The sequence below is a fragment of the Numenius arquata genome, chromosome 2 (genome assembly GCF_964106895.1).
Source record: "Numenius arquata chromosome 2, bNumArq3.hap1.1, whole genome shotgun sequence".
In the NCBI taxonomy this organism is placed as follows: domain Eukaryota; kingdom Metazoa; phylum Chordata; class Aves; order Charadriiformes; family Scolopacidae; genus Numenius; species Numenius arquata.
The window spans coordinates 45,821,541-45,965,719 of NC_133577.1; the positions used below are offsets into that span (position 1 = coordinate 45,821,541).

The 144,179-nt window shown below is 40.9% G+C and overlaps 3 protein-coding genes across 4 annotated transcripts; 1 reads left to right on the forward strand and 2 right to left on the reverse strand.

Moving 5' to 3' along the window:
* Window positions 1-1,265: 1,265 nt before the first annotated feature.
* On the reverse strand, window positions 1,266-15,108 carry BPNT1 (3'(2'), 5'-bisphosphate nucleotidase 1). Its single transcript, XM_074168235.1, has 9 exons — window positions 14,687-15,108; window positions 11,672-11,796; window positions 8,672-8,776; window positions 8,300-8,407; window positions 7,745-7,793; window positions 6,632-6,723; window positions 5,392-5,589; window positions 4,425-4,530; window positions 1,266-3,100 (listed from the first exon to the last, which is right to left on the reverse strand). Exons 2-9 carry the CDS (start codon window positions 11,786-11,788, stop codon window positions 2,952-2,954), a joined length of 924 nt encoding a protein of 307 aa, XP_074024336.1. The 5' UTR covers window positions 11,789-11,796; window positions 14,687-15,108; the 3' UTR covers window positions 1,266-2,951.
* A 66-nt stretch (window positions 15,109-15,174) lies between these two features.
* On the forward strand, window positions 15,175-44,028 carry IARS2 (isoleucyl-tRNA synthetase 2, mitochondrial). Its single transcript, XM_074166846.1, has 23 exons — window positions 15,175-15,413; window positions 15,880-16,002; window positions 17,092-17,248; window positions 18,336-18,484; window positions 18,576-18,625; window positions 18,724-18,833; window positions 18,919-19,009; window positions 19,396-19,511; window positions 20,988-21,157; window positions 22,077-22,167; window positions 22,376-22,527; window positions 23,559-23,719; window positions 31,315-31,417; window positions 32,040-32,133; window positions 37,507-37,615; window positions 38,412-38,514; window positions 39,541-39,666; window positions 40,081-40,212; window positions 40,885-40,991; window positions 41,901-42,046; window positions 42,206-42,396; window positions 43,341-43,485; window positions 43,638-44,028. Exons 1-23 carry the CDS (start codon window positions 15,183-15,185, stop codon window positions 43,787-43,789), a joined length of 3,009 nt encoding a protein of 1,002 aa, XP_074022947.1. The 5' UTR covers window positions 15,175-15,182; the 3' UTR covers window positions 43,790-44,028.
* A 5,024-nt stretch (window positions 44,029-49,052) lies between these two features.
* Window positions 49,053-94,925, reverse strand: RAB3GAP2 (RAB3 GTPase activating non-catalytic protein subunit 2). Of its 2 annotated transcripts, XM_074167111.1 has the most exons (36): window positions 94,799-94,907; window positions 87,841-87,843; window positions 85,275-85,339; window positions 83,115-83,238; window positions 81,474-81,555; window positions 79,281-79,328; window positions 79,090-79,165; window positions 78,842-78,943; window positions 77,636-77,735; window positions 75,369-75,467; window positions 74,373-74,521; window positions 73,329-73,408; window positions 73,127-73,216; window positions 72,729-72,868; window positions 70,862-71,078; window positions 70,412-70,555; window positions 70,064-70,146; window positions 69,450-69,514; window positions 68,936-69,026; window positions 66,696-66,823; window positions 65,723-65,936; window positions 64,153-64,250; window positions 63,189-63,294; window positions 62,035-62,195; window positions 60,251-60,467; window positions 59,698-59,871; window positions 59,458-59,564; window positions 58,345-58,411; window positions 57,556-57,626; window positions 55,450-55,485; window positions 54,819-54,893; window positions 54,364-54,582; window positions 52,098-52,187; window positions 51,795-52,013; window positions 50,966-51,124; window positions 49,053-50,681 (listed from the first exon to the last, which is right to left on the reverse strand). In XM_074167111.1, exons 1-36 carry the CDS (start codon window positions 94,905-94,907, stop codon window positions 50,535-50,537), a joined length of 4,155 nt encoding a protein of 1,384 aa, XP_074023212.1. In that variant the 3' UTR covers window positions 49,053-50,534. The 2 variants fall into 2 exon arrangements, with proteins under 2 accessions (XP_074023212.1, XP_074023214.1); XM_074167113.1 differs by lacking the exon at window positions 87,841-87,843 and having other exon boundaries at window positions 94,799-94,925.
* Between the last annotated feature and the right edge of the window lie 49,254 nt (window positions 94,926-144,179).

The window sequence follows — 144,179 nt, forward strand, 5'->3', positions numbered from 1 at the left end:
GGCTGCGTGGAAGCTGCCCTGCCCATCAGAGTGCCCGTGGCCTCAGTGGGCCCGGGGGCTGGAGGCTGGAGCTTCTCACAGCCGCTCGTTCTGTGATTCTGTGATCAGTCAGAGCCTTCCCCAGAGCTTTGTAGGAGTTAAGTGTAAAAGCTCCTGAGCTGTATGTCTGGCAGCAGCCATAGAGGTAGCTTCAGTCCCTTTTCTGTATATAATGATAGAAACAAATCAAAACAGCACAAGCTATACCAACACGTTTGAGGGTAGTGGTTTAACCCGTCTGTTTTTGTTGAACGTTACTTGTTATATTCCACACAAACGCACGGATTTTGCAGTGGGTCAAACTACTCTTGGAATGAATTATAAAAATACTGTGTCAGCAGTTCTTCACAGAAGACACTCGAGTTCACATTGTTGCAAGGACAATGCGGTGTTACTGTGCCTTTTTTTTTTTTCTTCCCTTCAGTCTATTTGATAGATAGGTGCTATAGCACCTAACGTGCTAGCAGAGAAATTATCAAATGCTTGATTGGTGGACCGGTGCTGGTTTGTGCAGAGGGTGTGGTGGTACAGTCAGAGCATGACTGCACCTTACGTGCTGGCTTTTATCGTTGGTTCCTGGTGCTGCAGTTTATTTCAAAATTCATAAATATTCCCCTGTGTTAGCAGCTTCACAGTTTCTGTAAGCATGGAAAGTGGTTCCATAGATAAGCATCTTTACACATCAGGTAGAAGCTGGTGTATGCCATGTGTGTTCTACTCGCAGATAGATAACTTACTGCAGAATTAAAAAGGGGCTTACGCTGAGGAAATGTCAAACATCTAACAACTTTCAGATTAAAACGGATATAGAAACATAGATGGAGATTACTAACAGTGGGTTCTGTACTTTGTATTTTAATGATTTCGTGGAAAGACTTATTAAGGCTGGCTTTGTGTTGTGTAACTTGTTCTATGTTTTATCTTACTGTGTTTTGCAAATGCACATGCAGATTTTGATGTGAATACTAAAGCATGCATATCCAAGAATACTGCAGAAGGCGAGAATTATGTACAATTGAAGCAGTGAAATTAGATTAATCTTGTACTTGCTACATGATTCAAGCTTCAGTCACAATCAATATGTGGAATGATTAAACTTACAATGGGTCAAAATATGAAGGCGGCTCTAATTAAAGCAGGCTTGCATGCTCTTACTAGTCATGCGCTTGAGGAAAGAGAAGAAAGGTAGGCTATAGATAAAAAGAGTAGAAGCGTGTGTTGTTCTTACATATGCAGCTTTAATCCAGTCTCTCAACAGCATTATGAACTGGCTGATGCTGATAGCATGAGGTGACAATCTTGCTAATTTATCTGTAAATGTTACAATAAGCTGACCTCACTAAGGAATGAGTTCCTTAGATCCTTTTCCATTTGTGCACATAGACAGACTAGGAACGCTTTAGCAAGAGTTGCCTTGTTGATAAATTTTGGTCTTAACATGTTCCTGCTTGCTGGAAACAGAGCCAGCTTTAAAATAATGAAGTCATATTGGTGTTACCCTGCTGTGAGGAAAGAATCTAATCTAAGGACTCTAAGTAAATCAGACTTGATAAATACCTTGTGTGATGAAAGGAGAAAGAAGTAACTTGAACATGCTGTTGAAAACTGCATTTTGAAATTTTCTTCTCTATGGAAAACAGCTTTTTGTATCTTAAAGTTCAGTGCCACTCTTCTGTCCGCAAAGAGAACAGGAAGAAAAGCACAACTATATTTTTTCTATTGAAACTGGCATCTCTTTGTGGCATGCCTCAGTATGTGTCACATTGTTAGGGAAGAGGAGGCCCTAAGACTCCTTAATTTGAGGGTGAAGGACTTGGGTGACAAAATCTGGAGAAAATATAGGGGCCCCACTGGCTCAAGATACTCCAGGATCCTAAATTCAGCTTGCAGGGACTTAATCTGTTTTGGCTAAGGTTGCCAATACTTCTTGTTCTCTTTTGTGTTCAAGTGGACTGAATCCTGCTTTCCTAACCCCCACAACTATGGGAAAACTGACTGAAACAGGCTCTCCAATTTTTAAGTTAATTTTAGGCGATCTTGTCTCTTGCTCTCTCCCCGAACAAGCCTATGTTCCACAGGAAGGGGAAGCGGTAGTGTCAGGTTCCTCAGTTCTCACGGCTCTTGGAAAGGCACCTGGAGGGGTTTTTTCTCTCAAAATTTGGACATGAAAAATTTCAGGTTCTGGCATTTCTATTGTCCGCATGTATGACAAAGTGACCTAGGATGCACAAAGCTCTACAAGATTGAGGTGGCATAGACCAGGATCCAGGATGATCCAGAAACCCCTATTTGAGACATCAGAGACACGGCTGGACTGTGTCCTGGCTCCTGCAAAACTCAGATAATCCAACTCGCCACAAGCAGAAATCTCAGCCATCCCAAAACTGAGTGCAGATCAACAAATTCAAAGAGTCATTTCTAAGAATCTAAACTGTCAACTTTATAGCAAATAGGCTAACCCATCCAGACAAATTCTTAGTCCATTTGTATTTAACTCAATAAACTGTTGTTGACTACATGCAACAAAAAACATTGAGCAAGATCCAGTAAATGACTTAATATGATTTTGTGCCCTGAATATTAAGATGATTTTTGGACTGTAGTGTAGAGTTTTGGACCGTTGGCAATATATTAAGCACAATCATGAAGAATGAATACTCCCAAAGAACATGGAAAACAACTATTGAAGAAATATGACTGTTTTGATGTTGTCTGCTAAACAAAGCTAAACAATCTGATCCAACATATACCTAGGGATTCTGTATGTAATTTTGAAATTATTAAACACCTTAATGTAAGAATTCGGTTCAGATTCTATAAAACAAAATTTCAAGCTCAGTTATCTTCTTCCTTTCTTCTTCTCCAAGCTCACTTTCTCAGCCTTCCAGGCCAAGTGAAGATGCTTTACTGCTTTAAGGCACAAGAGATTGTTTAACTGTGTTGGGAATACGACTGGCGTAATAGTCATAATTTCTCAAAGTGGCAAGGACCCCAGCTGAATTCATGTGTTTCACTTCCTTGTTATACTGAAATGAATTTCCATGGATATCAGTTATCTTGCCTAAAAAAAAAAAAAAATATAAAAAATAATATTCCAGTAAACAGGCTTTGGAGAGATCATCTATTTTGTAAGTGATGTAACTAAAAAACCAGATAGTCTTTGGGGTACACAAGCCTGTCTTCAGATATGAAATATCTTTGCTCCCAGTTTAAGTGCAACAGTTTCTTATTGACCTAAATGAAATAACTAATGATTTTATTTTCTTTCAGCAATACCTAAATTCCTTGTGTTTCAGGAAAATGAAAACAACATCTCTCACCTATAGATTAACTAAAATGCTTCCTGAGTAGTTAATACATTGGTTGATGAGAAGAAGGAAAGAAAAGTCCTCAGTGCAAGTAAAAGCCAGGGTAAGCCTATACAACAAACTCTTAACATAATATAGAATTACTCCAGCTGGTTTTAAATGAGTTTCTAGAAATCACTTAACGAGAGCAACACAGATCTTTATGCAAGCTAATTTAACCACGAGATATCTACATAACAAGGAGGCTAAATACAGCACTGTGCTGCCCCAGATTGGTTGGGTTTTGTGCCTGAACTAACCTGTTTAAAGCTATCCCAGCTGTCAACACTAGCGACTGCAGAGAAGTTAAATAATCTCATTACAAAGCGTGTTATCCTTGCTTGACAGAATTTAGGAGATCAAAACCCCACAATTTTAGCACATGGTGGTAAAAGATCTATCGACGTGAAGAGCAGAGAAAGCATAATAATAATACTTAAATTCTTGTCAGTGAGACTTTTCATAACTTCCCTACCCCTTACCTTACCCCATTGAAAGGTGAAAAGGCTTATGTTGGCTGGAAACCACTGATTTTACTGAATTACATTAATGAATCTATTTTAGGTTTTGTACATACGAGGAACAAGTGGATGATTTGACCTATTTTTGTTGTTTTAAAGAACTCAATGTCCACATATTATATAATATGTTACTAATAATAAACTACTCTATCCAGTTAGTAGGACAGTGTGATTTTACTGTGAAATAGTAGCCAACAGAAAAAAGCCATTTGTTAATATAACCAAAATTTTTGAATTTGTCTTTTAAATTATTTGACAGTTATTGACTATATTAGACCAGGGCAAAACAGATCATATCATGCTTTCCAGAGCATAATTTGCTACCCCTTTGAAGTTACTGTTGATTTAAAAGGGCTCAAAGCTCCTAGTGAAACATGACTATTTAAAAATACATATATACTGTCATTTTCCTTTCCAAAGACGGTTTGAAATTATTTTTTTCTATGAAAAGTATAAATAAGTAAAACTGCATAAATTAAAAGTTATCTTGTATTTTTGAATGCCTTTTTGAACTTACCTCCTACAGCATGTAGAATAGCTTCAGGTGCACATGTATCCCATTTCTTGCACCCAGGACTGGCAAATACATAAGCAGATGCCTTGCCTTCTATAAGTTGAATGATCTGTTATGCATAGACAGTAGCAGTCATTGCAAAGGATCTAGGATCTAAGCATTTAGGAACATGTAAAAACAATACCAGGAGACAGTTTATTTTATGTATTTATGATCAGAAAAGGAACACCAGCCATTTCCTTTCCAACATTACAAGAAATTATGTTAAGAGTTACAAAGCCATACTGTATTACCATTCTGCGTGATCTATTTTTGATTGTTATAAATACAGTCTATAGGATGAAAATCTGCTTTTAGTTTCAGAAACAAGAATTCCCATCTTGTGAAAGTACTAAGAAAATAAAGTAGAAACTATCCCCATGTTGTCTTGGTGCCATTCTGGGCTTTGCACATGTTGGAGAAAAGAGATTGGAGGGTCTGGGTTTGACAACCCTCACAAAACTAAGCTTTCAAAACTGCAGCAAATGAGTATTCCCTGTACGCAGAGAAGTTTTGCAAAGGGAATATCACTGTGTGCTGCTTTTTTTTATCCTTTCATATGCGCTGATAGATAGCTGGAACAGAAACTGCATTAACATGAACAGGAGGAAATGTCTAACAATTGTGATTAAACTGAAGTCCCGTTTAGTCATTTTGGTCTTACAACTTCTTATTTTATCCCCTAGAAAGAGAATACTGGGGAAGACGGACCTCAGCCATGACCAGTACGGCCACTGTTACAAATATACCTGTACCAAATTCTTTCTGCCTCATAGCAGACTGAATGCTAGGAAGAAAAGTTGTGCTGGGGAAGGAGGAGGATGTCTCCTGTACATTCATGTAAGTAAACAAATGATTTCTTTCAAAATTCTTTTCCTTTTTCCAAAGGTACCACCTCCCACTAAATATAAAAGATTTGGAGTTTTCATACCTTGTTTCCTGCCCCTCCAACTCTGATGACACTGTCTGGGTTCAAGGCACTGATGCAGTCATTTACCAGGGTGCTGCTGTGAGAACGAGTGGTAACAACGATGTGTTTCCCAGCAGGTGCTTCTGTGAGCTGAAATCCAAAGGCACCTATGCCCAGGACTCCCCAGATTGTCCTGCCCAACACAGCACCATCTCCTGCCTACAAAAAAGGTACACAGGTCCAGATGATAGTCAGTCATAGTGATCAGTGATCAGCATTTAAAGCACAAATGGAGAGCAGCACCTAGGGAAATCTTCACTTATTAGGGAGTATAATATTAATATTGGGTTATCTATTTAAACAGTAGCACTTAAAAAGAATTACTTTAGAGCTCTGAGTGAGAAATCAGCTCTCTTTCCCTCTAAGGCAATGACATCGTTTTCCATTTTATCTGTGACATTGTGGTGATGCATTACATCCTGCCTCTAATGACTGGCAAATTAAGATTTGTATATTTCTCTATTTCAGGCACAATCTATAACTGAAAATATCTTCATTGTCGTTTTCTATGTTTCATTACAGATATTGCATAGAACATATAGAATGAGCTGATGATATGCATTACATCAGCTCAAGAGATTTTTCTTTAAATTCTAGTAAGTTTTAATTAATCAGACTATACCCTGAGGTTTTTTACCCCTTATAGATGATACTGAAAGAATCTCCAAACATGTGTAAATGCCTGTAGGTTGGCCATCCTGGACTTGCACCTGAAAGCTGGCCTGATACACTCTAGCCCAGCTGTCAGCGACAGGTACGCTTGGTTTATTTAGGGCTGCAGATTTATGGCAGTTACTACACATCTCAAATGCACCTATTCCATGGATTTACTAAAGAATTTCTAGCAAAGACAGCAAAACCACCAATCTGTACTTGTTTTACAGTATGTACTTTATATGTACTGTAGTAATAGGTACAGTATATATGTAATATATGTAGTGTATATATATAATATATACTGTATCAGTGTATTACACACGCCTCAGGATTCAGTATGGCTGTTACTAGGTCCCTGAGATTCAGTTCCTGGAAACCAACATTCAAAATTGTATATATTTAATAACACCAACACAACCTTATATTACAACATTAACTCCACTACACGCTGCTTTTCAGTTCAAAGTGTGCCAACAGGAAATGGCTTAGAAGTGACAGGGGGAAATCACCTAATGCTTTTAAACAAATCTGATGCATTTAATACCTCATAGTTGTAATATGGCTGGTTAATAACTCCTGCTATTGCTTTGCCTCCATAAGCAATTCCAATAAGAACTGTTACGTGGTCAAGGAGACCTGTACAGAAATAATATGAAAGTAGTTATGCTTGAAAAAGAGAAAGTACATATATATAAAAAAACAAACCTTCAATAAAAGTCCACAAATTGATATGCAGGGTGGTATCTTAAAAATGCAAATACTAATCAGGATTTTCAGGTGTAATAGGTTGGTTGATATAGTCATTTAGCCTTGAGGCCTGCAAAAAAACAATGCCCCAGATAGAATTGTCTTAATAGAACTATGTTATAATTAACACATAATGAGAAAGAAGTTTAAAGATACCAATAAATAGCAGTATATGATGACATTCTATAATTGTGGTGTGAATTCTTCAATGGTATTCAAAACTAGCAATTTGTTGACAGTCGTACATCTCTTCCCCTGAAAAGGGGGGGGTGGGGAGGAAGAGGAACCTGCCTAAAATATTTTACAGTAATCAACTAAAACATGCAGCAGGAGAGGCTAAAGTCAGGTTTCAGCATATTGGGTTTGGAGGTTTGTCTCTTTTTTTTTTTCCTTTCTTCATTTTACGGTCTTTTTCTATGGATGCAAATTAGGCTTTGCTGAAAACAGTTTATCCCCATAACTGAAAAATTATGACTTGCAGGAAGATGTTGTTTTATTTTGAAAGGGATAGAAATACAGCTGTGGTATTTGGTTGGTTTGAAGAGGAGGATGTAAATATAACTGAGCATATTCCTGTGCAAATGGGAGATTTAGTCCCTCTGTTCAAAGTATATACGAAATTATAAGTTTGACTAAAAACTTAAGACAACCTGCCTGTAATCAAAGGCAGCCTTTTCCTCCCTGAAATGATAAAAACCAGTGGGCACTCCGTAGCCCATCAGAAATATTCGATGCTGATTAGAACTGAATGGAATGATTAAAAATTTCCACAGAACTCAAAAAGTACAGAAATAACATCAGCCTTATGAAACAGTATCATATATAACTTCTATCATAAAACTGTCTATATATATGTGTTACTTTATTACTAGGTTTTTTTTTTCAATCAGCAGAATTAAGAGAAGCTAACCTTCAGTATACTCCTTGGTTCCATCCAAAGGATCAACCCATATTACAAGCTTTAAAAAGGAAAAAATAAAGAAAATAGACAAATACAAATCATGTAATTTACCATGAAAAGTATATATTTTACTTTAGTGTGTTTATTTCGACAGTAAGGAAATAGATTCAAATTTTTAATATTATGATATGACTGAAGCCTACAATAGTATTTTACATAAAGAAGCTTAAAAACTGACTAGAACGTCTCAGCAAATATCTTAATAGAGGTACAAAGGCTTAAGCTGAACATGGAAATTACATTATTTTCTTATGTCCAAAGTAGATTACTTCCAAATTAACTTGAATCACAAGTTGTAAGAAGCCAATTTCCATTTCACATTATTGCACACAGGGACATGCAGCATTTCCAGCTCTGGAGGTGTGATTCTCATGACATTTCAGTTTTCAAACCAAGAAAAATTGGCAACATTCAAATAACCTTTTTTTTTTAAAATACATTCTTAGCTAAAAACAGTAAGAGAGTGTAAAATATGAAGACATACATATAACATTACCACATTACCTCTTCCTCTTTAATTCCTGTGTACTGAGCAGGACAAGCTTTCTTCAGTATTTCTTCACAGTGGCCATCTTCAATTAATTCCTCAGTTACTTCATCAGTGGACAGTTCCTAATAAAAGGATTCTCAGAATTATTAGAAAAAAGCGTTGGACTCACCTCGATTTTTCTTAAACTGTGGATTTGCTTGCAGCTTACTTGACAAAGCCTATGCAATTTAAAGATGAAATGGGATGGAAATAGGTAGGTTTTGGTTTTGGTTTTTTTTTTTAACAACAAAAAAAGGCACATGACTTCCTAAAATCTGCCAAAGCAAATTCCACTGCAAGTTATAAGGCAAGTTAAATTGTTAGTATGAAATAAACTAGGTACTTACTTCTTCTCCTATGATTGTCACCTTGGGAAACTTCCGTGCCAGGGAAGCACAAATGCTCATTTGTACCAGTCGGTCAGCTTTGGTCTGCAGGTCATTGGCTCCAGTCTGTCAGAAGATGGATAGGAATTTGTTTATTTCCAAACAATGACACAAAAAAAAAAAAAAAAACCACCACCAAAAAAAACCCAAAACCCCAAAACAATACAATGTCCCCCATGTTGCTCTGAATACCTAATGTTGTAATACAAAAGAAGTCTAACTTGATAAATCTTCAACCTAGTAAGTGATTTTGACAGAGGCAGGCTACAAACTGAAAGAAGAAGAGTTTCCCTGTACACCCCAGAGCTAAGATAGGCTGTTATGATATTAGAACAATATTTACATGCTGTGTTGTTCTCATGTTGTTCTCATGTTCTCATGTGCAATTGTACTGAATACGTATTTGTGTAAATATTACACTATGTACAGAATAAATTAATAACAGTATGGACCCAGATACAGTACAAGAAGAGGGAAAAGCAAAAATTAAGATGTTAACAGAAAAAAAAATATTTTAAGGCTCACTGGAGACACATGGCATCTTAGAAAAGAGGAGAAATATAAAGTAGGTGTTAGTAAAAGGTGATTTAAAGGTCCAATTAATTTAGCTTGTTTAAAAAATAATAATGGAAACAATTCTGATGTATAAACTTCTAACTAGTGAACGGTTCCTTAGTCTAGCAGAGATAGACCAAGGAGGGCCAGAAGCTAACCAGTGAAATTGAACTAGACAGTAACAACCATGCATTTTTCCAGCAAAAATACTAGAGGAAGAGGTGGGTTTGGTGTCTCAAATTGACATGAAACAAGGACTGAAAGCATTCCCAAAAGATACAATGTAGCCAAACATATGTTGCCAGATGGGTTACAATAATTTCTTCTTAAACATTAATAACCTCCTATATAGTGGAAGTGGGTAATTTGTTAATACTATCTTGTCTTAATCTTCATATATCTATGAATGGAGAAGCCCTTTAGGTCTGGAGCCAGAATCCCAGTAAGAAACACTCGTGTTAGCACAGGAATTAAGAAAGCCCTTTCATCCAAGAATTTTCATCTTAGTTGAATCAAACAAAAAATTGATCTGCTTTTATCTTACTGGTGACAACATGAATTTTTTTTTTTATCCAGCTACAGAAATTAGCCATAGGAATGGAATATTCCATTTAGAATCATGTTATGTGTTAATTTTTGCATGCTCAAAATCTACTCTGTCCCTTATCCAACTGCCTATTTTATAAAACTTGATATTTTTCTTTGAAAGTTTCCTCTCATCCCCTAATAAATTTGGTTGAATTTGGCATTGAGTTTAGATTTGGAAAGATCAAGTTATTGCAAAGAATGTCCTTTGTTCCAGGACATCAACCTAATAAAACAGCATAAAGTAGTTCCTCAAAACAGTCATCAATAACATAAGAATGGCTGGACAAAATATCTACCTACCAATTGGGGAAGAAAATTCCCCGGCCACCTTTGACAAGAAGCTTGCAGGAATCCCAAAATCCCTAGTCCCTCAAACAGGAATCTCTTCTGCTGGTCATTGTTTTCAATCTAATTTTGTGTTTGGAGTATTCATTAAAAAATAAAATATGTATAACCAGTCTTACTTATAACCAATATCCCCTGTTACTTTTGACCATTTTTGTTTTGGTTTATTTACAATTATTTACTTAATTGATTAAAGCGCTTAAAACGTGTTCCTTTCATTATATTAGAAAATGATTGAGCCATGCATTTCTGATTCAGTGGGACATAATATTAACACACCTGCATTTTTTTTAAAGTTAAATCAAATTAAATGGATAAAAGCCAGCACTTACTTTTACTTAAAATTACCTTAACCTTGCTGGACTCATAAAAAATAAGCTTAATGAAACATGTTTATGCATTTAAAATTAACTGGTTAATCAAAGTACAGACAGTGCTTTCTCCAGATGCAAGTATTGTAGGTCTTTCTTGTGGTGCAGCTGCATTAGTTGTTCCAAGAACCTAAAAGCAGGTTACGTGGGAGAGTACATTCTGTTTACATGTGTCTGAGAATCCTTCTATGCACCCAAGTACTTTGGAAAACACAGATCATTACTTTCCAGGGTTTCTTTTAATTCTCTCCCTTGTACACCTGAATAAGAAAAACTTGCAAATGTTTTGGTAGTGGTGAATGTAACTCACCAAATGGGGCAAAAAATCTTTTTGCATCTATTGCCTAAACTGACAATAAAAAATCATAAAGGATCAGGCTTTTCTTAGCAACTGGCTGAAAGTCCTTACTCTCAGAAAAATGTAAATACCATCAATTACTTCAATGTAAAGGCAAAAAACAATATAGAGACTTAATGCATTCCATAATATTGTGACATACCTGTAAAGCTAGAATTACTTTCAAAAGTTAATGACAACTATTCTAGTACTGTAGTCAAAACAAAGATCCTGGGTCATCAGTTCAGCTTACTAACTTAGAGCAAATTAAGAACTTCATACAGATGATTGTTTTTCCGTTTTCTACTTAGAATTAAATGTGAAGCTCTAAATTTATTTTGAAAACTGTGATTTACAATAAAATCTAGCATTATTTTTTGTTTTAAGAAACTAAACACTGATTTATCCTAATCCAAAATTCATCAGGGGCACAGTAGTTAAAGTTGTACTACATATGTTAGAACATAGCTATGGAAATGAATGGGAAATATATATTATTATGAATTCTAACACGCTTGTGCTTTGTAAGGAGAATCAGGACAAAATTATGGCACATTTCTTTTAAGTGTCTGAACATTCTTTAGAATTACTAGTCAAAAGATGCTTCTCCAGTGCTCTTTTAACGCTTTAATAAGGAATACTTCTTGTATCAGAGAGGTGAGGACCTTATTTCCTTCCCCAGTTGCTAATCTTCAAAAATACCACCTTGACCTCTATGTAATTCAGCATTAGTAAGAGAAATTAAATTGGAATGAAGTAAAGTACCTTCTCCACTATCCCCAGATCTCCTGCAGCCATTACATTTCTAACAATTGTTGCAGCTTTTTCCGCGACGGAATATGCAGAGGCGACCACGCGCATGAGTAGAGCTGGAGAAGCCATTGTGAGTGCTGAAAAGAAACAAAAAGCAAACTTGTACATTTGTCTCTTCAAGAGAAGACAAGAAGGAAAATATTTTACACAACATTCCAAACAGATACACTTTAAGCTGAGTAGAAAGGGGAAAGCGGGTTACTGCCAGTGAGTAGTAATGAAGTGAGCTTTGCCTTTTTTAAAAATGCAGTTAACAAACAGATACAAAGCTATTTTAGACAAGATTTTTCAAATATCCGTGCTCTGTCTGACAGTGAACTTAATTCTCCTCACTGGAGAATTTAATTTAATTTAATTTAACCTGGCATTAGAGGAGAACTGCAGAAGCAGAAACTCTGTATCATAAACGTTAAGAAAAACTGTAGTCTACACACAGTACTCATTTTTTGCACAATTTGAACACAAGTTCATTTTTTTCAGAACTGAACCTACAGAGTTGGTTTGTGTCCAGACTCAAGTACAAAGCTACCAGACAGGATGACAAGAGCAACTTTACTTACTATTTTTATTTGTTTAAATATAAAATAAGCTTTTGCAGACGGCCTAACTGTGGACACAAAATAGCCTAACGATAGGCAGATACTGCAAACACTGCACTTGTGTGCGAAAGTCTGTTATCTAAATTTTACCCTCCTTTCTGTATTTCTTTGGCTTCTCTTGATTTCTTTAAGGAAATCTATTACATCTCCTTTCCTCCCCTCAGCACTGCATGGCCTGACGTTCTTCCCATTGTATCGTCTTCTACGTCTGTTCCCCAGCACACATCAGTGCAATTCACTGTGCCTTCAGTTCCCGAGGAGAATAATAACGTATCACTCTTGCAAAAGGCTGGCAATCGTCCATTCCTCCCAGCTTTTCTCTACCTGAGTAAAAAAGAAGTATTGCTAACCACCCTGTATTCTTTAAAATGCAGCGCTAATTGTTTTTTATATTTTTCCTGACAGTTTTTTCTGTCTGTGTAGATTGCGTGCTTTTTGGGTTGGATTCACAGCTATGATACACTTCGAAGTAAACACAAGCACAGAGCTAGAAAAAAAACACAGAGGAGCTCATTAATCAGCACATAGAAGAGGATACATTAGGCTTCCCTGACAGTCAGTATTCAAGTATTGCCTAAGTGGGAACAGGTCATTACAAAATAACTTTCCTTTCTTGCTTGAGAAGTCTACTGGCTAAGTATACTCTAATGAGGTGATAAGGCTGGCTACCATAGATGGTATTGATGTGACCTCAGGTGACCTCATCTGTTTACAGCAAAAGCAAACAGCAACGTTAGAAATACCAAAGCCCCAAATTTATCTGGTTTAAGAACCTTTTCAGCATTTTAGAAACACTGTATGGGCATCTCTAAAGTAAGAAGATCTCTGAAGCTACAATAGCAGAGTGATTGTCTAAGTACATTCAAAAAGTGCAGTTGCTACTGTTAATTATTATTTACTGCTCCTGGAGGGGAGCAAAGTGCTCTGGAGTCCTGTAAATTAGCCAAGGTCCCTACCCAAAGGACACACGTGGTTTATCTTAGACTGGTAACAATGGTTACAGAGGAAATTTTGGAAATGCTACCTGTGGCAAAAAGCAGCTCTCAAACAAATGAAAGTCATAGAGCAAATGTGTCATAACACATGGGAAGACAGATACTATTTTAAGTATATACCATCATGTGAAACAAGTTAGCAGGAAGGAAAATTGCATGTAGTTCATTCCATACTGAAAATATCTGGAATGTGAGCATTTTTGAAAGAGGGATTAAGAAAAAAAAAGCATACTAGATGGGAAGTTCGGGTTAAAGAATTGAGCTCTGAAGAAGGTAATTAAGATTTAATGCTCAGTTTCTCATTCTTCATTTGACCTTTCACTATACATTTAATCCTGCGTTGTAAAATGGGGTTAAACCTTACTTAATTGTTTTAAAGGCTTGGCTTATTACATGTTAAGGGCAACAAAGCTGCTGAGGGGTCTGGAGAATAAGTCTTATGAGGAGAGGCTGAGGGAGCTGGGGTTGTTCAGCCTGGAGAGAAGGAGGCCGAGGGGAGACCTTATTGCTCTCTACAACTACCTGAAAGGAGGGTGTAGAGAGGCGGGGTTCGGTCTCTTCTCCCAAATCACAGGCAACAGGACAAGAAGAAATGGCCTCAAGTTGCACCAGGGGAGGTTCAGATTCGATATGAGGAAACATTTTTACACTGAAAGGGTTATTAAGCATTGGAATGAGCTGCCCAGGGAAGCGTTTGAGGCACCATCCCTGGAGGTATTTAAAAGATGGGTTGACATAGTGCTTAGTGACATGGTTTAGTGATGGATTTTTATCAGTTAGGTTGATGGTTGGACTAGATGATCTTAAGGGTCCCTTCCAACCTAGACAATTCTAAGATTCTATGTTTGCGTGAAGTTTCAAAAGCCTCAGAAAACAATACAGAAATACTATCTTACATTCTTGAAGCTCAACTCAAGGTGTTTCTTAGGCACGTTTTCCTTGGGCATTCTTAAGGCAAACAAGTCTACTTTCTTTCTGTAGCAAACCCACCTGAAACCTCCGAGCGAGGTTTGGTGACGTTGCTACCCCAGTGTTTACTGCAAATTTGTAATTTTACCCGATGAAAAGAGAAAATGGATACTGCACACAGCGTGCCTTTCCGCGCAAGCCCTAAACTGCATTTAGGGCTTCTTCCTCTGAACTCTTCAAAGCCCAAGAGGACGAAGAGCTCCCTGTTTCTTTACAGGAACCCATCATGGGCTCTCCTCTCGCGAAGGCCAGACCTGTCGCTGGCCAGGGGGAGGAAACCATCTGGGACAGGGCCGCGCCGCCTCATTCCACCAAAGTACTTTGATTTTGTATTTTTTATTAAAAAAAAAAAAAAAAAAACACCAAAAAAAACAAACAACAAACAAGCGCGATGGCGAACTCACCCTCCCCAGCCGCGCTCCTCCCTCGCTCTCGGCGGTGTCCCCTGCACCCCGGCGGCCGCCGTTCTCCCTCCCTCCGTCACCGCTCGCCAGCGGCTTGCCCCCAGCCCGTCAGGAGCCCTTCTCCTGCCGCTCCGCTCGCTGGGTGATGAAGTAACCGAAACCGAAGTCCAAGCCCCGCCGGCCACCTCCCGCCGCTGCCGCCAGCTCCCCGACCCCACCGCTGCCCGCCGGCGGGACCGCCCTTGCGCCGCCTTCTTCAGGAAGAGCTCGCTCCGGTCGCGCCACGGCGGTGCTACCACCTTTACAAAATAAACCCGAAGTGCCCCAAATCCTTCCGGCTCCGGGGCGAGCTGAAGCCCTGCCCTCGCCCGGCCCGCCTGGAGGAAAACGTGTTGCTGCGCCACCTGTCCCTCCCCGCGGCCCGTTGCCGCCGCGCCGCTTGCCGTAGCACAGGCGGAAGTGTTTCCTCACCGCGCGTCGCAGGGGGCCCGTAAGGATGTTTTGGGCCTGGCGGACGCCGCCGCTGGCCTGGCCCGGGCTGCGGGCCCGGGCGGGGCTCGCCCGGGGCTGGGCGCGCTCCGCCGCCTCGGAAGCCAACAGCCAGCAGCCCGTGGCGGAGAGCCGGCAGGACTCCCAGTACCGGGACAGGGTGCTGCTCCCTCGCAGCAACTTCCCCGCGCAGCTACCGGGGCGGCTGCAGCCCGAGACCGAGGTGGAGACGCAGCAGGTAGCGGGCCGAGGCCGGGGCTGGCTCGCCCGCGGCGTGCGGTGCCCTGGGCCCAGCGGCGGGGGTTTGTTTTCCGGCCCGCCGTTGCTGCGCGTCCGTGTGGGCCTTGGCGGGTGCCTGGGCGGGCAGCCTGCGGGAGCTGTGGGGGAAGGTGAAGGGCTCGGATCTTTAGGTGGTTAGTTATTTATAGCCTAGTGCCTCTCCAGTTTGTTACCGCTTCGTTTGGAGAAAGAGCAACGGCCCTCCTGATAGCGGAGAGCCAGAGTAGTGATGTGAGGCTTAGTATTGTGCCTGTCTTGGGCTTTTTTAGTAGTTTTGAACCGCTAACGTCTTCAGTTTAAGAGTTAGAAAAGTTGACTCTCCGTGTTTGTTTCTTTTCAGTATATGTTTACTATGAAGTCAAAATTCAAACTTTTTGGAAGTGCTGAGGCCTGTGCTGATTTAGGTGTTGTTGTTGTCTCTACAGAAGTGTGGGTTTTCAGAGCTGTATTCATGGCAACGACAAAGGAAAACAAAGCAGGAATTTTGTCTTCACGATGGACCGCCTTATGCCAATGGAGACCCTCATGTTGGCCATGCATTAAATAAAGTAAATATTTGCTCGTTCATACTCTGCTGTTTTGAAGTGGTAAATACTTCCCGTAATGTGCTGTGTGTTCTCCATTCTTATTTAAATCAATAACACTTTAAAGTGTTCGGTATTTTGGTAGACGGAGCTTTTAAAAAACAAATGACACAGTTACATAGATACTGTATGATACCACAGTGACACACAGATACTATACCATGGCATAAATATTGTGTACCAGTATGTGGTACCTATATGCTGAGCGCTCATTTATGAGGCTGAATATTTCAGTAAAGGGAGAACTCTTTTTTTTTTTTTTTTTTTCTTTTAGAGAAATTTCAGCCTTCACTCCTAAGCAATGTTAAACGTACAGTTTATTCATGTATTGAACTTACCACACATGCACACAAGTGAGTGTATATTTCTATATGTGTATACATAACAGTGTTGCTGTAATGCATGGGTGAGCTGTGCCTTGCTGTTCTTTTATCCTTTGAGCATTTTGTAAGTTTGTTATGTTGCATTTATTTTATCTGGGTATCCTCAGTGGAACCACAATGACCAAATGTTGATGGCTTTTAAAATATAAATTTCAACTTTGAAATAATACTTCTAAATACATTTGGATGTGTTTAGATTCAGTCCTGAGAATGACAGTGTAACAGATGCTACAAAGTGGAAAAGACTAAAACGTGAGCCACAGCTTCTTACGGTACTAGTGCTAAAGCCTGGCCATCTGAAAATGGTTTTTGATATGTGATCATCTAAAAAAAATGTGTCAATGGTATGCACTAGGCCAAGACTGTAGATCCAGCTCAATGTTTTAGAAATGAGAGCAAGTAGGATTTATTCACTTCAGATCTTGCAAGTTTATAAACTGTAGCTTTCCATTCTAGTGAATGTGAATTCCTTTGGTCAGAGGTCCTTTGAGGTTCTGCCAAAATACAAAATGATGGACAAGAAAAATCACAAATGCAGTATCTTAAAAGGCTGCATTATAAATTTTCATTTATAGTTGTGTGTGGTTTTTTTATACGACTACCTTAGTTAATAATATAGCTATTCCACATGAGGGAGCTAAAGTGATAACAGACCCTTGTGTCTTTTCAGATTTTGAAAGACATCACTAATCGTTTCTACGTGATGCGAGGTTGTAAGGTACATTATGTGCCAGGATGGGATTGTCATGGATTGCCAATCGAGTTGAAGGCATTGTCAGAAGTCAAAGGAGCTGAAAATCTTTCACCAATGGAAATACGACAGAGAGGTAGATTAGTGTTTGCAATATCTTTATAGAAAATGTTGGCTTAAGTATTTGCACATCATATCTTGTATTTCATGCTTTATATATAGCTTTTATACTTTATTGTGGGCTTTTCTATTTGCTGTTGGTGACGTTTTCTATGATCCCTCTATGTATTTGCCAAGCAGATTGAGTACAATGTAATCTTATGAAATGGGATAATTGAACACAGGCTTGACTTGTTGCTGTAATGAACACGCATAGCATTGACCATGGGTTTTAAAAAACAGGAGGAGGGCAGAGGATTTGGATTTCTACTTTGCTTAACTGTGTAGTGGCATGAAACTGTTATTTATCAGATCACCATCCTTTCGGTTTTCAAAGACGGAATTTAATAAGCTAAATAGACGTATATAAAAATCAGGCTTCATCAGAACAGCTTGGCTCAGTATCATAAGTAGGAATGTATTTGTTGACTGTGTTTTTAACAATACCACAAAACTATGGGGGTGATTCTTTCAGAGAAAGTTAGTCTGTATTATATGGTAACCGTTTTTAGGAAATACATACGGTATTTGAAATTATTGAAAGACATCAACATTCAGCTGCAAAGCTATTTGTAGTGAGCAATTTAAACTGCTTTATCTTGAAATTGTGGCAATGAAATGGGCTAACTTATTTTCAGATATATGTTGCTTTGGAAAGTTTGGATCAGCATCAGCAGAGGTGGTTAATTTTCACTCTTATTTATTTTATGTTATTTGAGAACACATTTTGAGAAATTGTTCTTCATAACTAAATCTGCCTTTTTTTTTCCCTCCTTCTTCCTTAAAAAGAACATTTATATTTTAGAGATGTGTGCTGTATGTCCCCGTATTAGTCCAAACAATGCCACACCTGAATCTTTTTACTCTTTGCAATTACTGTAGGTAGCTACATTTCCGAAATATGTATATTTTTGGATTCATAATAATCTATTTAATCCACATCAGTAATAGCTTCAATCTGTTCATTTCAGGCTTTTCTAAAAAACATCAATAGCATACTTTAAATGGTATTATGTTGATCTTAGTGGGTTAAGCCATATGCTTAATGGAAGTATTCCTTTCAGCCAGAGAATTTGCAGAAAGAGCAATTGAGAAACAGAAATCCGCCTTCATTCGTTGGGGTGTAATGGCAGATTGGGCTAACTGCTACCATACGTTTGATCCAAAGTATGAAGCAAACCAGCTGAGAGTCTTCTATAAAATGTATGATAAGGTATGTTGAACTTCTCTTGAAGTGTGTTTTGATATGTCATAAGCTTCGATTCTCCTAACTTTCTTTCCCCGCCCCCCTTCCTTTCCTTTAGGGTTACATTTATCAGGACTATAAACCTGTGTTCTGGTCCCCTTCATCAAAGTAAGAATCAACTTACTATTTAATCTTCAAAATTTTAGCAACAGTATCAATAGGTTTTCATGTTCAAGTGTGTTAACTTACGATTGATATCTACCCAGAACAGCCTTGGCTGAAGCAGAGCTTGAATACAATGAGCAACATGTCAGTCGATCTGTGTATATGAAATTTCCCCTATTAAAGTCACCACCTAAGCTGACTTCTGTGATAGGTATGACTTCTGTATCGATTTTAAGACCCTTAGCTTTTATTTTTGTTATAATTGTAAGTAAGGTACTTCTCATTTGCATCTGTAGATGGATCGGCCCCTGCAAGTGTGCTAGTCTGGACCACGCAGCCTTGGACTGTGCCATCCAATCAAGCAGTTTGTTACATGCCAGATTCAGAGTATGTGTGTCTTTGGCTTGGTTCAGTGATCTGCATTAGTACTTATCAATATTTATCAGCAAAGTTAAAAAGTCCTGGGTGGACTACCGTTACATTTTATTTAAGCCATCTTTTTTGTGGTTTTTTTTTTTTTTTTGACTCAATTGTAAGCTTTGTTCTATATCTCTGTTACTATATTTATTTCTGCTTTCATTTGTTTTTTTTTTTTTAAGATACTTCTTCCTAAAGTTACATTATCTTTAAATTCTTTTGAGATTTAAGAGTGAATTGGACGTGTAGATATTAAACATTTTTTTGCTGTCTTTTAGAGATGGAACTTTTAAACAATTTGTAGCTTTATGGTGTTTATAGTTATTTAGTATCACAAATATATGCTTGCATTGTAGGTATGCAATTGTGAAATGTACAACTACTGGTGAACACTTCATTCTAGCTGCAGATAGAGTTGAATCTACAGCTGCTGTTTTGGACACACAGTTTGAGGTTATGTCAACATGCAAAGGTAGGCTTTAATGTTGTTAAGTTGCTTAGAAATCTGCTTGTAGGTGTCTGAAAACTGCTTCCGTTTGGATATATTATTATGTTTGTTTATGTTTTGAGAAAGTGCTTCACTAAAATAATACAAAGGGGAGCAGTAATCTGTCAGACTTTGTATCGGTGTATTGTAGCTGAAATTTTCATCTGTAGATTTAAAAGTACTCTTTAAAATCTGGATTCACGGTTGGAAAACTTAAACACAGAGTGGAAGTCTGTTCAGGGTGAAAATCTTAATTATACTGAATGCAGTTTGTCTGTCTTTCTCATCCCTTGCTGATGAGAACAAGAGGCTAATTACAAGTATGCTTGCTGACTTTCTGATTGCTAAATTCTATGAAAACTATTGAAATTGCCTAGTGTGGTAGAATAGGTAGTGCTATAAGCTGCTGTTGTCATTTCGTGTTACTTTCCAAGTTTTTCATTGTTAGTATGTGTCTTAAGTACCGTAACCATGAAGACTATTGAGGTATTGTAGGTGACTGTTGTCCGTACCGGCAAACTAAACCAGTTAAGATTGCGTCCTAACAAACTGCATAGCGATAGACAGATTTCCGATTTAGTGTCATGAGTTGGGATTTAATGTGCCATCTCTGAACTTTATTCATTTGCCTTTATCAGTGATTCAGTGCTGGATATGTGTGTATCTAAAGGAGGTGAGAAACCTGTTCCTATGTGACTTTTTCTGTTTCTGCTTCATAATCTTGTTTTACCTAATGGTAAGATTACCTGGCGGTGTTCTCGCAGGTTCTACCTTCTTGAATCACATGATTTGCAGATAATGTGCAACAGTAGAGTTGGACTTTCTTGAAAATAAATTATTAGAACCTGTTCTTGTAATCTTCCTATGTATTAAGCAATGTTACATTTCTTACCTTTCTGTATTTGTTTACCTAACTGACAGCAGTTCCTAAAAATGTTCCTTCTAAGAAAGCATTCAACGAAGGCCATTTTGTCATATGAAGCTTTCCTCAAGCTCTGTGATTCTTGACGTACAGCAAGGCTTTTACTACTGATTTCTTCAGTGGCTTTTTTAACCTTAAGTTGCCACTAGCTTCATTCGTGCTGTACTCCCTTTATTTGTATGTATCTTGGAGAATTTAAATGAATGCTTCATGGTAATATTTGCACTTAGTGGCAAAACTAGGAATAGATCCCAAATTCAAGGTTTTTAGCCTACTAAATCATTATTGAGATCTGTTTCTGGAACACTGGGATAGTGGTCCCCAAGGAATGGGAATATGTGGACTACTAACAGAATATCATTGTCTAAGGTAGAAGAAAAACTTGTTTCTTCAAAGGAAAAGGTCTGTGCGCAAGATTAACAACATAAAGAATTTAAAAGTATTTGGAAGGGAACCCACAAACAAGATAGAGAAGCAGTACCTCTGAATAGTATCCTGTGCATACGATTGCTGATCAATTGTTCCATGTTTGCCCCCAGGTGCAGATTTGGCAGATGGCTCTTGTGCTCATCCCACAATTCCTGGTAGAGTCTCTCCTCTGTTACCAGCAAATCACGTGACAATGGCAAAAGGAACAGGATTAGTTCACACAGCCCCAGCTCATGGTATGGAAGATTACAACGTAGCTTCCCACCATCAGCTACCCACGGTACTTTATTTTTTCAGCTGTTGCTCTTGATTTCCTGCAACTGTTTGATTAGGTGCCACTAAGATGACTGTTGTAATTTGTGCATAAAACTTGAAAATGTTTTGAAGCATTCAGATAAGTGGGAGTATCAGTAATGGCCTGCAGGAATGCAGGACTAATCTTAAAAAAGTGTGTATCAAAATAAAAGGGTGACGTTTTTCATCCATCTGCTAATTAAAGCTTACAGGGAAGTAGTAGAATAGAACCTGATTTCTATTCTCTCTCTGTGTTTTTGTTCTTGTGGTTTTTGAAAGGATAATGCAGACAATTCTCAGATGTGGGCTCTCAATACTCAGAACTGGCTTTTAAAGCTTTATCTTGCAGACCAGTAAATCGCCAATTATATAGGTCATTATTACTAATCTTTTTCAGCAAATCTGGTTTTAAACGCATACATAAATACAGTTTAGTTATGCGTAATCAGTTTGGATTTGATGGAAAGGAAGTTGCACAGTATTCTTTTTCTCTTTTACCTTTTTTTAAAGAGGTGACTCTTGAGATGTTCCAAAACCTTATTATACTCATACTTCTCATTGGGGTTTTTTTGAGGTTAGGATTTGTCTTGAAGTTTTGTTTGTTTGGTTTTGGTTTTCATTGTTAATTTGGAAAGTCATTGAAATACTAGCCAGTGAGTTGATATAAGACAGTTGTATATCTGTAAACGTAATGGTGCTCATTTCTTCTGATACATAAAATACACTTGCCTGGTAGATTACTAAATTGCAGTTCACTAAATCTGAAATGTACCTAAACATAACATACCTTGCTATTCATCAGAAAAGTAGTTACTCAGCAGAGTACTTAACTCACTTTTGAATACCAAAAAAAGTAATTAATTGCCACATGGTTTTATTGACACGATTAACATATTTATTTTAAGGATTGCCTTGTGGATGAAGGCGGTTTTTTTACTGAAGCTGCAGGTCCTGAACTTCAAAACAAGAACGTCCTTGAAGAGGGGAATGAAGCTGGTGAGTATTTGATGTTTAGCCATTTGTTACTCTACGGGTACATTCATGCAGGTATATTTTGAGGGTTCGTATAAACTGAACACATTTTGAATATGGATGAGGTAGAAGCACTTCTTGTTATGTGTTGATCATGGAAATGAATTAATTGAGGTTACAAGTAGCATTATACTCAAATCAGATATTAATCTTGCCTCGTTTTTTCTCTCAGTCATTCAGATGCTTCAAGCAGCTGGGAGTTTGTTAAAAGAGGAGAAATTTGTGCACAGTTACCCCTATGACTGGAGGACTAAAAAACCAATGATTATTCGTGCTAGCAAACAGTGGTTTGTAAACACAGCAAGTGTGAAGGCTACAGCACAGGTATATAATTTTTCTTTCTTATGGGACATTTAAAGAGAGCTGATGCCATTTGGAATCGGCAAAACAATCTTGCTGTAGCTCACTCTAGAATATGTTCTTCTCTAGGGTTTGCAAACAGTAGTTGAAAAGGGTTAGTTATTTGTAGAAGTGATGAACATTGTCATTTTTTTGTCAGTATTGATATAATCCAGGATAAATGTATTGACTGACATATTTCTTCATTGTATTTACAGAAGTTGTATAAGTTTCTTACAGCTATTGACTTTTTTTTCCCAAAATTTCTAAAAGTACAATTTTTCAAGGAATTGTCTCTTCAAGAAGAGACAATTTTATCACTCTTAAAATTACCTTTGTTGTTATGGTAGCCTTGCATGGCCAGACATCTTTGTGTGTTCCCCTATTAATTTTGCCACAGTCCTATTTTAAATAACTTTAAAACATATTTTTCTTAATGTGCAGTGCTCTTTGAAATTATGTACATCCACACAGAAAAATTAGACCAGCACCTTAGTCTGTCTTGGGTAACAGTGGTTTCTTTCTAAGTAGGACATGAGGTGTTTATTCCGTATTCATCTTTATATAGAATGAAGGAAAATATGATGGTTATTCAGTGGAGTTGGGAGTGAGTGGTAGCCAACACTCTAATAATGTGTCATACTGGTATACTGGTATATCATACAAGGTAGTATTTCAAAGTAGACAGCAGCACAATACACAGTGAGCTATTAAACTTCAGATAGAGATACTGATGCCTTTTCTAACTCACTTTAGGGTGCATCTGCTAGAGAATCAGAGCTGGCAAAAAAGCATTGGTCGCTGTGTGGGAAAATGTACAGTATATACAGCGTTTGAAGTGTGTTGTAGAAGAGCAATGATGCGGTGAAGTAAACAAAGTAAATGTAGCAGTTACCCAAGAACAGGTTATTCAATACTGGGAGTGGGAGTGTAGACCTGTTCCTTTTTTTACTGGTAGCATAAAGAGTGTTTGTCTGAATGCTAGTGTGTTCAATAATTCCCTGTCTGCTTTATAGGAAGTGCTGAAAAAAGTGAAAGTTATCCCTACGTCTGCAGCGAACAGAATGCTTGAAATGCTGGACAGAAGGACGTTTTGGTGTATATCACGGCAAAGATGTTGGGGTGTTCCAATTCCTGTTTTTTATCAGAAGAACACAGGAGAATGCTTGATGAACAGGTATTTGTCTAGCTTTATATGCTGAAAAATGAAAGAACACCACTGCTGTGGTTGCACAATATTATAAAACTTCTAACTATTTAAGTATAAATACATGCTTTTGCTTGTGATTGTTTAAACACAGAGCTAATTCAGCTATAAATTCAGACAATCAAAAACTCATTGCTGAAGGTGACTCGTAGGTGAAAAATAGGAATCAATTTACTTAGATACTTAAGTTACCTGAAAAGTCCCCTTGATAGTATTTGCTGCTTTCGTCCTTCATCTTCAATTTAAGTGAGCTGCTAGTAATCACTGGCCTTTACATTTAAGCAAGGACTAAAATGCAAGTTGTAGTTAGAATATATTGCCACTGTAATTGTAGGACAGTAAATTGAACAATACAGGTATTTTGTCAAAATAACTTTTTGCAATTGAATAAGTGACAATGGGATAATCTGAAGTGGAATAACCAGATCAGTTGCAGAATAAATAACTGCACTTTGTTTCAAAATAACATTAGTGTATTTGAAGAGTCAGCTTCAATAAATGTAAGAAAGTGACCTTTAGGTTTATGATTTGATGTGTCTAAAGCTTCAGATGCTAGCCTTATTCTGCCATCTTGCAATGGCCAGATATTGCAAACACTGCATTTCAGGAATTTCAGACAAAGTAATGCGGAGGAAATCCAAGCTGTGCTTTAGAACAAGAAAACTCAACCAAATATGATCTTTTTCTGTCTTTTAAGGAGTAAGAGAGTTCTGCTTTTATCCCTTTGGGGAACAGAGGTTTTCAATTATGAATATCCTCTAAGAGATTACTTCATAAAAATAGTATCGTGGAGCTCCAGATTCATTGTGTATTTCCATAATTGTTTTCTGTCTTGAGATACGGTAGCGTCACTCCGTTTTATTTATTTATTTATTTTATTTAACGTTACAACTTTTTTTTTTTATTTTATTTAAACTTACAACTGTTAGTGCAATTTCATTATGAATAATAAGATTGCATAGTTGGAGATGAACTTACATAGTGTTGCAGAACTTTTTTTTATTCTGGTGTTGAATAAATATACTGCAGAGAGTCCAGTGTGTTTTCCAGAGGCTGGACTAAGCACATAAGTATAGTAGTAAGTGAGGCTTAGGGTGTGGAGAGGAGGGAATGGGCTTTAGGCAGTTAGTCCTTAGCTTCACCTGACTGGGTGTGTAGGTGCACAGATCTGTACTTTGACTCTCTCACAGTAGGAAATAACTGTGAGAAAAGACCACGGTAACTGTAGTCGTTTATATTATTTGAATAATGCTGATGTACATCAGGAAATACAGGGATGAGACTCTGTGGGGTGTAAAAACTGTTAGCGTGTTAAAAAGTAAGTATATGTTCACATTAAAAAAACTACAATTTCTGAGGAATGCTTATTGTAGTCTGTCTGCGGAGTAGGCTTCAGTGTGTTACTTGCGCTTGCTTAAAACTGTTAAATATGTGGTTTAACAACAAAGTAAGAGTGTAATGAAAAGCAGTTTAGCTGTTGGCAGTCAAACATGAAGGGCACCATGAAGCAAAAGCTCCTTCAGAACATAGAGGAGTTGACTCAGCTGGTACAGAAAGCACTTAGAAAGGATGGATGCATGGGAATTCCTTTAGGTTGTAGTAAAATTACCTTGAAAACCAGTGACTTGTGTTAAAAAGCTTGTCTTTTGTAAGTGCTTGAGCTGTGTGAGATTATTGCTGCAGTTGTATGATATGTGGCAATTGGATGCGATAAACTCTGCAATAGTTTAACAACTTAGCCTTTGTGTGTAGGTATTGGCCAAGCAGTCGCCTGTAGGTGAGTGAACAAAGGGACAGTATGGCATGTTTGGTTAGATCTGATCAGGGGAAAAAAACAGAGACATCCAATATGCTTGAAAAATAGGTTTATTTCATTTGACTGACAGCTTCTGGTGCTTGTTTATAGTCAGTATGCTTCACTTCTATTTTACAGTAGAGGTGAAAGAAAACTGTAGAACACTCATGAAATACTTGAAGTTAGCTGTAGCAGACTTCTGTAACCAGAGTAGGAAAAGTGCACAGAATATTGGCCTATAGAAATGACAGGCAAATTTAAAAAGCAGTCTGTCAATTCATAGGTCATTTTCCTGGACACCAGTTCTTATTGAAATAAACAGCTACGCCTAAATATTTTGTTGCATTTGCATTATCATTTTGAAAATCATAGCACAGTAGGTTGACATATTTCTATTCATATTTCTAAAACTTAAGTTTCATATTCAGATTGTGTCAATAATTAATATCATTAAAACAACAGTAAATAACTCCCATTTCAAAAGAAAAGCTGTTTTCTTACCTGGAATGCTGACTGAGCGTGCTTTCAGTAGCAGCTGCTCTGAAGTTTTTCAGTGGCTATCAAAAGTAACAGCATCTCCACTGGAAGTCAGTGTAGTCCACATGGAGTTGCTGTTACATATGAGAGCACCAATGGTCGATCTTGTGTGATCCTGTTTATGTCACCTGTAAAAAGACTTTTTTTTTTAAATCCCTAAAATAAACCACTGTTTCCTTCTGTGAGAGTTTCCCCTGAGAATCTGCAGGAAGCTTCTCTTTTAAGATGCAACGTCTCGTCTCTAAAAAAAAAAAAAAAAAAAAATATATATATATATATATAATATTTTTTCCACACCAACAACCCTGTCTTTCTGACTTGAAAGCCAAGAGCTAGGTTGTAATCTTGTGCGCAACAAGTTTGATGCAAGATCTCCATGAGTCTTCCTGTTGTCCGCTGTGGCCCCCCATAGCGCTACAAGACATTTAATCGTATGATGCTGTTGTCTGTGGTTATAAATTTAATGCACTACTGATGATTAAATTATTTATGTAGAGTATACCATTACGTCATATTGTAATCAGGAATTTAAAAATTATTATAGAAAAACGAAACCCTATATGAGAGAAAGAAGAGAGAACATGTTTTCACTATAGCCGTTTTCAGTAAGAATATGGAGGTAAGATTCTGTGGGGTTTTTCTGAAGGAGTGGAGGAAGAAGGCTTTAAATAGAATACATGCACAAATAAACACACTGTTTATCAACTTTCAAAACTTAATAGATTTAAAGACAAAACATTCTGATTCTAGGAAATTCTGTAACTCATGGAAGAGAAGAGAGAAAGAGCTTCAAAAGTAAAACGAGAGATTTGTATTTCCATTAGAGGCTCAGATCAGGAAATAAATGCGAGATATTGCATGAGGTCAAATTGAAGTATATAACTTCTTTACAAATTCACTCTTCAGATATTGGTAATAATAAGTACTATTGCAAAAATTATTCTAATGCCTGAGAACTTTTGTTCCTTTATCTATGACTGATTAACAAGTAATTTAAATTTCTGACAAAGAAAACCCTAGCCTGTTTTTGAAGCAGAGCTACCCTGCAATTTAATTTGCTTCTTAAAATATTAAGACATTTCAGTGACTTGTAAGCAATTGCAACTTACCATAACCTAAATACTGCTGCAGTATCAACGTTCGCAGAAAAAAGAAGATAACTTGCCTTCTTTAATGTTGTTTGAAAAGAGGTCGAGAGAACATCAGGCGCTGTATTCTTCTCCTCCTGACTATATCTTAATGCTGCCTAATTTCTGTTAACACATTAAATAAGTGTTCAGCATAATCAATATCAGACTTCAGAGTGATTGGCTGGTGTCGTGGTAGCGTGAAATGCCGTAGGGATTTCAGTGTTAAAACGTAGCAAGTGACACGTAATGCAAGTTCTTCTAGATAGCGTATGAATACAGGGCAAAGTTTTACAATGGTGTTTATTGCTTACTCGGTGGATTATCATGCTCACGTTGAAGCCCACAGATTATAAAGTGATGAGTAGTTATTTGAGAAAGGTGGTTTTCACTTGCACCTTACATAAAAGTACTTTGCAAAAATCTTCCTTCTTACAATACAGATACCTTAAATATAGTAATTTCTCTTGAGCTAATAGTTAATCATAAGGATCCTGGGAAAAGATTAGAGGAACAGGAGTTTTTTTTTTAGTTTGTTTCCTTGTCTTGGATTTTTCAAACTGTAGGAGGAAGAAGTATTTGTTGAAACAGTATCCTGGAAATCTTTGGTCTTAACTGTCTCCTCTTGGCTTTTAATACTTGCCTATTAATGTTCATTTTTATTCCCTAGGGAAACTGAATATAATGAAAAAGATTTGCGCTGCTAAAATGTTTTCATTACTTGATTTGAAACTATGCTAGAATTTTGAGAATATTAATAACAGGTTGACCTCACAGTCACTGACTCTGTTTCTTGTAAGTGATTGATAGCACCAGTCTGACCTTCTAGTTGTCTGAAAACTTTTATCTGTAGCATAATCGTTTCTGTTAGTTCACGTGTCACGAAAATGTGTCTTTACAATAATTCTACCCTTCAAAAATTAATATTTTAAGCCTTTGCATTGCATAGCAATGCACTTGGTAAAATGTTAGTCCATAGTATGTTTCGTAGTAATGGTGTATTTACAATGGTAGGCAACTGTTGTGCAGCATTGGTGATACTTACTGTAAATGAAGGCAGTCGTTTTATGATGGTTTCCCAAGGGAGATTGATAAGGAGGTTTTATTTCCTCCTTGTCCCTCCCACCACCTCCCATGGAAAGTAGAACAGTTCATCCTCACTACAGGTAATACAGTTGGCAGTAACACAGTGTTTCAGGTCCACCCCCCTTGTTAGTTTCTCCAAATATTTGTGTGATAGGCCTGACCTTAATCACTGTCTCTTCCACTGAGGAGAGATGTCATTGCAATTAACAGTTACAATGTCAGAAAAGTGGTGGCACTTCAAGCTGTGTCTCCTTTACTTAAAACTCAGAACGCCTGACAAACTGAGATTTTTGCTGTGATCAAGCTGAATCCATGCAGTTGCTGGAAAACATTGTTAAGAGTATTTTTCTACATGTTGTCAAACGTAGCTGTTAGTTTTGGTCTGTAGCTGGATTTATCAGCTTTTAAAAATCCCTACAAACATTGATACCATCAAATACCTGTTGAATGCTTTAGAAATGTATAGGTTGAAAATGAATTAATCCCTAGAGTTTATGTCTCTTCACTGGAGTGTATTTGCAATATGGAAGAGTTAGGAAGATGACAACCTTAGTTCCTGTTTAAATTTGCTACTTGCTTCATAGGGCACACTGGTAACTTTTCTATACTAGTTATGGGTACGATTCTGGATTAGAAGAATTTTCTGGCTCTGATTTGATGCCAGAGCCATTAGCTAAACACTGAATTAATTCTTCCATGAATCACTCAACATGCACTGACACTTTATGTGTTAATAAGCACGTATTTAGGGTAAATCATTCTCTTTCTAATTTTGCTACTCTGTCTTCTGCTGGTGACTTTCATGGGTAAGACTTGGCCAGTAACAGGACAGCATTGAGACTGTGGAGAGAGCTTTTGAACTAGTCACTTGAAGACAGCTACTTACCGTTAAAAATACACTGATAGTGTGTTTGAGAAGAATCAGAGATGGAGCCTTCTGTTGGCAAGGAGTGAAAAATAATGTTGTGTGTTGCTTTTTCTGAAGTGTTTCCAGGTACTACAGTCATTGTCATCACGTGTCATCATGGAAGGTGTGGGTGTAAAGCCAGTGGAAGGTACTGACACCACAAGAGAAAGAAATGTCAGTGAAATAGTTAAGTCTGGGCTTAGATAAACAAACTTCTCCTTGGTTTATTTGTTTTTTTCCTGAGAGCTTTCCGAATTCGAAGATTCCGCCTGAAGGAGGCAATACATAAGGGATACTTTCCAGCTATCTGCCAGGACTGGAGCTGTTGTTTGCTGTTGTCTTGGAGAAGTAACACTTCACAACTGGAAGTACAGGCAAATAGGCCTCTGTGTAAATATTTCTGAAAGGAAAAGCTACCATTCAGAATCGGAGCTCCCAAATGTTGTTTTACCGAGATAAATGTTAGCAGATATATTGCAAAGCCATAAATTGTGTCCTATCCTCATTAAGCTGGAAGGTGAATGATACTCATGGTCTGAAAGGGTAAGAACAGTGGTGGTGTGCTAGCTGGCTGTTGCTTTGCGAGTGTTACTGGTCAGTGGATTTTCTCTCCAGAAAACCTGCTGGGACATTCTACAGGAATTTACTTTGCAAAGTAAATTGATTAATTGATGATTGATAGACTAACAGTTTTGCATTAATTGGTCATTGCCATTTTATTCGCACAATCAAGAGCAAAACTGCATTTTCTTACTGTTGCACCTCATGTCGTGTAATTAAGTAAAAATTTGTTCTGTATCTTCTTGGAGAACATGGGTTTTCATGCTTAAACTCCATGTGGAGGAGTCCACTAAATGTTGTAGTGATGTAGCTCAATTTATTAGCAGTGCAGAAAAAAATACTGTGCTGAAGTCCAAATGCAAAACTGAGTGATGATGCTGAAGAAGTTTTATCATCTGCCTTTTGTGTTTTCAAGATAATTCTGCCATTATTTTACTTTTTCCCCTTTCACACTACTGTGCCAAGAAGTTAGTTAATTGATTAAATCTTCATTTCTTGAGTTAAAAACAAATCTCTGGTGGCTTGGTTAACGCAGTGGGTTTTGTTTGAAATTGGCAGGTCATGATGACCTGCAGTACTCCTTAAATACAGCAGATGTCTTAAAAATCACCTCTTTTAGTAAGTGCTTTGTGAGTCCACAAGACAAAGTGTGGGGGTTTAGTTTTGGTTTTTAAGCTATCTTAATTTATCTCTAGACTTGGCATTTAATTACATTAACAAGCAATTCCCCATAGCCTTATGTACTGGGAACATCAATTGAATGTGTCATAAATAGTGCACAGAACCGCACTCCTTGTGGTTGTGTTATCTGCTCACATCAGAAAAAAAATGCTTAGGTGTTCTTTTTTTTTCTTATTTCTGTAGTATCTATTTATTTCAGGACCTTTGTCCTGGCTGATGTTATGCCATATGAACTGATATATTGTCTTCAGGGTGTATGTTGAATGGTTGTTTACATCACTCCTCTACTGGGTACAGAAGTTTCAGCTTCCCTCATTATTGGGATGAATATACTTATATATATATATGTGGATTTTTAGAGATAGATATATATATCTTTCTTACCATTTAAAAAATATATTGCTAAAAAGGGGGAATCCAGGCAACCAGTACGTTATTCAAAATGCTGCCATTTCCTAACTCTCCATTTCCACGTGAGTTCGCAAGGTCTCTATCCAGTGGAGAAAAGAAGTCTGTTTTCAAAAAGAGCAAATATTTCGGGGGGAAATAGTTGTTTGGTTCCTGTAAATTCGAGGTCAAGAAATAGCAAGTGAAATGGATTTCAAAAGTTTTCAAGCTGCTGGCATCTTTTCCAAGTGCCCAGTTATTGAGTATTTGTAGAAGCAGCGGGTTTCTGTATATCCAGGTTTTACACGATCCTACCCATCTTGGAAGACAAAAGTAGGAAGTCTTTTTAATATGGGCAGAAAATCACAGCTTTAAATAGCTTGATCTCTTTATCAGTACATCTCACCACTTTGGATCTGGGATACTTGTAGAAAGGTATGATTAACTCATTGATTCATAAACCCTTTTTTTCCTTCTAACCCAGTGAAACTATCACAGATGTCATCAAAATAGTGGAGCAGCAAGGAACAGATGCGTGGTGGACCCTTCCTATTGAACAGCTGCTATCAAAAGAGGCTGTAGTGAAGGTAATTTTTTTACTTCAAGTACAGAAGATGCTTGAGACAGTTCAGTGATGGGAAATAATATAAAACCTACATATGTTCCCATGATGCTTTTCAAACTTGTACCTTCATGAGAACGTATCCTATGAAAATCAGAAAGTGAGATCTGAGTATGGCAAAATGCACACAATCAGATTTGTGCCGTGAATTCAGGGCAAAGATCTCCATCCTCCTCCTTTTAGTTCAGGAGGAAAGCAACATCTTAATTAATCAAATTATGAGCCCAAATATATATTAAGTCTTTGCCATTAAAATAGATAAGAATTTTTATTTAGTTCTTCCTAAGTTTTTATTGTTCCTTTAACAATTGTGTTCTTAAGCTAGCATGCAAACTGTAGTATTACTGTGCTATCTCAGGGTTTTTTTGGTAATTTTTCCTTGGTCTGTTCTGGGTTTTCGTTATTATGAATTATCTGAAAACTATTGTGAAAAATTATCTAAATTATTTTGCATTCACTCACAAAGTTGGTAGCAGATCCTGTCCAAAACTTGTCCAGAAACCAAATCTACTTTATTTCTAGCTTTGAAAAGCATTGCTGATACTAAGTATTCTATTTGCATTATTTAATGATTGTTTTTCTAATAGGCTGGTGGTCACGATGTTTTGGATTATGTCAAGGGACAGGATGTCCTAGATATTTGGTTTGACAGTGGAACTTCCTGGGCTCACGTTTTGGAAGGTACAGAATTACTATGTTGATCTTTCTTTTAAAATACTTGGAGAACAAAATATAACTGTTTTGCATGATGGTGTTGGTATCAGCAGAACTGAGTTAGATTATGCCAGCAGCAAACTGGCTGTGACTTCTTGTAAAATAGCTTTTGCTTGTAAAGATAAGGGTTTAATGTTGTCAAACTCATTTTCAGCGTAGTTGAAGTTGAGATTTTTCTAGCGTTCTATTCTGACTGATTCTGCCACGTGGCATGCCATGTATCTTCTAATCAGAACATATTTGTTTTGAGTATAGAATTTTCATGACACAAACGGCCACGGTACTTTGCTGCTAGTTGGTAACTCTTGAATTATTTTCAGTTAACAAATTTCAGTTTGTGCTCATGCATGCTATTTGAAGCGGAACAAAATTGAGATCAGCTGCTGAATCTAAGTTTTATAATTTTAACAGTGTAGGTGCCGTTTTTCACTTCTGATTGCTTTCAGTAACTAAAGCAGTATATTTTGCCTTAAAATATTTATACTTGCTGTATGCTATTTATAGCTCCTACTGCCAGTAGTTGCTACTCAGCAGGTAGCAGATACGTATTTTTATACAAATACATAAAATACACGCTGTTTGCCTGGAGGATAGTCCAAAGTCAGGAGTCCTTTCTGAAGGAGGAGTCTGGACCATACATCAAGTCTGTTGGACTTTAAACCCTCAGTACACAATTGCGTGATAACAATCTTGTTGAATTATAAAACACGTTAGTACCAGAGGTTTTATTTCTTAGCAACGTGGTCAGGCAACAGTACCATCAGCAAACATTCATTTTCTAGAAGACCTTTACATATGTTAAAGTTCATACTCTTCAAAAATGTTTCCGATTTGGTTCTGAAAGGTATAACATAGTAGTGGTATTTTATGTGCACAGTTACATACTCTAAGGGCTCAATACCTCAGTATGCAAAAACTACCTCTATCCCCGCGTAGTGGGAAGACATCATGTCTAATAAGAAATAGCAGAATCAAGACTCATGATTCACTGTTAATTTGTGTAAGGCTCCCATATGGATTCTGTAACGTCTAATAAATGTTGGGTCTTTCACAGTACAGACTTCTTTCACGGAACTATTAAAAGTTCCTCCTCTCTATCTAGTCATCTGTTTTCATGAAACTTGCTGGAACTTTGTGTGTGTAGGGCATCTTCTTTTGCTGTCTGACATGACTGGAGTGGCCCTACTGGTTCAAAAGTTGGGGGAGCGACTAACAAGCAGTGTAATCTTGTACGTCTCTTTATCTTCAGAAATGACACCAAAGTTGCCATTACCTTTTTTCCTGTGTAATTGAGGCTCCCAGCCACTGCCAGTAGTGGAAGTACAGTTTCAGTGCTTCATATGAAATTGCTGTTTTAATTTACCCTTTATACAAAATGCACTTTGCAAGAGAAGTTGTTGACTGAATAGTTTTGTCTTGTATTTCCCAATATGTTCCAGCTTTTAAAACTTTTTGCAGAACTTCTTCCTATGCCGATAAAAATAATTGGCAAGGCTTACAAACAGGCGAACTGATGGGATTCTTTACCAAAGTACTTTTGGGGAAAAATTGATGAAATCTGTGGAGAAATCCAAAATCGCTGAGAGAATGTCACAACAGGAAGAACTCCTGTGGATCAAACTCGTGAAAGCACAGAGTCACATGGAAGCTGACATGCTACCTGTTAATTTTGTAGTAGGAGATCAGTGATAACAGCAGTTATTGCTGACCTTCTGATGACAGTGTCCCACACGGCAGTGTTTCTTTCACAGCACATGAGTTAATGGAGTATATAATAAATGGCTGAAACTGTGAGACTGATGTTTATAACTGTTTCACTCTGCCATGAACTCAAATTATTGAAAATTATAAATCCATGATGTCTGTTAGTAACAAGCAGAAATAAACAGCGCTATAGATTTCCCTGCCAGTTCCAGTCTCACAAAAATAAGTTGTTCTCTTCAACATCTCTGCAGCTTGGGGAACTCAGGCCTGAGTTTTCACTGGACTTTAACTAGCTGTGTCTGAGCTTATTAGAGGAGATGGAGTAGTTATAGAATTCATCCTTGTAGCTGATTGCCAGATTGCAATTTCAAAAGACATGGTAGGTTAGGAAAAGGGTGGGGAGGAGGAAGAGGAGAGGGGGATTCTGCAATATGAGGTTAAAGGAATTGCTTGGTGACAGCAAGCTCAGTGGGCCTAAATCACAGATGAATGCATACAGTTGGATTTCTGATGCTTGCCCTGCTTCTTTTCCTACCAGATGTGGGGCGTAGTTCTGATGGAAGTGACTTTAAATTGCTCTTTTTTCATTAAATTACAGTTGGCTTCCTTTTTTCAGCCTAGGATTATCAAAGGTACCACTTTGAGCTAAATGACATAGCAGCTAGGAAGGTGTGACTTACACGCTAAGATAAAATATTTAGCTACTGTAGTCACAAAACCAAAACCGAACAGTTATAACTGGATTGTCGGTAAAATAAATTTACTACCCTGCTTGAATCTCTGAGAGCAGATCCACCTGTGCAATGTGCGCTGAAAAACCCCACTGCTACTAAAGTTTTTTGGGCTACAATTTGCTTTGTTGATGCTCTGTTTGCCTAATACTTGTTTTCACTGAACAGTTTATTGTTGTGCTGTCTAATCCTGTTTATGTCTTGCTACACATGCCTCAAATATTTTTTGAAAGAACAGTTTCCGTATTATTTTGCGCAACGTTAAAATTTTATGTCAGTGTTTCATACGTGAATAAATTCATTTCACAGTAGTGCTGTGAGGTAGAAGAGTGTTAACACCATGCCTCCAAAATGAAGGTCTGATAAAAATAAAATCTGGTTCAGAAGCATTTGCTGATTTTTGAATACTCAGTGCTGTAGTGCCTACGACTTTTTTTTCTTTTCTTTGTTTGAAATTCAGTTTGTGTTCAGTGCTTATTTCAGTAGCTGTCTTTGGAGTATCCATGTTGGAGAATTCTTTTCTGTCTTAAAATTCTCTTACAAGTCTTGACGTTTTCCTCATGGGCAGATTGCCTTCTGCACTACAAACTTAAGATTATTATTTTTCAAAATATTTCATATCAAAATGCACACTGGACTGTACTGCAATGTGATACGCTGTTGGTAGAAGTCACACAGCTTTTACCCATAGTCTTGTATTGCAATGATAGTAGTTTTCAGCATCATAACTTTTTTCCCTATCTTATTGGCTAATATTTAACTGAATGAGTGTGATTATTTTACAACTTACCTATCTAAGCCTTTAAACTTTTGTGCTGACTGAGAGACTTGAATTTATCTTAGCTGATTCATTCCTGGCATTAAAATACAATACGTTTAATCTAAAAGTCAAAGTCTGTAAGATCAAAGATATGGAATCTTGAAATCCAAACCAGAAGGATCATAAATTGTAATTCTCTTTAATGACCTATGTACTATACCTCCGTGTAAAAAAAAAACAACTGAGAAGTCTCTTCTGGGTTCTTGGACGTACTCTTCCATTTACAAAGAAACGTGGACACTGTTCTAATTAATTTGTATCTAACCATTGCAACTTTAATGAAACTGAGTTAGGGAAGCTACCTGTGCACTTAAAAGGCAGGCTTTGTATATGCAAAACCCGTGTTTGTATTTTACAGAGATAAAATGTTGATTCCTCCATTAGCTGTGTAAGCCACATTAGCCAGCCTGCCAGATGCACTAGTTCCTGTCAGAAAAGACCAATAGTTTGCTATTTGTAATCAGTTGTTTGTTTAAATTCTTCTCTCCTCTAAGTTGTAACTACTGGCATTTCCATGAAAAGTTCACTTCTCTAAAACCAGTGGCTAGTAAACTAGTTGTAAATAAGAAGTGTGTCGCTGCTGCTGCTACAGATTTTCCACTGTTATTTTCCACCTTACCACAACTATTCTTTTTTTATCCTGTCCTCACAATTATTTGGGTTCTGTTAAAGGCTGATCTCTACTTACTCTACTTTTAAAACCCAAACTCTTTGTAGATTTTCTTGAAGGAATGAACAAATGTGTTAAAAACCACCCACACATTTTTCCTGTGCTAGTTGGAACTGCATGGCCTTGACCTTTGTAATGTTGAACTTCCTTTTATTGCAGGATGGATCTAATTATCGAAACTTCCATTAAGTTAAACAAATAAATCAAGTGTGCCAGCAGCAGAAAGAAGCATTGTCTTAGGGGTCCCAGGAGGAGGGTAAAAGGAGCTAGGAGATAAAAACTTGAGGACAGAAACTGTTGTCTGAGTATCTGGAAAATTACACCACCAGCTTTTAGAATCAAAACTAAATTCCTGCCAGATATGTGTATAATGTTGCGCATTTGTAGGCTTTGACTTGCATGTTCTGCTGCGCTCAACATTATCCTATTCTTACTCTGATGGTGACCCGTCTGGGATTGTTTAGGACAAAGAGGGATTTCATGAGTCAACAAATCTTGTACCCTTTTTGTACAGTGACTGAATTCCACCAGTAAAGCCATTGAAGGTTTGCTGCCCTCTTTCAGCCCCTTGGGAAAACTGGGTGTGCTCTTCTGCTTTCCACGTGCAGTCAGCTAACGCCCAGTCTGTGTCTTGTAGCCCATTGTTTCTCTCATGCCAAGAGTGCTCATTCGCTCCAGTTGTTCTTCTCCACCATTCCTTTTTTTTTTTTTTTTTTTTTGTATTTATAGAGAGTATTTCCACTTCGCCTTCACATGTGTAAACTAAAGAAGCCACGCTCCTCCAGACCCCTCTCTCCCACAACAGGCCTTCTGTTTCCCTTGTTGTCTTAACCCTTTCCTGAAATTTTTAACCTTCCTGAAACACCGGTGACCAGAAATGTAAATTCTGTCGCAGGTGAGCTGCGGTTACTGCCAAAGCTTCCTGGTCTCTTCAAAAAATACCTGGTGCCTTTCACAGGCTAGTCAGGCATGTTACCTCTGTGACGTGTATCCTGAGTAATTCCCAACTGATGAAGTTTCAGGTTATAGCATAGATTTTTATTACTTCCAAAGTATGTGATCTTTTCTTGGGTCCTTCAGTTGGTTTAGGAGTACTTGGAAAGTATTTTGAGAACTTCATAAGAAGTGCTCTGAGCATGATGGCTTCTGTTTTCAAAATTTATTATTTTGTTTGGGGGAAAGCAAGCTTAGTTGTTAAATTTTGGAGTTCAGCGAGTCTTGTATTTTTAAAAAACTGTGATATTAATGAATCGCATGTACCATGTTCACTATTTGTAAAAGCAACTTATCTACTGGCTTTAAAGAGCAGAGTAAGTTTTAGTAATCACTTTCAGAGACTTTCTGTTAAGTGTATTAATTGTTTGAAGATACAGGCTGATACTTAAAACAAAAAAAAAAATCTTCTGTTTTTAAAGGTGCAGAGCAAAGAGCAGATACATACCTTGAAGGAAAAGACCAACTGGGAGGTTGGTTTCAATCCTCTCTATTAACCAGCGTGGCAGCAAGGAAAAAAGCACCATATAAGTAAGTGCATGGATTACAAACACATTGCTAGTTCATTTATTAAATATTGGGCTTTTGGTACTGTGGCAGTAGTGCATAAACAAGAGGAACCACGCCATTATTAAGTATTTGATTTATGTTCTGAAATTTTCAGTATAAAGTTTTTCTCAAGTTAGAATTGTAATGGACTGTTTAAATTTTTTTCCATCATGATTTTAATAGATGTTTTCTTTCTCAGTCATTCTGATATATCCTGTTATAACAGAATAGGTATATATGGGTATATCCTATATAGAAGAGAAAAGGTCCGTTCTTTTGCCATCTCTCTCACTCCGATAATCAAAGGGATTATTATGGGAGTATGAAAATCTCTTCAGATCACCGACTTGTGAATTGAATGTTAGACTGTAAGGAATTCAATGACTGTGTGCAGGTCTTATGCTGGAGCTGTGACATACTGTTTGTCCCTTTAAGATGAAAAGCATAGGAAAGGGTAATGCAAGTCAGTTGCAAGGAGGCTGTGCAATTTGGGGAAATGTAGTGGCTTCAAGAGTAAATAATACTGTAGTCTTGAATTCATTTGAAATACGTGTGCCCTAGATAAATGGGGAAAATAAAACAGTATGCGCTACTCGGATGGTAGTGCAGCGTATTCATGGTTGGTTGAACTCAACAGATGAAGTCTCAGGCTTACCGAAACAGAGGATTTCTGTATGTTTTGACTTACAAATATCCTCATTACAAATGCATTCTTAATGTAGGTTTGGTTGTTTGGTTTTTTTCTGGGATTTTGTTTTCACTAAATTTTTTTCTTCAGGACTCTGGTAGTTCATGGATTTACTCTTGGTGAGAAAGGGGAGAAGATGTCTAAATCTATTGGCAACGTGGTTGACCCTGATGTAGTAATCAATGGAGGTGAAGTAAGTCAGAGCTCTTGAGTTTCTTAGAATCACTAGTTACAATTTTTCACTATCAGGTTCTGCAACTGTCTTGTGTCTTGTGTTTTTCTAAACAGCTGTCATGTAGCAGAACTCTGTGAAGCTTTTCTAAAGACTTTGGCTACGCTGCACTTCCATTTGCCTGGAGTAAAAACCTTGAGTTGTTTTGCTTCAGCTGCATTGCCTAAAAAAACCCAACTTTTTTTTGTTTTGTGTTAAAAGAAAAGAAAATGCACTGTATAGAAGGTGTAGAATGGTTTCTTTTCACTTGAGAGCACTGTTGATGGAATGGCAGGGAAGGATTAAAAAAAAAATTAAAATAATTAACCTTTGCTTTCAAACTGAAACCTACGAGCTGAGCCGAGCAGTACAGCAGTCAGAGCAGTAGTTGCACCCCAGCAGTCTGACTGCTCTCAGCCTGGGCTGTTTATTGACCCTGGAAACTTGCTTCATTCCATGGTCAGGCTGCACTGCAGGTGGTGCTCTGAATTTTTTTCCCCTCCCCAGTCCTGCTGTTGCTCTTTCTGAGGCTGCTGAGCAGATTTCGCAGCTCTGTAGACAAAAGAATCCATCCTTACAAAGGCTTGCTTATCTGATTCAATAAAACACACATTAGTTTCTATCCATTCAAAAAGGAGAGAAGCCATTTTCAGAGTTGGAAACAGGGTGAAAAACAATCTGAAGGGAAAAAAGAAGTATGTAGTTTTAGATATTAACGTTGCTGTTTTAATGTTAAGTGTTCAGAGGATTCAAGGCTGTAAAATGTTTATCTCGGTTTATCCGAGTTCTACCGTTGCCCATACACAGACTGCTGCGAGTATATATTGTATATTTTAGCCCTGGCTTAACAGTAAATCTTGCTAGAAGAGGGTGAAGGCCTCCAAATACAGTGGCCTTCTGGGCACGCTTAAAGGTGTATTTGCAGCACTGACAATACGGAATTGCCCTCCTGACCGTGCGGCAGGACCACCAGCAGTTTTACTTATATGTTTTTCTGTCTCCACTTAGGATCACACCAAGGATCCTCCATACGGTGCCGATGTTCTCCGCTGGTGGGTGGCAGAATCTAATGTTTTTACTGAGGTGCTGATTGGGCCTGTTGTACTTAATGCTGCAAGAGATGATATCAACAAGGTAAGAGCCAAATGCCTTAATGCTCTTCATTCTAATGACAGGTCCTCTTTATATTTAGTTTGATGTTGGCTGAGTAGAATTCATGTCAAAGCTTTTCAATCGTTAGACTAAAGAAAGCTTTTCCAAACTCATTTAGGTAGGTACTACTGCTTTTCACATCTGTGGATCAAATAGTGAAGTGCACTAAGGAAAAGACTGGGTTTTGTAGCATGCTTTGGTAATAGCCAGTCTTCTTTTTACTTTTATATAGGTCCTTTTGGCAGATGTTCTTCATAGTACTTCCATAACTATTCAAACTGCCATTTTGAAAAAGAGTCGACTTTAGTTAATCCATTATAGAATATTACAATTTTTTGTTTCATCTAAAGTGCTTTCATCTAAAGTGCAGGACATTAATGTCTGGTTTATTTCTAGCTTCGGAATACACTACGCTTCATGCTGGGAAACATGGCTGGCTTCAATCCAGAAACCGATTCCATCCCTCCAACAGAGATGTACATAGTAGATCAGTACATGCTGCATTTATTGCAAGATTATGGGAGCAAGGTAGGGGTAAATTGTATTTAGATTAATATATGTGTAAAATTTTTCATTGGTTATATCCTCTAGGGAAAATTCTTTTAAGTGCAAGTAAAGAGTATATGTCAACTAGGCAAATTAGGACCACAAAGGCTTCTTTGATGTGCTGTGCACGCCATTAAGCCCGTTTCAACTTTTGAGAGGAAGGCTTTGTTTTTAACATTCTTAAATCGGTTTTGGTATCTGCCAGTTTTTCCCACTTCCCCCCTGCCCAAGGCCTCAAATTAGAAGTCTTCAGAAATGGTTAGAAAAGGATAATAAAAAAAGCAACCACCAAACACGAACCTCCCCCCCCCAACTTCTAGAGCTTTGGAAATGTGCTGTAGTCCAAAATTTAGTCATCTCTGTCATATACTCAGAACTGTTCTGCTGAATGAGGAAGTATGGGCATGATTTCTGGGGTTCCCCCTGTCCTCTCCCCTCAAATTTGAATTGAAATTATCTCTTTGTCCTGATTGTTCACCAAATTAACTTTTTTTTTGTCCCCCCTCTCCAACAACTTTATAAAGAAAAGATGCTCCCAGACCTTGTGTCACTCACCACAGTTTCTGTAACTTCAGGTTCATCAGGGGTTGTCATTGTATGCCATGTGATGAAAATTGCTACACTGTTCTTATCTCTCTCTGCTCCCTTTCCCAGGTTACAGAAGCATACAAAGAATATGATTATAGCAAAGTTGTTCGATTATTGCAAGCATTCTGTTCCAGAAACTTGTCTAACTTTTATTTCAGTACAATCAAAGACAGGTAAGTTCATTACTGCTGCCTTTAAAAGGGAAAAAAACCCAAGTTAATCAGTTTGAGATGGAGGCACTAACATTCCAGGCGAAAGCTGAGTGAATACAGCTATCTCGGAGAACATTTCTCAGTTATATATTGTGCTGTAGTGCAGTAAAAGCACACGGGTGGAGACTTAGCAGCTTTCAGCCGAGTATTTCTGTCCTCAGTGTGCCTCTATATTCTGTCCACTAGGGGCACTGAATCGTTCTGGAAGGCAATCAATCAAGCGTACGCATTTAAAACGAAATAAAAGTTTTAAAGATAGATTCTTGGATCTGTACTTCTACCTAGAAGTGCGTGCATTTGAATTTGGGAAGGTAGGGAGAAGGGCTTTTAGCACTTACCTGGGTGACGTAATGTCTTTCACTGATCTAAAAAACAGGTAAAGAATCCTGAGGACATGACTGATAGCTTTGTAAATTTTGAAAGGGCTGTTTTAATGGAGGGAGGAGGTAGGGGGTTATACTGATGGGGCATTATACTGCTATTTAGTTTCCACAATGAAAGTAAAGGGAGGAAAAACAGAAAAAAAGCCCTAATGCTAAATTTGATAGATGAACTAGAACAAAGGACTAACAGAGCTGGAGGCTCACCTCCCTGAGAAAAGACTCTCTTCTGTACAAATAAAGAAACTAATGCGCCATGTACAAAAAAATCTCCTTTCCTGTGACAAAATGTGGCTGCATGTGCAAGTGGTCCTGTGGTACCTACACCACTGTGCTTGCCTGGGAAGGGCAATTAGGAAAAGCTTTCCTTAGGAAAGCAAGTTAGGTCAGACTTCTGTACTTTCAGTGGCAGTCTTGAAAGTACGGCTCTTGAGCAAGAGGAGTAACATGAACATACAAATACTTCCCACCTTTCATCTCTGTCTTGCAGGCTCTATTGTGAAGAAGAAAAAGACCCAAAGCGTCGTTCGTGTCAAACTGTGCTAGCAGAGGCTTTAGATGTCGTAGTCCGATCCTTTGCACCAATTCTTCCTCACTTGGCAGAGGAGGTTTTCCAGCACCTCCCTTATAAGAAAGGTAAAGCACATATAATTTCTAAGGACTTCTTTTAGTGCACTGTTTAATTGCACAGTTAAAGGAATGCAAATACAGAGATATGCCTGTCTTTTTTTATTTCTTTAACAAACGCTTGAATAGAAAGACACTGAATTAAAATTTCCTTGCTTTGCTTTCAAGACTCGGAGGGTGTGTTTCGTACTGGCTGGATTAACGTAAGCTCTGCGTGGAAGAAGCCTGGCATTGAGGAAGCAATAGAAGGTGCATGTGCGATGAGGGACTCTTTCCTTGGGTCCATTTCTGGCAAGAATGCCTTGGAATATGAAGTCGTCATTGTAATTGAGCCGGGATTGCTGTTTGAATTAATGGAGGTAAAAAATGCAACCAAGAATAGTGTTGTCTGCAAAAATTTCTGTAAACTTCCTTCTGGTTTGTACTTGCCAGAAAATCACAGAATGGTTGAGGTTGGAAGGGGCTGCTGGAGTGTACATTGTATAGCCTGGCTCAGCTAGAGCAGGTTGCCCAGTACTGTGTCTGGTTGGTTTTTGAATACTCTGAGGTGGACACTTCACAGCCTCTCTGGGCTGCCTGTGCCACTGTTTGACCACCCTCACAGTAAAAAAAAAAAAAAAAAGTGGGTTTGGGTTTTCTTAGAATTTCCTCGTACAATTTCTGTTGCCTCTTTTCCTGACACTGGGCAGCACCAGAAGTGCCGTGCTCTATCTTCATTACACCCTGCCATCAGGTACCTGTATACTAATAAGATTCCCCTGAGCCTTCTCTTTTCTTGGCTGAGCAGTCCCAGCTCCCAGCCTCTCCTCATACAAGATGTGCTCCAGTCCTTCATCATCTTTTTGGCCCTTTGCTGGACTCACGCTGTAAGTTCACATCTCTCTTTCACCAGGGAGCTCAGAACTGGACCCAGCACTGCAGATGTGTCTCACCAGGGCTGAGGTTCAAAATGACTTGAAAATGTCTGCAGAGGAAACCCAGGAAACTGCTGTTCAAGCCTGTACTCCTGCCCTGGCAGGAGTAAGTAAATTAGGCTCTCGGTTCACTCTGATTAAGAATCGTTGTCTGAGCATTTGTTGTAAAGAGGTTGCAGTGGTAGACCTCAGTTTAGAAAATGGATTTAAACAATTTTATATATGCATACATTTAGGCACACACATATGTTTAAACAAACTTGTGCTGCTGTTAGGACAGCTGTTGCACTCACACATTAATTCTGCTTTTGCTTTAACATTTTCAAGGAGGAGGATGCTGAGGAATAAAAAACAGGTTGCAAGTCTGAAAATTACCTCTCTTCCCCTAGGCACTGCAGGCTGAAGAAACTTCTAGTGTTTCACAACTGAATGAAATAATGATGGCTTCCCAGACAACGCTGCTGAGTGAGCTACCTAAAGACACACCTGCAGATGCAAACATCATTAAAGGGACCTTTCTGATTAACTTGGAAGGTAAGAAAGAGAGCTGTTCCAGGCAGGCTGCTCCACCAAGCAGCAGGTTCTTCTCTGTGCTACAACATACTTTGTTGTTTGCTTCATACGTAGAGTTGAGTTTGCCAACTACATCTCCACCATCTCAGTGGTAAAAACGCTTGCTTTAACAGGTGGTGATATCCGTGAAGACTCTTCATATAAAGTTATCGCCCTACCCACTGCCAAAGCAAAATGCCCTCGCTGCAGGAGATACACTTCTGATTCCTCAAGCACTCTCTGCCCACGGTGCCTGAAAGTCATGGCCGGAAAAGGAAGCACGTGAAGATGAAGTTCCTGTGCACAAGCTGCTCCAAAGGCATGACTATTGAAGTATACAAAGGCGGTGGCTTGCCAGAAAGTCTGTGTACTGAAGCCTGTAGAAGCAAATGCTTAATCTCCAGCCTGAGCAGAATTATCATGTATTTTGGGAAGAAACTTTATGTGTATATATATACCTAACTGTGTATATTACTTTTCAGCTTAATAAAAAGGTTGGTTCAAAATAACCAACTGATTTACTTGATTTTAGCAGCCTCTGTTCTTTTGAAGTTGACTTCCCTACAAGTGAAACAGGTATTGTTTAATTTTTATCCTGTCAGCAGGATATAGAACCTGAGAGAACCAGTCCTCTCTCCACTGGACTGTCTACTCCTCCTGTAAAACTGAAGAGAAGAAGAAAAGGTGTTAACTACCCTTCCCTAAAAAGAAGGAAAAAACACAATGAAAACTCACATTCTATTTAATCAATTTTCACAAATCCACAGCAAAATAGCACTATATACAGAGCATTACTTACAATACATTACAGATTACCACATTTCATCCCATGTCTAGTGCAGTCGTTGTTGTTACGTATAACGCAGTTAACAAGGCATGAGCCCAACACCAGCTCCAGCCTCTGAAAAAGCAGCACTGGCTTCACACAGTAACTTCAGAGACTGAAGCTCTTCCTCGGGTGTAGTTCTACAGCTTGTTTTGAAAAACAAATCATACATGGAACATGGAAAGTGCAGCAGTTACTGCCAGCATGAGATACAGAACTTCACAAGATGTGATTTTGTAAATAGACCAAAACTGCTGTCAAATATACCCAATTTAGACTACCGCAAAAAGCGCTCAAGTCAGAAATAAATAACAAAGCATTTCAGCTACTGACAAGTGTACTAGAAACTAAACATCTTTGAGCTAGTGCAAAATTTAAAATACACTCCAATTTAAAATTACCTTCTGGGATGGGGAACATTGTTCTCTTTGTTATTTGAGCCACATGGAAGTTTTTTTTCTGTGAAGTTCAGCCTCGTGTAAAATCCCGCATTACACCGCTACATCGCAGAACTGCGCTAACCAAGAACGATGCCACGATGGGATGGCTTCAACAGCCTCTCTCAGGTTCAAGGCAAGGCCATACTGCCCACAAGTCTCCAGTAAGCGCTCTAGGGACTTTGTTAATTAGTTCAGCTGTTGTTGCAATTGGCACTTCAACATTTTGAAGTTCCTGGGGGGCCCTGGGGAGAGAGAGAATTGAAAAAAGATGGTGAATGAAGCAAGAAAGAATTGGCACTTGTCCTCACTGCTTTATATTTGGATTTTAGATTTCAGATTTCTCAGAAAGAAAGACACTCAGAAGTGCAACGAACCATTTGTTAAAGTTATTATATTATGCAGACTAGGTTAAATGCTGTAGACCACCTCAGACATTGAGTTCAGCTGAGTTAATTAGGGCTCGTCTCCTGAACTTCAGGGTCTGACGGGACCAGACCTTCCACCTCTGGGGAGGCTCCACGCACCCTGCCCACCCCCACTGCTTTCCCCCATAGCCCCCAACGCCCTCCCTCCCCTCTCCAAAAACCGGCCAAACTGGGTCCTGCTCTCGGCCCCCAAACCAGCGCACTTAGTGCCCCTTTCTGAGCCCCAAAGCCCAGCCGCTGAGCATCTTCTCAAGTCACAAAAACGCTGGGCTTGACTGACCCCAAAGCCACACAACTGCCTCTGTTTCCGAGCCCCAAAACCAGCCCCACGAGCCTGTTTGCCGGCCCCGGGAGCACAAGACCTGGTCTCCGTGTCGGGCCCCAAACCAGCTCACTCTCTCTGCTTCCCCACTCCCCCTGCGTCCTCCCCGGGCGATGCCGAGGGGCGGGGAGAGCGCAGCCACCCCACAGCCCGGCACTCCCAGGGCCCCACAGGCAGTTTCGGGGAGCGCTGGGCAACTGCGGAAGGAGCGGCAGCGGCACGGCCCGGGCACCGCTTTCTTATCGCCGTTTCGGGCTTTGTTTCTCCGGCAACGCCAGCACCGCACCGCAAGCCCCCGGGCCGAAGGGAGCCCGCGAGAACCCGAGTCCAACCACCCCGCTCCGACCCTACGACGTCCCCCTTCAGGTCCCCCGTTCCCCCAGCCCCACGCAGGGACCCCTCGGTGCCCCCCCCGCCTTCCGCCGTCTCCCCTCGGAGCCTCCTCAGGCCCCCCGACGCTGCCCGCCGCGTTTCCCGCTCACCTTGACACCGTCCAGCTGCCTCACGACGTGCTCGCGGCGGCACCGCGGGACCGGCTCGGCTGAGCAGCCGCCCGCCGGGCCGCGCTTTCCGCCCAGGCCGCGCCGCGCCGCCGCGATTTCCTGCTGGTCGCCATTTTCCCGGCCCCTTCCGCTTCCGGAACGCCTCGGCCCGCCCACGCCGCGCGCCCATTGGCGGCGGTTCCGGCGCCCGCTCCCGTCCTTGGGAACACCCGCTCCATTGGGCGGCTGCGCCGTCAATCCCCACCGCGTCCCACCTCGGCGGGGCGATCCGACCAATCGCAGAGAGCATTGCCATGGTGAAGAAGGAGCGGTTGCCATGGTGAAGACGCCCAGGCGGGGGCGGGGCCGAAGGGACTCAGGAGGCGGGGCTACGGAGGGCGGGAGGGGCGGGGCCAGGGCGGCCGGGAGGCGGGGCCGGGGTGGGGGGAGAGGAGAGGGCGGAGCGGTGCGGCCGAGGGGTCGGCAGACGTCGCCCCAGCTGCAGTGCCGGCTTTTGGTCCAAAAGTCTCGAGCTGGGAGGGCCAGTACGCCCAATACACAGCGCTACCGCCGCCGCTGCCCTGTCCTTGCGAGCAGAAGCCACTACCGTGGGGTGGGCTGGGGGGGAGGGGGGCCGCATGCGCGGTGCGGCGCAAAGCCCGGCTCTGCGCGTGGAGACCCGCGCATGCGCAGTGCGGCGCAAACACGACGCAGCAGGTGGGGGCGCGCATGCGCAGTACAACGCGCGGCTCTGCCCTCGCCGCTGCCGCCTTGTGGACGAACCCCGGTACTGCCGGTGGGGCGCGGCGCCCTCGCAGTACAGGGCGCGGCGCTGCCCTCGCTGCTGCCGCCCGTGCCAGCAGAAGCCGGTACTGCAGCTCGGGGAGGGAGGCCGGGCGTAGGAAGGCCCCGTTTTCCCCAAATTGGGTTGGGTATTTTTTCCGCTTTTCCACGTTATTCAATTTTGGGGTGTGGTGTGTTTTGTTTTTTTTTTCCAGTGCTTTTCCACAACACAAAAGTTGTCGGGGTTTTATTTTTGGCCCTTCCCCGCCGCTGGGGATGGCGCCCGGTGACTGCCCATGGTGGGGCCGACGCTGCAGAACCGCGCTTCGGCCACGAGGGGGCGGCAGCAGCATCGAAAGCTCGGCGTGTGGTGGCCGGGAGGCGTGGCCAGAGGAGGCCCGGGGGCGTGGCCAAGCTGTCGGGAGGTGTGGCCAGGGAGGGCCGGGGGCGTGGCCAAAGAAGCAGGCAGGAGGCGTGGACAAAGAAGGCCTGGGAGGCGGGGTTGAGAATGGCAGGGGGCGGCGCCTAGAAATCTGGAGGCGTGGCCAGGGAGGGCCGGGGGGCATGACCAGCGGTGTTCCAGAGGCGGGGCCACGCTGTCAGGAGGCGTGGCCAGAGGGGGTCCGGAGGGGTGACTGAGGCCGGGAGGTGTGGCTGAGACAAGCAGGGGGCGGGGCAAAGCTGTCGAGAGGCGTGGTCAGTGATGGTCGGGGGCGTGGCCTAGATTGGCAGGGGCGTGGCCAAGATGTCAGGGGACGTGGCCAGCGGGGGCCCGGAGGCTGGGTCACTCACTGCCCATGCACAGCTCCCCACCTGCAGCTCCAGCCTTTGGCCACCGGGCAGCTGCACCCCCTTAATTGTGCCCCTCTGAGACCTCATTGGGGTGATGAGCGGTGACTGCTCTCAGCCTGCTTCACTCCGGCCAGGGACTGTAACCCCTTACCGGCGGACAGGGCTTCCAGCTCTCTGCTCTGTCCCCGCTCGCAGCCCGGGCAGCCACAGCCACCACCTCTGCACCAACAGCCTGCGGAAGGTGCATGTGCGACGAGGGACTCTTTCCTCGGGTCCATCTCTGGCAAGAATGCTTTGGAACATGAAGTCGTCATTGAAATTGCCCCTTGATTGCTGTTTGAATTAAAGGAGGTAAAAAATGCAGCTAACAACAGTGTTGTCTGTGCAAAAAAACCCACTAATTTTTCTAAATTTCCTTTGCAGTTGCCAGAAAGTCACAGAATGGTTGGGGTTGGAAAGGGCTGCTGGAGCGTGTACAGCCCCAGCCCCGGGCTCAGGCTGGCTCTGCTGGAGCATCAGGTTGCCCAGGATTGTGGCCAGTTGGATTCTGCATGCTCTGAGGATGGAGATTCCACAGCCTCTCCGGGCTGCCTTGTGCCACTGTTTGACCACCCTCAGGAAAAAAAAGTGGGTTTGGGTTTTCTTAGAATTTCCTCTTACAATTTCTGTCGCCTCTTTTCCTGACACTGGGCACCACTGAAAGCTCCTGGCTCCATCCGGTTTACACCCTGCCATCAGGTACTTATATACATTAATAAGATCCCCCTGAGCCTTCTCTTTTCTTGGCTGAGCAGTCCCAGCTCCCAGCCTCTCCTCGTACAAGAGGTGCTCCAGTCCTTCATCATCTTTTTGGCCCTTTGCTGGACTCGCGCTGTAAGTTCACATCTCTCTTTTACTGGGGAGTTTGAACTGGACCCAGCACTGCAGATGTATCTCACCAGGGCTGCATAGCAAGGAAGGGTCAACCTGCTGCCACCGCTCAGCCTCACGCGGGATGCTGCTGGCCTGCGGTCAGCTGCTTGTCCATCAGGAGCCCTTCTCTCCTAAGCTGCTTCCCAGCCAGTTGGGCCCTCAGTCTATACTGGTGCCTGGGGCTATTCCTCCCCATGGGCAGGACTGGGCATTTCCATTTATTGAACTTCATGAGATGCTGCTCATCCATCCCTCCATTCTCTTGAAGTTGGGGGAAAAACTTATGCTTACATACCTAACCGTGTATATCACTTCGCAGCTTAATAAAAAGGTTGGTTCAAAATAACTGACGGATTTACTTGGTGTTAGGAACCTGTGTTCTTTTGAAGTTGACTTCCCTACAAGTGAAACAGGTATTGTCTAATTGTTATCCTGTCAGCAGGTAGTTCTGCTGAACCCTGGAGAACAGGTCCTATCTCCACTGGAACGCCTACTCCTCTTGTGAAACTGAAGAGAAGAAGAAAATGTGGTAACCACCATTCCCTAAAAAGAAGGAAAAAACCCAGTGAAACCTCAAATTTTATTTAATCAATTTACACAAATCCACAGCATATTAGACACAAAATAGCACTATATACAGAGTATTACTTACAATACATTACAGATTTGATTGGTGTAGTGTGTCAGCTCCGACATGATACTCAGTTACAGTAAAATCCTTTACACAGCTGTATCAGGATACAGGAATGTAATACAACTAAGAAACATTTTTGGGTTTCCTCAGGTTCCACGATGTTCTCTGGCATCCTCATTTCTGCAGAAGTCTGAAGTGCTGCCAGGCCAGGCAGTAAAGTCACCTGAGATGACAGCACCACATACTTCAGAAAGGTAAGACCAAATTCTGTCTCCAGCAAGGCAGAATACAATGAATGTTTCTTACATATAATGCAAGAGGAGGAGGTTAGAGGATGGAGCTAGTAATTTCAGCTGACTTCAAGACAAAAAATAGTTTACACAATTTCATTTTTCTCTCCTGGCTTCTTTTAGGTAGAAAGTAAACAGTACTAACTGATGCAAGATAATCATGTTTAATACCATTCTGATAGTGAAAGATACTCACTGTATGCTTCCCTGTAGGTACCATAAATAAAAGTGTGTTTTTTAAGGCTAAAGTACTCAGTACTACGGATCCTCAGTGAAGTTGGGTCAACTATTTAAGCAGTTTTTGACTACAAGTTAACATGTGCAGAAATTTATAGCATACTACATCTTCTACTGTGGTAAGACGGGGGAACAATCTTACAATAAGACATTCCTTGACCTACTTAAACTCAGAGGCGCTTAATAATAATAGAGGGGGATGCAAATCCAGTTTTAGCTGAAGCCCACTAGAGACAATACTGGGAGATCTGGACTAAAAAGATGAGGCCCTAGCTGTGTCTGGAGAATCGGGTTCTCCTTCCCCAGCTGTTCCTAACATGGGCTGTTCTCTCCTTTGCATACGGCCCCAGCACGTTTCATCCCACCCCTCCTGCAGTCGTCACTGTCACACGTGATGCAGTTACACCAGCTCCAGCCTCTGAAAAAGCAGCACTGGCTTCACACAGTAACTTCAGAGACTGAAGCTCTTCCTCGGGTGTAGTTCTACAGCTTGTTTTGAAAAACAAATCATACGTGGAACATTGAAAGTGCAGCAGTTACTGCCAGCATGAGATACAGAACTTCACAAGATGTGATTTTGTAAATAGACCAAAACTGCTGTCAAATATACTCAATTTAGACTACCGCAAAAAGCGCTCAAGTCAGAAATAAATAACAAAGCATTTCAGCTACTGACAAGTGTACTAGAAACTAAACATCTTTGTGCTAGTGCAGAATTTAAAATATACTCCAATTTAAAATTACTGCCTGAAATTCTGGGATGGGGAACATTGTTCTTTTCATTGTTTAACATGAGCCACACGGAAGTTTCTCTCTGTAAAGTTGAGCCTCACTGTGTAAAATCATGCGTTCTACCTCTACGTAGCAGCACTGGGCTCACCACCACTGTCACGATGGGATGGCTTCCACGGCCTCTATCAGGTTCAAGGCAAGGCCATACTGCCCGTGGTTCTCTGGTAAGTGCTCTAGGACTTTGTTAATTAGTTTAGCTGTTGTTGCAATTGGCACTTCTACATTTTGAAGTTCCTGGGGGTCCTGTATAAAAGAATAAACACAGCATTAGAGTAATTTCACAGATGACCATCTGCGTATAAACCCTCCTGAACTTGCAAAGAACACATTACTAAGGTTAATTAACTCAATTAAGCTGATGCTTTGAGCCATGAAACTCCTTCACGCTTCAGGAAACAAAACCAGCACCAGGAAAATGAGAACAAATTCTTGTTTCAATTAGTAAGAGCCATTCAGATGTAATCTCTGTCCTGGTGAACAGAAGCTTCCGAAAATCAACCTGTTTTCCTAAATCAGGCTTAACTTACCATCGCTTTGAGCCAAGTACAGAGTGTGGGAGGCAGCCGAGCCAGGAGCTCCATCCCCTCCTTCGTCTGCACGTGAAGTAAAGCGAAGGCCAGTCTCTGTCCGGCCAGGACGAGCAGCTGCGATGCCAGCACTTCTTTGTCACTCACCTGGAGAAAGGCCTAGAAACAGAAATAGAGAGGGAACTAGAAATCATTCTCACATGGCACAGCTCATCTACCTGGAGGCTTGAAAAGCTATATCAAAAGAAGCTTCTCGATACTAAAAGAACAAATAGTTTTGAGACTGTTTCTTGTGTGACCTGTTACTGTAATAAAGCACATTATTAAAAGCTTCAGAACAGAAGAGTGAACAAAAGCAGAGAATTACTCTGTACTTTACACAGTGATTAGCATCAGCCCAGACCTGTTTTACAGTTCAGCAACATATTTCTAACTTCCATATAACCTCCTTTGCTTTTTCCCCTCAAGAAAGGGAAAGAACTTCTTGTCCAAGGACTAGTAAAATTTTCCTAAAATAAGAGATTCCTGAAATTATCAAATAGAGTAAAATAAAGAAGGCTTTACTGGTTTAGACCAGTAGAATAACGCCCTACCGTGTTTTCACTAGTTGCTATATGCTGATTCTTCTTGGGAAGAAGGGAAAATGAGGGTAATTACTGGTCTTGATAAAGTATTTTTCCAGCCTCTGACTCTTTCAGCCTGGGCATTTTTTGAGCCTGATAATACTCCCCTAACTCTTCCATGCATCTAAAGTAAGTGAAAAAGTAATTTTAGCAAAATAATCTACATAACGCTGTACTGAATTAAAATCTTTAAAAGCTGTTATTACCTCTTCACCAAGATGATCCATCCCATAACTATACAGTTCACAGACATAATGCCTTTTGACCACATCCTCAGAGATTTGAAGATACTGAGCCAGGTCTGCAGCCAAAGTTGGCCAATTCTTCCCCTTTTCAAAAGGAAACAATTCCTCTTCTGAGACTTCTTTGGCCTTTTGTGATGAACATAGTGCTTGAACCGCTGAACTCACGACTTTGACCAAGAACTTGGAAGCAAAAATTGCAGGTTACTTCAGTATTATTTGAAATTTTGGAAGTTTAAGAACCTTCAGTATAAAACTGACACCCACCTGTTGTCGTATGGATAACACATTTGGATCCATGTCCCCACTAGGTAGCAGCTGAATTGAAGTAAGGTCTTTGAAAAATGCATTTTTGCCCTAAAATTGAGAAGACACATAGGCCTCAAAGATACAGGGGAATAAAAATAATCCATTTTCATCCAATACTAAGAAGCCTACTAAATCTGCACAGGACTAAATCATTTTCTCCCCTGCAGGAATTAAGTGACAGTCTACCTCAGTGCTTCGCATTCAAATCTTTTTAGAATTGTAGCATGGTAGAGCTAGGCGGAGGAAAGCTGTTTGTGGTACCTGCTTTGTACCAGGGTCAAGCTCTGATTGGGGATGAAATGCAGTGAGCTTTATTTTCTGTTTTGTTTTGGTTTTTTGTTTTTGTTTTTTTTTAAGTGGTTTACATGCATTAAATGACATGCCGTTTATTCTCTTCAAGATGCTCAGAATTCTGGAATAATGATCAGCAATAAAAAATACAACAGTGACACTAACATAACATTTCTGACCTTAAATATTTATGTTTTCTCTGAGCACTTGTTTTCTCATTTATGTTTTCTCTGGCACTTCTCAAAGCAACTAGAAAAAACTGTCCTCCAGAGTTCTCACCCTGTAGTGTTTTCAGGCCCGCTAATTATTAAGGAGCTGATTTTCATGCATCTGAGGTCACTACGAATCTGTCATTCATAAGGAAAAGCACCGAGTTTGGGTGCTGGTGACAACTTCATTAATGCACCACAGCGGACTAAATGTCTTTCGTAATATTATGCACAACACCAAAACCAAACCAAACACCCACAACCCCACACCACACCCACCCACAGACAGACACAAACCAACAGTCTTGGGCATTAGAACATGCCCTGAAGTGCCATGTCTACACGTTCCTTAAATACCTCCAGGGATGGCGACTCACCACCTCCCTGGGCAGGCTGTTCCAGTGCCTGACCACTCTCTCAGTAAAGTAATTCTTCCTAATATCTGATCTAATCCTCCCCTGCCGCAACTTCAGCCCATTTCCTCTGGTCCTGTCGTTATTCACTTGGGAGAAGAGGCCTACACCCACCTCTCTCCAACCTCCTTTTGGGTAGTTGTAGAGGGCAATGAGGTCCCCCCTCAGCCTCCTCTTCTCCAAACTAAACATGCCCAGTTCCCTCAGCCTCTCCTCATATGACTTGTTCTCTAGACCCCTCACCAGCTTGGTGGCTCTCCTCTGGACACGCTCCAGCAGCTCAATGTCCTTCCTGTAGTGAGGGGCCCAGAACTGAACACAGCACTCGAGGTGAGGCCTCACCAGGGCCCAGTACAGAGGCACCATCGCTTCCCTGGTCCTGCTGGCCACGCTATTCCTGATACAGGCCAGGATGCCGTTGGCCTTCTTGGCCACCTGGGCACACTGCTGGCTCATGTTAAGCCAGCTGTCCACCAACACCTCCAGGTCCTTTTCGGCTGGGCAGCTTTCCAGCCACTCTTCCCCAAGCCTGTAGCGTTGCCTGGGGTTGTCGTGACCGAAATGCAGGACTCAGCACTTGGCCTTATTAAACCTCATCCCATTGGCCTTGGCCCATTGATCCAACCTGTCCAGGTCCCTCTGTAGAGCCTTCCGACCCTCAAGCAGATCAACGCTCCCACCTAGCTTGGTGTCATCTGCAAACTTACTGAGGGTGCACTCAATCCCTTTATCCAGATCATCAATAAAGATATTAAACAAGACTGGCCCCAAAACTGAGACCTGAGGGACACCACTGGTGACTGGCCGCCAACTGGATTTCACCCCATTAATCACAACTCTCTGGGCACGGCCATCCAGCCAGTTTTTTACCCGGTGAAGAGTACACTTGTCTATGCCATGATTCACCAGCTTCTCCAGGAGAATGCTGTGGGGGACGGTGTCAAAAGCCTTACCAAAGTCCAGGCAGACAACGTCCACAGCCTTCCCCACATCCAGAAGGCGGGTCACATGCTCATAGAAAGAGATCAAGTTGGTTAAGCAGGACCTCCCTTTCATAAACCCATGCTGGCTGGCCCTGATCCCTTGGCTGCCCTGCACTTGGCCGTGAGAGCTCACTCAAGATGATCCTCTCCATAATCTTCCCCGGTACCAAGGTCAGACTGACAGGCCTATAGTTTCCCGGATCCTCCTTCCGGCCCTTCTTGTAGATGGGCATCACATTGGCCACCCTCCAGTCATCTGGTAGCTTTCCCATTGACCAGGATTGTCGATAGATAATGGAGAGAGGCTTTATGCTTTCAGAAGACATACCTTGCTGTCAAAGAGCGAAAGTGGCTTTACGCTCTTCATAGAAAACCTCATGATGGCGTAGAGGATGGTGCACAGCACAAACTGGTGTTCGACGAGCGGGTAGTGGATGCGCTTCTGCTCCAGGGCAAGCTCCACTATCGACACCGGTCCCTCCACCGACACCCAGGCGTCCTCCGTATCCAGGACGGGGGCCTGCATTTCGTCACTGCTGACATCAGCCTGCCCAGGGAACACAGAACAGCAGTCACGCACAAAGGGCGCCAACAGTAGCCTTCTGTGGACAAGACACCGCTTTATCAGACGCTCTCTGCAGTGAAACGAAAATTTCACATTGTCTAGAAGTTCATTAATACTTATCTGAACTGAATGCTACAGAGATCAGTACAATCATGTTCTTTAAAATTATTTTTGAATCAATTAGTTCCTTGCTTTCTATGGGAAAAATAAAAATTTACCTCTAGCAATGTTTGCACAAGATCTGAACAGCAGCCAAGAAACGCTGTCATTGCTGTGTCACCCATACCTACATCCTGTTGACAAACAGTAGGATGTAAATTGTTCCAGTTAGAATTGAAACAGGTATTTATTAGCTCTGTATATTTGAGAAGACAGGCATTGACATAAAACACATTTAAGCTCAGTTTATAAACCTATTATATTTAAAGGCAAACAAATACTCACTGAAGTACAACAAAGAATTAGGAATAATAGGGGGAAAATAGGAATTTACAGTACTGTATCTCTAAAGAAGACTAAATTCCTCAAGTAATCACATCCAGTAAATTTAATTTTCTGAGCATATCAGTTGTTTTCCAAAAAAAAAATTTAACTAATGCAATTATGCATGAAAAATAATAGTAATTTGTCATGTTATAGTCTCATGTCTATCTTCTATAATATTCAGTTATACTACTGTTCTAATTTGCTTTGTCAGATACACATAAGTTTACTTTTCTTAAAATTCATAACGTTTTCTCTAGAGATGTATTTTGAATTTTTCTCAAACTTTCAAAATAACAAACTAGTACTGAAATTAAGACTTTTTCATGTATTTTTTCCCATTTAGACAAAGGTAGCATTACTTGCCCTTCTGCATAATCTGTCCTTTGGAGCTTTTCCAACCTGTTTAAAAAAAAATATTTCAGCACAATTAAATAATTTTTGTTCTAAGGTATCTGTTACCCCATGTTTTAACCTTTTACTACTATTTTCCTAATATAAAATGAGAAAGTAGTTCACTACAGCTACATAACGCAACACATTTCATAACCTGCTTTCAATGAAAGATTTGATACAGATCACACAATTCACACATCACTGATGTCAATAATTAGTTTATCCTTCTTAAAGTCTAGGGTTAGAAATAAGGGGCCAAGGTCCTCACTCAAATCCCAAAGGCAGCTAAAAAATTCCCAGTGATTTCTATAATACAGAACTAGAGCTATAATACCAAGTGTGATATTAGAAAGAAACATCAAGGAACAAGGGAAGAGGAAAGGAAGAGTAAATGCTCCAGCACATTCACTGAGGTGGAGAAGATTAATAAGAACATTATTACACGGTTTCCACGCTTTGCCCATCTGAATTATTCGGAAGAGACACGAGACACCTCAATCATCTCCTGTTTAGGAATATTACTATGAGGTCCAATTTCTACAAGTGGAATCACATGCTGCACATGATGAAGCATGTACACATAAGCGGAAGTTCTCCCATAGCACAAAAAAATATAAAAGCAATGATTACAACATCATGGCAGAGTCTGAACAGCATCTGAAGTAGATTCCAGGGTCCTGAACTACAGGATTATTTAAACTCAAATTCAAGTGATCCATGATGCTATTTCAAAGTCTGAAATCAAGACAACTTTCAGCTGTCACTTTGGGGACTAATTAAGTGCCCACAGATTTGGAAACTGTATTTTTCTGGAAGCTGGTGAGAGGATCAGTTCTGCTACTGATTCTATAACACAAATCCTGATGACTAATTCCCAGCTTTCAAACATATAAAATAACTATTACAAGTTAGCAACGTTTGTTATGACGTGGTATTTGTTTGAGGTAGCAGAAGTGTGCAAAAACAGTTAACAAAACCCTTTAGCTCTTCTTCTGTCTGTGTTAGTCTAGGAAGCAGCAGTGATGGTGGATCTACATAAAGGCATGCAGAAAAACTGGAAAAGAGTTTTTGCAGAAGAAACTCTGACTACAAGTGTTTACACCTGAGCCTATTTGCTGAAAGGAATGAGGAAGATGATATTCTCCAATTCTTACACAGAGCTAAACAAAAAGAAAAAGCAGAAAATGAGAGGAGCAAAGGAAAAGGACAAAAGACGACAAGACACCAAATTTTTGAGGGTTTGTTTTTTTGTTTTAATCACTGTCAGCACTTCTTTCTTTTGCATCTGGACTTTTATGCTGAGGAACACCTGGCTGCTGTTCCACATCCAGGAAAGCAACAGGCAGCTTCCCCTCACGCAATTTAAACGGATCTATCCCTTACTGGCAGTAACTCCTCCTAAACCGCCCTCCAGCCCTACACAGAGCAGTCTTGAGTAAACAGATCCACTGCGTGTTTATAAGCATGAAAACCTGAGGTTTAGCAGGGACAAAAGACTGCTAAAGCCCACAGCAAACAAGCTGCGTCCTGGAGCAGCAGCTGATTTACAGCAGTAGCAACAGTTAAAAATGCTCAACAACACCCACGAAGTGTTCTGCGTTTTGCAAAATAAGAGCTCATAAATGCAGAACTGGGACCAGAACATTTGGAAAAGCTCTTGCTTGTGGGAACTTGAAAGTTTCAGGGCAATAACTTAAGAGGAAACTGACACAGAGAAAACACTTTTTTACTGTTTTCTAATGAAACATTTTATATACTCACAAATACATAGTTTCAAACTGTTTCTATATTTAGCAATTACAAGCTAACACCACGCACAAGTCTCCAGCACTGATCAGCGATTAAGGCTGCCTATAACCGAAAATTCCACGGATTTGGTATTTTAAACTATGCATTCCTTCATCAATTCCAAGTTAGCTACATAATAAACCAAATTAAGCAGGGGGGGTTTTGATGGTTAAATCAGATATTCCAAACTTAGTTTAAAAAAACAAAAATATGGTTTAAAAACACTAGTTTCACTTTTCAGATAATAGTAATTCATCATCAAAAACACCGTCACAAGACTGCACTCACCTTGTCCATTAGATAGGTAGCAGAAGAAAGCCTTTTTACTATGAACGTATTCCACATCATCAGGGCGATACCTACAACAATCACAAATTTGTAAACTCCCAGTGAGTAGAAAAGAGATTTTACATGTATGGAGTGAAAAGCCACAGGTCAGAGTTCCCTTAATGGTGGGGGCATTGAAAAAAGAGGGTGAATGAAGCAAGAAGGAACTGGCAGTCACCTCGCTGCTTTGTACCTGGTCTTTAGATTTCAGATTTCTCAGGAATAATACAGTCAGAAGTACAATAAGTCATTTGCTAAAATTATTACATTATGCAGACTGGGTTAAGCGCTGTAGGTGCACAGAAAGGCTGGTGTAAGCAGGAAGGTCTAAGACTCTACTCTAGGCAGAGTGCGCTTATTTGCAGACATTGTCTACAAAAAGGACAACTGCCATCACGTTCACTAAAACAGAGTATCAAGAAACACGTTAAAAGTACCTGACTGCAATAAGCATGTGCCACTACTTAAATGCAAATAAAAAAAAATTAGAGCAATTTTATTTTAAAATAGTTTTAGTTAAATACATTAACTTTATCTAATGCACTTATTTTCCCGTTTCTAATGGAAATCGAGTTTCAACATGAAAAACAAAAGCTTGAACATCAGCAGAATGTTTTGGGGTTATTTTTTTAGACAAAACGTCCATAACTACTACAAACTGCATACATTTATACCAGCTCACACACAGTCATTTATTCTGTTGTTTTACAATATGAACAAAGATCATTTTTAATAATATTTCATACTTACCGTGCTGAACATGAGCATTAATGATGCATCTTAGATGATCTATAGACCTAATGAGAAAACATGCTTCCTTATGTAAAACAAAAAAAAGTAAAAGAACAAGTTATTACATTATTCAAAACTTGGTTTAAACGTAAACTATAGATTCTTAAAGAGCCCAGGTAGACTATTTTAAAGCTACTATTTCTTGACAGTTACAAAACTCTTAAGTTATTTTGACATGGCAATCTTCTCTGCTACTGTCTGACAAGCATATGAGAATGTGGCGAAATGTGTCTCAGCAACGACGAAACACACTGTGATTTCAGGGCTATTTCCAGGGCTTCGTTTCAGCGTATGCACCACTGTAACATACTCTGCTGAGAGATGTCTCCAGGGGCTACAGTCGTTCTTCAAACACAAAATCCTTTTGTGCTAGAAAGATTGACTTTTACTCCATTTCATTATAATGGAGTGAGTCATTCACGATCTCAAAGGAACCACCTCTTCTATAGCAAGGTAGCACAGATCTAAGGAGTGCTAATTTCAATTTTAATGTCATCTGAATGTAGGATAACATTTTCCAGTATTAGAGAAGCTCTAGGAGAGCAGTGGAGAAAAGAATTTCTTTTTTTTTTTTTTTTCTTTCTCCTATGACAATTCCCAACAGTGGCCAGGAAATCTAAGAATATTCAAGAAATCTCTCCTTCCTCTTTCAATTGAATGGGTTCTAGTCTAACAAATCTAGCATTCTGTGATCTGTTTTACTATATCTACAACAGACGGGAGGTTTATCACTATCTTCCAGCACTTGACTGTATTTTGTGCAAGTAAAAAGCAGTTTAAAAGCCTTCTTCATGCTGCTTATTTGAATGCAGTTTGCACACTTCAACTGCTGAGGACCCGAGGGCTCAGGAACACACAGCCCTGCCTCCGCGAGGTGCCATCCCCTCAGGACCCACCTTCCCTTTTCTCAGTTCCATTTCTGCTTGGCCCTTCGCACAGAAAAACTGCAACTACTTGTGCTTCCAAAGTCAGCCTTCGGAATGAAAGTTTGTATGAGCTACTATTAATTTGTGAAACCGCTTCTATTGAGCTGGTCTTAACCGTTACTCCCCGCAAATGAAATTCTTTTACCTCTGGGTCCTTGTTCCACTGCACCACGTATTCCCAGCAGCAATGTGCATGGAGCACGTCCACCTCAAGACTACACGGGAACTGCTGATATGCTAATTGCAGCAGCTCTAGAAAAAGAAAATCCAAAGTTACAAGACGGACCTCTTCCTACTGTAATTTCTATTACCTCACAACAACTAAAACATCTAAAACATCTCTGCAGGCAATTTACGATTCGAAAAATTCATGTTATTTCCTTACCTAGGATTGTTTCCAAGCCTGCATCCAATTCTGATTCCTCAAGAAAGATATTAGTGTGCATTTCTACAGATTCTTCAGTACTATCTGTATTGTTTTTGTATTGAGCTAAATTCAGTACAAGAGGACTGAAGCCTTGCTTAAAAACCCACTTTGCTACAGTGTCAGCAACACCTCCTAGGACATTAAAAAAAAAAATTAAAAAATTATAAGGTAGAGTCAACATATTCCAGAAGATTTATAGTTCAGAATCAAAGGACAGGAGAAGAGAGAAGAGATAGGAGTTTTAACTAATACCATTAATTACATAAGGATAACTTTGCCAATTAGAAAACTTCCTAATAAACTGATTAGAGGTTTACAATGCAGTCTTTACAGTAATGCCCTCTTACAATTTTAAAATGCTGTTCTACATGGTTTGTGTTGTTTTTTACATTACAGAAAGTAACCAGCAGAACAAATTCCAGTGCAGCATATATCATAAATTAAGGCAAGGATGGCTCAGAAGTCTATTATGAAAACAATCAACCATCTTTCCAAGAGAAAACGAGTGTACCTTTTCCAGCTTCAAGTAATTTCTTTACAGAAAGCCTGCCCAAAGGCTCAGTCTGGAGCGATGAAACTCGTTTTGTCCTTTTGCTCACTTTGCTGTGCAGCAGTGTTTGAAGTATCAGACAATCCTCCAGCTGTTTCAGCAAAAGTTTCCAATATTCAGTATCAAGGGAAAGTGCTTCCCAGGATTCTGTGTCCGAACCTACAATTATTTGGGAAAACTAACAGAACATAGGAACTCTTTTAGGTCTGTTAACTTGAAGTAGCACAGTTTTGTTTAAAAAAACTGCATAGTATTAAAATGGAAAGCTATGTCCTAAGAGCTATTGCATTTTAAAGAATAATTTAGTTCAAGATATGTACATTAACTATTATGCAAACATCAATTAATATCCCACACTGCTCACAAAATGCACAGTTCTTAAAGAGAAACATAAGGGAATAAAAGGACCTGAAAGGTCATCATATAGTCCCATTTTAAAGTTCATACTTACTTGAAAAGTGAGTTAGAATCTCTTAAAAAATACTTAATTCTAAGTCCTCCATATATACTCATTCCCTACATATAGGATGAATCCACCTACATTTCAATTTCCTACCATATTAAAAAAACATATATATCACGCACCCAGAACCACATCACAGCTCTGTGTACTATTTTGATAATTCTCATGTTTACCAGCAAATGTTCTGCCAGGAAGCCCAAGAATCTTTCCTGTGGGGTGCAGATCTGATTTGCAGCTTTGAGCACCAAGACAGCAAACCCCAGAGTTCTCAGAAGCCTGACCATTAACAGTTTTAGGCTTTAAACCAAAGGATGGTAGGGAAAAAAAGGGAAGAGAGAAATGGCTTTATGGCGGGGAAGTTTTGAGGGAAATAAAGCTGTTGCTTTATTCTTTTAAGAGTATGAAAGAATGTGACAAAGGAGAGAGCTGTAGGTAAAGCATAATATGCTGCAACGTACCAACATTCCTATTGGGGCAACACTAACAATTTTAACATACAGAATTTCAATAGTTCAGGTGAATGTGCAAAAAATACCAAAACACTTCAAAGTAACCTAGTTATAATTTATTTAGCAGACTATTTAAAAGACTGACTATCACCTAAACACCATCTAATCTGTTAAGGCAAGTACCAAAACTGCTGAGTGCTATTTAGAATCATACAATCATAGAATGGTTAGAGTTGGAAGGGACCTTAAAGATCATCGAGTCCCAACCCTCTGCCATGGGCAGGGACACCTTCCACTAGACCAGGTTGCTCAAAGCAACAATTTAGGAACGTAGTAACTTTTTTCATTTTGAATGGCAATGCTGTGTGGAGTTTCAGAGTGTTAATCACAACTTTGTGAAAAGACACTTATTGCCAAAAAAACCCCACCCATCACATTAAGAAGTGAAGGACAGTAACATAAGGGCTAACAAAATTCACCAGTATATGAAGAAAAATAAATCCAAACTGCATTAAAAAAGGTTTACCACCCAAAGTTCAATCAACTTCTCAAATATATGTGGAAACTGCATAGGCATTAAGTTTGTCAACATCATTTGCTACCAAGAGAAAAACTCACTGTACAGTTCCCATCACATATTTAAATATGTTCAGCAAACAATTCTGATATATCATTCATTCACCTCAGTATAATATTCTTCAAATTCAAATACAAATTGCCATGTTAGAATGCCAACAAATGTAATAGAATGACACTCTCAGCATTCAACAACAGCAATCTGCATGGAACTGATACAGTAAATAAAATAAAGGGGGAGGTGCAAGATGCCTTACCTTTTTCTCCGTCACACTGTCAATTATCTGTGCAGTGACAGCATGTCCAACATGCGCTGACAGCAAGGCAGCGGCGTTGTTTTCAGACTGAACACAGGCTGTGCGCATTTGCTGCCACCACGGGGAAACCGACTGTGTGTCCCATGACTCGTCGATGGCAACTGCGGGGAAAGGGAGTCACCGGGTGTTAGAACTGGGAAAGCTGCAACCAGCCCTGAAAGCATCACTTACTAATGCAGCTGATATTAGGAGCAATTCCCAGTTACTCTACATTACCTTTTTCAGATACATAGCAGGCAATTTCTAGATTATAGCTCAAATTTAAAATGCAGAGTGGAACGTGAATTACTCATTCTCCAAGTTTAATTTGCAGGAAACAGGCAATAGATCTAAATCACCAGGCAGTAAAACCCGCTGCACACTTACTAGATCTAAGCAATACTACAAAATGACACTTCACAATGCAGACAGCTGCTTTTGTGATTTCAAGATGCCACACGTATTCAACACACTCGAGCTGGCTCTCTTTGGGCCACCTTGTGCTCAGCAGAACTAATTACTCAGACACCAGCAGCAACTGGATCACGCTTCCAGTTTCAACCTGATAAAGGTGCCCTACGGTGACCAAGGCATAGGGGAACCTGGCACAGACAAATCCGTACAGCGCTGGGGGAGGCAGGAGAATCAGTATTCATCGCACAACTTACCCCACAGAACGGCAAGTTGGCTATAGAGTGCCCCTTGAGTTACAGAGATGTTCAATATCAAAACCCTCCCAGAATAACGGCACCCCAATGAGTTAAAACAACTGAAGGACTTCTGAGAGCTGTTCAGCGTGGGGAGAGGGACAGGAAGGGGCAGCCAAAGGAAGGAGGGAGGAAGGGAGCTGGGCAGCCACCTCCTGGTGCCCAACAGGAGTTGTGTCACCTTAATAGAGAGCAGAACTGCAGGCTGTGAATGAAGTCTTTAATTGTGACACTCTGTAGATTTTGACTGTATTTTTTTAATTATTTCATCGACATGCAGCATTTAGCTCTGTTACAGAATTTGTGAGGGGGGGAAACCCCAAGTGATAATATAAGCCAGTCAGAGTAGCAGATTTCTAATAATAATTAATATCAGTTGTATTCAAGTGTTCCAAATGCATATTTCACCTTTCATTTTGCTCAGAAGTGACAGCATAGTGTGAAGGCAACTGACAGAATCTGGTTTGTTCAGAATATCTTTTTCCTTGGAAAGCCATAAATTGAGAAGGAGTGACTGTAAAAAAAAAAAAAAAAAAGAGAATACATAATTAAAGAAACAGAACGAAACTCTAATATTGCAATATACCTGATGCAAACACTTTCTCAAACAAATTGTGAGTCATGGAACAGAAATGTTATATCCATGAATGCTTATTGTATTAACATAGAAAGTTAAAAACGTATTGCATAACGCATCCTGTGACAGACTGAAATGAAACAATACAATCTGTACCTTTCATTTAGAAAGAACTCTTGGAAATCACTCTCCTTTGAAGGCACAGCCACCTCATAGCAGTATGTTAGCAATCTCAACTGGGTAAACATTAGCAGTTATTAATATTACAGATGAAAATCTTAACACGGGCAAGTAATACTGAAATAGGTATTTCCATCATTATGTAGTGGATGGAAGTAGCAAAAGACTAAAATTACACACAGATGAAAGATAAAGCTGATTGCCTTAACACTACTGGGCATTCTGAAAAAATTTACTTTTAACTCTTTTTCTACTTCCTTGTTTGCAAAAAGGAATTCCAACAAACGTATCAGTATATGAAATTAACTACTCTCATAAATTTTGCTTCTTTGCAGAAGAACCTTTCAGCAAATCTTCTTGTAGTCCTAAATGCCTACACTGGACATTCCCACTAGAATACCCATATATTCTAGAATACTAGCTGTTTCTTTTTTTTCTTTCACATCCCTGCAGTGGGAAATACAAATACAAGCACCTAAGAACTGAATATGGGGGTATTTGAACACAGCCTGAACTCAGCATTAATCCAAAGGTCAACAATCAGAATTTTTCCTTCCAATGTTTTGTTTTCAAAATACTAAATCAAAGTTTTAAATTATGTAATAAATATCTTACCAACAAGGTCTGAGGGCTAAAACCTGCTGATTCCAATGCATGACACACTTCCTCTGTAGAACTCTCCCCACATAAACACTTCCAGAAGAAAAAACTGCCTGAAGCAAAAATTAGTTGACATTATGAATGACCTTTAAAGCCACAGCCTCTCCCCTTACACTTACATGAAAGATCATCTATTGATGGTCTCACTGAGTGCAATGCAAATGACTAACTTACACCCGGAACATCCTGGTGGTTTGCCCTTAGTGGGGAAGAAGGTTCGTTGCAAAGGACATGTTTCTACCACTAGAGGAGTCATAAGGAAAATGGATTTATAACAAAACAAAGGTTATTGTCCTGCTTGAATTACAGATTTTGTTCAACTCAAAGAATGGTTTGAAGCATTGGATAAGTTTATCCATGGAGTAACCCATAACTGTGTGGCAGCATGTTGTATCTTACATACCAAAATAGTGGTATTTAACCAACTAAAAAAACGCAAACAATTACACAATTTATACCTTACCAGCACTACAAGAACTGTGAGTGTCTCTGCCAGGCAGAGGAGGACTGGAAAAATAAGATCTTCAAGAAAACATCTAAACTGCTCAGCATGACTCTTACATTTCAATTACACTTGTTTACAGCTGAACACACCAGTAAGTTACTGGTGATCCCTGTCCAAGGGGTTGGGAGAAGGGTACTTTGACCCCAGTTCTTAAATCCAAGCATAATGTTATGGTAGAGAAAATGCAAATTCTAAGATTACTTAAAAACAGCCTTTGACCTTCACACAGATGAAAGCCAAGCTTTTCTGCCTTAACTTTTCAATCCCAATTCTTCTCAAAGTCTGATGATTAAAGCCAAGAGAACCAGGAGGCTACAAAGTGAACACCACACACCACCTGTGCAGAGAATTCTGTGTGGGCATCAAAATTTTCCCAGTAAAGAAATAACCTAGAAAAACAATGCCTTTGAGACAGACTTAACTCAATCTGCTTTCACTAGTTATTTCCCAGGAGCCCCGCAAGGAGAGTCCTGAACAGATTTGCAAACTGAAGCAGAGTACACACAGTGACCTCATCCCACACCCCAACAGACAATCCCCAACCATAATATTTCAGATCAACATTGTCCAAAACTTCCTCAACTCCACAAGCGAGGGGTCCTTATTCCCTCACCTAACATAAGGGTCCCGTGCTGCCTCTGGTCACCTCTGAGGCTGAGGTCAGTCCTGTCACCAATGGAAATCGAGGTGCTGCAAGCACCAAAGGCACAGAGGGACACGGCTGCTTTGTGAAGTACCTTGTTACCACTGCCCAGCTTGGTGGCTTTAATAAATGAATGAGCAGTGATAACATGGCTTTAGGTTAATTACAGCCACAGATATAGCTGACTTGTATTAATACCCATCCAGATAGAAAGACTTGTCCTATGGCTAAGTGGAAGAGAATGGAACTAGCACTGCCATATGCTACTTAAAGGTAAGCCAGCTTGTTACGGCCCCAAATTAAGGCTAAAGTATTTATACCATTGTAGACTATAATCAGTCTTTAAGTAATTCGACAAACAGTTCAGTAGCTCTTACCTAAAGCCACATATTCTCTGTCTTCCATATTTTTCACATTAATCAAGTCCTTTTCATATTCCAAATACTCTAAGAACATTTTCACAGACAATACATCGTCCTTCTCATCAGCAAACTGAACACTTGCTTGGGTGTTCTCTTTCTTGTAGTTCTCCAGTAGAGTTTGGAGCCTGTGAAAATCTTTCTCTTCCAGCCGAAGCAGTTTAGCCAAGTCCTTAAAAGCCCCCCAAAAAAAATCGCACATCACAAGACTAATGCAAAAGGATGTTTTTCAAAACACAGTAAAATCTAAAAGTCAGAAGAGTCAAAATATTTTGTTTTGAACATTAAATATGTTTTTTAAAAGGGCCAAAATGATTGAGTGATCTCAAAATCAGTTATTCGTATAGCTGAAATGAACACCTTGTCTAACTTCATTTTTAAGGATGTCAACAGATACATTTCCCATATTTAGATTCTGCTCACAGTATAACAATCACCCATCAAGCAAACATGCCCATATACTACCACTCCATGTGGCTTTTGTAAATGTATACGCATTTTTATAAATGATATCAAAACCAAGCCAAATTACAATGCTACACAAGCAAGTACCAGAATTTGCAATTTCTACTGGTCACAAAATACCCCTCCAAAACTAAACAAAGTGAAGAATATGCTGTGTACTTTGGATAAAGGACTGAAATCAGAACATCCTGGTTCTATTTTCACTTATATCTCAGCTTTATGTGACTGCTAAAGAATATTAGGTAGATTAGGCATTTGTACAGGAGAGGGGGGAAACCCCACCATATAAAGGGGGAGGAACACACACACACACACACACCCCCATTATAAAACAATTACTTCATTAAAAGTTCCAGTCCACAATAACTTGCTTACTTTCTTATTTTATCCAAGGCCTTGAAAATATATATTTATGCTTAAATCATCACTCCATTCTCTAAGACAACTGAATTTTGAATTTACTCACATTATCTGAGGGTGGAGTATCTTTCTGTACACTTTGGGAATTTAGTTTGCTGACAAGTTCATAAAGGTGTAGCAGCTTTAACTTGTTTGCGCAGAACTGCAGTAGTCCTTCGTCCACACACTCGAGCTCTGAAGAGAAAGAGAACTACGTTTGAAGGTGAATATATAGCCTGGGGTAGCGAGACACACTTGGCAGCTGCATTGAACAACTCCTCTATCAGAACGGGAGGACTGATGTCTCTCAGTGCAACTATTTGACGTGCTGCTGCTTGCAATGATTATATTTAATTCATAGCAGCATAAAACAAGAATTATTTTTACAAGACATACTAGGGAAAAATATCAGGCTCATTTTAAAACTGAAGGAGGTTGACAATGTGGAATTCAACAAAGACAAATCTATTGTCTTTTTGTAGTTTAAGGCCAAACTAGAGACTGCCAAAAGTTGAAATACACCATCTCAAACATATTTTATCAAGACTTAAATATAATCTTTTATTCATTATGCCAATATTTTAAGCATATTCCTTGCATCAGAGGAGAGCTTGACATCTACCGATATGAATCCAATTTCACTTCTGCAAGACACTGCCTTTTCTATTTCTACAATCTTATCTATTGACATTCAATTTCAGTAGCAATTAAAGCAATCAGGATATAGGAAGCTAACAGCAACACAATGCTGAAAAAAATTCAATTCCAGCTTATTTTTTTTAAAAGAAAGCACTTTACAGAGATCTTAAAAGGACCTTTCTATAGAATATATCATCTTCACCTGAAACAGCTTCTAAACACGATTTTCTCCCTACGGACCCTTAAACAGTTCTGATGCTTTGCTATTAAAAATCCTACAAAAGAGAAACGCAAAGAGCTTGTCACAGTCACTTGACCTTTTCTTCACAACCACAGCATTCACAGAGCCCAGCATCTGCTTCACATTATTCGTTACCTACTAAGTACAAGCGAAAGGATGTGCCACTGCTCTTCTGAGATTAGAAGGTTGGAACGTCAGCCCAGTTTGTTCCTTATTGTGACTGTGAGGAAATAACGTTATGTATGACAATAAGAGACTAATGATGAAAAATACGCACTCAAACAGACCTCAGTAATTACACAGTGCTGTCAACCTCTCTTCAGTGTAAAAGAGCATGTTTCTGTTTTCTTTGGGTTTTTTAGGAGTTCCAAAAGAAATGGATAATGTTAGTGATTTAGAATGTGAGACCAAACTTAGGTAGAGAACTGCAAGCGTGAAGTTCTCGTTCTCCTCTATCTATTTCCAGAAAATGGTAAAAAACCAAACACTGACACAAGTGAAAGAAAGGTTTCCCCTCAAGGCTTTGCAACTGCAAAAACATGTTGTCACATTCTCAGAGGCAGGACAAGGGACACGGCCTTTCTAACTGACAAATGGTTTATTCAGGACTTCCACACAACAGTGGTAGGAATAACAACAACAAAAAAACCCAAACAAACCTAACTTCTCTGTTGCTGAGAAGTCCCAACACAGACACAGGCAGTGGCAGGCACATGCGTCTCACCCTGCTCCTCAACACCCTGCTGGGGTCACCCTGCTGGGGTCCAGAACCAGGTCACCTCACACACAAAGGGGCTCTCCCAGTTTATAAAGATCCAAGTACATCATCTCAAAGAAACAATTTTGCAGACTTCCAGCAACAGGATTTTGAATGGGCAATGACCTGTCCTGACACTGGCTTGGGAATCTCTAGCAAAACATACGAAATACAACTTCAGCGAAGTTTACCAAGAAACAATGCTACACATCTGGCCAGAGCTCAGATCCTCGGTTAAAGGGATTTTGCGCATCCAGTCCATTAAAATTCACAGATCCAAAGTACCATATCCTTAGTGCCTTCCCCAGAGAGAGAGAACCAACTAAAACTCTACGGGCAAGAGACTGTGAAAGCTTCTTTCTGAAGGAAGCTTTTACTGGATCCAAGTACCTAAGCAGTTGTTGAGGTTTGGTTTGGTTTTTTTTTTAATATAATCACAAGTTACTAGGCACGTAGCAAGCACAGCAAAGCATACTTACTAGCAAGCTATTTGCAGTTGGCATTTAAAAAAAATAAATATGTAGAAGCAATATCCTGTGATATCTAGCAGCAGAACTGAGCAGACCAAGTCTGGTCTCCCCATGGAACAGAATATTCCTACGATAGCCCTACAGCACTGCAGACAAAGTGCAAATGCTTCTCCATATTTGCAAAATAAATATCCACCTACCCTGTTTTTTTAAATTATCCATTAATGTCTGAGTGATGTTTGTGAGAGATGAAAGTGGCACACGTTCACTTGTCAAAATACTTTCCAGAGCCTGTTAAGCAGACGTTCAACAGAATTAAACATTCACTTAATTTTACTGTAAAAGCACATAAGGTAAGCCAACAAAGCACAACTTTGACAATGATTTTTTTATTTTGTCTTCACATATACTCGTAGCATAATTTGATCTTACAGAAAGGTCTGCTCTCTTTTTATTATTTTGACTTTTATGATGGAAGATGCTTTGGGGAAGTCACAAGACAAAACTAATTCCAGTCAATATATTGTTAAAAAAAAACAAAACTACAACAAACCATCAAAAAAATCCCCACCACAAACACACACCCACCAAAATAGCTCAATTATTTGCTTCAAGTAACTCTAGGAAAAATAACATATTTAAAAAGATTTAGCACTCTGACAATGCAATATTTTTTTTCCTAGTATTAAAGCATACTGGCTTCTAGATACTCACCTGTTTCTTTGTGGCAGGGTATTTGATCTCCAGTATTAATTCCTTTGCTTCAGCTTCAATTAAATCTGCAAACGAAGACAATCACAACTTCAATACATATTTCTTCAATGCATTCTGAAAAGCAAGTCACCTCACACCACAGCTGGGACGCGCACAGATTCATGCTTTGGGGATGAAGACACCATTACAAAAGTTGCCAAAATAAGCTTGGGGAAAATGAAACAAAATAACAGCTCAGCAGCACCTCTTACTCCAAATCTATCTTTTGAAAAATCTGCATTACTTACGGAAGAAGGCTATTCTAAAGCCCAGCGCTGAACTCCATCACATAGATAACGGGCTGCAAACAGACCACGGTTTATGCGAGCGCTCAAAGTGGAGTTTAGTTAAGATTTACACGGCAGACAAGGTTTATGCAGGATCCTTGCATGAGATTTTTTTTTTTTTAAATAAAATACAAGATTAAGTTTAAGCTACTTAAAGCTCATAATTCATAGCACACACAGCTGTGAGAATGCACTGCAATCACACCTGTGTGTGTACACTCACAGTACAGGTAATACACCAGTCATTTGATAACACACAGTCATCAGAAATTATGCAAGAGAACCTACCTGGATCTGAGGTTTTAGCTTTGAGTAACGCATTTAACTTCTTCACAAGATGCATGTCCTTTGCTCGCTCACTCTTTTTATCACTGAAGGGAAATAGTTTTAATTGTATGAGTGAAGAGAACTGAAGTGAATGATTCAGAAAAAAAATATTTTTAAAAAATTGTTTATGTTACTTCAAGGTAACATCACATTAATAAAAATCGAATTAATGCACAGAAACCAGTAAGACTGTTACCAGAGCACTACTCAGCTTGAGAAGGAACACCAGAATTGCTCTCTCTAAATAAAACATTGTTTCCAAAACCAGTAATGAAATTCCTTTGGTTATACAGAGCACAAAGCCCTTACCTCAGTGCTAAGTGGAAAGGTACGTGGACAGTTTTTACAGTTCCAGAGACTGGATCAACAAGGCATATCTGGTAAGTCTGGGGCTGCCATCCCTGACTGGTCACATTGTTTAGACCCATTATTTTATAACCAGGATACAACAGTCTGAAACCAACAAAAAAACACGGCCTTTACAGCGAAGAACAAGATCAGCCACCTTCCATTTCCACACACAGAATAAAAAGAAGACAAATTTTATAAAGCTAAGGTTTAACAACTGCTACATGCGTTTATCGGGAAAGACTGTGGAGTGATGGAACTGGACAAAACCCCCTTCTATAAAACAACAACCAGCTAAGTTCAGTAGAAACTGTGGGCAGCACAGAACAAGCCTGCGGCACCTTCCACCTCTCCACTGGCACATCCGCAGACCACTCACAGCAGCAGCAGAGCTCTGGACCTGCTCCTCACCTGCAGTATTTCCCCACGTTGAAGGCCCCCACCCGGGGCCCCTGCTGCGTGCTCCACACTTCCAGAATGCCCCTCCTCGGGGCATAGATCACCAGGAACTGGGCCACTCTGCTAGGACCTTGGGCATTTGCAAAAGGAGAAAAATCCATCTTCTCAGCTTCCCTCTCGTGAAGGTCCTCCACAGTCTGTATCCAACCAACTTCTGCGTCACGGTACCCTTCAAGAAGGAAGACGGAAGTTCATTAGTGTACAGAAATTAATACATGATTAGTACACATCACCACCGCTGAAGTGTGCTACCAGCAGCAAGGCGCCCTAAACTTTGTTTCAAACTGTGCAGCTGCGACCAGCAGCCAGGCTCCTCTCCAGAACCATCTGTGGACTCAGAAGGGCCCACCAGAGGGCTCCTTGAAGACAAGTGCAGCCTCCTGGAAAACTCTGGAGAGGAACAAGTTCTTCTAGGAGAAGCCACAAAAGAACCAAAGCTCATCAGGTCTGTACTGTGGACATTACACCAACGCAAAAGTTTCTCGGAGAAGAAAGACCTGTAGGAAGTGTCCAGATTTCTCATGTTTCACAACAACAAAAAAAGAAGATTTAAGGAAGGAAATTTGCATAACCTATTAAATAGGATATGTAAGTTTTCATTCATATGTTTTCATGATTAAAATGCAATTTTTAGGAACAAAATAAAACTACTCATCTTCCCCCTTTCCCTCTCTCTCTCCCTGGGTAACGCAAATACTTTCCAACATAAAATACTCCTAGACAAACAAGGCCGAGATGCTCTAATGACATCACTAAACTATGCAGTGGTTTAGTAAGTACAAGTGAAGACTCCAAACCACAAGTGAAATACTAATCTATAAATGAGTTTATCAAAAGATATATTGTACCAAGAAGGTTGAAAAGTGTTCACAACTCGATTAATGCGAAAAGGTATGATCCAAAAGACTAAATTCAGTAGACAGCTTTGGGTTTTGCTTATTGTAAATATGTGTCTGACTATCAAATAAAGCTTAGGACTATAACAGTACTTCCTAGATAATATGAAGCTCTCAGTAATGAGGAAAAAAAAAGTCCAAGAATATCAGAAAGCACATATTATAGCTAATAAGCTTCAAAATAAGAGAGAGGAGAATGCACAGGGGAAACACGATTACTGCAGCTATTTCACTGTGAGCTGCTGAAGCTGCCACTATATTCATGACCACTGATCTTCTGAATTGGTAGTATGGGAGAGAGGGAAGAGCTAGAGATTTTCTATCTGTTCTTAAAACTTATCTTCCATCTCCTAAAAAGCTGTAAAATTTTAATTCTATGGAAAAAAAAAAAAAGAGGAGTTATTGTAACACTAGATATAATTACAATTTGAGATCTTAACATCTGCATTTTTTTTTCAAAAAGCCATCAGTTTAGAAGAGACCAAATACTCTCTTCTGGTGCAGTCACCATGATGAAATGAGAATCTAACAAGTTGTGTATCTTCTTGCTGATTTTTCAAACTTCTGTTTATTTCCTCAGCAGAATTTTAAAAAAGATACTGGAGCTTAGCAAGAGAAAGAATCTAAAGCTCTACTGAAAACATTGTTAGGTCTAAAGCTTTCTGTTGGGATACAGGCTTTGAAACAAACCAGAAAAAATTAGAGAATCTGTACAATACAAACAGACCGAATTTTTGAGGGATTGGTACAACAAAACCCTTATGGACTTTATATTACATCTGCCTTTAATATTTGGTTTATAATAACACAAGTACTAAAGTCTTTCTTAATAATGGAAAAGCACTTGGAATTCTAAGTCTGAACATAAGAAGCCACAGTATTTTGAAGAACATTCTTTGCTATATTCATATCCACTACCATACCTTTCCACATGCGAACTGCAAGTCCTCTTGTAACATCCAGTAAAATAACCCTTCCAAAATCATCTGTTACTGCTGCCAGAGTGTTACATGGAGAAAGACATATCCTTTCACCATGGCGACGGGAATCTGGTAGTCCAAACCTAAAAAGAAAAAAAAAAAAATATTCAAGCGAAACCAGTAGATACTCTGTTTACTATTTCTAAAGAAAGAGATGAGTAATTTGTCCAGAAAGACAAACTGAAATGAAACAAAGCTGAAAACAAATGACCTATAAACTATCATCGCTGCTTCAGGTCAAGAAAAATAAACATGTTCATCAATTACGCACCTTTCAAAATAGTTCAAACAATTAAAACCACAAGAGATTTAAAGCAATTGAGACAGTAGGTAAAACTTACCTCACTGCCAATGGGGTTGCAGGTTCAACTTTTGGTTTCTGTTTTTGGGCAGGTTCTTCCTCATGTTTACTCTTCCAACCAAGCCAGCCACTTGCAATAGAAAACCACATTAGAAGAATCACACCAATGGTCCTAAAAATCCTCAAACTACTATGTAGCTACTAAGCCAAAAATAATTTAATGCATTTTTTTATGTTATTACCTGGCAGCATTAAATAATGCTGAAGTCAGTTTACTCGCAACTGCTAAGGCAACATGAGACAACAGTGGCTGGGAGCTACCCTGGAAGAAAGAAATGAAGCATTTAGAAAGTCAAGAAATAGTCAGCTGTGAGCCACCCTGAAATGAAGGAACAAAGTGTTTAGAAAGCCAAGAAATAGTTCTTACACTGAACTCAACTGCAGAATAGTTTTTCAGGCCTCCTATGGACTTTCAGCTCAGAAAGCATAGCTTTAAGACTCTGCAAAATTTTAATTCATTGCCCCCAGAAAAGCCATTCTGACATCTCTTTACCATTTCAAATTCCTCCTGCAAGTCACTGGTAGCTCAGTGTGTTTGTCTGCAACAGAAGTTAGAAAAACCCTGTGTATGATTTATCATGGAGAGTTAGCTGGTGTATGGCTTTGGCATCCTTGCAAATATCAATGTAAGCACTTTTTTCATAAACATATTGGAAAAGCAAATACAAAATCAAAATTCCAATTGTAGCATTTTCAATCTGTTTTCGATCCTGGTAAGGACAGCATACACATGGGGACTGAACGTACACGACACACAGCTACATCGCCACCCTTGTCAGTGTGCTACAGGTATCACTAAGCACAATTTGCAGTTTTCTTCTACAAGTAGTACTTCTACTGTATGGAATCGCCACAGTATACTCAGGCCATGTGTGTAGATGACCAAGGCCTTAAAAAATCCGTAAGATGCATGTTTACACAATCTCAGCCTAATTATTTAAAAACCTTATGTTACTTAATTGGCAATAAATTAACAAATGAAAAAAATAAACAAATTATTTGACTATCACATTCATTTTAAGATAAAAAAAGAAAATTTCTCATTAGCAGGAACCTGTGGTAGGCATTACCATCACATCTAATCCAAATCACCCCAGTTTCAGAAGATCAAGAACAGGGGGAAATATCAGCATAAAATGAACACAGGAATACTTCAGAAATATCCATACAGAAAAGAGAAGGATTAATTATTCAAAGTTTCAGCAAGTCAGCTTTGTAGTACATACCTCCAGGGCAAAAAAGAAACCAGTGAAAGGATTGGATCCAACAGTAACGTACTGAGACATGGCAGGTGGGCTGTTCTTTATAGCTGCGTTATATCCACCTATATTGGAGGCAGTCTTCATTTGATCAAAGGGAGACAGTGTCATGATGCCTAACAAAAACATTAAAGTGAATGTCTTATACTTTTCAGAACAAAGGTACGCAACCGCTTTAAAGGTCTAAATGTATTCCTGCCTCCTTGACTGACCAGCCAGCATTCAGAGAGAAGGGAGGAGGAGCAGCTTTAACCACAGAAATTCCAAAGACCAGAGCAGAAATGACCTAATGTACTCAGGTTAATTATAAAGCATAGTTGGTTTGTTTAGAAGGAAAATAAAACAAAACGAAACAAAACAAAACAAAAACTTAGCAGAGTTCAGGAAGAAAAACACATCTATGAAATTCACTTCACCTGCCTCATTAGCCCCTGCTTTTGTCGAAAGGGTGGAAGAGAAAGGAAGCTTTCTGTCCCTCAGACCTGCCTGTCTGACAAGAACCTGGGCTTCTGCAAACTCCTGAGGAGTGAAAGCCTTTGAGAGCCTAGAAATCAGTCTGTCTTTTTTTGGAAAGGAGCAATCTCGAATCTAGTTTCTTTCTCTGCTAGGCTCAAAGACGACCCATACCAGTTTTAACCTGCCTGCCAGACAGTTCTTTAGCCTGGCAGAAATGGGAATAACTGCATCTGATCGAATCTCTCCTGGCTGTTTCTTACCAAACAAGAGGACAAGACAGCCACAGCCGTACATCCTTTCTCCCCTCAGGTGGAGAGGGGAGGCTCAATCAGACAGTAAGAGAAGGTAAAATATATTTCTGATGATGGGTTAATCACTACTACAGCCTTCTCCCACTATTTATTTCTACCCAGCCAGCACCACCAAGTGTTCTCACCGCAATTCAACAGCATGAAAACATTTAGTTTCATTTAAGCCAAATATTTGAAATCAAACAGAAATGCTTACCAATACTTGCATGGTCAACAATCGTATCCACATCTTGCAAACCCCACTTCTTATAAGCTAATGGTGGAGGCTGAACATTCTCATTGCCAGATGCTGCAGCTGACAAAAGTTGACAAAACACAAAAAAATTCCTACTGAGTAAAAGGCAAAGTAATAGCATAACAGAAGGAAAAAAATTTGATGCAATGTGAAGCCACAAAATAACCCAGTTTTAAAATAACATACATCTAAAAACCAGCTGAGCTAAAATGGCCTTTTGAAATACCTTAATGAAATTAAAACATTTTTAAAAATTAACTGAATAAAATGGCACATGATATTATATCACAACCATATCTTGTACTGGCAGAGAGCTTTGTTTTAATAGGCATTTACGGTTTAATATTCTGCACACTTTTAAAATGCTACTATGATTTTATTTCTGTGGTCTGGGCATATTTAAATATGGAAACTCCCCCCACAAAGTACTTGCCAAGTCAGCACATTCACTAGGTATGTAACAACGTGAGGTAAGAACAGTAGTGAAGCGATGACTGAAACTTCAAAATATCTATTACGACACACAAATGATGAAGAATGACAGAAGAGACAGCACTGGCTGCAGGTACTACAACTGGCTGTAACTGCTTCTCTGCAGTGATCTCACTGAAAGAGCAGAGCATGTCCTGGGTGTGAAAGTAGATGGGTATTTCTCATTATAGTGTCTGCCTCTTTCTTATTTGTTGCATGATTCAAAGAGTATCAAGTTTTTAAAGTTCTGATTTACAAGAGTTTTGACTTCTGCTATATTCCATGAAAATGCTACCTTTTCATTAAGAGGAAAAGAACAGATATTATGAGATGGACCCAGGGAACCATTTAGCGCAGCGTTATCAGCATCTGAGGTAAAACCAGACGTCTAGGGAAGAGTATTAGAACAAGGGCTCCTCTAAACCAGCTTCTAAAGAGACTTTCTCAGCCAGAGGCAAGCTCTAAGCACCCAGTAAACCTCCACAGGTTTCTTCTGCACTAACCTGCCAGTCTCCCTCTGAGCCCAAGCCTTGAGCATCCACATCAACCTCAGGCAAAGAATTCCACAATTCAACCTCACACTGCACAAACACCCATTTACTTTTCATTTTGAATTTACTATCACCTCGCTTCATTTCACACCACTTCATCCTGAACTGGAAGAAAGAGTGAGCAATCCATTTCTACTAGCTGTCCCCACACGATTCAGAGAGGAGCTGTCTCACCCCAGCAGCATTTCCCAGTTCTTTACCACTCATCCCTTCTCTGTAAGACTCAAGCCTTAGTTAAGGGTGCTGCTGTCCCAACAGCTCCTAACGCTGTCCTGCTGGCAGATCCATTGTGCTTCCCACCTACACCCAGATGTGGACTGCTGTAGAGGAAATGAGATTCTGGCAAATCTGAAGTTCACTGAGAACCACTATCAGGAAATTCGGGAGAACAATTCAGCAACAGCATGCGTTTAACGTTTTATCTTACAGAACCGTAACAGCCCCATACTTGTGCTGTTACCCACACCTCCTCTCACCCCAGGAAACTGACCCTCTTTCCAAATTTGAGTATAAACAGGCACTAAGCTAAAGGAACCGGATCAAAGGCTGCACAATCAAACCAGGAATCCAAATCTCTTGGGCATTAACACAAAAAGCAGTGATCGTTACCGATATCACCATGACAGCATTATCCCTTCCCACAAAGTCCTCACTGAGAAGAAAAGCACTTCACTGAAGTGCAGTCAGCAGCCCCTCCAGGACACGCTGTGGGTTATGCCCACAGGGCACCGCAGCACCACACAGTGGCTCCCTCCCTCCCTCCCACCTACCGAGATGGGAAGAGAATCGGAGAGTGAAAGTGAGAAAACTTGTGGGCTAAGAACAGTTCAATAGGTAAAGCAAAAGCTCCGTGCTTTTGGTATTATATATTGGTAAAAATATATTGGTGTGTTATCAACACTGTTTCCATCACAAATCCAAAACACATACCAGCTACTATGAAGAAAATTAACCCTATCCCAGCCAAAACCAGTACACAGTACTGTGGTGAGAGTGTACAAGACACTCAATGCTACTCTTGACAACTCAGGCTTCGAGAATGTTTACTGTAGAGGAAGAAATTTGTTTGCATGCAGTAGTTGCCTACATGGACAAGCAGGGCAGATACAAATTCCTTGTACCTTGATTTGATATTTAACAAACATAAGTAAATTTCATGTAAAGTACTATTAACAGTCAGAAATACACATTTCCTCTCAAACATACCTCTAGCTACTTGATTGCGACACGCACGAAGGGACTGAAAAAGGCTGAAACCATCAATTGTCACAATTGCTGCTGGGTACAAGATACTCAGTTCTTCATTCTGTGGAAGAAAATGAGACAAGGGAGACACACACAAAAATAAAAAATAAAAAAATCACCGTTAGTGTTGTAACATCTTCTTCTGTAGCTTTTCGTACTAATGACTACATGGAGATGAGGATTACATCCAGAGAGTTAAATCTAACAAGCCCCAGGCAACAGAATAAGGCAAAACTACAGAAATTCAGTATTAAACTGTCCAATATATGAATAAGTATGTTATTTAGGCACATAATTTTATATTTTTATCTTCTTTCAATGACTTTTATATTTGCTTAATGTATTTTATGGCTTAAGGAGAAAACACAAAAGTTACAGCAGCTTGTGAAGGCCACAGAAACCCAAGTTTATCTTGAATGCAAGAATCAAGGTTTTATGAGCCAAATTCCGAAACTGGATTAGTGCCTGAATTACCACTTGGGCACATAAATGCTAATTTGTTGATATAAATTCAAGACTCAAATTCCTTAATGCTTCTGCTTTTCAAAACTGATCCCAAAATGTCATGCTAAATCACATGAGCATTTGTATAAAGCAAACTTGGAAATTTCTGTAACTTCATTAGTTTTCTGCATAAAGCGTGTCAGCTCAGCCAAGGGCAAAGAAAGCTGACTTGTCTACTAAATAGCCTGAGCTCTACAAGGGCCTTCTCTGCAGGAAACATAATGACATGCAGGCTCCTAGCACCATCTCCTATATAGATTGTTTTAATTTTCAGCTATCTTCTCCATGAAATAATTAAAGTAAGTTCTTATGAATGAGTACACATAGCTCTTGGCATCTGTCCAGTTGCATTTTCTCCTTCCATCCATACATTATTTTGTGTGCAGTAATGAATAAACAGGAAAAAAATGAAGCCTTTCTTTGCAAGGCTATCACAGAGAACACATCTACAGAGCTAGCCAAATACTCCAAAAAATAAAAAGAAATTCTGAATCCTCAAACTATACAGGCAGGAATACTTCAAGAACAAGAAATCCAGAGTCTCTTGTTCCAAGGAATTGTCCACCCATGAAAAACTGGTACAGGACATAAAGGATTCAGAGAGAGACTCCCCTCCATACCCCATAACACTGCCACTTCGCTTTTGAAATAATCTGACAAAACCTGTTCTGTGACACCAGGATGCCTGGGAATTTCATAGGTTCTGCACTTAAGCTGTAGGACAGGATCTTCATTTAAAAGCTGTGCGAGAAGCAGGACTCCACTCTAGAAGAGAAAGAATAGCAAGCATGAACACTTCTGACCCTTTTCTTAGGGAAGGCAAAAAGCACTATTCACAGAAACAGAATTTTTATAGAAATAGGTATCTATTACAACTGCTTGCTCAGGGCCTGCCGTGCTGAGAAACGAACCTCAGTGTAAAAACGAACGTAGCCAGAGGTGAAGCCAACGACAATGCAGGTCCAGTCCGGACGGCCTGTGGAGCTCCTGTGTCACAAAGATAGACCAAAGTCAAAACCAAATCCTGCTCTAAGCTACAGACATGCAAAAGTGCAATGTAAGGAGACTGATGATGCAGATACATAAGAATGTCAATCCTTACCTCTTCTGACTTGCCAAGGGGATACACAACACACTACTCACACATTCACTAGAAACAGAAAGATAAAACTAATAAGCATATTTTTTCTTCAATTGTGAAATTTTGCCCTACACAAGAGACCCTGCTGAGTCAGCATTTAAAATATTTAAACAATATTAACGCATCACACAATTTATCAAATTCATACTAAAAAGGCAAAAAACACCCTTTCATTTTAAAGACATTTTCAATTACAAGTTCAAGAGCGCCCAAACAGATTGCATGAGTGCTTATTACACTTGTTAACATTGTCTTTTATCGTTCACATTCTGCCAGTACTCCTCAGTAACGACTCAAGTTAAATCTCACTTACCTTAAGGTAAATAATTTTTTCTGATCTATAATGATATACCGAGAACAACCATTATTTTTAAAAAACAACTGAACTATACTTATCAAAATAAATTTTTGAAATACATTACACAATTAGGTAGATTTTATATCCACTGCCTTTCACTGCTTTATAATTTGAGAGCGTTTGAAGAGCTAACGTGGTCTTCCCAGTTAACACAGTAACTGAGCACACTCAATGCCTGGCCGGCAGAGCACATAGAAGGCAAGCAGAGGAGCAGGCCTCGATTTCTCAAATCAAAAGTCATTTAACTGTTACCACAACCGAAAGTTTTACATTGTCTGGAGACAGAATCAGTATAAAGGTTTTATGAAAGAGCATATAAATTCAAGACAACATCCCAAACAGCACTCAAAGCATAAATTTGATTATTTGCATCTCAGGTCACCTCCATTCCCCAAGGAGCAATTAAACAATCAGGCTACACAATTACAGAAAAAACAGCTTTGACACGAATTGCAATTCAATTACAACTTCAAAGCAATGTTCAATCTCAGTAAAATCTCATCTTCCAACAGCAAAGCTCAGCCACCACAGAATATTATCTGTTGAAGGCAACTTTGGGTAGGAAAAAAAAAAAAAAGTCAGTCAAGTCTTTCAACAATCTGGCAGTAACTACCATATTCACACTCCCACAGAAACAGAACCCACACCTCCAGGAAACACTCACAGAACTTAAGTCAGGATGTAGCGAATATAACTGTATCTATTTAAGGAAAGCTACCTGTTCCATATGAGAGTGTCTCCTGGAGATGTAACAGTAGTAAGAAACCAACCCCCAGAGTTTCTTTTCCTTTTTTCTTTTTTTTTTTTTTTTCAATGAAAGATGACAGGGTAATTTCAGCGGTAGTAGGCAGGGGAGGGAAAAAAAAGCTTAAAGAGATGCACATAAACCAGTTCAAATGTGTCAGCAGCAGGTTTATTAAAAAGAACTACGATTTTTACAGCCTGGAGAGAGGCTGATTAAGCCATCGCCTCCCGCAGCACAACAGAGGGCTGGAGCCAACAGGGAGCAGACCCAACGGCAGACGGGAACCCAGGGCTGCAAACCTAATAACACAACGCAAAATCCTCAAGAAAGTATCTGCCTGGTCGTTTGAAGACAGATTGAGCAGAAATATTGTATAAATAGCAAATGTATGACCAAAGCAATGACCTGGAGCCCAAAACCATTTCTAAAACTGACTGAAACACATAAGAGGATGTTTACAATGGAGGTAAGACACGAAAAGCACAGATAAGGTTCACTGCATCTCAAAAGACAAACACTTCTTCTATCACACAAATGTCGCTCACTGCTTATAATTTGGAGTGACTTTTGATCAGAGGTGACTTTATATTTGCTTGAGGTTTTAAAAATTAAAAGAAGTATTTCTAAAACAAATTCATACATTTCCAGTTGCGACATCAAAAATTTCATCTCTGCTATAAAAGGAGATTTTCAAAAAGGGTACGTATACTTTTTTTTTTCCCTTCCAGAACAGGAACTTATAAAAAGCATGATAACCCAAATCCATTAAAATGTCTATATTATACGCAAATACACTGATTTGCACGCTCAGTATCTCTATTAGTTTGTATGAACTTGTCCTGCGATACCCCACTATGCAAGAAGAGAGACCTTTGCAGAAAACATTTCTGATCACCCAGGTTACTCCATTTCTGATTTGAACATTAAAATGTGTAAGACCATGAATGCACTTGGATGAAGGGGGGAAAAAAAAGTACAAGTAAAAAGCATATGCTACTAATTATTAAATGTGAAACCAACATTTTAATCACAGCTGCATTTCAACACCTACCCTTCTTCAACATTCAGAGAGCCACTCCAGCCAACAGCATACTGCATTTCCTCTTTTCCTTTGTCACTCTGCTTCCATTTGGCTGCCAGTAAGAACAAAGACAGCATCTATAACACTGTAATGTCTCTCATCTCACAGATGTGGTTCTGTTCCTAATCCTTCTCTGTTGTACGATACATCCTACCACACTTAGATTAAGTATCAATTACAAACCTTGAAAACCATAAAAATAGCATTACATTTTTTAGTAACTTCTTTAAAGAACTCCCACGTTTTCTTAAAAATCTACATGGAACAACAGACTACTGAAATTCTGAAATACCTACTTTCATTTAAAAAAATTTATACAGTAATATCTACTTCATCAAATTTTAAAAGGCTCAATGAATGAAACAGGGATCCTTAGGAGAAAATTACTAAGCAAGGACAACCTTATTGTGGGATGATTACTGAAGAAGAGCTTAAACAAATAGAAAATTTTAATTTTAACTCCCAAGAAAGATGTGGGAATCCTATATTGACTCTGACCATTTTTAATCATCCCATCATAATCAAGGTTAGAAAACATTACACAGTGTTATTCCTTGAGTGCTATTACAGATAATGTTTGATTGTTGAATCATCTCCTGGGTGCCAATGCACAACTAAAAAAAATTAAATTAGTGTTGTGTGGCATTTGTCTGACACGTAAAACTTGAGACAGAGGGACACTCCTGCCACCATGCGGTGAGTCGCCGCTGTGCAGTTCAGCAGCAGGTGAACTAAACCGTCTCCTTATTCTTGATTGAGTAGGAATTTTCTGGGGAATATTGCTATCTTTTAATTTTCTGTGGAAAATTAGTGACTAACCTACATGGGTTTTGGAACACACAGCTTTGCAGGGAATGGCACATGCAGCATGACAACTAAGTGTAACTGCGTAATGATGCAGCTCTGAGTTCCAACAGCGTGTCTTTGTTTTAAAATGGTACGATATCCCCTGTGTCAGGAGGTTTCCTTGCACCATGCTCACGTGCCACCAACTGCAACTGTCGACAGCATCAGCGCATCTGGAAATAGCAGCTGGCTGATCACTGTTCACATGTTACTAAAGGTACCTTTAAAAGAGTTCTGAGATCTCTGCTTTAGAGTAAAATATAGTCACCCATTCTTCAAGATGGAGAAGAATTTTAATCAAAGGTGGAAACCTTAAAAAAAAAAATCCACCTCAGTAGTACCTCCTCCAAGTGACACTGCCTCAGAGAGCTCATTTTTTTTCAAGGGAAAAGAAAAATAAGGTCAAGTATTTCTTAATGCCTAAAATTAACATAGAAGTTTTGTTTTGTTTATTGAGCACAATTAATGTCAATATCTCTGAGGATCACGAAGAACTGGGTAGTTATAGTAAATATTAAATTTATTTATTCATGATAAATTAGTTTTCTCAGATGAAAATATAGCTGAGACACAAAGACAAAACAACTAACTTGCTGAGCAATACCCACAAAATGTGTGATGTGTACTATGCACCACTCCAAAATTCTTGAAAGTACGACTAGGGGGGCCATCAGGTGGGGCAGGGTGGGGGACCATAAGGACACAATCTTGTCCTGATTATTATTAAATGCACTAGTATATATACTCAGTAGAATGTATACTTACGCACTAAAAAGACTGCTTTCTGTTCGTTAGCTATTACCATCAGGTCATTTGTTGGTGACAAGGACAACACACAGTCCTGAAGCCAGTAATTTCTCTGGTTCCTGGAAGTGGCCTCCTCTTCTTCCTACAGGTAAAGCTTTAGTCAATGTCTGCAACAATTTTTAAATACAGCAGCACCTGCAAGATTTGTGACAGCATTTTGGCTCACCCTCAATACCAGCACCAAACGGACTATTCCCTATCAATTCACTCCAACTGGCAGGAAAGGCCAGGAGAAATGTATCAACCCTGCACTAATTCTATCTGCGTGTTTACACAACAGAAAACAAAGAACTCATTACTGCTCCTCAAAATTTTCTCCTTTCACCAAAGACACTAGAAGAATGATAAAGTTTTATTATTATTGATTAGAGACTGGAAAGAATTGCTCTAGTTATGCTTATTATAATCCATACTCAAAATAAGCAATTTATGCAAGCTTATACACTGACCAGCACTGAGAAAATACATGCACGTATGAAGAAAGTAACTAAGCTGGCATTCACACTAACACCTCATAGCCATGTGCCACAGGCTATCATCAGAAGCCTTCTACAACAAGGAACTTTACAAAGAAACAAATTAAAACAAAGAAGTGCCAAATGTTAAGGGTTCAATGATTAGAAACCATTATTACATATAAAAGCAAAATGATTGCATCTGTTTCCCTCTGAGCAGAAAGCCAAATATTAGCTCCTGCCAATCACAGTTCAAAGGCAGAAAGTCTGTTACAGGTTTTGAGAAGAGAGCTGCAAGGTCTCTCAGAGATACTCCTGCTTCCTTAGCTCCAGCCTCTTGCCTCGATCACAGCGATAAAAATCACCTTCCTGTGTCCACAGTCTCCATTCCCCTCGCCACCTACCCAATCCTGCCTCCTCCCATCCCTGCAAAACACTACTCCATCCTCTGGTACCACAGAGCAGCCATACACAAACAAAAAGCCCAACAATAAGGAGGTCTTTAGCAAGAGCGTGAACTACCTAGCAGAAGAGTTTGACATTTTAAAGAGTGAAAAAGACAAGAGTTTCAATTTGGCAACACCTGCTGGTTCTATCAAAGTACAACATAAGTAGTAAACAAAGTATTTGTCCTCCTCATTAACGAAGTTATAAACTTTACAGCACATCTTACAAAGATGTGGCCTGAGAAACACACTCATTTCACGGCAATTACAGGGGAGCTGAATGCACATCCTGTTTAAAAGTTTTTATACTCTTGTTATTCCCTGACATCAGCATCAGTGATTCATCCCTGGGAGACAGCGTGCTCAATTCAATCTGTTTCTCGCCTCAGCTGAAAAATCTGTTTCCCTGCTGAAGTAAGTAGTTTCAAGGACATGGCCCAACTCCTTGGGCATAATTCCTGCACACTGAGACAGAGACAGCAGATAAGAGTTTTGTTAGTTCCTCAGCCTACCCCCTTAGTGCTCTGTAACACAGAATTAATCTAGCAATTCTGTTCAGATGATTCATTCAGGTGCAGAGGATTCCTACACACACAGCTCCCCTGACATTTTCTGCAAGTCAGCTGGAAGTCTCAGCCTTATCAACAGTTACAGACCAGATGTGTTACTGTTAGTTGGACAGAGGGATGTTTTTCCCCCTTTAAAGAGCAACTGAGCTGTCCTATCCTTCATCTGTAGCTTGATTCCTCCTGTAACACCACCCGCACATCACAATGTAAAAGGAGCAGTACGTGATCATCAGAAAGATGTTTGTGTCCGTGGGTCATGATTTAGGAGTCTTTGGTTTATATTAATTCATGGTAGATTATTACAACTCCACTGCCATGACCTATGTCTCTGGCTAGCTATAGGACAAAAAAGATACCCCCAGCTGCAGCCGCACAGAAAGATGTGGGCATATTCTAGTGAGAAAAAAACTACAGAATACAAGAATATAAGTAATTATCACAATAAATAACAATCAAGCTATATTTAGAAACAATTAAAGGAGCAACGGACAAACTGAACAGTCACATTTAAAATAATGGTCCAGATTCTTCTTGTCTGGGTGATAACTATATAGGAGAAAAAAAAACCAACGCGTACACATACAAACAAGTGGAAAAGCCTTTTAGAATAGGCAAGTTCGCAATGAAATCTCACATATATGAACTTACAGGTTCTTGTAATTCTGCTTCATCCCAGGCTCCCCAGCCACCATCTTCCCAGCCTGTTGATTTGCCTGCGTTAAAGAAAAACACATTTGTCACACAAATCCAGCACAGGCAACGAAAACACAATCAAAAAGGATTGCTGGTGGTTGTTCTCATTTCCTGCCAGTGCATTATAACTTCATTTATGGCAGATACTAAACAAGTTCTACAGAAAGAACCATAAAGTGGTAGAAATGGCTGTCTTATTTCCCTGTATTTACCTCCATTTTTGACACTATGGAAAAGTAGTAAGAGAAGATGTAACCTAAGTACAACTTGGAAACAGGCGTAACTGTAAAATTAATTCAGACAGCTGGAACTCTGAGTAAGTACCATCTGACAGTGCCTGGTACAACACACCATTGATCCTTCAACAGGGCCTCTCTGCACTAGAACAAGTTATTCAATGAAATTTGTCTTTTCTCAGTTTCTCACAGACATTTCAAGAGAGCCGAGACATTTATCTAGTTTTATACAGGAAGCTGAAGCAAAGAGCGAGGGCATAAGGGGAAGAGACCCTATATGGCCACTTGACAAAAACTCTTTCCAGCAGCTACAGAGACCTAAGACCTCACTGCAAAATTTAAGCTTTAGCTTGATTTATCTAATTATTACTACTCCAAAGACCACAAAAGACCCATATTGTACATATTAGGCAGCTACAGAGGGAAAGCAAGGGGAGAGCAGGCTTTCTCCAGCCCTTCAGGACTCAGTGTATATGCCTACAGATATTTTACTCACTAGCGTAACATGACCTGTAACACACAACAAGAACCACACAAACACAATTTTGTAAGAAACAATACTTCTATACACAAGTAAAATATCTTCCTTTCCATAAGGGTGGGTTTTGTGTTGGTTTAAGTCAATTGCGGGTTCAGTCAATAGCAACATAAGTTCATTTTAACAGGGAATGACAGTAGATGAAATGCATCTCTGACCACAAAACACCTGAGCCCAGGATAATGCAGATCCCACCATCGCTCCCAAAGCAAAACCTGAAGCTGTGGCCTCTGAGGGGAAAATGAGCATGAGGCCCTTGGGTATTCACCTCTTTGCAAGACAACACAGAGGAAAATTAACGAGACACTGATCAGTTTCAGTTATGTCATTCAGAAACCTCAGAGAAACCACAGGCTTCCAAAATACCTGAGAAAATGGAGATTCACAGAGCCAGGCTGACTTCTCAGTTGTCTTAGAAGAGCGAATATATCAGTCTTATATAAAAAACATCTGAAATTCTTTCATCTAAAAGTACGGAAATTGCTGTGAATTTAAAAGCCTGTGCAAAGGGTAATTACGCACAAGCGTTCAGCAGCACAAGATGTACAACGCTCAACCACCACCATCACTGGGACCCTCAGCAGGTCAATGAGCGTCACTGCAGCTCTACAGAAAAGCCAAGCACCTGCCTCCATCCAGAAGCACCAGCATGAAACCATCATCATCAATAAGACTTCAAGACTTTTCCAAGGATTTCTTTCAAGTTTTTCATTAACTGGTATCATGGCTACTTTGACCTTAAGAAGCAGCTTAAATGCCATGTCTCAAAGTAGTCATAATTTAGTTTTAAGCAAGCAAGACTCTGTCATTTTGGGTGGTCAAACAGTATGGACGAGAAGGTTTGTATCAAGAACGTTCCAATTTTATTTGGTCTAAAAACTCCAGTTCCTTTACTGCCAAACAAAGGCAGAATCCAGCACAACAGAAAAGGAATCTGTATTCTCTCTGCTTAGGCAGATTTTTAAGCTTTTGTATGGTTAATGAAGACAAAAAGAAATTTAAAAAATATTTTAGCTTAAGAAATTTTCCACCAATGTTATTGAGAAGGTATTTCACGAGACTGTATAAGACAAAATGCCCACTCCATGAATAACCTTTACTACAACTAAAAGGTCTGTACCGTCTACAAACGGGTGAGTCAGTTTTACTGCATCATCGTCAATACAGATCTGACTGCACAGTTATTTCAGGCATAACTACACAAGCAACAAGCTTCCAAGTGTCACGGTCTCATCTTGTATTTGAGGTTGAGAATTTTCCAGTGTATATAAAAGAGAATTATGGCAAATATTGTTGAATATAAAACACAAGAAGAAAACAGTAACTAACTTTCATGTTTGCTTTGAGAAAGCTAACAAAATTTTACTTCTGTTTGCATTTTATTATCTCAATAGGTGACAAAATCTCCTTCCTATAAAATTCATGGAGGAAAGGAATCTATCGTGTGCCACAGTCCAGAGAGAAACGTAACCATGTCCAAGAAACACAGTCGGGGCCAAGGCCATCCCCGCAGCACAGAGCAGAGCAGCCTTCCCAAGAAGCCTCAGTCACCTCAATTCTGAGACTGAACACCCAACCTAAAACTCCAACTGTGAGAATTCTTGCTGCCTCTTTGTGAATAGCTACACTTCTGTGGTTCACTTGTACTTGGATGAAGCTAGATCAGTGAAAAAAGGATGGAAAAATGAGGTAATGGTGAGGCATCATCCCACTGACGAAGCTGCAGAGATTTTTTCAGAACTGTAACCTGCTCTGCAAAGCCACCATCTCCTCCACCTTACAAGGGTTTACAGGCTTGCTCCTTCGTGTCCCCCCTCCACACTGCACAGCTGTCTACCAGGGCTAACCCACAACACTTAATCGCATGTCTGTCATTTGCTGGGTTTATGATCTTCTAGCTTCTTTCCCATGCATGCTTGAAGAATCTATAAAATTCATAAGCAATCATTTATCACACTATTATTTAAGTGCAAGAGTTTCAGATTGTTTCTCTATGAACATTTACTGCAACTCTGATACCATCAGATTGCATAATTAGTGAAGACACAGAAGCAGTTCCTTTTCTCTTCAGGTCAAGGAATTTTAAAAATAGTTTAGAATCATCCTGCTATTCAGTAACCATAGGCCATTTATTCCCAAAGCTCCTCTGACATGGGGACTGACAAACATTTTAGGCTGTTTTGCCAGTATTACCAGGAAGCCCCTTTTGAGACTAGTATTACATTTGTCTTCTCTTATCGCTTCAGACGTCCATAAGTCGGGGGGGAAAAAAAAAGATGATACTCAAGTTAACTCAACTAATCTGAAAAAGAACAACTTGAGCAATTTCTCCTCCTTTAGATGGTCACAACAGCTTTCAACAGAAGACGACTAAGTTAAAAATAAACCAAGCACTACATAGATTCTTTAAAATAATGATGTGAATTTCCATGGCTTGCAGTTGTAACTTAACTCCAAAACCAAAGTTTGAGGTGCCACAGTGAGGGGGAAAGGACGGGGGCGGGGGAAGTTTTGTGATGCCACATAGCACAGAAACAAATGAAACCGATTGCATACAAAACATAACACTTCAGCTCTCTTTCAGGTGTGACAGCTTCAGTCGGAGCAAGAAAGAAGGAAGTCTATCCAGCAAAGGAGGTGCTACACCAGCAGAACACGCAGGTGAGAAGATAATTTGGACAAAGTACGCTGACATCACTCTATCACGTGTTGAGAATATGTCATTTAGTCTTCCTCAGATCTCAGAATGTATTAACAATGACAGATGTAACAGAATTCAGGTAAAATGCGTATTTTTATGATATTTTGTGTGAAAACTGAAAGAAAGGAATCTTAAATGTATATAGTGCAAGGTGGAGGGGGAGGATCTGATTAAAGAGCAATACAAAAGAGCTTGTCAGGACACTCTTCGATAGGAATATACCAAATTCAATCAGAGGGATACAGGAACAGTTAAGAACAACCCTACTGCTAAATGTAATCTAGAATTTGATTTTGTAATGTATTTTTTTCCTTTGTAACCTTGTTTGCAACTCTGAAATAAAAAGCCTGGCCTTCTGTATTTCTGAATTAAATTAGTTGATCCAGATAAAGCAAAGTGTGCAAGCACAGCTCCAGGGATGCTGTTTAGAGGAACTGGGCTGGAGAGCACTTTCCAGGATGCTGTCAATGTAACAGGGCTGGATTTTGGATAAGAGTTTCTCTGTCAGGCTGAATCCATCATTCCTACTGTAAAAAGCAGCAGTAAACTGGCACCTCATAGCTCTGGGCAACCCCCCCAAAACCAAGGGGTTGACTTTTTTCTTCCCCGAATGAGCAGCAGCATCTCAAAGCCATGTGCGGTGCCTTACACTGCTCCGACAGTGCTGTCACAGACGCAGGTATCACTGCTTGGGAGCGTCCACAGCCGAGTTGGGTTTTGGTTCTTTTAATTAATTTCATCTAGGGAGATAAACACACTTGGGAACTGAAAATATCTGCACACTAGGAAAGTACTGATTTTTTTTTTTTTTTTATTTCATCTTAATGCCCCCAAAGTTTAGCTGGCAGCAGTCCCACCTGGCTCTGCAGGTCATCAAGCCTATCAAATGTTTTAAATCACACAGTTGAAGCTCAGAGTCCACTGGAAGAACAGAGACACACATCACTTGGAATAAATCGTAGTTAAATTCCTCAGTTCATAAAGATTATAGAAAATGTTATGTGTCTTTATTGCTCAATTTTCTGCTCTTTTCAGTTAAACATGCATTAATTTCTTAATGCTAAAATTCTGTTATGCCTGTGAAGCCTTATCATATTTTGCCAATAAGATGTTTGGTTTTTTTCATTCCTGTGTACGCCTTATTATAGACAGTTGTATAATGGAATTAACTGTTACCGCTGTTTTCTGATGTAGCCAACACGCAGCCCAAAACATCTTCAACACAGCAAGCTGTCAAATTAATGTAATGCAAATACTTTGTTTGTAGTATTTGCACATTTGAAACAGCAGTTTTCAAAGCCACTTAGACACCACTTGGCTCAGGCTCCACAGAGGATTTGTGCCTTGTTATTACCATTAACTTTTCCCAAGAATCTTAAATTCTCATGCTTTATTAGTCTTGTTCATTAAAATAAGAAAAAATATTTTTCTAGAGAATAAAAGTATGGGAACTCCATATGAAGCATCTTTAACTAGCTTACTCTATAATACGGGGGGGTTTTTAAGCCACATGAGGCAAGATCCACCCCAACACCTTTTATGCTAATACAAACAATTAAAAAGTAGCTGTATTTTGCTTCACAGCAGACCTATGGTGACCTCAAGCAGCCTATGAACTTTCCTTAAGTTATTTCAGTGTTGCATTATTGGCAATCTTAACATACAATTGCACAATGCCAGAAGAACTACATGAGCCCCCGCCTCCAGCGTTTCCTGACCCGGCAGGACACGGGCGCCCACAGAACTGACTTCACACAGGGTTCCAGGGAGGAGGACACCTTTCCTGTTCCTCCCCAGTTTACCAGGCAAGTGTATCTTTTACAAAAACCAGACAAACTGCTGGGCTACAGAAAAAGAAGAAGTGAAGCTGTAGTTGACAGGATGCTCCCCATTATCTTTTTCTACTGTTGAATGTGTTTAAATGTTCACCTGTACAAAGGAAGGAGAAAACATAATAATCAAATTTCCTAAGAATAAAAAAATGTTGATTTTTTTTTAAACTTAGTTACCTACATCTGCATTTTTAATATACGTAGCGCTTCAATAAGCCTTTTTAAATTAAATTAGAAATTGACAGCCTAGATGAACTTATTATAAATAAATGAAATATGCTACTATGTCAAATACAACTAGGTGAGAAGGTACAGCTTTTTTATTCATACCTAAGACATCCAACTTCAAACTTTTACTAAAAGTCACAGTATCACATAGTGATTTAGAAATGTATACTGTTTGCATTTTCAGAAGCAAGCAAATTATTTTCATTTAAAATGTATCTACAAAAATGCTTTTACATTAATCACCCCAGACTTCAGTGTAGCAAATACACTCACATAGAGTATTTTGGTTAGTTTGGTTAGAATGAAAAAATGGCCAAAGCTGAAACAGCGAAAAAAAACTTCTTTAACCTTTAACTAAGAAACCAAAAAAGAAAAGAGCTATAGTTCTTCTAACAAAACCCCCAAACCCCACACACTGGAGAATCTGGAGGCAACTTTTCAAAAACATTTGTTATCCAAAATCTGACAGAAGCTTTTGAAAATTCTACCAAGCACCTAAAACATTGTTATGACTCAAAAAAAAAAAAAAAAGCAATCAATTTGTTAATTGAAATACTCTTTGTTAAATATTTTTATTTATTTATTAAATATTTAACAAAGAGTATTCCAATTAACAAATAAAAATATTTAACATTCATTTTCATAAGGTAGGCAGCATTTTGCATTTAACTATAAAATTTGAATACTAAGGAGTTTCCATACAAATACAGCGTAACTTAAAAAAAGCCACACAAGAAAAGAATAATATATAAATTTGCTGGTTCTTCAGTATACACTAAAAAATACTTAGACCTGTGTTTATTAATATTTATGTAATTGCTTATAAGTGAATAAACATAGCTTAAGTTCAGTACAAAAGCTGTATTTGATAACAAATTAACATATTTTATTTGTTGAACTTATCAGTAAAAACAAATTCCTCTTTAGATTTTTCTCCCTGAAGAGCAAAAATATAAAAGCAGATTAAAATTCAAGTTTTCAAATGTACAGCTTTATTAAACTACTGTTTTAAGAGAGTACATTCTGCTGATGGAATTTTTTACGAAAGCATTCCCTGATAAAAAACCATTTATTTATATCTTGCTTAGTTGAAAGTATTTGCCTTGGATCTTTGGGCCATAAAAGTGCAATATGCACTTTAAAAATAATTAAAAAAAAAACAAACCCAAACCACAAAAACTTGTCAGACAGTTGTTTTTTCTTCCCTTGATGCACAACATTAGAAGCAGAGCCTTGTTTTATGTTCTCACACTCCCTCACTTTATTTACAGCAGAGTTCTTCCACATGAGCAGTGTAAAAGCCAAGGTACACAACAATCACCAAAGAGAAAAGGGAGCACTTTTGCACTGCCACACAAGGCAGTCACTTACTAAGAAAAATGAATGGATTAGTATGTAGGTGAAAAAAATAAAGGAAGAGAGAATGAAAAACTGAATTATTTCCAGCCAGAGCAATAAATGTGGGTGCACGACCAAGAGAGCAGCAGTAACTGCAGGATCTGCGTCATCACACCTCCAGTTTCAGAACAACCCCACAGCTTTGCTGTTCTGTAGGTCAGGCCAAAAATCAGCAGCAAAGCACATCTGGATGAACAAGTCTAAAGAGAAAAAGAATCCCCTGTTCCACACAGCTAAACCCTGTTTTTTCTAACTGAGGATACCTCCACAGTTAACAAATTTCTAACTTCAGACACCTCTACAAGCTGTAACAGCGTTTCTCCCTGTCAGAAATGAATGCACAAAGGATTTCTGCTTCAAAATGACTAATTTATAATCTTATGTAGAAGTTACTTTGGGAACTTGGAATTGCTTACATTTATGTTCATTCATCCTGAACCATGAAAACAGCTGTGGTATCAAAAAATTACAGGCACAAATCCAAAAGATTTAAAAAAATCTAAACAAGAAGCATTTTGAAAAATACTCGATTCTGACACTCTGCCTCAATGACTGAATAAGCAAATATAAAAATAGTCCAGAACATAGCCAAGTCATTAAAATGGAAGAACAGCACATTTTAGAACATGCATCTTCTTTGTTTCTATCACTTCTGTGGTTTTGCAACATACTAAATGTTTTCTCTCTTTACAGCTGCCATTTGACAAATCCACTCCAACAACAGTATCCAAAAGTTATTTTACACAAACTTCTCTCACATGTACCACCAAATACGAGAGAAATATTTTAATTTCTTTCAGCACACGCTTTTAGAAACACAAACACATGACAATCTTTTGCTCTTCAGGATTCAAGAGGCACCAACAGGACCCCACTGGTTCCAGAACGCCTCCTTTAGGTATGGATGATATCAAAAGAAAAGCCATATAGAATCTGTATGCATTTTTCAGAGCATTATTAGAGCCAAACAACAAGCACGAGTAGCAGCGCATAACTGTTTTCTACCAAAAGTTTTGGACAATAAACACTGGCTGCATAAAATTCTTCAAGAATTACTTTCTTCCAAGTACATTTTAACAGCAAAGTAAATGAAATTCAATCTTGAACACAAAGAGAAAGCAATAATAAAATACAACAACATGTATACAGAAGTTTTAGTGGTAAAGTTTGCGAGCTGAACATATAGTGTACTATATGTTCACTTTTTCACAATTTTTCACAAAACTTTTTCACAATTGTCTCATCTTTTTACCAGGACCTGTAGTGACAGGACAAGGACAATTTTAAACTGAAAGAGGGTAAATTTAGATTGAATATAAGAAAGAGACTTTTAAAATTAAGGTGGTGAAACACTGGAACGAGTTGCCCAGAGAAACTGTGGCTGCCTCATCCCTGGAGATGTTTCAGGCCAGGTTGGAAGGGGGCCCTGAGCAATCTGGTCTAGCGAGAGATGTCCCTGCCCAGGACAGGGGGGTTGGACTAGATGGTCTTTAAAGCTCCCTTCCAACACAAACCATCCTATGACCCACCTCTCTTTTAATTCCCCCAAAGACCTTTTAAACTTTTTAAATAAGCACCTTGCTGCTTTCTCTCATAGCTCTGTTCACAACTGACAGGACTTTACAAGCATCCTTATTAACCTCTTCAAACACTTTCCTTCCGTGCTGATGCCAGAAAATCACTCAAATACAGTTAACACCGTACGACACTAAAAACACACAGGCCACTGTTTCATTTCCTTGCACCACCTGTCTTGGGCATGGATCTGCTGGTCCTTCTCCGCTGAGAGCACAGCTCCTGTGCCAGGCAGCTCAGCTTTCACTGGGCACTGCCTCATGCAACAGAAATCTGGCCCACAACTTTGGGCTGCAGCTGCTGTAAGAGATACTGTCTCTTCGTTTAAGCTGCTAAACTAAATCTTCAGTATACTTTAAGCGTGTTTTGCGTTATTAGACAACCCTGCATACACAACGTTTGTTAACTTTGCTAGAACAGCTTCAGACAACTGCACTCTCTTAGCGAGAGAACGTCAAACTTTCGTCTCGAAGTTTGCGGCACACGGGATCTGCGGCCAAAGAGCTTCACCTACACACTCCGGGATAAGGACCGACACCCCCGAGCAGCTGAACACCGGAAACTTCTGGGCAGCAGCAAAATCTGAACTTGAAGATGTGGCAGCTGCGGCAGGACACCCCCCCTTTACAGCCCTTTATCGCGGTAACGATGCCGGGCACTCAGCTACCCTCGGCTAGCCCCTGCACACCCTTCAGCGGACAGGGACGGGGAGCCCAGAGCGGCAGACGGCACTCCCGGCCTCACTGCCCCGGCTGCGGCCACCGGGCTGGGACGCACAGCCCTGCCGGGACAGTCCCCCATGGCCGGGGCGGTTCTCGGCGGGAAGGCCGAGACTCCCGCCGCACGGAGCCCCGAGGGGGCCGCAGGTCACAGCCCCGCCACCGCCTCCCCCACACCCGTCCCGTCGGACCGGGCCGGACCCAGGCCGTGCCGGTCCCCCTGCTCCCCCCCGCACGGCGGGGCGGACCCACCGCTCTCCTTGCCGGCCGCGGCGCCGCCCTGGCGGCGGTGAGGGCAGAGGAAGTCACGAGCCGCCTCCAGGTCCTGGAAGTGGCCGAAGGGGACCAGGGCGCAGGACATGGTGCCGCCGCCGCCACCCAACCCGGAAACGGCCGCCGACTTCCCTCACGCCCGGCGCCGCGCGGCTCCGCGCAGGGCGCATGCGCGGGGCGGGGCCGCGCCTCTCCTCTCCCGCCGCCACTTCCGGTCGGCCCCAGCAGCCGGGACCGGTGCGGCCTTCGAGGCGCCCGCAGGGCCGGGAGGAGCAGCGGGCATGCGGCGGACTGGGATCGCGTTCCTCCGCCACCGGGCAGCGACGTGGCTGCTGGCAGTCGCAAAACAAGCGTCCCAGCGGAGGGGCGGCGGGTGGTTCTGAGGAGAATAGCGGCCTACGCGTCCGGTTTTTATCCCTGGCCCTTGGGCCTGCAGCGGGACGGGGCCGCTGGGAGGGCCTTGTCCCGGAGCGGCGCGGCGGGGCTTGAAGCTGCCGTGTGCCTGCGGTTCTCGGGGCTTGCCCTGCTCACCGCCCGGGCAGCGGCACCAGCCAGCCGCCGTGAGCGCCCAGGCCCGGCAGACTCCGGAGGAAGAACGGCCGCCGAGCCCGGTGTTGGGGGCCAACTCATCAGGCAGTAATGGGCATGTGAGAGCTGCATTGATGACAAGGCCTGCGTACGTGGCAGGGAAGGCAGGACGATTCCCCCGCCAGCCTGGGGCTAAAGGAAGGTGCCCTGAGATGCTGATGCAATTTCATCATCCAGGCCCAATGGTGAAACCAGCAGGGCCCTATAAAGGCCCGTGTTACTCTGATGAATAGGGAACACCTTCAACTAGTAGTGAGAACAGGGTTTCTTTCAATGTTAATTGCTCTTGCAAATAGAAAGCTCTTGTTTGAGTTTAATGTCAACCAACTTCTATTCCTTCTCTGGGCACTGAGGCATCTTAGTTGGAGCAGTGATTATGACGAGTGAGATTTGCTGCGGAGTGACATCAGTGTTGCAGCTGACCCACAGCCTCAAAAAACTCCCCCTAGGGCAAGGAGAGAAAGAGCACGTGTGAGAAGAACATTGAGGGATGTTCTGTGGGCCCCAAAGAAACAGGAATTGCCCTGTCCACAGGCCTTTACAAATTTTTAATGGATCTAACTTTACAAGCGTTTTTTTTGCTGCTTGCTTTCACACAGATGTCTTATTTGGTAGATAACAATGCATGTGTGTATTTAGTAGTTGAAAGTAGAAATGATTGAGCAAGTAGTCTAAGTCATTCTGAAAGTTTGGTTTGTGGTTGAGGTTTTTTGGGTGGTCTCTAACTTCTAAGACTGAACACATTTTTACTAAAAGAAGTTTCATTCCAAACTGGAATCCATTCAGACTTTCCTGAAGGCACACACTGTAACAGGCTATAAACTCCAGAAAATCTGTGTCAGATTTTCAAAGAAACTGGCTTTAACTTACCCTGACAACTTTCTAATGTCTTCAGCTGTTCTATTTTGCTGCACTAATTGAGACCCAATAGCATTTTTGTCCTCAGCAACAGCAGGGACATTTGGTTTTTATGTTTAAAATCTGTGGCTCCTCAGGCAATACACGGGTTAGACTTGGAATTTAAGCAGATGAATAATCCCGTGGGTATTCAATACAGACTTGTTGAATTCTGTTTTTCTGAACAGGCATAAAATTACGTGCTGTGCACCAAAGGGAAACAGGCTCTTCAAAAATAAGGTCACAGTGTGGGCAAGCTTGAAAGCAACTGGCGTGGAGGAATGGCTAATAACTTTGAAGATGCTCTAATTAAACATGTAAAGCCAGTGCGGAAAAAATATTTAATGACATTTTAGATGTGTAACATGCAAAGTCACTAGTAATGTCAAGTGAATAAGTAAAGAGTATGGAAGAAATTAACAACCTGGTTTGTCGTTCTCTAGTGACGCTTCCATCACATTATGAAAATGCCCTTATTTAGAGACTAGTGAACAGCGTAAGACACTGTCATATCCCAGCCTGGTTTGCTGCACACAGAGACGCCTCGTTACAAAACTGCCAAGACGCTAATTAATGCATAAAATAAGGCAATGAATAATGTAGCAAATGAATTAATATTTCAAGGCAGGGTTGAGCCCTGATAAACTCACATTATCACTTTGCTACTGAATTACTTTTTGTGTGTTTGTTGTACCTTCTTCAATACTTAAATATTCATTTTAATTATATAGGATGCTACTAAAAGAAAGCTTTGAAAAATCTGTCATAAATATTAATCAAAATTCTTGAAGCCATTCAAATAAATGCTTAATATCCAAAATTAACAATACATTTACAGTAACAACAACACTTTGCATTTACATAGGTCCTGCCATTTGCAGACCTTGATGCAGTTGACAAAAATGTGTAATTATGGACGTGAGGGATTTTCACTTGGGGAAATGAAGGTAATGACAGATTAAGTGATTTGCTCAGGGTCATACTGGGAGTAATGCTCTGCTCTTCATCATCTGTGGTGATCTCCACCTGCTGTTCATTTGTGCTCATTAGCATAAATGAGGGTGATTATTTTATCATTTGGTCTTTGATAAGAAGTGAAAATGAAACCAGCAATTTAGTAATAATTACAGCAGACACCTCTGTACCATAATGTCAGCATGATAAGAACTACCACCAAATCCAAGCGCAAGCGGCCTCCAAATAATGCAGCTATCGCTCATGGGAAGGAAGTGAGAACTAATGAGCGCTCAGTAAGACACAGAGAACAGCGAGAATACAGAGAATCCATCAAACATCAGCGCTGGAGCCCAGCTCCTCGCTGCTGTCTCCTCACAGCCCAGCTCAAACCGCGTCCTTGGATGCCGGCGTCTGTCTGACATACCCCAAATATCTGCAATTCCCAGAGCTTCAGCGTAACTGATGGTGGTTTGTCGCCTCTGAACTTCAGTTTGCATATTTATATCTTTATATCAATTTCTAAATTCAGACTCATAAAGATATATAAAATATAAAGATATAAAAAGAGCCATATGTCACAAAATTATCACCTTGGCATGTCTATAACAGACCTTTCTGTCCATCCAGTGGGGAAGGCGCTGAATTCTTTGTTCCGAGCTCCCACGCGGGCACGAGGCAGAACCGGGGCAGGGCCAGAAGCGTGAAGATTCATTACTGCTGCTGCAGACGGTTTGTGGCATTTAGGAAAGGTTGTATTTGAAGGACAGAGGATGGAAAGATCTGATCGTTCTGAGTCAGGCTAAGTCTGGATTTAAGCAAGGTTTTTTCTCTCTGCACACTTCGGCTGCTGCTGCAGGCAGCTCCAGCTGAAACTTATCTACGACAGCCTGTGAGGCTTAACAGAATTTAGGCTGTGCCTTGCTCCAAATTCATCCTTTGCAGCTTGAGGTAATGCAGAAGGCATGAAGACTCGTGTCTCTACTTGGCTACTCCTGAGAGTTTATTCCCAAATCTTTCTGGAGAGGTGTGTTTACTGTCCTGGCCTTCAAGTGAAAGAATATTTTCACCCAAACCCTAGATATTCTGCTGTGGCCGTGTGCTCTCCCTGTTTTTCCCCCTCTACACACACACACACACCCTGGCTCCTACTCGGGCCATGGCCACCATGGCCATCACAACATCAGTTGCGATATATTGCATCTGGACTTTGGGGGATGTCTGGCAGCACAGCCAAAACACTGTCTGGAGTGGGGACCTAGATATTTTGTTCCCATGAGAATATGACTATAGGTCAATTATCTTACTCTATAAATAGTGGACAGCCCAAGAGCCCTTTGAGCTCTCTTGTATGGCAGCGGGCTGCACGCCAGGATCTCCCCTTCTGTGAGGATGCTTGCTTAAGGTTCTGCTCCTCAAGGTTGAGAGATTCCTTGCCACAACAGATTCTCGGTGACTAGTGGCATGCTAAACTTTGAAATCTTAGCTAAGTAATATAGAGGGTTGATTGCGCATATATAATCCTTTAGACATAAACCGTTGACCAAGTCTGGGACTAGGATTGGATCCAGCCGCACCTAGACTCCTCTCTGAGAAGGAGTTTAGAAAGCAATGGGGTCCCTTCTGAACCTCGTGACTCAACGGGAGGGTCTCCCTGACAGCTTGTCTGACCCTGTCCTCTATGCAGTAAATAATAGAGTGTACCTTCACATCGAATCTCGTAAAACACTATCGCATTTACTACTGGTTTTATTGCATTTACTACTGATTTTGTTAAATCACTGTTTCACCTTAATAAATATTTCACTACTTCTCTATTACAAGTGAAGTTAATCACTCCGCCCACGACATCTGCATCCTAAATTTATACTCCAGATTTTTATTTTTGAAGTAAAAAGACTTTTAAGATAATCTGGATCTTTTTTCATCATTGAGTGCTTGTGATTGATGCTGCCCACTCAGTCTTATCTTTTCCATTTTTTGATTTTCACCTAAAGATGTAGCTGAAACACCACTTTGACAGAGAGCCAAGGAATATTCTCACTTACAAATACCTATAGAGGATAGTGAAAACCCCTGAAGTTTTCTTCTCAGACTTTCCTCTGCACTTTTGGAAGGCAGTCTTGGCACAGAAGGGATCTCTACCGTGAATCCTACATATCCATCTTGGAAAGCCAGACCTCCTGGCTGTAGACCGCAACACTTAGTCCCCTAATTTCTGTGTAATAAAGTTTCCCACATTCCTTCTTGGTAGGCTTGGGGCTTACGTGAAGTTATAAGTAATGGGATTTGATTAATTGCAATCCATGCCTAATGCTTAAGAACAGAATATTTTAGTTCTGTATATGCATCCAAAACACGCTCTTGATTCCTGACCTGCGCTGAGCCAGTATTTTTCATTTGAAAAAACAGTTCTGGGAATGAAAGCAAAGCCTGTCCCTCTGGTGTAACTGCCTCAGAGCTCGGAGGGAGAGAATCCATCCTACTCCTTTCTCCTCATCTTCTGGGCCAGGCTGGGGCTGGCATCCCCCGACTCTCAGCTCTGCCCGCCAAGGGGAGACGTTGCTAAGCAACTGCGGACCAGGCTCCACAGCCTGGGTTTAAAATGGGAAATTAACTAAATTAGTTTTGATGAAGACATGATACAGCTGAAGAGCAGGCAGGAGCGAGGGAAAAAAAGAAAAAAAAAAAACAAAGAGAAAAAAGAAAAAAAAAGCAGCTGTGATTTGCACCAGAGAACAAAAGGTGTCCACACAGAAAGGGGAGTTTTGAAAGCAAAGAGGGAATGATGTACATGGCCCAAGTGGAAGAAATAAGTAGAGAATTAGGTGTTCTTTAGGGCAAGTGCTGTCTCTGTAGCTGTACGTCACCCACCACAGCAAAGCTCCAAACCCAGGGGCCTTCAAGGACACTATCGTAATACAAACAGGTGAACAAAAAGTGCTGCCACATTCCACCTCTGCCTCCCACGGGTCCTGATTTAAACCCAGCCTCACAGCCACCGCTAACAGGAGATAAAGAACGTGGAAAGAAAAGTGAGGGAATTTAGCAGTTCAGTTTTCTCTCCCAGGGAACTGTTACCCCCGTGGACTCCTTGAGCCACCCCAGATTGCGTGACATGGAGCCTGCAGCGGCCCTGGGTGGCTGCACAGTGACTGGGGACTCACCGTATATTTTCTGTAACCCTAACAACGTCACCCCTGCAGGCACGCATAGCCCATAAAGAATTTTTCTTCCAATAAGGACATTCTGTGCTAACTAAGCATGGCCACGTCTCATTCTTCTGAATTGCCCAAGTTCCCCAACCTCAGAATCCAGGTTGTGGCACCCCATGAAAAAGCACATGAGCTGTTGGGCTTGATATCTTACAGTGTTCTTCTAGAGATATTAAGGCCAAGCAAAAAATATGCAAGTTTTTTCTGAACATACTAATGGTTTGTCATTAATTCACTGCAACAGTACTTATTCCCATCTATATTCACTTCTCATTAATATTTCAGCAAATAATTTCACAGGCTGACATAGTCTTAGGAAAAAAAGTACGCAAATATTGAAGAACATTGCCAGAAAACCCCAATACTTTAACTGTGATTCTACCACTTGCATCCTCCCAGTCATGGAGCATATGTGTACCCCACTGCATTTTTTGGTCTGGTTATGACAAATAATATGAATGAGAATTCAAATATTGACTATTTAGACTGGAAAAATTACAGGCCAAGAATTCTTTGTTACAGTTAATTTGTGAGTGAATTTGAACAAGCTTCACAGAGCTTTCTGGAGTTCAGAAGGTTGAAAACAAAAGCAGAGAAAATTTAGCAAGGTGACTGCTTTTCAGCAACGTAACATCACTTGTAGCAGATACCAGTTGATCATTTGTTCCATTTCTCTCCTGCTCTTAAGTGTCAGTGTTAGATTTTAAGAGATCTTAGTTCACAAATACATCTTCAGATAAGTTTCAGATACTACTTTGAGTTTTACTTAAAGCATGATAGTTAAATCCCATAGGCCTAGTCAGTGACAGAGTCCAATAAGACAGATTTATTACATTATTCACATCTCTGAAGTACATTTTTTTAAATAATTGGTTGTCTTAAAAGTTAGGGAACCTTTCTTCTGGTTTCGGTATTGTTAAGGATGCAGTTGACATATCCATAGATGTTGTATCATTGCTACTTGCTAACGTGTGATCAATCAAGCAAAAAAATTACTCATTTTCTGTATTTGAAGTTAATTTTTTCAACGTCTTTATTCATTACGGTGAGACTTTGATGTCCCAGATCTGAGAGAAGTATCAGGGAGAGCTATAAACACGGAGAAGAAAGGATGCCTCGTCTTCACGATCCTTAATGAGAGAAAACCTGAATGTCAGCAAAGCAAATTCACCGCCTCGGAGGATGGGTTCAGATTGCCATATGGGGGATTCGGGGCTGATAAATCTGGCTGAAGGGCTGAGAAATTTACCCTGCGTGGTGGATCTGACCAGATAACTTCCAGCGGTCAAAGCATTCACTGCAAATATCTTATCCAGTGACCTTTTTACCGAGTTGTTCAGTTTGCAACCTTGGCCTGATTTCTGAATTCCTGCGGAATGGTTTGGATGAATAATTTTCGATCTACAGCCTGTTCTTAAACTTCCCTTCAATATGTTTCTGACCTGTGACTGGTTACTTAATTTACATGGGATTGTTGTACAGTTTTGGTTGGGGATTTTTTTGCCCTTTGTTTCGTCTTAAAGAGGAAAATAAAATATACTGAATAGTAAAGAGTGGTTAATAAAAAAACATGCTCTCATAGGTCACCTCTCTGTGATCATCGCCAGAAGACAAAGGGATCCTTCTATGACTCTATGACCATCAGTCTATTCAGGCTTTCATAAGAAGTTGGGGAAACGCTTCCCTAAAGTTTGTGTGTACAACATTGGGTTTGTGTAGAAGTTTTATGCATGACATAACACAAATGCCATATAACATAACAGCTAGCTGGAGGGCTAATTGCCACCCACAACCGCTTGTAATGAAATTGTCAATGAACCCAAGCTATCAAACCGCAGCGGGGTGGCAGGAGCTGGGGTGTGGGACACAGGTCAGCAGAGGCTCTTGTTACCAAATCAATCAAGCTACATTCATCCACACCACGCTGGTTTCACGTATCACCATAATTCCCTGGAGCAAGAGGAAATTTCTTATTCCCAGCAGTGGATTCTTTCAGCATTGTCTGATTACTTGAGCTTATTGCCACATGTTTCTCTAGAGAAGCCCTCCAGGGCAGAAGAGAGCATTCCTGGATCATTTCCTAGGGATGGTGGGGCAGTGGCCTCTGCACATGTTTCTGATGTCCCTAATTTCACATACAGTTTGTCTGATCTTTACTCTTAATATATATGTCCAGACAAGACTTTTGAGTGACAAGGCAGGTTTTGTTTCCAATGGCAATTGATTTGTCACAGCGTAGGCAAGAAATTTCATTTCTTTGCATCTGCTTTTGTCTATCCTGAAAGGCAGTAACAGCAATAGGAAATTATCCTAGGTCTCTGCATGCAAATAACTCTTCTTTTATCACACTTGAGGCAGTTTTCTGTGGTCTTGATAAAAATGGGATTCCCTGTCTATCAACTATCAGCTTAAAAGATGATTCTAGTTAAAGATCTGTAAGAGCTGAATCTAGTTATTTTCTGCAGTAGCTTAGGTGATGACATGAGCTGAACAGTAAATGGAAATACGGGTGATAGCAGATTCCTCTCTACATAGATGTCAGCAGGCTGAGACTCAGTAAAAAGCAGATTCTGAACAAATACCTTGATATAATGTGTTTCTGAGATTTTTTCTGAAATAAATATATCTGGTCAATAGTCATTAGACACGTTTTCTTATAAATAGAGAGAAATCTCAACCTCATCTGTGCCAGAGTAAGCTTTACAGCTAGGTAAAGGGTAATGAATCACAGCAAAATCAGAATGTCATTTGATAAGGTGTACTTAAAGATCTGTGAATGTGTTTTCTCAAATGCTAAGCGAATAGTAATTTGTCTTCTAAATCCCCAATTAAGAGCCTCAGTAGATAACCAATCTGTTTATATAATCATGGAGAATTAATGTCTGTTAAGATACAACCAATTTACATCCTGTTGTCATCTGTTCAATTCGGTGTGATTTTACTAACTTTTCTTATTTCTGTATGTAACTCCAGAGGAGAGATCAAAGCCAGTCCCTCATTGTTAGAAGACACAAGGAAAGAGAACAAATGCCTGAGAAAATGCCCTGCACACACAGAGCACACAGCTGTGTGCTGCTGAGCTGAATGCCACAGTCAGGAGCCCAGGTCTTGGCTGTAACTATGAAAATTGCATGATTTGTGCCTCCTGCGAGAAATAAACAACCTCTAGATAGAGAAGGGAGACAGAGCAGCTGCTAGCTTTAAGCTCTATGTAATTTATTTAACTTCATAGCGCCGTGGGCTTGTTAGATTGGCCAGTGTCACAAGCAGCGAGTGTGCCAGTGGGCTAACAGTTAATCCCATTAGCATTAGCTGCTTAGTTTCTAAAACTGGAACCGAAATACTGGATGACAGTCTGATTCAGCTTCATTATTGTAGCTAGACTTCTCCTTCAGATTCAAAGACCTACACAGCGTGAAAAATAAATTCTCAAAAGAAATTAGGTTGGCAGGGAAAGAGTTTCCCTTCACCCTTTCAAACTGTCTGCACAGAACAGCGTGTGTCTGTCGTGCAGAAAGAGTGTGCGATTACAGTACTTACATGAATGGCTTTCTAAACTGGCATTTTAAACAAACGTTTCAAGATGATCCTGTCTGGATATACCTATTATACTAATTTCCAATCATAAAAAAAAAAAAAACGCTAATCCCCTTTTTATGCAACTGTATACTTGTATAGGTTTCAGAAAGAAAATTTTATTTCCTGTGTTTTCACTCCTTTCAAGAGTCTATCAGTATTACATTCATGAAGGGGAAGCAAGCAGAGTCGCTACCACAGGCCCCTCCTCACAATCCATCGCAGAAATGGCAGTAATTCTCTTCGTACATCAGCCATGTGATTCTAAGGAGCAGACATCCTGAGTTCTGTGGCACAGACATCAATACCTGAGCCTTTACTTGTTTTATTTTCCCCCCGACAAGTTCAGGAAGACAACGTGCCTTTGAAATTTAATTTGGGAGGGTTTTTTGGTAAATGCAACTGCGATTCACTCTGTAGCAATCAGACTTGGCATGAGCTACTGAGGGAAATAAAAAAAAAAAAAAAAAAAAAAATCAACCCAAAAGACCTTTTCTTCCCCAAAAGGGTCAGTTTGGTTTGGTTTCAAGATGTGATGGTTTTGGAGGGAACATGCCAAGCGCGTCCTGGTAGTCCCTTTACATTTCTGATGGCTGTTTAAAACCAAAGGAGCGATGGTTGACAGGCAAAAGCAGCAGGACATTTGTCTTCTAAGGCCGTGGGGAAACTAACACCCAGTCTGTGATTCCCATGAATTGCTGTTAGAGGGCAGCAGACACCCTGGCTGAGGTCTCTGGACACCTTGACCTGGTTCTGCCAGGGCTGCATGGCCTCTATGATAGCAGAGAAGTGTTGCCCAGTGCTCTTTTCAACCTCTGGGTCTAGTCACCTATGAATTTTCTAAGTTTTAATTTTTCAGGTTAATATTTTCCATGCTCTATCTTTCTTAGCTTAGGCTTTCTTAAGAATTTGAACAGTTTTACAAACATCTCCAGGATGGCAATTAATTGAAAATCTATCATTCTGCTAATGCCAAAAATATTCCTACCAAGCATTTCTTCAAATCACTGAATGTTTCTAACATTTGGGAGTGGAATTTTCAGAGAAGTGTAATGCTGGACTCTAGAGCTTTTTTAAATTTTTATAAACATACCAAATTCTATTATAAAATTCTGATACAACTACTTAAACCCGTTGAATATTTGCTTTTTCTGAATATCTGCTGTTTCATCAATACTGTGCTTTTACTGTCTCTACCAGTATACGTGCATGTCGTCCTCCTTGGGCTCTCATCATACATCCATGATCTCGGGGGTGAGGGAAAAGCAAACAAAGAAACAAAAAATTGGCCTTTAAGTTCTTTAAGTTTCAATTCTTTCAATGATGGTAATTCAAGAATTACTTAAAGTGTTAAGGAAACCCACATGTCTTGACCTAGGAGACCATCCTGTGGCGCCTGAGTTAAGTCCTGCATATTCAATTGCCCAATATAGGAACTATATCTTTAATTTAATTTTTGCCCATTTAAGTACACCGCTTTCGAAGGAAATTGTCTGTTTGCCTAGCTATGATACCTATAAATAGTAGTCTAAAAAAGGCCTTTAACTGGCTCCTCTGGATTTTTTGTTTAAACAGTAGAAAGTTCAGACCTGAGCCTTCAAAATATTTTCTTTCTGGAAAAGTGTAGGATCTCCCTCTAAAGGTGGCATGCAAAAAAAAAAAAAAAACCCACAACCACAGTAACAGCTTATTTCTTTACTGACTGCTTGAGCTTAACAGCCCGAAAAATCTAGTAAATGAACCCAGGAGGCACTGTTGTCGTTCCACATCAGTGTTAGGGTCAAATGTGGGAAAGCCCAGTTTTCTTTCAAAATTGTGCAGGCAACAGCCTCAAGATCAACCTGTCTGTTATTACTTTACATAAATAATCGAACACTAGATATCTGGAAATGCCACAACTAAGGTCATATTCAAGACCTGCAAACACACTTCTCCCCGAACCTCATGACTTGTCCTCTGCCCACAAACTTTCACATGTGAGGTAAGAGGGATCCTACAGGAACCAGCTCATCCCAGACATGGGTCCTACCACATCCTCTGTCTGCCCTGTACCCCTGAGAAAACAAGTGTCTCCTGGAGAAAGCAGAACACCATTAAATGGGCTGTATTGCAACACACACACATAAAGGAGAAGAACTGAGGCTGCGCACACAGCCTTAACTCTGGCATTTCTGACTCCAGGTGTTTGACTTTCAAAGTGCTGGAGTTACGTTTTCTATTAAAAAAAGACATCGCTTCACCTTGTTGACCCAGGACTGAACCACGACCTCACAGGTCCTAGTTCCACTTATATAAACGTCAGAAACTCTCACCAATTTGAAGAGAAGCAGGACCAAACCTGGGTTTAAGTGCCAGAGACACTCTGGGAGCTGCTTCTCAGAGCTGGTGGGGGAAGTCACAGCCCCCGTGGATTCTCCTCTGGCCACTGCAGTGCTGGAACGGGAAGGCAGCATCATCTCCCTGTGTCTCACAAAATGGAAAGCATGATTAATACCAGAGCCAAAATAACGCATATTAAAAACATAAGTGTTTTCTTGTTTTCTGCCTTCTTGTCCCCTAGAAAGTACCACTAAACATCTTGCAGTTATAATTTTGATAACTCTGAGGTGTATTAAAAAATTCAAGGGATTTGTTATTGCACAATATTTTTCTAGTGGTAAACATAAGATAGCAGAAAAGTCAACCTGTAACTTGCTGTTTTAATACATTAATACAGTTTTTTCTTCCAGACAATAAAAATAAAAGCCCTTTTAGCAGTGCAGATGTTTCTAAGTTTAGGTCCTATTAAAACTTCTAAAGACACGTGCATAAATAAATCTAATCAGGTTCACTGCTGAAATAGAATCGCTTGCTTCAGTGCAGTTTCTTCAGAAAGCCCAGTTTCAGCTGGAGAAGAACATTTCCCACTGGAAGCGCTTTAGTTAGCGCCCATTGCTCACTGCTGGATTTATTTAAATAAATATGTTAATGTATGGGATATGGGGCATCTCATTAATGAAGAAGTGATATGAAAGGAACGCAGCCGGCCTACTTTTCATTGTTTATGTTGAGAAGAAAGCAAATCCAGCAACGAGCTGATAGAAAACTTCGCTTTATGCAGGCGGCGTTTAACTTGGAGAAAGCAGATGCAAATCCTTTGAAAATCTGTGCCTGAATCAGATGCGAACAGTAGCACTAATTAAGCAAAATATATGAGTATGGCAAAGGAGTGAACCATTTCAGTACACAGAAGGTATTTGCCAGATCTCACCTGGGCACTGGTAGCTCCTGTTCCCAGGGGCCCAGCCGTAGCCCCCAGCCCATCCCGCTGCGCCCCACAGGTTCTTCCTACTGGGGGTCCTTCCCAGAAAGCCTGAGGACAGTGCTTCTGCTGATCTACGCATCTGAGCCCGTCTGAAAGAGCCAAGACAAGAAAATGGATGTCTGCATTATTCCACATTTAGCCGTATGAGCTCAGAATCTCACCTCAGCAGGTTTTGGGGGTATTTTTGTTTGTTTTGTTAATGCAAACTTAGGATGCAAACTCTGCCTAGGAATTCAACTTCATCATTAAATCTTAAATAGAAACATGCATGTTGAGGAGTCCTTTCTTCTTTCTCCTCCTTCCTGGTGAGTCTATTTTGAATATAGGTATTGTTTCTCCCTGGGATTTTGCACTTCAGGGATTGCTATTGCTTTGGAAGAATTATTCAGAAGGTTTGCGCTATAAAAATAATTAGTGATCTGCACAAAAAAAAAAAAAAAAAAAAAAAAAAAAAAAGAGGCCTTCAACAGTTACTTAGTTTCAGACTGCTTCTCTTGGAAATCCTGGCTAAACCTCTCAGCCTGATTAAAGACACAGAATATAAATGTTTCCTCATAAATAAAGAAAATTAAGAAAATCAGGGGTTTGCAGGTGCGATGTTCACTTGCACCTCTAACATTTAATGAATCCATGTCACAAGGGTTGTCAGTGGAAAAAAGCACACGTTGCAGAGAGTACTGTGCTGTGAGAAATCTTTCACCTGGACAATAACCAAGGGGCCTTTTTACAGGCTCAGCCTAAATAAAAGTTAGGTTTAGGGTTGAGACAAAGTGAGAGCCTGGAGAACTGCAGCTGCAGCGGGGCTGGAAAGCGGGACCCAAAGGGAAGGAGAGACCTGGGTTGTAAGAACCTTTTTCCTGGGTAATGGCTGGTTGCCCGTGTGGAAGGATAATCCTCAGATTATGGTTATTTTTAGGGTCAGGATTCAGGTTTGGGCTGAGTGAAAGCCCAGAGCTGCAGTTGGAGTGGGACTGCAAAGGGGCTGTGAAGAGAAGGGGCTGCAGGAAGTGAAGATGATGCTGGGTAGACATCAGCAAGTGCAGTGAAAATTGTCTGCTCTCTGGTCAAAGGAACATAATGCTCAGGCTCAGCAAAATATAATCTAGTGTTGTCTTCCTTTCCTTTCTGACATCCATTTCTGCGGATGGTTAATAAGAACAGCCTATTTAAACAGCACATCATATTGTTAAATATACCAACATCCAGAAGACCCAGGCTCCTGTACCAGCTCTATTCCAACTAGTTAAAGGAATTATTCATTACTTCATTAAATATCTTACTGTTCTCTTAAGCATTTCTGCCTGTCCTGTGATAATTTAAGAACTCATTCCTTTTTCCCAATCTCATATTTTTCAAGTTCTCTTCTTTCCTAATCCACTTTTTTTTTTTTCCCCCAAGTGCCCAGGTATTACACCAAGGTCAGTGACAGCAACAACTAAACTGTATTTTTCATATGCATTTAGTTTTATAAAAGAAATTAGTTCATGACTGCAGAAATGGCTATTAGTAGCAGGAGTAATTCGTCTCAGCTGAAAGCACATGAGAAAATGTCAATGTGCTCTTTTTTTTTTTTTTTTTTTTTTTTAAAAAACTGAAAGAACAGGATAGCTCTAGAGAAGAAAAGGTTTCTTTGTACCAGTTTCTCAGAATCTGAGAGTCTGAGGCTGCCCAGGAATAATTCTCTATCTGGTTCACTGAGACCAGCCCGCAGGTGGGGAATTAACAATGTTGCATTCTCAAATAAAAGCTTCACCCTGCAATGCAAATACAAATACCCTTGGATTTTCATGGTGTATAGAGCTGCACCCAGATGTGAGGATCACTGCTGGTACTTATCTCCTGTAGAAATAAAGAAAAGCCTTAAATCTGAACAGGGTAGATAACGGCAACTCTAATGCTTTTTAGCCAGTGGACATCTTGGCAGAAGCCTTTGGAGACATTTTCAGTGCCTGTGGGCATTTGTAGAATGCAACAGACCTCAAGGAAACAATATCGTACCAAACAAGAACAGCATGGGTCACTCATTTTCAGGATGATATGAACAGAATGAGACTATTAAGAAAAATAAATATTAAATAAAGAAAAAGGGAAGAAACATCCATTACCTTGTGACAGATACAGGAGCTTTCTGTAGCGGACCCTTTCTGCATGCAGGTGAAACTGCCCCATGCCTTCTGCTGCAGGCTTTGGGGGGCTCCAGCAGATGCAGAGAGAGTTCTTCCCCTGGCAAAGCTTCCTGTGAGGTGTTTTTGCCTTGGCTGTGCATGAGAGAAAGCAGAGAATGAAAGCCTGGAACATGCAACTGCTCTTGGGGTACGTGGGAGCACACTGGTGCAGGAGCAGGAGCTGGTCCCGGCCTGAGGGCAAGGTTGCTTTTTTGGGGTGTTCACCTACACCTCCAACTACAAAATTTGCTCAAGTAATTTCTGAAAAATGGCTGCGGTGAGGATAAAAGAGCAGTCCATCCTGACTTTCAGAAGATATTTTTATTGTTTGGATTCTCTGACCTAGCCGAGTGTAGAAATGTAATTTGAGCAGACAGCTAAGATACCTACTAATAAACTTCAACTTCCTCCAGTGTCACCCTAAGAGCAGGCTGTAGCTGGAAATAATTAGTCATAGAAACTTTACTGTTTCATTTTTTAACTACTTTCTCCCAGTTGACTGCAGTTCACAGCTTTGGGAATGAACCTGTTTGCTGCTAACACTGGCCCATCACAGAGAGCTTCCTACGGCTGTGCTTCTGCGGATGGGAGGAATGTGACTTAAATGTCAAGTCATTAAACCAGATTAAACTGAGAGACGCTGAGTTTTGCAGACCACCAGCAGTATCAAAGGCCACAGTGCACAAACATAAACCAGTAGATGAAGCATTGTCCCTCGACCCAGGGAGCATGGGCTGAACTTCAGCAAGCAAAGGTTGAAAACATTTTTAATCTGAATTAGAAAAGGAGCAGAGCCAGCAATGCTCTTTCACCTCCATACAAGACTGCTGTAGGTATTACCCTGTAATCCCCCAGAAATTGAGGACAATTTTACTTACGATCTTCATAGGTGGCAGGCTGGGCTTTGATTTTTGCTGGGGAAGATTAAAAGATTCCAGGCAGGTGCACTGAGATCATACCGCTGCACTTATTCCCCTTCCCAGGGAGACAGGAGCTTCCCCCTCCCGCCAAGGAGATTTCCTTTCTGTGTGTCTTTTGAGGGCTGAACAAAAGGGAGTGAAAGAAACCCAGTACAAACAGACTTACCTAGGGACACCAGAGATATCCTGCCCCTGCAGGGAAGCAAACCTGCGCTAATACTCCAGCCCAGCTCAGCCTCTTCCCTCGGAGCCCAGTGGATCTGTCTTTGCAACTGAGTGCAACGGCCTCATAATTGGTTGGGTTTTTTCAATTTATCTAAATGGTTTAGTGTGTTCTCCACACACTCATGTAGCCAATATCCCAGCTACCTGCAAAGACTGCAAAACTCTGGGTTTTCTAGAGCCTCCAATGCCTCCCACCTCTGTTAACAGCTGCCCGGTTGCCAACTGGCACCCCAGCCCTAAGGGAACACAGAACTGTGCAACCCCTTAGCTCTGGGGCCTGTTTTACTGCTTCTCTTTCTGCCACACAGAAGAAAATCCCTGCTCAAACAGCTCCCAACTGTCCAATGACTCCCATAAGTCCAATGACCTTTTTTTTTTAAGCTGGCATATAGATACATTTCTCCCTCTGGAGCAGACTCCCCAGCGCAGTGACACTAACTCCTTTACCCTGTCCCAGTTCCAGATCTGGTCCCTGTGTGGACGGAGCCTGGGCAGCCGGCTCTGCATAGCCCTGGGCTTGGTAACTCATCTCTATTTTATGCTAAAAAATAATTTTCAGTCCACCTGCACTTGTCTTGAACTACAGAGCCCATCTCTCCCAGAGGACACAGCCCTTGTCCTCCTTCCTTCTCACCAATTCTGTGACTGCACTATCCTCTCCTCTCCTGAACAGGAGCCAAGTCCTGACAGTTCATCTTTTATTACCAAAAGCACAGCCCACCTCTCCCAGAGAATACACCTTTCTCAACTGAAACACTCCCCACTCCCAGTTTCAAGCCCCCACCTTCCTCTCAGGTGGGTGTAATTTAGGTTTAATACCAAAACCCACCAGCCTTATTTGATTTCTTTTTGGTTTAGGTGAGATCTTCTTTGAACTTTGAGTCTCTATTATACAAAGTAAATTAGTAGGCAAGGCATTACAATAAAATACTCTCCTTCACCATGAGAGGCAGGTTTTATTTCATTTTCACTACAAAGCTGACAGTTGTGTTGCCTTTCTTCTTCTTTAATTAAGTCCAGAGTATTTCTGAACTTCATTTAATTATATTATAATAGCACTGTAAGAAGTGATCTTATCTGATAATTTACAGTGGCCTCTCTTGAAAATAAACTTTGAAATCTCTTGAAATTCTCTCTTGAAATAAAGTCAAACAGTGCCACTTCTATCCAAACCTACTCTGTGCAGAGGAAAGTTCATTGCCTGTTTAATAGGTGTTACAGTTTAGGAACAGATTTTTTCTGCTCACCTTCTGCCTTCTCTCAGATTTCTGAACGTTCAGACTTACAGTGAGTTGGGGGAAATGCTTTGGCTCCTTCCTCAGCCCAGGCAGAAGGAGCCAGAACTGCCAGATGTGCTCCAGCTCTTTTCCCTTTGGGAAAACACCGGCGTTGTGTCTCCATCCCAGTGGCTGCACCCTCAGTTCTGTCCCTGTGCTGCGCCTGCCCGTCCCTCACACGAGTCCTGTTCCCATGAACTCACACCAAACCACCCTTGTTCTCCCCAACACTGCACCTCAAAATAAACCCAGCTGTCCTACAGTAACACTCCACCATCAACAAATTCCTGCATGAAAACTCCTACTAAAACACGCCCCCATCAACAAACTCCTACAAGAAAAATGCCACAACAGCCTTACCCCATCCACAAATTCCCACAGGAATACTCCACCACCAGCAAGGTCCTACACAAACTAAGATTCCAGAAGAAACTACCAAGAAGCTGAGACACCCCTTGCCCCAGTGGTGGGGAGGTGGGTCATACTGGGAGGAAGCCAGTGGGAGCCACTGGGCTGCCCCCAGCTACTCCTGGGCACAGGGCTGGAGGGGCTGTTCCCAGCTGAAACGTGGGCACCACACTCGTGGGGACAGAGGGCTGCAGGGCTGTCACCCTCGCCTGGCTGCCAGCCTCAGCCTGGGGCAGGAGTTGTTGCTGGTCATCTGCCAAGTCAAGGTGGCCACCTGGCTCGCCCGTGAGCAGGAGGGGACCATGTGCCTGGGACACATGGGGTCTTGGGGCACTAATGAGCCAAGCGGCTTCAGAGGCTGCTGGAAGCCAATGCTGTAGCACCCCAAGCAGAGGTGATGAAGGTTCCTCTCGGGCTCACAGCAGGGCAGGGGGTATGGAGGGCTCAAGTCCCCTCACTGGCGAGGAGAAAGCAACTCTCACCCTCATTAAATCACCTCAAGGAGCCCCTTGGCAGATTAGGGGCGTGGGAATTGGAAGAAAAGTGTTTTAAACCAGATTTTTTCCCAGGCAATAGGAATGAAGCTGGCAGCAGCCCCTTCACCCATGCTGGTGCTGCCCCGAGTGAGGGCAGGAGCTGCCCCATCCCTGGGGGACATCCTGCAGAAGCGTGGGCACGTCACCCACCACGGTCACTGATGCTGGAAACAATTTAAGGCACAGAGGGCAGTGACAGTGCAATGTCTCGCGTGCGCTGCCAGTGCTCATACTGATGTTGTGTTCCCTCAGTGGATTAATAGAGAGGTTTGGATTCAATCTCAGCTGCTAATCCTTCCAATGTCACAGGAATCATACATACCAATTTTCAATTAAGGTTGGTTGTAAGGTTACATGGGCCTGTTCCTTGTCAAATTATACACCATTCCCTCTTTCTAAAGTATCCCAGGACAAGGGTTGCTCTCAGGAAGAGCTGGGAGACATTGCTGCCCCGCAGAAATGGTGTATTTCTATTCTCAAAGAAAACATACTCTTCCCTCAGCACACAATTGCAGGCTCGGGTAGATAACGGATATGAAGCTGTGCTACATAAATTTGTTGTCAAAGCCAATGCCCCGTCTTTATTTTAAGTTCAAAAGGCAAACATAGCTGCTGAATAACACTTTATACCCAAAAAAACTGTTTTCAGTAATCCTGCATTAAAAACTAACAGTCTTCATTCATCAAGTTTCATTATCAGATAGGTAATGGTGAGAGATAAGTCTCTCTTTAAAAATATATTCAAAGAATTCAGAGGCATTTCTTTCAATGATTGACTACTGAATATTATATCTTTTTCTAACATTTTCGCAAATAAATTCTTTTTTCTTAACTTAGGTTATCTGTCATTATTATACATTAATTTATAGCTGTAGCATTTTTTTCTGAATATGAATTCATTTAGTTATCCTGTATAAGTTAATAAGGCTACAGTCTGCTCTCCTAGCCCAAAGCAGACAATTTCTTTTGTCTATGCTGAATTTTGATAATTCTTCCTTATTTTTTCAAGCACATCAAGGTACTCCATTGCTGTAGTTCATGTTACTGTGTTCCTGATGGACTGAAATTCCATTTGACAGAAACCAAACCTAAACTACCTACCCAACATCTTACATATTAAGTCAATTCATTGATATGCATTACGTTTGACACACTACCAATGGTTCACTGAGTTGCAGTCAGAAGGACAAATCTGCTATTTATTGTGTAATCCCTTCAGCTGGAGATCAGACATCTGTTTGTAAAGCAATTTTTATAAGAGCATGGGGAAGTCTTCCTGGCACCCATCTGGTTAATATATATTCCCAACTATATTTCAATTTTTCTGGTAAAGTAATCTTAGCCACCAGCTTTGCGACTTAAAACGTCTTACAGTGGCCACTGACTACAAATCATGTGTCCGCGTGTGTCTGATTTCAGAGCTCTGTTTCGCCTGATTTATTGTGAAAGGCAAAGAAGCGGTTACAGTAGCTGTAGTTGTACAAAGTGCAGCCTTGTCTCACTTAAACAGCAAGTAAGCTGAGCACTAAACTAAATATCGAGCACATCTGAGATTCACTACCCACTAACTGTTTTGTCCAAGAAATACCTGTGTACCTTTGGTCAACAGCTGGTTTTATCCCCAAAGATAAAAGGACATCATCTCCATCATTTTAGTTCTGGGCATGATCATGATTTCTGATTAACCAATAATTGCAGAATTGAATAATGTACTACATACCTTTGTATTTTTATTTTTATTTTTTATTTTTTGCCACTTGAGGGCTCATAAAAGTGATTTGGATAAGCTTCAAAATTTAAAGCGAAGGCTTTAAAAAACACGTGGATACTTGTACATGTGTGCATTATGTGTAAGCAACGTTTGCAACATAGCTATGAACACTGCTAAGAAATGTCCCAGATCCTCAGGAGATGTTCTGTCTGTGGAGCTATACTGGTGTGCATTAGCTGTGGGTGCAGGCCAAAGAATCTGATGACCTCTGAAATTAATCTGGTAACAATAATACAACTTCTGCTGCAACAAACCATATTAAAAATAAACAAACAAGCCCCCTGTCAGGTGCCGTTCAAAGTTGGAATGTTTTTTCAATCACAGCAGAGGCCAAAGACTGAATGAACTGAAATCTTATTCATAAACATAGGCTTTTAAAGTCCAGGCTGAGAAGCACTGGAAGAGACAGAGAAACTCCAGCTTTCAAGCAATGATAGGGAGAGCTTCCAGAGTTTCCTCTGAATTGGAGAAAATCTTCACATCTGTGAACCAAGCACCTCACAGGGGAGTTTAATTCCCACATGGATGTGGAGAACAGGAGGCAATTCAGCTGGGTGGTTTTGTTGTTTGAACGAAGTCAGGCGAAGAAGTATTAGTCCAGAATATTGAAAACTTCCCGTAAATGACCTTCTGTTCTTTGGCCCAGTTTAAGCCTGGGCTGAATCTGCGAAGCTTTATGGGAATATTTTATAAACTTAGCTGAGAGCACAATGTGGTTTTATATACACATTTAAGCAGAACATCTTGCACAACGCTCCACAACCAATGACTTAGATGCTGGTGATGCATGGGGCTATGTAAGCAAATGTGGCAGCAGCTCTGCTTCAGTCACAGCTGGCACAAAGTTGATCCCATCTTACACAGAAAGGAATGTTGGCCAGGCCATCAGAAGGTGAATCACTCCCCAGCCTGTTTCTAGAGGAGTGATGTCTGCCCAGCCTCCTCCTGGGTGCCGGCAGCACAAGGGAAGGCAGGGACCTGGACCACTGCCTCATCAAGGAGCTGAAACGTGGGAGCTGTGACATTTCCCATTGGGCACAGTCATCCTCACCCTATGTCCCATCGGGAATACACAGTGTCACCTCCTCTGGTTCCTGCCTAACAGTGTTTTATAAACACTCCTTAGTTTTAGCTTTTAACTCCTTTTCAAGTAATAATGGCGAGTGTTGAAATGTTTAAGTTCCCATCTGAACTTGAGGAGCACATCTTACCTTTAACGATACCACTAGTCTTAAACTCTCTCTTTTTGTCAGCTTATTTGCAGCTGCACTCCTGCTTTGTAACGATAAATCTCTGATCAGCTCTATTAGTGACAAAGAGTCACGGAGTTACCACAGCAGAAAGACCAACTGGTTGAATTAGTGATAATGCCACAAGATGGTGCTGGACAAAAAAGCCTCCCAGATTAATACCGCTTTCCAAGACCCCCTGTTGATCACAGCAACCCAGGATGGTGACCTGACAGAACAATCCAATTTTCATGGCAATTACGATGCTTTTTTGTTTTTAAAGAGAAAAAATCATACAAGCAGGAGCCATATAATTTCATTCAATTCAATAAAAACCTCTAGAAAAAAGACAGCTCAGAAAAGAGATCAGCTGCCTGTTACGGGTTATAATGCACCCTTGAACACAGAGATCTGATCATTACATTTTTTCTCTCTAAAAAGAGATTTTCAGTATTGTGAGCTTTAATGAACCATTTCTGACATTTCCAGTCCATGACTGACAATGCTGTTAATATTTCCTAAACAAATGTTTAGAGAAAAGATAGGGAGAGCGTTAAAACTTTTAGGTCAGATTCTCAGTGAGATCAATGGACCTACAAAGATTTTATCGCCACTGCAGGTTAGGCCTTTAGATATAAAAAGCATTTGATTCATGCTTTTATGAACTTGATGGAGTCTGGATTTGGATCCTGAGAAAAATGCCCTGTATTTTATAATGGGAAGCATCCAAATATGGAATCTGAATATTCTTAAGTCTAGAAGTGCTTATATTCCCGTCTGACCTGTCTTTTGTGGTGCCCCTGTGTTCCACAGGATTTGGAGTCTCCTTTCCCACAGACAGCACCTCCTACAGCCTCTTGTTCTAGCTGCTCTGCTGATTTTGTGACCAGTCAGCCCAGAACAGCCCAGCAGACACAGAATTCTAATAGTTATCAGGTGTGTCTCCCCACTCGTTTATTTTCCTGTGCTGGTAATGTTGGCAAAGAGGAAAGGTTAAAATCCAGTTCTCAGTATTTGCTGAAAATATTGGCATATTTAGTATATGTAAAATTAGAACAGTTTGTATTTATGAATAAAATTGTATATGGATATCTCACAGCATTTTACTAAGGTAAGAATACATTATTTTCTCAGATTGAAAGACAGAGAAATTAGGACACGGGAAGTTCAAGAGAATTATAGAAAAATGACCTGAGTCCAATGTCACAACTAAATTCCTGGATTTCTGTCTGTCCATTCTGTCCAAAATTTGCACACACTACATTACATCAAATGAGAATTGCTTCACATTTAACACTCCATTTTAAACAACACAATCAACTGAAAAATAAGCAGCTCATAAAGGAGTAATTCCAGGTCTACTATTAAATCCAGCCATCCAAACATTTTGCTATAGCTTCTCATTGATTTATTACTACTTGGTAATTTTGCAGTAATTAATGGGACATTTTTGTTTTTAAAAGATCTCTTATATCAATTAGACTTATCACAGCAACAGATACTAGTAAGAATACAATTGTTCTTAAAATAGCATTATGGAAAATAGTATATTTTCCTAGGCATTCTTCTGTGAACGTGTTGCAGGGCATGAGATTGGCTTTCTCCCCTCTACCCCTCAGAGTATGGCCAGCAGAACGCATGATTTGGTTTCCTATTGTTATTCTAAATGATGATGAAGATGTGGTAGATTGCTACGTAAGTAAAACAGAAGTTTTTAATCTAAAGAATTCTGTGTTTTCCTAAGCGCATTCAAGTTTGGAACATCACTTGGATTGCAACAGATTCTTAATGGGAGTGAGAAGCTCGGTGTTTACACAATGTCTTCTGTACCAACTGCCTGGTTCCTGGAAAACATGGTGGAATATTCATACTCCACACCCTGTGTGAGTGATACAGTTCTTGCAGCCTTCTGACAAGTGCAAATTACAGAATAAAATCTGCATTCAAAGTCATTCATAGCCCTCTCACACGGTCTGTTACCTGCTTGGTTTAGGATTCCCTGGCTCTACAGGAGTCTAATGAACACCTTAATGAAAATGAAACTCACGGCCTAATGCTTTGATCATCTCACAAGTCTCTCCATAACGTCACCTTTTCAACTACGGAGCCAAAGCCAATGGGAGGGAAACAATCTGGGATTTTGCATTGCAAAATGCTACCTAATTTATCATTACACTTGTTACAATGTTAATATTACGATAATTCCTAAATAGACCTGGCTGTAAGTAATGAAAGAATGAAGAGCTCACACTTTGAAACCTCCTGCCTCATCCTCGGGATTTAGAAACACCGAGAAACCATGTTGTCTCATGATTTCCAGCCCAGTTCTGCCTGCCATGGCCCATGGCATCAGGCAAGGGAGGGCCAACAGACACAAAAGAGACTCTGCGTTTAGGGCTTGATTTTCTGTTGCCTGACAACATGTGGGTTGCTGACACCTCAGCAAAAAAAGGTTAAAACCCTGCACATTTTGTACTTCCCTGATGCATACAGGTGGGATATAGTGTCACTGTCTATCACCATACTCAGGTGCCCAGCTTGATCCTTGCTTGGCTGGTTGTCCTGGTGCAACTGCTTACGCACCTCTCCTGGGCAAAGCGATCTATGAGTTTGGTCATTATGCACCATTAGGTACCATTACGCACCATTCTGAAGGAGCACTTTCGGTGAAAAAGCGTATTGAGTACGAGGTTTGGGTGTATAAGGCGACTTTCACAGAACTGTGGGGAGTTTCGGTTAGAAACTGTCCCTGATTATCTGAAGCCAACATCAAGGTTGTATAAATTCTGACATGTGTGCGTTAAAGAAATAAAGGTAATACTTCATACTGCTGGGGCTACTACCATTATTTCGGGTAATGTGCACCATCACAGCCCTGACCGAAAACTTGGCTTAGCAAAACGTAATACATGAGTCGGAGCAGTCATTGAAAACCCTTTGTGAATATTGTGGCAAAGGCTAATGTAAATAAAGGAAGATCAAAGTAAACTTTGAAGTAGGAATGAGCCTGACATGGCCTAGCAAGACATACTGTACTTAGGCATAACCCAACAAACTGGAAATATTTCATTTTCAATTTCCTGTCCAAGATACCAGCCTTAAGACTTACTTTTTTATTATTATTATTATTATTATACATTTTGGTTTTCACTGCCATTAAGTACAGGCTGTGCTGGCGACTTATTTTACAAGCTTTCCATAAAGATATGGACTACATTTTGGTTTTGTAAACACTGTTTATAGCATTTTACCATGCAGCAAATCAAGGATGGGGCCTTTCTCCTGCCTTTCATCCCACAGAGGAAGGTGAATGAGCATCATCCGCAGTGAGTGCGTACCGGGGGTTACACACACCTCACAGCTGGAGGCAGGTTCCAGTGTCCTCTCTCGGCTGTGCCGTGCAGCCAGGCCACCGCTGGGCTATAGCCATGAGCCAGAGAGAGGGTGGAATTGCTCCTCGGGAGTCGTTTCTGACAAGCCAGAGCCAGAAACACCAAAGTCTAATCTGGATGTCTCCAGAGCCCCTGTGTAGTCACATCCTACAGGGTAATGGGCATCTTTTACTGCTGTGCAATAGACAAAATTTAAGTCATTTTGATTTATTACTTGGCAAGCCATTAATAATGAATTCTGATAATTTTCTGCTCTGTACAGAGAGTACTGGCTCCACTCTCCTCCCCCTCTGGTGGTGTGAAAGTGGCAGAGATGTCCTGCCTTGTTCATTCTTGGGGTCCCTGAAGGACACCGTGCTGGGGGAGCAGCATGGCTGCCCTGAGCCGAGCAAGATGACAACCAGTGATCTTGGCAGCCCCTTGCCCCCAGTCCCCCTGGCTGCCCTCCCAGCCCAGAGCAGAAGCCACAAGGCAGCAGAAAACTCCTACGCATTGCCACTGCCTTGCTCAGCTGCAGCCAGCAAAATACCTGGAAATCGGACCCCATTTTGAACAGTTCTTGAGTGTAATGTGAGGACAATCTCCATGAGACAAACTCTAGGTCTAAGCGATCCCCAGTAGATCAGCTATAGCATAAACACTGACATTTCATGAGACCTAGCCCCTTGTGGAGATTAAAGTAAATCCCAGAGTATTTTATTCTAGCTATAATCCTAAATAACAACAAATCTGGATCTGCTGTGTAATATTAAATAACTCCTGCCTTACTTTTTGTCTTCCCTGTGTCAAATAACATCGTAAGCTTTGACAGTCAAGTACTGGGAAATAAGGAAATACCCAAACACCAGCTGTTTTGTTCATCCAGAGGAGCCGTCGCCCCCTAACATGCAGTGTTACACTAGCTGGATTAATTGCATTGCATGCTCCCTCCTAGAGAAAGAAACAATACCCAACTGAGCAATCTCAGGGCCTGCACTCAGAACTCTGATTGCTGGGTCAGTGCTTTCATTATTACGGGTTCTTGGTGGAAACATAAACCACAAGAGCAGAGAGCTCTAGTGGTTTGTACAGCTCAGCAGAATGTACAGACTGTTCAGTTTGGATGTATTCTATTAACATTGAGCAGTCACTTCACACACAGACAGCTCTGACATTGTTGGCACTTAAGTGACAATTTGAGCCCCTGTTATCCACTGTATTTGGAAAAGAAAAAGAAAAAGTCTTTTTCTTTTTCAAAGGCATCTGCCTCTGCAATGTGAGGTGTTTCTGTATCATCTCTCTGCCTGAAGGGATGTGGTGTGACTGGTACATCACTGCTCGCAGGAAGCCAGGTTCGGGGGATGCAGCTGTGTTGCCAGAAAGTCTGCACACTACAGACGTATCTTTCCTGTGCTGCCAGTAACTTGTGGTTGTGACTATCCCTAAGGGTTCCCGAAAGCTGCTGGACCATAGGTGTATCTCCGTGCTGCCAGAAAGCCCGTGGTTGTGGATGTCTTTGTCCACAGGGCTGAAAAGCTGTGGGGTGCTGATACATCAGTGTGTGATACAATAAAGCCTGGGCACAGTAGGCGAATCCCTCTCTTCTGCCAGAGGCATTTGGGCAATTCCAGAGCTATCTGTCCCCGCAGCATTTGGGACACACAGTGCTCTCTTTGCCCTGGCATATCTACAGGGTAATAAAGCTGCAGGTGTGATAACACATTTATGCCAAATTACTCACTCTATTAGCATATATGCCATCCTGGCTGAGGATCTCAAGACAATCTAAAAAAGCTAATTAAACTTTCTACACTGGAGACAAGTAAGGGTTATTATGCCCATTTTACACGTGTGTTGCTGTGTTCCCTGGGAGGCTGGTCTGGTGCCTGCTGGTGGTGTACGTGAAAATCCCTGCACCCATCCCTGGTCCCTAGATAGCTCTCAGCCAGATACAGCACTGACCTGGAGAGCAGCTGAACTAGTGCTCTGCAGCGAGTAATAAATCTTGAAGCTGGGGGCAGAGGGAGCTTAGCTGGCATGTGTACAGCACAGAGAACACCACATCCATTCATTTTCCTGCTCTCAGGAACTGCAACATTTGATTCATAGGCCAGTCCCAACAGCATGCTCCTGCTGCAGAGTCTGGGCGGTCTCAACAGACCCAAATACTCACTTCAGTATGACTTTGTGGCACAATACAGTAGCCGGTGCCATGTGCATTCCCAAAGGCATGAATTATCCTGCAGGACACAGCGTGCAAATACACAACAAGGGGCCCATCCACATCCTTGTATTTGTGCCTGTTGCGCATTTACCCCCCCAGCTGTTAATTGGCTCTAAGGATGCCGTCAGGGCAATGCTTCCTCTTTCTCTCTCCAGGTAAAAATAAGGGAGCGTGAAAAGATGCTGAACCCAGACAGATATGCAACAGACTAAAATTTTCGGAAGATTATGGGGATTCCACTTTTATATGTTCACTTATTACAGTTGCACCTTATTTTATCTTCCACATGGAAAGAAATACCAAGTGTCTCACTCAGTAGTAACATAAAGCTGACTACACAGCCAGGACATGCATCTGATCATGTGCCCAGATGAAAAATCAGATTCCAAATACCCATCTGGATTGAGAAATAAACTCAGCACCTCGGGCTCATCACTAATGGAAAGAATGACATGCACAAGCATGACTTCATGGTCATAAGGCCTTGAAAATGTACATCCAAAATGTTTGTAACAATATACATTTTGTCAGTTTTGGAAGCTGCTAAAAGTAAAGAGCCAAATGACGAAGCAGTGTAGAGTATCTGCAGGGAAAAGGTGCTTTGTGCCAGTAAGTCGGGGTTATTAACTTTGGCTCACAAATCTGCATTATTTTTTGGCAATACACTCCAACTCGAATCATGCAGATCCTGTAAAAACCTAAGCGAAGCAGAAAATGTCACTTGCTTCCTTAGGCTCAAACCCCACATTTTAAAAACTATATTGAACGCTACATGCAATATTATGTTTTTCTACCTGTTCTTCTTCCCTTATAATAAATACAGAAAATGAGCCCTAGAATTGGGTGAACACTGCAAGAAGTTTTTGCATAAGTATTTCCTGGCTTGAATGTTTAAATGAAGGTGCTTCAGGCGTAGCTGTTAAGTTACGACAGCACTAAGCTTGGCGAGCAGGAGAAATCCAGGGGGTGGGCTGTGAAGAAAAAGATGGCTTTTGAACTACTCATGGCTGAGTGTGGGCTCTGCTTCTTCTCCACCACCGAAGGTCCACGAACTCTGCTGTCCCTCTGGTTTGCTCTGCTTTGAATGCATTTCTACGCATTTTGTATTTCCACTTTGTAAGGACTCCAGCAAATGAATTTATTGGTGTCAGGATAACAATGGCTTTGTAAGGAAAGATCACAAAAGGATTTGTCAAAGGTGTGGGTTTTGAACCTGCCATCCTGAAGATCTACATTGCAAAGGTATTTCCAGGAGGTACCTTCCTCCTGTCAGAAAGCAGAGTTATAGCCTGTGAGCTGTGTGTCAACGCCGGTTGAGACAGGATGTGCCAATGTCCCAGTGAGCCATGGATCCTCCTTATCTTGCACGGACACTTGTTCAGCCCTCAGCTGAACAGGGATGCTCAGCTCCATCTTGGGTTACTTCACCAAACAAGGCTACTACTGCCTCCCTGGCCCTGCTGAGGAAAGCTGGCACCAGTCCCAAAACGATTCCTGTTCTCTCCAAGGCTGCCATGAATGACCTGCCAGTCAGACCGGTGACCAGGATAAGTGGTAAGTGCCAGATTGCAACACACTCTCCTCAGGCAACAACCAGAGAACCCAGAGTAAAAGCGTGAGAAGCTTGGGACAGGACTGGAGGTGGTTTGGGATTTTTTTGTCCCATAGAATAGGCAGGATTCTCTAAAAAGGGATAAGACCTAGTATCAAGCAGGAGAGCCTGGAACCTGTCTGGTACACCAGGAGAACTCTATTCCAGGTCACCCGTGGGATGTGGTAGGGAAAAATGCAGAGAGAGGATGGGGGAGAAAACAGCTTGGAGGATCCCGGGCGTCTTTCAGGCAGGGAACACCACCAGGTGGTAGCTGGAGAAGCTTGGACTCGCTCTTCTTTCCCAGAGCTGCCATTCCATCTGCTCCGGCAGCTTCCAAGCACTCCCAGTGCGGTATCGTTTCTCACAGCTGCGTTGGTTGTGTGCGAATCCCTCTCTTTGGAATATTTGTAATCAGCTACGATTTTGATGTGCTGCCAATATTTTTTTTTCAGCAGTTCCTCCAGGAGTGAGGAAATAGTAAGTTTTCAATCATTTCTATTGTGGCAATACCTGAAGAGAAATTCACAGAAGAAAAATGAGGTTCTTTTCTGTACTGATCGCTTTCTTCCTGCCAGATTTCAAAGTGTGAGACAAATAATAAAGGTGTCAGAGCTTCTCAGAAGAGGTAGCAGGAACCTTTCACTGCATGCATTGCCTGCCTGCACCACAGTGTATTGCCTGCCTCTATTAGGCCAAGAGCTGAATTTGGCCCATGTGGATTAAACAGACTAATAGAAGGTGACAAAGGAAATTCAACCCTAGGTAAATAAAATAAAGACGCAAAGCCCTCAAAGTCAAAACCCCTTTTGTGAGAAAAGCCTCTCTCACCGTGGTGATCCTAATCCTCCCCTCCTCCTGTCCCAGGCAGGTGTCTGCAGCAGGGCCTGGGAAGCTGCTCCGTTTCTGGGACACCCTCCTGCCGGCAGAGAAAGCTCATGGGAGCTGACAGCCCATCAGAACTTTATTAGCAATTTTCCATTGCATCATACCAGACAACCCCCAACATGAAAACTAATGTTAGCTGAGCTGGTGTGACATGGGTTTTGCTCTAACTCAGAAGTACGTCTAAACCTAGTCCATCAACACTTTTTGTCATGTATGAGACATGTAATAATTAATGTAGAGAGACTTCATCAAGAAGGGCCATTCCACACCCTCATCCATGTATTATCAATTCCCACCTACAGAAAACGTGTCCAGGCAAGACTTAACTACATTTGGTTGGTGAAATGTTTTCTCAGGACAATAATGAGATTATTCATCCAGAGATTAGGGAGCTTGGTTTACCCTCTGCTGTGAAGGACAGACTCTTCAGTGATGCAGCACTCTCCTGGTGACACCACACAGCTGTGTTTTTCATGTTGGACACAGGTTCAGGCGTACAGGTTGTACCAACTGCTCTCCACTGACAAAGCAGAACAGGAGGTGCATAACAACTTCTAATGAGTGTGTGCGTTGGAATCCTGGGCTTTTAAAAAATAAACTTAGTTCATTATTATGATTTTTTTTTTTCCTCAAACTGAATAATTAGGCATAATCACTGCTGCAGATGCATGAAAATACTTCTTAACAGGCAATAAGCTATATGTTGTGGAAATGTTTCAGTATTACAGTTTTTGTTTATTAGTTTGTTTGTTCTATTCTGTCAATTACACTGATGCAGTTGAAGCATTTTCATCTGGAGAAAGGTTTTAGGTTTTGATGACTAGTTCACTGAAGCTACTATTGCATGTTTGCAAATTCTGGTTTAGACATCTATAAACATTTGTTTCCTGGATGCCAACGGTCAACTCAGCCCAAGCTCTGCTATGGGGATATTTTTACAGCAAGAAGGTACATATTTTCACTTTATGTGATGTTTAGTTTGACAATTCTCCTCGTGCCCTTCCCCAGCTCCTCACTCAGGGGCACCTTCACAAACATTTTCTGTGCAGGTGGTTGAAGCCCAAACACAAAAAGCATGGCATTAAGGTTTCATTTCTAACCCCGTCTCAGGACAGCTAGAATTTTATAGAAGGAAGAACATATTTGTTAACCTTTTTTCCTCCCTTAATTGTCTGTAATTTGTCATTTTGTTTGCTTGTTTCTTGAGGATTGTTACTAGAGAACAGCAAATGAATAAAATGCAGTGTGGTTTGAAGTGAATTGACTGCCAACGAGATAAAAAAAAAAAAAGGCTGTAATAAATCAGTGATTCATCTAACATTCACAGGAGAAATGTGGGATGTACAGTAAGAAGGGGAAATATAGGATGGAAAGGGTTGCTGCGGCATGCCCCATTCTCCTGCCTGCCTGTATTACTGATGGCTGGAGGCTGGATCTTAATCAGCACGACTGTTCCCATCTCAGAAAGAAGCTGCTTCATGAGTATTTCACAGCAGGAAAGGGAAGAGAAAAGTTCATAGCTTGCATTGAGGGTATTGCCAGAAAAAAAAAGGTCACAAAAGAAAAAATAATACAAAATAGCTTGGGGTATTTTTGTGTGGCATAGACAGAGGGAGACCAGAAAACCTTTCAGAAAGCCAAGCTGAAGTCATTAGTGACTGGGACAGCAGGGAGACAGTAGGACATGAAGAAAAATGTATTTCCTCTTAATTACACTGTAGACTTTTTCCCTTGGGTTCTCTCTCAGTTGGAGTACTAATGCTTCACAGTTAATTAGCTCTTCCCTCCTTCAAAGCAACTTTATGATATTAATTAATATAGCATTGTTAACTTATTAATCCTGCCAATTGGCTTGAGATATTGCATAAATGGTTAAAAACAAACAGCAACTGAAACAGATCCATATCAAAATTCTTTTAACCTAAAATAAGCTGCTCAGCCCTATAAACACAGAGACTCTGGGATCCCTGCCTGCAGGAGACTTTACGCAGGTATGCAAAAGGCTATATATATAGTCCCAGTCCTGAGATACTGTCTCAGATAAAGCCTTAAGTCCTGACCCATCGAGCCTTTTCAAGTCATACTTAGCTTTCAAGATGTGAACCGTCTCATGTAAATTGAAAGAATTTAAAGATTTCCAAAGACTTAAGTGGTGCATCGAAACCCCAGCGACGCTGACACTGCCGTCAAGATCCCCCTCAGAGGAGGTTTCACATGGGTGTGGAGATACAGCACCAAGCACACTTAGGCTGCCAGATGCCAAGATGCTTTCACATTTTTGAAGCCAACCTGCAGAGGTCACTATAAATGGCTTCAGGGAAGATGTGGGAGACGGGACGGTAAAGCAGAAAGAAGAGTTCCTTTTGAGACAAGCAGTAATTTAATGTCCTGCAGAGGGCCATTGGTAAAATATAGAGGGTACTGTGGTTGCGTCTAGACAGTGCTTGTACTGAGCTACACTTGTGGTACGACACATTGGCACCTCTCATAAGCTGCTATTTTACTCTCCAGAAACTCACATTTCTTTAAAAGACATATAGAAAGGTAGCAAAAACATGTATATAAATAAAAAGGCACAGAGGCCAGGCGGAAAGCAGAGCAGAGCCTGCACAGAACTTGGGACTCTGTCTCAGAGAGGTCAGAGGAGTTAACTCAGCAGTGATAGTTGAATTATCGACATTTTAACTGCTATATTTCTATATTTGCTTGTGCAATGGCTGGGTGCACTGACCAGGCACACCCTGCAATCACCCCCCCAGCTGGCAGGAAACAAAAGATCTCTGGCAGCTTTCGGCCATGAGGGCACAGTGACAGAGCCCTCCTTTGAAAACAAAATCCAGGAGAGAGAGGTAGCCATGGCCATCGCATCAGCACATTTTTGTCACACAGAAGGGGACAGACAGGATCACAGATCTACCCTGCTCTGACTACAACTTGCTGTCTCGTAGAATCGTGTTTGTATTTTCTTTTTCCTTTCTGTAAAGAGCGAGCCAATCCTTCAACATCTACCGAAGTTCCCAGATATATTTGATATATGAGGCAAAACCAGAGCTCTCCCTTCTTAAGCCTTCCTTCCTCCAGGTGAGGATACACCATGGAAAATTGTGGGAGTTACTTGGACGAGTCAGTTCCAGGTGGAATTTTGTTTGGAAGAAAAGCACGATTCTGACATAATACTGGCAGCATTATTTCTTGCATTACTAGACAATAAACTGCAATGTGTTGCAGCCCAACTTTAACAGAGAAGCTTCACAGTCATATTATAAACTGGAACATTAGCAGTTTTATCATCTTGTTCCAGGTAATCATCTTGTTCCATATAATTATTAGCTTTTGCTTCTTGGATGAAGTAATCTTTGAAAATCTGTTCCTATTTAATTAGCCACATTCCCTACCGACTGCCACAGGCATCTCCTGTGCAGGTGTAGTCTTGAAGCTGTAAATTCATTTTCAGAAGTGGTTCCAAGGAGGAGCTGTTGAGGCTGAAATCTGCAGCAGAAACCCTCTCCTGCATCAGTCTCACCATGTAAGACACAAAGATGATCTGCTCTGAGGCTGCAACAAGCTCCCCTCTGTGCAGGGAACCAGCCAAGCAAAGAGACCCTGTCAGGGAGAGTTTTTGTTATTCTTTTGTGTTCAGTGCCTGGAAACCTTGGTCTCAACTCCCGTTGAAGTTACCTGGAGTTCTGGTGTACTTAGCATCAGCCAAAAGCAGGTCCGAATTAACTGATCAAAAGGCAGGACTCCAGAAGAATAACAGCCTGGGGATGGGCTTTGTACCCCTGTGGACTGAGGGATAGGACCTGTGATTGCACACACTCATTCACTGCCTGCCCTCACTCTGTGACAATTAGTTCCATGTGATCAACAGCTTCAGTGTCAATGGAAATGGTGTGCATTAAACTGACAGCGGTGTACGGCCACTCCCGGGGTTTCAGCCTGTTTCCTGACTGGATGGGTTGGTTTTTTTAGGCAGGGCAATGGCAGTTGTGATTGTTGTGGAAAGAAGAGACCAGAAAAGTGAATAAAGAACATGGGAAAAAATTAGGGCTTTGGTATCTTCCACAGTAAACCAGAAATGAGTCTCTGAGCACCTCTGCCACATTATAAGGTGAGGCACAATCAAAACAGAGTGACCCTGCCGTAGCCTTTCCGCTAGAAACAGCAAAGAAAGAAAGTTTCCAGCCTCCTTTCATTTACAAAACACAACTATGTCAAAGTGCCTAGGATGCAATGTTTACACAAGTGTACAACATCTCCATTAGAAGAAAAAACAAGAAAAGGTATATACTGACTTCTACCAGCCATGGTGATCCAGCAGTCTCCAGAGTTCAATGAAACAAGGGACTGGGGGGAAAAAACCAAACAGAAATACTGTGATGAGGCCGGACCCCTTGAGCAGGTCCTGCTGACCAGGGTGGTCTCCCAGCGCTGGGCACCTTCTCCAGGAGTTTCCCATTTGTTACCTCAATACAATTGCACCTACTCTGAAGCACCAAACCCTTGCTTTTAGGAAGAGGAGTTTGGTGTTTATCTGCCCCACCTGAGCTTTAGAAGATATCCGAACTGATTTAGAGTAATAACCATCTGCTAAGAAGTCATTTTACAAAATGAAGGCTGGGACTTTCAAAAGAGCTGATGAGGTGTTTGCTTCAGACCACAGATTCCAGGGAATTTAAAAAAAAAAAAATCCCCATTTTAACTGTTCAGTTTATCTGTTAAGTTTTTAAACGTAGGTCTCCGTAGTCTTGTCTTGGAGTTTCACATGGAGCTTTGGAATTGGTTCCTGGCTTCTCTCTCCTGGTGCTGCTTATATAGGAGCACATATTTCCCCTGATGTTGGCCCAGCCTCTTCCCTCCACAGTGTTGCACAAAGTCCTTTGGGTAGTGGCAAATTCAGCCCTAATATTTTCATCTCCAGAAGGAGCTGATTTTCTTTAGGTGCTGTAAGAAGAGACTTTGGCGATCTTCTGGAGGGGAGAGACTGGTAGGTCAAACTCTGCTCTGCGATCGCAGCTAGAATGAATAGCCTGAGGAAGAGGGAATCCTCCTCTGCTCCAGAAGGTTTATTCCCCCGACCCCGGGCCATGGCAATAAAGAAGTCCTTTGAAATTATTCCACAGTCCATGACAACCTTTGTAAATTCAGGAAGGGATTTGGCAGAGTTGCAGCTGCTGATGGTGCCATTATTCCTTCTTTGACCCTCATCCAAAGCATGTTTGTGCTGCTGAAGATTGAGAGAGTTTTCCCTGGATGCCTGTGCACGGCAAGGATGGGGAGAGGCTGTGAAGGATCTCTGCCTCCTCTCTCCTCCTTGCTATTACGCTGGGCTCCAGTAAGGGAAAAAGCCAATCTTTATGCAATAGTACCATAATTATTATTAGTCTTGGATGACATCCCTAAATGACATCAAGCTCACTAGAATATATAATAAGCCATGAAGAGGATTAAACCAAACTTGAACCTGCTCACTGTCCATATCTATTGCCTACATACTGGCATCTGAAACTGAGGAGAGGAGTCTCTGTCAGTCAGAGCTGGTTTTCATTTCCACTGAAGGAATTTCACAGAGGCAAGTCCATCAGTTTCTGGAGAGATGCTCTTGGTTGGAACAAGTATAAAAAGGATGAGTATCAGGCCCTTAATATTAACATATTAATATCCTGCTTGGCTGCCCACCATCGCTCCTTCTCCCTGACATAAAGACATTGATGCTGGTGTGACTTCTGGATATAGTTAAACAGGGGCTACTCAAGGGATTCTGTTGGGGGGGAATTGGTAGCAACTGCTCTGTGCCTACAGTTCTATTCTACTGTTTCTAAATATTGTCCGTGATGTACACTTGATAGTGTCCAAGCACTTCAAAAGCATGCAGGGGTTCAACCTCGCAGTGGCCTTGTGCGACGGGACAGTATCCCGTTTTACAGGGAATTACATATTCACACTGCCAACCTTTAAGCTTCTGGCTTGGCATGTAGGAGCTTTGGGCTCCTTATAGAGTCAGTTGAGTCCCCAACCACTTAAAGTAGGTATTCTGAATTATCACAAACAGATTAAAAACCTGACTTTCAAGCATGGCTTCTAATTTGGGGTTATGCCATTTCTGGTTGTTTTGGGAGCATCTTGGGCTTGATTTACACACGGTAAAAACCACAGGTCCTACAGACTTCAGATGGAGTTGGAGGCATTAAAAGCCAGGCTTCCAACTGGGCAAAGAAAACCAAACACAACAAAAATCAGAAGTTTTGAAAATAAGCCCTGCAGCTCTCTGCCAAAGGAGGCCTGGGATAACTTGTAGGGGATTGCTCCCCTATGTTTTGAGCCCAAATGCTATACCTTAACTACAATACTATCCTTTCCTCTTAAGGAGAGACATTACAGAAAAGTCTAGAAGCTACAGGTCAAGACAAGGTGTTTCATATGGTTGCTTTAAGCAATAATGCAAACCTCAGGAACAGAATGCATGGTAGATATGGACAAGTACTTCTCTGGCTGGGATATAACCAGCTATTTAAAGAGGGGCAAAATCATTTATTAGGAGAAAGGGAATACATTTGGCTTCTTCCTACAAATATATCATTTGTTTGTAATGATGAAGTTATGAACAAGCATGTTATTTCCTCATCTGTAAGTATTGAATTTTTTCTGTAAATGTTCTTGTAGTTACCCTCCCCACCTCTGAGAAGTGCGGGGTTTTATTGATCGTTATGGAGCTGTTAACTACATAGCACTGATTTAGTCTTTTACCTTTTCTCTCCTCTTCCTCTTTTTTTCTTGCAAGTATTTTCTCTTGCTTTCCCAGCAATTCTGCCTGTCTGCTTAACATTGTGTTCCGCCTTTTCTACAGTGAAATTATTTCTCAAATACTATGAGCTATAACACATGCTGGGCCATGCAAGTAACATACCTCACATACATTCACCACACACATTTGGTGCACTGGGCATCAGGCACTGCTGGGAACTTGCACAGTCTAAAAGGAGCTTCTCGTAATGAAAGAACAGGCAGAAAGGTAAATTTTAAGGCCATAATCTGCCTTGTGTACTCAGAACGCAAGGAAAACAGGGTTCAGAAAATAAAATACCACATAACTGCTGGATCCATGTGTAGAACTGAGCCCTAACTGTCAATGGAGGTGAAACACCATAAAAAGTGAGAAAGTAAAAGCTATGCAATGTTCCAAGGTAAAATAAAGTTGAGAAAACTGATTTATTTTTTGTTCTACTCTCTTCCAGTTACTTTAACTCTCAGACATTGCTACATAGAATGGAAGGATAAAAATAAGACAAAGTCATGGCATTTTCTTAAGACATTGAATTATTAATGCAAAAGCAAAAGAGTAAAATTGATATTAAGCTGTTTGAAGCACTTCTTGACATAAACAAAACAAACCCAAAACCAGTGGGGAATTCTGAAGTTGCCGGCCTGAACTACGTGATGGTGTAGGAACAAAAGCCCTTTGAAAAGACTCCTACAAATCCTCACTAAGTCCCTATGTCATAGGTAATCCTGAGCTGACTAACTGGATGATAAAAATGTAAACTTTCATATTTGGAGTCAAAGATAAAAAAAGTCTCCAAATAAGCCTCAAGTTTTCTTCTGAATCTGGTCCAATTGCCTTAATCTCTGATTTCTGACTAAGCAGAAAACTACATTGGTTATGAGTCCAGGGACAGAAGAAGATTTCACAAGCCTTGAATCAGCAGGTTTCTCCTCTTTATTTTTAAGGTTATCCGCCTTGAAAGAGAGCAGATTTAGGCAAAATTTTAAACTGAGTTGCCCTTCCTCTCTCCCTTTCCCTCTTTATGATATTGAAAGGCAGCCTGAAAACATTTAAGATCTAAATCCTATTACCTTGCTTTCCTTTTACCTCATATCATCTGGATTTTCGGTTCTGGGTCTTCAGTAGCTATGCGTGAACATCTTTTGGCACCCTGTGAGGATGTGTGTCACCACTTCTCACAAGTTAGTTAAAATGACCAGGAGGAGGTGATGTGAAGGGAAAGATATGCTCAGTGCTGGACAGCTGAGTAACAGCTGCTTCCTTCCTCCGATGTGCTAATTGATTTAAAAATCCAGACAGTAAAGTGCTTTTTAGGAGAGGGTATGGATGGGAACACAGAGCCATCATCACTCCTCATAAGCTAGCACCACCAAATGAATGCTGATGTCACGCAGTCAGATGATGCAAGAGTAAGTACAGGTGCCTTGTTTATTCTGGGACTACATCCAGGTCTGGACCAGGGCAGTGAGTTACAGAGCACATTCAGGTATTCACAAAGAACTAGAAGAAATATCTGTCTGTATCTATTTTTTATTCCTACATGGCAGGTCATTTCCATTTCCACATTTTCCCGTGAGCGGCACTGTGACTTGTCCCCCATGCTCACCTTCAGCCATACTTGGACATTTTGAAGGCAGCTGTGCTGTTCACGTCTGTCATCGCTTGTTGGCGTAACATCTTAATTAAAAACTGACAAGATCAAGACAACTGACTATGCAGTTGTCAGTGATTGATTTACAAGAAGTTTTTTGAAAGATCTCATTATGGATTTTCTTTGTTATTCAACCAAAAGGAGAGCACACAAGCCACGGACTCATTCTCTGAATCTGAGCAGGCATTAGTCACGACCTGGCGAGAGCATTCATTTGAAGTGCTCAGGAAATTTGGCACGATGGGTCCCATTTTAAAATCAATCCATTTTCTCAGCCTGAGGGCACAAAGTGGGACCCAGAGGAGAAATCTGACATCATCCAGTTGTCTGACAAATCAGATGACTAGTGGAGTTGCTGTCTGAACAAAACTTTGGGATGGGCAAATGATTCATAACGCTATCCAGGGAACGATCTATGTGGAGCCTCTGGAATGTGAAGTCAGTCAGCGGTATTTTTAAGAGACTGATATGTTGCTTACCTCTAGCAGTTATAGCTTATATTTGTCTTAATTTCTTCTGTTAAAGTTGTCTGCACAATGCTGTTGGAAGAGATCAACAGCACTTGAGAATTATGTTTCTAATATACATATTTCTGTGATGATTTTTTCACCTTCCTAATTAACCCTCTTTCGCTGTATTTATCATCTGGCAAAACATAACTGCTGAAATATTTTTTGTTGCCATAACTCTGTATATTCATCAAATGATAGTCAGAGTTCATTTTTGCAAAGGAGATCAAAATGTCCCCTTTACGGACACTAAAATGAAATGAGGTGTTCCTACGTACTCGTATACCATCATTTCCAGCTTGAGAGTACACAATATGCTCCTGTTGCAGACCAGGTTCTTCATAACCAGCCCACAGCCATCTCCCCATAACTTATGCAGTAGAGCTATGAGTGATTTTAAGGGAAAGCGTAGTGTATACAGGTCACTTGTGATTTAAAAAAAAACAGCCAAAGTTCTACCTTTCAGATTGGAATAGGAGATGCTTGCATCGATCACATAGCTTTAAGTCTCCAGACAACACTCAGCATATGAATAGCTGTATAGAAGATTATGGAACCTGTAGTTTGCCTCAGAGAGGGAGGGAGCAGGCTGCTATAAACATGCAAATATTCAGCCTGAGGAAATCGGAACTAGCCACTCTTTTAACAGCGGCGTGGACTACAAGACTGCGGTGTACAGCTAGTGGCCATCACAAGTAGCAATATGAAATGATAGACTGCAGTCCTGCAAGGGTGCTAAGGAGCAAAGTTGAATTGTCTCCTGATGTCTTAGGGTTTGCAATCAATGTTCAGAGGTAAAAAGAAAACTAGCAGAACAGCAAGCAGATGCCTCATGCAAGGTTTATGAGTAAGTTACCATCAGGAATGACTTGGCAAAAGAAAGCACATCTTAATGGTCTTGCAGAATTTCTACCCTTAGAACCACATCCTCTATACCTCTACTTTCTACAACTGCTGCTGCAGCTCGCGGGCTCAAGTGTGGGCCACAGTCACTGCCACCTCATACCACACAGCTCCCTGGTGTCTAAGTGCTGGCAAGCCGTGGTTGGGGCTGGGACTTGCCAAGTTTCCCAGGCCAGACTTCGATTAGGAGGTAGATTTGAGGTCAGTACTTCATGTGGGGCTAGTTTTGGGGTCTATAAAGAACCCAGGCTGGAATATTATGTGTGAATTTGCTACTAATTGATATTTTAAAGAACAGTAGCTACCAGCACTGTAGCAACAATACCATATTGTGCCTTTTCTGAGAAAGTTTTACTGGCACTCACACAGACCCTTGTGGTCTCTCTCAGAAGACCCGCCAGAATGCAGACACCTTTAGAGAATGCTTTCAGGACAAATAGGGAACAACGAATACACTGTGCTGGCTGCTCTGCCATAGCATAGCTAGAGAGCTCCAGGAGAATCACCCAAGGACAAGGTGGACCACCTCTTTGCAAGTACCACAGGCAGAGGCTCTGAATGTGACGTGGTGGTTTATCTATTGGCAGAGCACCCAGGGCTTCAGCGCAGATGCTGGAGATGGCCCAACAAATAGCATAAACCCACTGCAAACTCCTCTGATCTCGTGTATGCAGTGGGATTCAGTCAGCAGACTGATGACAGCAGCCAATGCTGCACACACCAGCTGGGCAGAAAATTGCACAAGAGCCCGGCAGAGAGAGGAATACCAAAGCCACCGGGCCACTGTTGTGACAAAGTCCCTTCTCTTGCACAAGACCCTTGCAAGGCTCCTTCTCACTCCTGAGGCTGTAGCATCCTCCTGTACAAAGAGAACTGGGGGTACAACAGAACTGCTAACCTGCTGCCTGATATCCTCTATTTACATGAGCCACCACAGCCCCTCCAGCTAATCGCCCCCATCTTGCCACATTCCAAAGCATTTCATCTTTGCCGTATGAAGACCTACAGCGAGGAAAAGCAATTTGGATTACACTCCACTGCCTCATCTGGACTACAGTGTATGAACTGGAGATGGGGTAGTGCTAGGGCTGATATGAAAAAAGTACGATCTTAAACCCCCTTTTTTTTTTTTTAAATCTGCTTCAGGCTTTTTGCTGCCCCAGAGCAATAAGTAGTACACACAGATTGGCCAACATGTAGCTCAGAAAGAAAAAGAAGCGAGAGAGGGATCTCTTCCAGCAACTGCTGGACCTAACCCAACAGAAGGCCCTAAAGCATTTCCCAGAGAATCCTCAGAGGACTGAAATGGAGCTCATTGCCCTGGAAAGAGCCCTGACACAGGCATTGCAGGGGAGGAATGTCATGGATTAGCTTCTTTTGTGATCTGCACTAATGACTGCATCCCAGAGTATGGCACTCTGGAGAAGATATCCCACTCAGGGGGAACTGGAGGGCCCTCCCACAGCACGCAATGTGCAATCCCACCTCCCAGAGGATGCACAAGAACAAATGCATTACCTACACTGGTCATTCTTAGCCTGTGGTCTCTAACACTTTTCCAGTGGAGGTCCTGATTTGTATTCAATTAACTTACACCATCTGCTTGCTTTATTACTTACCCACCTAATTACCAACAGGTCAGTTCAGCAGGGGCTTGTTGAAACAAGAAACAATGCACTACCTATATTTTTACGTATTTTTTCTGTTTTTATAACGTTTTTCTGTTATTATTTAACACAAAATAAACTTATTCTGATACTATTCAGTTCCAAAAATTTCATTGCAGTACATTGTAGTATAAATAGCATAATATCCTTCCGTGCTGTTAACTCCGAGTAAATGCAGACACATATTCTTGGTTACATGACATTCCTTCCCTCTATTTTCTGGTCTCTAAATGACAGCATAATGCCTCCCTGATCCTGTTTCGCTGACCACAGGAGGCAGCTTGCAAAATGCCCTCTTTGGCTTACATGTGTCCAGAGGACCTCTTCACCTCCCGTTGCCCACAGTCCTTCAGCATCTTTCTCTTACACTCACAAATGGGTGAAAACCATCAGACACTTTGCGTGATAGACTCATGGTGCTAACAAATATCCTCTTTTACACAGGCATCGCAACCAACTTCAGCTATTTCAGAGCAAATTCACAGCAGCCTGCAAAAACATAGTTCAGAATTAAACCAGTGTTTTCTCCTCTCCAACCAACAGGTAAAAACTTTTAGAAAGCAGAGATGTATAAGGCAAGGTGTCTCCTCTGTAATGATATGGAGCACTGAACTGACATGTCAAAATCCGCTAAGAAATAACCATTCTCACTGATGATGTCTTTGCATAAAGGGTATGAAAGAAACCTAGATTTACATAAATAACCTGTTCATCAAAGAAGAAACCTATGACTTGAGGGCCTGTTAATTAATTTTGTGTGGTCATCTAATTTTTATATTATTAGCAATCAAAGGATTATGTGTCACCTGCTAAAGGTATTTGATAAAGCCCGTTTGCCTGTCAGTGAGGACTTTTTCTAAACTGTTCAAAATGCAGTACCACTAATAAACTCCTGTGCATTGCAGTGTCTTATTAAGAGATACAACAGCAACCTTCTCACAAAATCACAAACGCTCATACAAACAACAACAGCCTCCACAGTTGACCAGTCATCGCAGAACTGCCTTGCTGTGGCTATTAGCAGGCCAGAGTGGCAACTGGAGAAGAGCTCTGTGCGTGTGCCTACTGCTGATGCAGGCACAAGTGGAGCTTTCAGCTCTCCTGAGGAATAGTCACTCTCATCGGTGACCCCAGGATAGCACCTGTACCTTGTGTGCCCACCACTGCACCCACAGTGGTGCTGCACCGAGCAGAGCTGCTGCAGATAAATGCTCTGCTGAGGGTTCACCTTGCTCAGGTTCATGATAACCAATACCCAGAGAAGCAGCAGGGACACCAATATCCAAGCCCCCCCAGCCCCTGTACTTTGTGGTGGCCAATCCACAGCCAGAGAAACCACTGGGTACAGAACCCAGTGGCACATCATCACACTGGGGGCTGTCTTCCCAGAACACCATGTCAAGCAAGGTCATAGCAAAGTCAACACAGTGGGCAACAAAGGAGGATGTTACAAGCCAGCATTGTGGCTTGGGTATGTTTAAACTCTACATACTTTAATGAGGTTTGAGCAAACAAAGTAACACAACACAATATCTATGTGTAAACTCATAGTTATCATAGAAAACAATGCGATGTTAGTTCTACAGAGGGGAGCTCTGCCTCAGGCACTTCCAGAGCGGACTATAAGCCAGCCCAGAGCTATCCTGCAAGCCACCCTCCCATTAGAAAGAACTTTGTGAATGCACAGGCAATACACATTAGGATGTAGCCCATGGAAAATGTTTCAGGAGCCCTCTTGGCTGAGATCCAGCCTCGGGACAGCTGAGCGTCTGCGGGAGCGCCAGGCTCCTCACTGGAAGCATTGTCTTTGGGCTGACGGCATCCCAGCTGTGCAAAAGCACACCGAGGAGCCTCGGCAGAACAGCCACATTACTTACTTGGTGCAAAATATTGGCGTAACATATGATGTTTTGGAGTAACTATCTGAGTTATCACTAAAACTCTATACACGTGATGATATTCCTCCACTGCCTGAGGCTCACAGAGCCATCTATTTATCAGATACAAATGCGAGGGACTGGATCACACTCCAGAAATTTTTCATGTTGTCCTAGTACAGGCTGCCTTAAGAAAAAGAGAAATTGAAAAGGAAATTCCTGAATAAAAGCAAAAAGTTCATACCATATATATCCAGAAACATTTGAGGAAGACGTGCTGATAAAAAAGAGATTATAGCCACACAGAAGACTTTTGCCAATTTGTTCTGACAATCACTTTTGGCACATCTCATCTGATGGTGTTCAGTACTCCTCAAGGACTAAAAAGAACTGTTGCAGATACAATTAAAATAAATGGAATCTGTGTTATGAATCTATTGAGGTTTGGAATTTAAGTGCCAGAACACTACTAGCATTTTATCACAAGCTTATAGACTTCCTAGTGGTCTTTCTGTCTCTTGGATTTGAAGATTGCACCCCTTGAAAAGATCACAGGAACTCAAGAAAGAGGCAGGGAAACTGTTATGGTTTGGGCCAGGTTGGCCAATGAGAAGATAACAGATATTCTACCCCCTCTTGCTCCAAGGAGTGGCAGAAGAGAGGTAAAAAGAGATATGAGTTTAGGAAAAAACCTAAACTATAATTAAATATTAATAATAAAAGAGAAATGAAATAGATACAATATATGCCAAACTGTCTCGAGGTCCCAGGGAGACATCACTGGGGAAGTTCCAGACTGGGGTCGGTGATGGGTGGGAACTGGATTCCGGAATTCACTGATGGTGGTCAAAGGCAGATGAACTGACAGGTCCTCCTTGGGCATCAGCCATTGCAGAAAGAGAGCCCTCAAAAAGGAGCCACTGAAGAGGAGCCAACCCAAACCCTCTGCTCCCTCAGGTTTCGTACTGACCGTGGCAGCCGGGAGGGAGCACCCCATTGGTCAGTTCGGGTCACCTGACCTGTTCCCGCCTCCCCTCAGGTGCGACCCTTTCATGAGGCAAACAATGGACGCCGCGGGCCCCGGTTGCCACGGCAACGAGCGTCAGCACGAGCTGCTCGCTGAGCAGAAATTCAGCCGCTCTCCCCCCCTCCAAACTGGGCCAGAAACCTTTATAAATATATAGTGAGGGAAATGGAAAGTGCCGATAGACTGCAAGCACGACAAGCATGGGCACGGGCAAAGGTGATATAATTACCGTATGGTCAGAATTATAGTTGGGTTTTTTTTTTAGTAGTCGGCCTCCAAACTGCAGAGGGTGACACTCCTGCCTCGCTGAAACCAGCGGGATGTGTGCCTTCGAGACAGCTGGGATATTACCCCACCCTAGTAATTAGCTGTGAGCTGAAGCCAAAGAGCCTGGTCTCCCCTGAGCTCCAACGGATGGGAAATCCCATCTCAAACACCGGAGCCCATGCTCAATTCTGTTCCGGACAGGGGCAGGGGCCGCCCTCCAGAGAAACACCTCCATGGTGAGGTTGGTCCCACCGGCAACTTCGAGGGAAGAGAAAACCACAAGAAGCAAGAACTCTGCTTTTCCTGTTGCTCTTGCTGCCGCAGCTCACTGTGTCCAAGTCAGCACGCCGCTCCGGTTCCTCCCCATCCAAACGCCTTGTCCCCCTTCTTCTCGAAGGAAAGCATTTTGAGGCACAAAAAGCTATTGCCAAAAATGCGCCTGTTAATGTCCCAAACTAATCGGGGGGATTTTTACTAACAAAAAGGAAAAGATGATTTATGACCATATTTAGAAGACAACTGGGTTTGTGATCATTTTTATGGTACATGGGAGTTCCCCGTGAGGAATTTTCCCATATCTAAGTCCCCATTTAATAGAAGAGATTCCTCTGTTAATGATTCTATAACACAGAAGAATTTGGGGTTTAAAGATCACATTTATAATATAATATACATGACTTTATTTGCAAGTGTAATAGCTAGCTGTACATAAAGAAAGGGCTGTATCACCTCATCAGCAGTATACAATAAATTATTGATAATTTAAAAGTATGTGCTCAGTGGCTGCAAATTCCTTTCTAGAGGGAATCTGGAAGGACCTTAGTTTCTGGAGGAAATCCCCAAGTGCAATAATTTAGTCAGCTGTTTTCCACTGTCCACTCTCTATTCCATCATGAATCTGTACTCTCATGTCCACATTCACTGTACATTGATCTCAGTGGACTTCAAACTCAAATGAAGAGCTGGGAGTAGTGGAATGAGACTCTTCTACAGGGGACTTAGAAAAATAAATTGCAATCACTCCCTACAACTTCTCGCTCTCTACAACCCCCTGAAAGGAGGGTTCAGCAAGGGGGGGTTGGTCTCTTCTCACAAGTAAGAGGCGATAGGACAAGAGGAAATGGCCTCAAGTTGCACCAGGGGAGGTTCAGATTGGATATTAGGAAAATTTTTTACACTGAAAGGGATATTAAGCATTGGAATGGGCTGTCCAGGGAAGTGCTTGAGTCACCATCCCTGGAGGCACTTAAAAGACAGGTAGACGTAGTGCTTAGAGATATGGTTTACTGATGGTTTTGCCAGTGTTAGGTTAATGGTTGAACTCGATGATCTGAAAGGTCCCTTCCAACCCAGGCAATTCTATGATTCTAATCAGAAATTAATAATGGGTTTGCAGGCTTGTCACAGACAGGCGCCTTCCCCTATTTCCTTCTCCTGCATCTCCCTTGAGCCGACATGAGCAGCTTAGAGAATCTCTGCCTCAAAGTAGGCCAATGTTTGGAAGAAGAAGCCAGAGCTGGCCTGCGGCACAGCTGACATGGCACAAGAGGGCTGCCCCGCGCAGAGTGGTCCATCTTTGTAAGCAACTAACTGCAAGGAGCTGTTTGAAAGTTGGGATGCATCCTGGATGCAATCCTGACTAAGTATGGAGAAACACCAACACCCAGGGAGAAGACAACTTGCAGAAGACTCTTTGTCTGATTTGCTGAAGGAAGCTAGGAAACCGTGTTGTAGCCAGGCCCCGACAGCAACATCATGAAAACATTTAGCAATAATATGTTTCCATTATATTGGCAATATGTTTTAAGACAGCTGTCCACACACTGCTGCCCACCAGTGCATGAGAGTATCAATACCCTTTCCCACACACACAAGACTGAAGGCAGCAACTTTCACCTAAATGTCAACCCTTTAGATTTTCAGCAGTTGTATGCTTCTGTTTAGTCTTTCTCTGGTTTTTATTAAAATCACAGTGGTACAAGTGCCCCGTGACATTTTTTTTCTGTGCTATACAGCTTGATAAAGTATCTTGCAAGCAGTAAAGTACAAGTGAGATTTTAATGGCAGCACAAAGCCGTATCCTGGATACAGTATGGTCCATTTACCTGTATCCAGAAGAAATGTCACACTGCAATGCGCGCGTGTGTTACCATGAGATAACACATGCCTTCTGGGAATTAGGGAATACTTTGCCTTGCTTGTGCCTTCAGCAGACCAGCGGGAATTATCTTATGGTAATAAGTAACCCAAAATGTCTAATTCCTGCAATAAAATGGCAAGGAAAAGATAAACAATTACTTCATTGTTATGAAAGATCACGTTCCTTCCCGCTGACAAAAATATTAGTAATTGAAGATGCCTTGAGAATGTAGCTGAACTATCTACATGCCTGCACGCAGAATATCTATGGGTGTGCAGTTCATTAGGCACACAGGTATAAATATAAAGTGATAAGTACCATTTTCAGATGTGCATAAACATTTGAAAAAAATATGCCTGTGGCTAATAAACTATGTACATATATTTAACTTTATAACTATTTAACATGATGTTTCCCTTTAACTGGAATTTGGAATTGCTTTGAACATGTGGCACTATTGCAACTTTTAAAATGCTCTAAATGTTAAATCTGCAAATTGAAAACAGAGTTTCTACTACAAGGATTTATTGACAGGTTCATGACTCAGTTTTGGAAACATTTAGCAATATTTAATTTTGAAAATAACTAAATAAGCATATTTGAAGGATTGTATCAATTGAATTGTTTCTATAAATGACAATTATTTTTTTTTACAGACTTTCAGAAAGAAGCATCTTTATTGCACAGAAGAATACCTTTTGTCCCAACAATTTCTTGTTTTATAGGTACCAGGTATTGAACCTTTTCTTGATTAGAGCAACCTGCAGGATTCCGACACATCGTAAAGCACTTCCCTCCATACTTAACTTTTGAGCTTACTGTGGACTTACGTGCTTGAAATGTGGCACAGACAGGCAGGCACAGGGCTGTCTCATTATTTTTGTCATCTCTGGACAATATTCTACCACTCTCAGCCTTGGGTTCTTTGGGAATTTGCCAGAAGCCAAAAAAAAAAAAGAAGAAGAAAAGAAAAAAGTAAGGGAGGATGTTAATATTTGACTTTAGGTTTAGGGAGGTTTTATGTTAATTATTGATTTGTGCCCTTTAATGTATATGGCGTGTCCCTTGAGATTGATGAGATATCTATAGAATACTAACGATCTTTCTCTGGACTAACGTTAAGCAAAATATTAACAACAAAAATTACATTCCTTTAGTCTTATTATTGGGAATAGATCAAAGAACAAATTTACAGCTCCATAAACATGGGCCTCGAGACACATTCCTCATACCAAGGTGCAGGAATCGGCCCCATTCATCCATTTACAGGATCCAGCCTTCGGTGCTCATCACTATTTGATAAATGACTAACACAAATATATTGCAGCCCATGGCTCGCTCATGAACTATGCATTAGGACTTCTGCTTAGAACATCAGCTGCCTCCAATTTGGCCTGATTTGTCAGATGGCACCGTTTCTGATCCCTGTCTGAATGACTCTCCAAACCACAGGAAGGTTTCAAGATGGTTAAGTCATGCGGTTTATGAACTGGACGAACACTTACACAAATATTTGCAAAACTTTTCTCGCTACCTAGATATGCTCGCAAGTGAAATTCTGTTGATCAGCGTTGTCAGAGGAAGCAAAACCACATTCTTACTGAACTCAAGACCCAAAAGTATGGGAAAAAGGAGAGAGAAGCCTGGATTAACATGTAGAAAACAGGGCTCCACAAAAAGGAAGTCTTGGTAGCTGGGGTAAGAGCCTGCATGTGAGAAGATTCATTTTTTGGGTCTCTTTCTACCATAGACTCTCTGGATGGCCTCACTTATTCTTTCCATGCTTCAGTTCCCATTAGTATAAAGGGCATAAGATTTCCCAAGAATCCCAAAATAGATGGGTAAAAGTGAATTTTGTAGTTGCACTGAGCAGGTCTGAAGGGAGGACTGGTGAGATCAGTGAAATGCAGATGGAGATAAGAAGAGTAAGAGTTGACTTGCTTTGCCTCTCCAAAAAGCTGCAGCTCTTTCCTTCCTCCTGAAGAGCAGCAGCCCCAGCCTCCTCTTTTGTATCGTCTCCTGTGCTGCTGTGGACAGAGGGAAAGACGACTGGGATTGTGGCCTAGTCCTGCTGCAGGGAGACCAAGAGTAAAGGTGAAGAGAAGAATGGGATGGGATGGCATGGCATGACAACCCATCCCTGGCAGCGTGCCCCCCCCTGCAGAGATACCTGCTGCTGTGGGCCTGCTCTAACGCTTCCCAATTGCATGGGATATGAGGACAATTATGAAAAAGATGCTCAGGTGCCATGGCAAAAGAGGCTGTGTAAGTACCAGAGACAGGATTATATCCCTTTTCGTCTTGTTAAGGAATCCTCACGTTCACTGAAGGCATTGTTTTCAATCTATATTTAGGGGCCCAATCAGTACATTTCTCTGGCCATTCATTAGTGGTTTTCTTATTGTCGGTCACAGCAAACAACTCCACAGGGCGCACGTGATTGTTAAATATTAGTCAATTTTGCTGGACCATCTTCCCTAAACTGAACAATCATTTTCTTGGCTTTGTCCCTTGGTATTCCATTCTCATCCTGCTATTTACTGTGCCCATTTATTGCACCGTTTGGATTTTGGATTGCTCTTCCATTTGTTCTCCACATCTTGGCATGCCACATACTGGTAATAATAATAGCCAAGATCCAGATTCTGAGACTGTCAACAGAAGAATAAATTTGAAGCTTCTGGGCTGGCCTCAGCAGAGTTCTGGAGGGCTTGCAAGGACCATGCTCTTGACACTGAAATTGTATATATGCATGGCTTTTAGCACAGATCTTCTTGTAACATCATGGCTTCTGTTTGTATGAAGCCTTAAATACACTAGGCTCCCAATCTCTCTCAGAGTATTAAAACAAATGAGTGTTAAAAAGAATAAGTAGCACTTGTAATTAGTAACACAATTAGAATGAGAGTGGAAACTATCACCATGCACTATTCGATGCTATTACGATGCATTAATGTTTGCTTTGGCCCATGAGATGAGTCACACGGAGAACTGTCTGCATTACGATGATGGGGACCAGATTGTCTGCTGGTATATACTGGGATAGCCCCAGCGAGGGCAACAACAAGGATCTGTCTTACCGCCCTGGGGATTATGGCCTTGGGAGCTCCCACCGTGAGCCTTGCTGGGAGTCGGAGCCAGACTCCAGCGTGTTTTCTCTAGGAGGGAAATAAAATGAATAGTTAACTAGGAATGAAAATTAGGGAAAGAAAAAATACTCGTGCAAATGTGTGGTTCCCTTTCAGTGATTCAAGTTTACTGTACATGCTACATCAAAACAAATCCCTGCAATTACATTTTTCTTGGGGGAAGGGAGGTTTTCTTTTCTGAACTCCTACACCCTGGTTAAAAGCTTAAAACAGGCTGAGTTGTGCAAGGCTGAGGCTGATGAGGCAG

What these genes read in the sequence shown, in the direction of transcription:
- IARS2 (XM_074166846.1), top strand. Translation starts at nt 15,183, where the DNA reads ATGTTTTGGGCCTGGCGGACGCCGCCGCTGGCCTGGCCCGGGCTGCGG. An exon ending in AATGGAAATACGACAGAGAG is followed by an intron (nt 17,249 to 18,335) that starts GTAGATTAGTGT and finishes TATTCCTTTCAG; the next exon opens with CCAGAGAATTTGCAGAAAGA. An exon ending in TGAAGAGGGGAATGAAGCTG is followed by an intron (nt 22,168 to 22,375) that starts GTGAGTATTTGA and finishes TTTTTCTCTCAG; the next exon opens with TCATTCAGATGCTTCAAGCA.
- BPNT1 (XM_074168235.1), bottom strand. Translation starts at nt 11,788, where the DNA reads ATGGCTTCTCCAGCTCTACTCATGCGCGTGGTCGCCTCTGCATATTCC. An exon ending in AACCAAGGAGTATACTGAAG is followed by an intron (nt 6,724 to 7,744) that starts GTTAGCTTCTCT and finishes ATTTCTGTACAG; the next exon opens with GTCTCCTTGACCACGTAACA. An exon ending in TATTCTACATGCTGTAGGAG is followed by an intron (nt 3,101 to 4,424) that starts GTAAGTTCAAAA and finishes TTTTTTTTTTAG; the next exon opens with GCAAGATAACTGATATCCAT.
- RAB3GAP2 (XM_074167111.1), bottom strand. Translation starts at nt 94,907, where the DNA reads ATGTCCTGCGCCCTGGTCCCCTTCGGCCACTTCCAGGACCTGGAGGCG. An exon ending in AGTGGAACAAGGACCCAGAG is followed by an intron (nt 58,412 to 59,457) that starts GTAAAAGAATTT and finishes GTTTTACATAAG; the next exon opens with GAAGCATGTTTTCTCATTAG. An exon ending in GTACTTGGCTCAAAGCGATG is followed by an intron (nt 50,682 to 50,965) that starts GTAAGTTAAGCC and finishes TCTTTTATACAG; the next exon opens with GACCCCCAGGAACTTCAAAA.